Source organism: Mercenaria mercenaria, chromosome 13 (genome assembly GCF_021730395.1).
Source record: "Mercenaria mercenaria strain notata chromosome 13, MADL_Memer_1, whole genome shotgun sequence".
Lineage (NCBI taxonomy): Eukaryota > Metazoa > Mollusca > Bivalvia > Venerida > Veneridae > Mercenaria > Mercenaria mercenaria.
Genome location: NC_069373.1, coordinates 62613309 through 62757487, shown reverse-complemented (window position 1 = coordinate 62757487; position 144179 = coordinate 62613309). Strand labels below are relative to the sequence as shown.

The following is a 144179-nucleotide window of genomic DNA, read 5'->3' as shown; positions in this document are numbered from 1 at the left end:
CATTCAATTCATGCCATTGAATCATTTTGAAACATAAATTATAATTGAGCCGCGCCATGAGAAAACCAACAAAGTGGCTTTGCGACCAGCATGGATCCAGAACAGCCTGCGCATCCGCGCAGTCTGGTCAGGATCCATGCTGTTCGCTAACAGTTTCTCCAATTGCTATAGGTTTTGAAAGCGAACAGCATGCATGGATCCTGATCAGACTGCGCGGATGCACAGGCTGGTCTGGATCCATGCTGGTCGCAAAGCCACTATGTTAGTTTTCTCATGGCGCGGCTCAATTATGGAAATTGTGCTTTATGCTTAGTAAGATTTCCTGAAAATATTATCGCAATTTTCCAACAAAGTTGTCATTTTAAACATTTTCCTGTAAAAAAGGGTTGAAACAATGAATATGGCCTATTAAAATCATTTATCAAAATTAATAAAAACATGTTGGAAGTTTGATTATTGCAAATGTTATTGCAAATGACGTATAAAGTGGTATTGCTGTGTACTTGGAAATCAGTTAAAAACCTTTGATCAAACATTAGAAGTGTGACCATGCTACAGATATTTGTAAATTGAATACTGATGACGTCATGTAGCTTTTGCTTTGTATCCACTGGACAATAAAAATATATATCTAGGTCACTATAACGCATTCTACAAGTCATTATTTATCACACTCTTGACCACTTTCTCGGTGAGGTGTATTATTATTCTCATTTGGATTTAACATTTTACCAAGTAACAGGTCAAGTGATTATTAACAGTTCCCATTTTCTGATTCAAATGAATTTCAAGCATTAGCACTCTATAAGCATAGACAGTACATTCAGGTAATTAGATACCTACAACTATTTAATGGACATTTGAGCCGCGCCATGGAAAAACCAACATAGTTGGTTTGCGACCAGCATGGATCCAGATCAGCCTGCGCACCCGCGCAGTTTGGTCAGGATCCATGCTGTTTGCTAACATTTTCTCAATTGCAGTAGGCCTTGACAGCGAACAGCATGGATCCTGACCAGACTGTGCGGATGCACAGGCTGGTCTGGATCCATGCTGGTCGCAAACCCTCTATGTTGGTTTTCTCATGACGCGGCTCATTTCATATTGCCATGTGCGACTGTTTCCGGTTGTCCGGTTTAAAACTGATATTTTTCCAAAACACTTTAATTATTACGATTTAGAATAGATATACCTTCTAAAACACCTTTTAAAGAACGGTTTCATATCTAAAAGCCTTTTCTTACCAAAGAATAGCATGTTAAATGCTGTATAAAATATGTGAAATTATTTTGAACAATGTGCGCGTTTTTTGTTAAATAAAGTCCTTCTTAAGCTGCATGAGCATACAATTTTGCCAGAGGACAAGGATTCTATTGGAATAACAACGTAGTCCACTTACTCTGACCCTTTAAAAGTGTATATATCTACCTGTGTGTGTGTGTGTGTGTGTGTGTGTGTGCGTCTGTGCGTGCATGCGTGCTTTCCTGTATATAATTACACAGACAAAGTTAAAGACATGTACAGCGAAGACAAAACAATTGAAGAAAAAAATTATTTACACACATAACTATGTCACAACGAAGGCATTTCCAAGAATAAAACTCAAAAGTCATCATGAAATTGCTATGGTTATTTTTCGTAAAATCCTTATACAATTTTATTTTAATTTTGACGTTTCTGTTTCAGATGTACTCTTCACAGAATTTTTTATTTTTTCTGGGTTCTTTGAATTTTCTTCTGTCGCTGTGTTTAAACACAACATTAGTGTCTATTTAAAAGTACATTGTCATTATATTAGCTTGCTGACATCAAATAAAAATAGAACGGGAAGCCGGAGATGTCGAAATGATAGAATTGATCTTGATTTCGGTGTTTTGAAGCATTTGTAATACCAAGGATAGGATATTGGAGATGAATACCATTAATTGCTTTCCTATTGTACGTATCTGTTATAAAGCTTCGTATAAATCAGCACTATTAGAAAATGTCAACCGCTTTTTTACCTTTTACTTCGGAGAAAATGTCAAATGTCAATGTTATTTTGTCACATCCTCTTTAATTACATACATCACATTGTTAAGAAAATCATTAGTAAATGTTTTGAAGATAAGTAGCTGAACAAACAAGGCTGGGCCTTTGGAACGGAGCTTTTCCTTCTAAATCTTACCCTGTTTGTAAATGCTTTTAGCGTGTTTAAGTCATCCGAATAAAGAATAACTTCGGCAGTTTCTTGCTAATAATCTAATAAATTAATTATCAAAAGTGTAAAATTACTCGCGAAATATGAACATTACACTTTTGAAATTCCTTAATTTGAATGTACAAACATTTTTGTCCTAATGTTGTTCAAATGTTGCAATTCAATCATACAATATTAACAATAATTCTTACTATTTATGTTTCTGCTTGGGTGATACCATTAGTCCTGCATGTCATGATGATATAATGTTTCGTAATATCTTGGTAAAATAAGCCCCACCCCCTCCCCGCACCCACCGTCAAACACACACCCATAATCTTCATGAAAAACACTGTTGATCAAAACATGCCTTGCCCTTGAAAAACAGGAACGGACGGACTGACCATGCTATTGATAAGGAATATGACAATGAGTTCACATTATACAGACAAGGCACAAAATATCTTCAAGCGTTTGTTACATTCGATCAAAATACTATGATACGAATCTGGTCATCTGTTATTTATTCCAAGTTATATGCTGGTATATAACGAAAATATGAATAACCCACACAACTTTGGTAATAACGTGTTCTTTGTGCGGAAGATCATCAAATTTTAACACTATCACTAAATACAAATAAAGAATGTGTTCAACATTCCTGATTTATCTTTTTTCAGCATGTATTGTTGTTTATGTTTGACAATACATGAAATAGTTGTCACTTATGTGTACGTTGTACATTGAGACCTCATGTAGAATAACATAATAATATACTTTTGTTTAAAATCAATGTTTAAATCTCCTTAATAAAGTCATAGCAATGTTGATATAAAACTGCGACTTTCTGCAGTTATATCACATCTGTTACGCTTAACATACTCCTGAAAATATCTTTATTTAAAAAATCTATTCTCGTTCAGAATATATTTTAGAGCAACATCGTCTTAGGTGTCTGTAACATAGTGTAATGCGTTATCACGTAGCTAGATTTTTACGATCATGGAAAAAGTCTTGATCTACCACAAACTTTTTATTTCTTTATTTCGGTATGGAAACATATTTGGCACAAAATCTCTAACATTTGCCGCTTTTTGAGAGGTCAATTCACTGAGCGATTTCATTAAATAAGCAGATATGTCACAGCTTGCTCGTTTGTTCGTTATTAGGGAAACGCATACCAGCAGTATGTTTTACAATGCAAACTATGAAACACGAAACGAAATACGCCATTTTATAAATATATATTTGTACATGTGCTTTATGTATTCCATGAAATATTTTATAGAGTATTACAGAGCAACATTAACGAAATATATTTCAATCTTAAATGTAATAGAAGTACGTCCGATATAGTGCCCGAATTGTTTATGTTAAGAAGGGATCAAACATTTAACCAAAACAAAGTAAGAATCCAATAAGAATAGACAAATTTCCAGCATGTAGTAATATACCTTTGTATCGGCCAATGGTAGAAAGCCGTTCATTTCAAATTCACACAGTTTTAAGAGCTACAAGCAAAGTTCGTTTAGAATATTTGCACTGGTAGTTTCCAACACAATGATGCTTGAGACACGAGTTTTCCTTTTACTGACTAGGAACATGTTTTATCTGTTTTGAAACTATCGACACGAGTTTACTTTCCAAATTACACCTTTTGTCAATGCCAACAAAATATTTTGTCAATTTGGCTGTGGCTTTCTAGGTTCAAATGAAGCTTTGTAATAACTATGTAAATCAGTAAATCATTAATGACACTTATTCGTATCAGCATTCACATTACATTTGATAAAATACCAAGCAAATAAACATTGAAATGAAATTGTAAAATAAGTATTTCACTCAGTCTGTTGTTAGAAGGGAAATCAAAATATTTTTCTTTCACGATATTAAGTTTTGCTAATAAGAACTACACACATGGATAGTATGATTTTTATTGTTTTAGAATTATTATTATTATTATTATTATTATTATTATTATTATTATTATTATACCAGATTTATGTAGAGACCAATTACTGACATCCTCTTAAGTTGTAGCAAGAGGAGTTAGCATGTTACAAGTTTTAGAATCTTTTACGAATAAACTCAATGAAACCAAGTCAGTTATTTGGTTTTCTTACGTTCTTTGCATAGAATGGATCTTATAGATTTAATTCTCTACAGAGAACTAGTCCTGGTTCACATATTTTGAACGAGAATAAAGATAGTTTCATTCGAATGACAATACAGTAATTATCATCCCATGTTTGACTCTGCCAAAAGGCTTACTATACATGTCAGACACACAAAGCGTTTGCGATTTGCCCGGTATGTTGTTAATGTAGATATCAAATGTCACGTTGTGTCCGTTCGTCAAAGATAACCGCGGAAGTAATGGGAATCGTCCGTTAAAAATTTATATGCAATTTATGGATAAAAGCGTACCTATAGGTGGCAAGAATTTTATTTATTTATATGCTATTGGAGTGATGAGATACGGAAGTTGTATGTAATGTAATGAATACGACATTTTGTCGTATAATTGCATGACAATTGTCGGACTATTTGTTCAAAATGAATTCGACTAAAAGTTAAGATCACAGGTCAGTGACGAACTATACCGTTATTTAAAATTGCGTATATATTTTGCATAATTACATATTATCTTAATTAATATTTGGTTTTAAGGTTTCGAAGTAGGCCTTGAGAAACAAAAATCAAACAACACCAAACCATAGAACGAAAGAGTTGTTTGACATGAAAATTGAACAGCATGTAAAACATGTATATTACTTTACGAAACAAGTGTCAGTATACTGATATAAACATTGAATTCCGGAAAAGGACTGCCTATAGGAGCTCCACTTCCGGACAGTTAAACGTCTTTAAAAACTCACCATTTTCAAAGAACAGTTACACATGTTCGTGTTGATGCATTTGCAATAGCGTGCGAGTGGTGAAATTTCGCATAACAAGGCGGAACACAGTTTTCAGCAATTGTTTATCTTTATTTCTTTACAAATGGTATTCATTTTTAAAGGGAGACAACTTTTTCTGATTATTTAAAGTACAAATGGCATTCATTTTCAAAAGGAGACAACTTTTTCCGATTATATTAAGTAATCTTCAGCTGAAATGTTGGTCTGAATACTGGTCGCAAAAGTTCACGATATCATAGGTAAAATAAAAGACTTCACTATATTTGATACGCTTTAGGATTCTTCAGCTGGTAGGAGAAGTTATTAAAATGTGACAATGAAAAAAAAAATGATATTGTAAATAAAAGAAAAATAAGGCAGTTAATGAAAGGCCTAAATAAAGAAATTAGGAGCTGAAAATTGCATAAGATAGATTTTTAGTAAAATAGGAAACATGTATAAAGAACTTATCCCTATCCTATTCAGCTGTAAATAAATTAACAACTGCTACAGATGTGTGGCGTTGGTCTTCTGATGCGTCAAGTGTGGTGTGCTGTGTGTTATGTGCTTGTCACCTTCCGCTTTCAGCCGTCACCGCAGGCTAGCCTTCTGGTGAACAAGGAGCCGAGTGCGTATGTCTTCCCTGCCAGTATATAGCCACCCAGCTATGGGACAAATAGCTCCTGTGCTCCCAGGATAGGGTTTTAAACTCGGAACTAAGGGTGAGATAATCCCTAAAGAAACCTTGAGAGTTGAAGACAGAGGTGCTGGGCCATTGGCACTCTCTTTACGAACCACAGCACCATGCAGTATGACTACACTGCTGGAGATTTCCAGCGAGCACAGAATGGCTGAGTCTTTACCTGTGTCTAAGTCACACTGCGTATATTTAGAATATACTACTGCGGAAAAAAGAGAACTACATGAGCGCATGTAAAACAAGGGAAATAACACATTCTAAGGCACATTCGGTGACTTTGACTGAAGTAACACAGTCTATATACGAATCTCATTAAATTTCGCGATTATGTTATACTTTATTGTCAAACTATGAGCCTTTCATCAGAAGATAATATTATATACATGTGATACAGCTTTATTAGCCTTTTTTCTATATAATCTTCAAAATATTAGCCGACAGTTCTCCGGCGACTTAAAATTTACTTTCGCCTAACACTGCTATGACCTCTAGACTGGACGTTCATTAGGGAAGTTCACGCAAGTTTTTTTTTTTGCTGTAACGTTGACGAAAACATTAAATACAAATGTATGTGAATAAATATCTCTGCAATATGAAATATTGAGATAATTTGACAGGTGCACGATCGAAGTTAAATTACCACTTGTTCAATATGCTTGGTAGTCTTTCATGGAACTGCGCGTTTTAGGTGGGAAATGCACGACTGAAATAGGTTAGTGCATTTTCCCGTCCATGATCATGGTTCTTATAGTATTACTAGGGGTAGGGTATAACATGTACAGTGGGATTTTTTCTGGTCTGGTGCCAGTGTTAAATATGCTCTCCGGAATAAGAACTTTATCTAAAGATCATTTATAGTGCTGGAATTCAAAACTATTTATTCAGTTTTCAATCAGAAATTAAAGCCAGAGCAGCAAAATATTAGAGCAATATGTAATATCACAAAACCTGTAAAGGCAGATAATACTATCACTAAACATCAGAAGAGTATTTCTTTGTCCTAAGATTAAAATACTTTAATGTCTCCAGCATATCGTCAAATATACTTCACAACATTTATAATCTCAAAATTACAATTACAAGATAACTAAAGATGGTTTTCTGAAACGACAATTGAAAACTCAAAGAATAATAACCAGAAGCAGTATGATCTTGCAACTTTATCGCGTACAAGAAAATACAAGTTAAAAATTTAACATAAGGGTCTCAGTGCTTAAGATAACAAGAACCGGTTTTCTTTCGCATGTTCATGAATTTTATGGAGAGTGAAGAAGCTGTCAGAGGCTACCTGATTTGCAGGACCTAAAGTTTAGTCTCATTTGAAATAACCAAAATTCATTATGCGATCAACAAGGCTTCTACGAATATGCTTAATTTTTCTGTTGTATGAAGAATGGACTACTGTAACTGGAACAAACATGATTTCAAACGTAAGATTTTTTTCTACGGCACTTTTACACTTGATATATAAAAATAACTGGTTTTTAATTTATTGATCTTATGTATCTTTAAGAAACAGAGATATGAGCTTTCAAAATTATGATATGTATTTTGATAGAAAATTTAGTAACTTTATTTCATTTTTAAGTACTTATTGTCGAAACATTTTATTTCTTTCCACATCAAAAACCTGTGTAGAATGGTAAAGGTAGGAAAAGTACAAAGTTAGAAAATATATGCTTAATGCCAATACTCATGTGATAAACCTGTCGAACAACGAACACAGCGTATCAAGCCCCAAATGGGGCATAGTTCTAAATATGTGCGTTATAAAGCAGGGTTGCGATTTTAATACTACAATTACATATTTGTACACATTTATACTATGGATAATGGAAAAACAGCTAACCAAGCCTGTTCCCGAACGATAAAATTTGTACCGTACTTTCCGGACAATAGGCCGCGGCCTATGCGTTATAAAAAGTGAAATTTTCATGGGTGAGGCCTATGCGTCGGAGCGGCCTATACGTCATATTATTTTTTCTAAATGGCCTTCATGCAGCCTATAAATAATATCAATATTACATCTCGGTATGGACAATAGATTTTAACACGATATCAATATGTTTTATGTTCATAATTCAAAGATTCCCATCTTTGTAAAATCTCCACCATTTCGGCGTGTATTTGACAACAAAAGAGAAACTGTGAAATTAGCCCTGTTGTTTCGCATCTCTACTTTTCTGAAGACAAAAGATGAATAGACACAAACGGACGGTATTGCTTCAAGTATGTATAATCTGATTACCATGTATATAAAAATTGTTGTGCAGAAATTAAAATAAAAAAAATAATAATAAAGAATGGATTTTCATCTTAAAAATATTTACAATTGACATAATATATATACATACATACCTCAAAGTAGCGACCAACATACCGATTTCGCTTTGCGGAGTATAGGCCGCGGCCAACATGCCGGAGCGGCTTATACCATAAATTGTATTTCTGATAACGTTAAAATATGCGGCTGCGGCCAATACGGTGCAGCGGCGTATTATCCGGAAAATACGGTAATTCATCCAAATTTCTTATAAAACTGTTCTATATGGTGGTGGATTTGAGGAATTTCGTTGTTTTGTTCTATCGCAGCGACACAACAACAAACGTCCATATCGGATATGGAGCCCGAATGTCGCCCCGCCTAAGGTCCTTCCACCGAATTTCGTAAGGACGCCCCACAAACGTTGCCCCGCCGAATGCCGCGGCGCCAAACGTCACCCCGCCGAATGTCACCCAGCCGACTGTCGTCTTTTCACCTTCCAGATGACATAGTGTCATCAAATTGGAGAGCATAACACTTGCTAAACCTCCTCAGCTGAGTCTGACATTGGCCTTTCAGAAAGAGATTTTATGTTTGCTCGCGACAGTCATTCTCACTGAGACAAGCATAAAAGTTTTGTTTTCTCCAAATGTACGGCAAAGTTATAATCTGGACAAAAATTAGGAGTACAGACGGACCAACGCAAGCACGGATGAACGGACGGACGCACGCACGCATGGACGTTTATTGCCCTATATCTATATATCATGAAAAAGTTTATTATTTAAAAGGTTCACATCCAATCAATGGACTCACTGATTGATTGAAGGTTGGTGTGAGCGGGACAGGGGTTTGGGTGTTCAAATTTAATTGATAGAGTCATCTCATTCCGGAAGGAGAAAAGACGACGTTTGGCGGGGCGACATTCTGTGGGGTGACGTTTCGAGGGAGGGGACACATTAGACTGAACGACGTTTCACAGGGCACCATAATTACATTCAGCGGGGCGACGTTCGGTGGGGAGACGTTCTGCGGGGCACCATAACGAAATTTCTCGTTGTGCCACTGCGTCAGAAGGAAAAAGCGAAATAGCACAAATAAGCCACCAAAGTTCTAGCTGCTTAGGAGTTATGGAAATGTTTAAACTAAAATAAAAATTGTATCAAACTTGTCTGTTCATATAGAAACTGAGTGACCTTTATCATAGATGAAATAGACTTGTTAACAAAATCGTTAGGTAAATAAAATAATGCTACCAAACATCATTTCTGCAGATTCTTAAATGTCCTTCGTATTTAAATAAATGTTTGCTTAAGATAATTTGGAATATAAAACATTTCAGACAACAAATCTGGTTGACATCGCTATGTTTACGGATAGTTCGGCCCCTGGAAAAAGTTTTGCTGTTTACGTTGACAACACGATGATATGACGTACCGTTTGAGTCAAAAGTCTGAAATCGCTCGAGCGATACCATAATACACGGTTAGCGTGTAAATTTACACGCTTACCGTGTATTTCAATCGGTAGATCTATAAAAGTACACGCTCACCGTGTATTTTTACGCGTTTACCGGGTAAAATATACGCTTAGCGTACAAATTTATACGCTTAGCGCGTATCGCTCGCTTGAGTTACACTTTTAAATAAATTAGCCAATCAAAATACATGTTACAAAGGAAGATATTTATAAAGTTTATGATTGAATTATTACTTTTAAGGAAACATACATAATATTTTCATTATATTACGAAATGTTTTGCCACTGTAAAGATGATTTCAGTCAAGTAATATTTTCTACTGTATATATGCTTTGATCAAAGACATGTATATTTTTTATTATATCTTACCTGAAAAGCCTGCTTTATTCTTATTTTCGTCAGAAAAGAACAAGCATTTCAAGTCTAATTCCACACATCATACACATATAAAACTTGTACTTTACATTTTAAAATGTCATTTGTTATCATATATCTATTTTTCTACAATTTCAAATAATATATATATAAATAATAATAGTAGTATAGGGGCCGGTTCGTGTGTAAACAATCGGGCGCCATCTTGGATGACCTAGTTACTATAATTAGTAACTCATTTGCATATAAGAATTCATAATAAGTGCGCGTGTGCGGCGGCCATTTTGATTTCTAATGACGTATTTATGAAAATGGGAATGTCTTGCATACTTATCTAGGGCGTGTTCGCGCACATCGAGGGTCAGCCCTACAGGTCACAATAGCCTAAATAGTTTTCCCTATATATTCTATATAAAACTGACTTTTTTCAAAGAGCTAGCAAACATAGCTAGACCCATTTCAGAGAACAAATTCTTTTAAAGAGTTATGATAAAACTGATATAAAATGAAGAGAAAAGTAGGGTCATGTATCTTCTAAGAGAGATTTCTCTGCTCACATTACTGTAAACTGACATCAAAATCACACTTCTGTGACCCGGAAGTACTACTCATACTAACATTGAGCTTGACTTCACCGAATACAACCTGCTCTCCCACGTTTCCTACCAAAATGTCAACAATACATCCACAGTGAAATTTAAACAAAAACTAGCCTCAATTTAGACCTCTGTTAAGCGAAAAATTAGTATTCAAATACTTGACAGCCATTACGCGACTAGACCAGATGGCTCACACGCTGGTTCCTTTTAGTTTAGTTAGGCCGGGAGATAACACGAAAACAAAGCTAATACGCATGCGTTATAAAGAAACTCTAGTATAAAAATCATTCGAAAGAAAATGTATAATATAATTACGTACTGCTGACCAGTCATTAAAACTATACGAGAATATCTATTTATAAAATGAAATTAAAAGACAAACTATTACGCACTCAACGGATGTAAACCCGTCGATATCCCACGCTAAAATGAACCAACACTTTTAGAATACAGATTAATACCGTCGTTTCTAAACATAAAATAGCCAATCAGAAGGCAGGGAAACGAACCAATAAAACGTCTCCAATAAAGTCGTTTTGACCGATGAAAACGTCGAAATTTTAACCAATCAATCCTCTCCCTCCTCCTCCTCCTCCACCACCATTCCTCCTCCTCCTCCTCCACTCCTCCTCCTCCTCCTCCCCTCCTCCTCCTCTCCTCCTCCTCCTCCTCCTCCTCCTCCACCACTCCTCCTCCTCCTCCCCTCACTCCTCCTCCTCCCCTCCTCCTCCTCCTCCTCCACTCCTCCTCCTCCTCCACTCCTCCTCCTCCACTTCACTCCTCCTCCTCCTTCACTCCTCCTCTTCCACTCCTCCTCCTCCTCTCCTCTCCTCCTCCTCCTCTCCTCCTCCTCCTCTCCTCCACTCCTCCACTCCTCCTCCTCTCCTCTTCCTCTCCTTCACTCCTCCTCCTCCTCCACTCCTCCTCCTCTCCCTCCTCCTCCTCCTCCTCCTCCTCCTCCTCCTCCTCCACCACTCCTCCTCCTCCTCCTCCTCCTCCTCCTCCACTCCTCCAACTGCACTCCTCCTCCACTCCTCCTCCTCCACTTCACTTCCCTCCTCCTCCTCCACTCCTCCTTCACTCCTCCTCCTCTTCCACTCCTCCTCCTCCTCCTCCACTCCTCTTTATCCTCCACTACTCCTCCTTCCTCCACTTCCTCCTCCTCTCCTCCTCCTCCTCCTCTTCCTTGTCCTCTGCCCCAAGAAAGCGTAAGAATGGCAAACAGAATAAAGCAGTGTCTTTTTGATAATAGATATATAACTTACATCGGTTTCACAAATGCATCAGTGTCCTGTTTGTCATCAGTCTTTCTCTAGGATCGACAACATGCGGAGACATCAACGTTATGTCCACGGAAATGACGAAGCCACTGACAGCAGTTTTTCACCGCCATTACAAGCATGGGACATCTCAAGAGAGATCACGTTTCAACATCCATTTTCTATGGTCGTTTCAGTGGCTTCGTCATTTCCATGGACATAACGTTGATGTCTCCGCATGTTGTCGATCCTAGAGAAAGACTGATGGCAAACAGGACACTGATGCATTTGTGAAATCGATGTAAGTATCTTTTATCAAAAAGACACTGCTTTATTCTGTTTGTCATTCTTACGCTTTCTTGGGGCAGAGGAGAAAGAAGAGGAGGAGGAGTGGAGGAGGAGGAAGTGGAGGAGGAGGAGGAGGAGGAGGAGGAGGAGTGGAGGAGGAGTGGAGGAGGAGGAGGTGTGGAGGAGGAGTGGAGGAGGAGGAGGTGTGGAGGAGGAGGAGGAGTGGAAAAGGAGAAGGAGTGGAGGAGGAGGAGGAGGAGTGGAGGAGGAGAGAAGGAGGTGTGGAGGAGGAGGAGGAGTGGAAGAGGAGGAATGAAGGAGGAGGAGGAGTGAAGTGGAGGAGGAGGAGTGGAGGAGGAGGAGGAGTGAAGGAGGAGGAGGAGGAGTGGTGGAGGAGGAGGAGGAGGAGGAGTAGAGGAGGAGGAGTGGAGGAGGAGGAGGAGGAGTGGAGGAGGAGGAGGAGGAATTGTGGTGGAGGAGGAGGAGGAGGGAGAGGATTGATTGGTTAAAATTTCGACGTTTTCATCGGTCAAAACGACTTTATTGGAGACGTTTTATTGGTTCGTTTCCCTGCCTTCTGATTGGCTATTTTATGTTTAGAAACGACGGTATTAATCTGTATTCTAAAAGTGTTGGTTCATTTTAGCGTGGGATATCGACGGGTTTACATCCGTTGAGTGCGTAATAGTTTGTCTTTTAATTTCATTTTATAAATAGATATTCTCGTATAGTTTTAATGACTGGTCAGCAGTACGTAATTATATTATACATTTTCTTTCGAATGATTTTTATACTAGAGTTTCTTTATAACGCATGCGTATAGCTTTGTTTTCGTGTTATCTCCCGGCCTAACTAAACTAAAAGGAACCAGCGTGTGAGCCATCTGGTCTAGTCGCGTAATGGCTGTCAAGTATTTGAATACTAATTTTTCGCTTAACAGAGGTCTAAATTGAGGCTAGTTTTTGTTTAAATTTCACTGTGGATGTATTGTTGACATTTTGGTAGGAAACGTGGGAGAGCAGGTTGTATTCGGTGAAGTCAAGCTCAATGTTAGTATGAGTAGTACTTCCGGGTCACAGAAGTGTGATTTTGATGTCAGTTTACAGTAATGTGAGCAGAGAAATCTCTCTTAGAAGATACATGACCCCTACTTTTCTCTTCATTTTATATCAGTTTTATCATAACTCTTTAAAAGAATTTGTTCTCTGAAATGGGTCTAGCTATGTTTGCTAGCTCTTTGAAAAAAGTCAGTTTTATATAGAATATATAGGGAAAACTATTTAGGCTATTGTGACCTGTAGGGCTGACCCTCGATGTGCGCGAACACGCCCTAGATAAGTATGCAAGACATTCCCATTTTCATAAATACGTCATTAGAAATCAAAATGGCCGCCGCACACGCGCACTTATTATGAATTCTTATATGCAAATGAGTTACTAATTATAGTAACTAGGTCATCCAAGATGGCGCCCGATTGTTTACACACGAACCGGCCCCTATACTACTAATAATAGTATTTATTTTTCTCCGACTTTAATGACATGTACATAATTGGGGATGGGTGGAGGAATAGAGCGGCTCCATGTCACTGAAGTTGCTGTTTTAAGTGATCTACCGGAAATCATTACGTAACTTTTATGCAAAATGACATGATAAAACATATGTCACCTAGGTTATCAGAACAGGAAATCCTTTCGAGGTTCACTAATTAGAGCGGATCATAAAATTTACTGAAACATATAAGATGGCTTTGATATGATACAATTTAATGCCTTCGGTCATCAATGCCACTATATATGAACGAACACGGATTAATATATCACGTGGCGGAGCTGTCTTGTGAAACGAAAATAAAAATTTCACAGGATATCTAGTATTCTAAAATCTGTAAGAATATATTTGGAAATTTAATCATTAATGGACATTTATTTTTAAAACGATGAACGTGTAGTAACAAAAAATGTAAATTCGTTAGATATGAATCAAGGACTTAAACTACTACTGATGGGAAATACCTAATATCTGGAACAACTGATACGTATTAGACCTTCCTGCTAATATAAATCTATAATTTTCTATTTTTTAATTTACATGCTGAATCATTTTCATATTGAAACTGTATCGTGCGCAAAGTCATTATCCGTAATTTAATAGAATAATTATGATAAAGCTGAATTCCGCAAAAAATAGAACAAGATTTCAAGTCTAGAACACTCTTCCCTGCTGCTACACGCCCCCCCCCCCTCCTCTCTCTCTCTCTCTCTCTCTCTCTCTCTCCCTCTCTCTCTCTCTCTCTCTTTCTTAAATCTGACCGCTGCCATTTCATATTTTCAAATAAAAACTTACAATTCGAAGAATCAATAGAAATGATAACAATTTTAAGATGATTACTATCTTTGAATACGGAATGAATTCATCCTCACTTTAGTATAAGTGGATACAATATGAAAGGCTGGACTTAATAGAATATTTCATTTTCAACTTTTTAATTATATTACAAGTATCATGCAAGCTTATTGCGGCAGGTTGTAACTTCTGCGAGGTCGAGCAAGGAAATAAGACAAATACTTTGGTTTAAATAATTGATCTTTAAATATTCCATATATAATTATTTTCCATTTAGGTAATACAAATTTTAGCCATTTCGGCTATGAAATAATATTCTCCATTTCGTTGTATTTATTATCCATTTTAGTAATAAGTTTGTTAGTTACATGTACTTGTGGCCCGACCTATTTGTTTATTTTCTTGGCTGTACATGTACATTTTTGATGTTTGTTAGTATAAATGTAAACAGTAATAAGCAATAAAATATGATTTAACTCGGGGAAAAAAAAATAAACGCATAATATACATTTTCTAGGCTTCGCGCGGCCGGTTGCCGGCTACCCAGAAATAAATATTATCCATTCCGTGAATGAAGTTATTCTCTATTTCGTTTTAGTTATAAATTATTATTCATTTCAGTAATAACTTTGTTAGTTACAGGTACGCATGATAAATATTACAGGATGTTCGCGCGGCCGGTCGTCGGCTACCCAGAAATAAATATTATCCATTTCGTCAATGAAATTATTCTCCATTTCGTTGTAGTTATAAATTATTATCAATTTTATTTAAGTTTGTTACAGGGGCGTAGGGACGATTTGAGCATTGGGGCGACGGAGGGGGTGGGTTTGGGAGGTGGGGTCCCCCTCCTATGAACAGGGTCCGGGGTGGCCTCGGGAAAATTTTGCATATAGCTAGAGTAAATGGTGCAATCTGGCGACTTCTTGGACTGCTCAGTATCTGTTGAACATACTCGTTTTTTTTTTCGAGTTTTCAACCCTATTTACAGTTTACTATGTTTAAACACTGTAATGGCAGTACGATGTTAGATAGGACAATGTCTTGCCAGGGTAAAACCAGTAATGTCCTAAGTAGGGGATCTAGCACAAGACCGTGACTTAAAGGGGTAATCCAATCCTTGTGGCATTTTAGTCATTTAATGGCATTATAAAGGTAAAACGCAGTTCACTGTTTAGGGTTGAATGAACGGAGTTCAGGGTTCTTTTTACCAAATGATCGATTTGGAAATGCAAAATTGCGAGGCTGATTGGCCTTTTATATTTTTATGTAGAAGCTGTAATACTTGTTAATTTAACTAGATCTGTAAATTCTATTAGGATTTTTCTACATTTTATGCGTTGAATTTAATCATTATGATTGGTGCCTTTGATTTTCAAACAATATGTTTAAGTGTCAAAAATATTTAATATATTTTACGTAAAGACATCTAAAGATCCCGATTTGCGTTTGTGTTTTACTCGAGATACTTTCCTTTGTCGGCAGAATTTGAGACACAACATTAATTGCAATTTTGGAAGTAAGCAATTAAATACGATTAACTTTCATTAATTAAATTAATGTATTGCCTATAATCCGAGTCTGCGGTGCGTGAAAATACAGCGACCTTGGTCATTGCGGATTATCGATTTGTACAATACCCTGTCACCAAGGTGGTCTAGCAAGGTGTCAGCGATATGACAAGATTCTGTGTACATATCAGTCGCCGATGCACTTCATGATAAATGGAAGACCGCTGTATTTATTTTCAATTATATTTTCTAGCCTTTTCAAAAATTTCAAGCATTTCGCCGCTCCTCGAAATATTGGGGCGGCAGGCGCCGCCCTTGCCGCCCCAGCTCCTACGCCCTTGTGTAAGTAACAGTTACGCATCAAATAAATAACCGGGACTTCGCGTAGCCAGTCGTTGGCTACCCAGAAATAAATATTATCCATTTCGCCAATGAAATAATTCTCCATTTCGCTGTAGTTATAAATTATTATCCATTTCAGTGTAAGTTTGTTAGTTACAGGTACGCATCATATACATAACTGAGACTTCGCGCAGCCGGTCGTTGGCTACCCGGAAATAAATATTATAAATTTCTTCAATGAAAGTATTCTCCATTTGGTTTTAGTTGTAAATTATTTCCCATTTAATAATATACACCCGTTTAAGAAACTACTGCTGTATGCATTCTTTATTCATATTGATACAGAAGACGACCATACTACTGGTCCGCTGTGAATGCAGTCCTTTTTGCAGTTCTAAACTAAATTTTGATTGGTCTATTCGCTCGAATTCTAAATTAGGAATCGGGTCAACGAAGATACACGGTAAGCGTGTAAATTTACGCGCTTAGCGTGTATTTTGTACGCTAACCGTGTAAAAAACACGCTTAACGTATAAATTTACACGGTGAGCGTGTAAATTTACACGTTTACCGTGTATTATGGTACCGCTCGAGCGATTTCAGACTTTTGACCCAAATGGTACGTCATACGATGACTCGACTTATCGTCGAAGTGGAAGTTGAAAGATCAAACGCAGTAATGATTGTTACTAAACCGTCAGGTATATACATTTATTTGTTTTCATGGCTATATTTTATAAATGGTGGGTCAAACTTTTTTCATTTAGTGTTGTTTGAAATAAGAGGTGGCGCTAATCAAACGAAAAACCTGAACACACCATGTGTGAGTTAACTTATTAAAATATAAGGGCAATGTAGTTACATGCAATAATGATTCATATTTTTTACGAGACAACGGAATAGGCGTAGCCATATATTGGCGGACAGATTACTGAACAATAAGTTTTTACTAAGGCTGGCCAGAATTGGTCTAAATCAAAGCTAGTTCTTTTTTCTAAATTCATTGCGGGTGTTTTTTTTATTATATTTTTGTAGACAATAAACGATACAACGTTGATTTTGGTGAATTCAAATTAAGTTTTTGTGTTAGAAGTAATAGCAGATTTTGATGTGATTTTGCAATAAGAAAATGTGACAGGAATAGGCTCTCTGTTAGAAGACGCAAGCTTCCTACTTTTCACTCCATTTTATGTTTATGTCAGTTTTAGGATAATTCTTCAAATGAGGTTAGGATAATGTAAAGGTATGGTGGACCAATAGAGCCGATTCCAAAAAGTAAAATATTCTAATTACGTAGAGAAACATTTTTGTTTATAAAAAAAAAGCAGCGCCCAGATCCAGAGTCGTGGCAAATGTATATTGATTTTCATGTGGCTTAACATCAATGTTCCAGTTTGAACAGGAAGGTCTACGCCGTCCAGTCGTTCCATGTTAGAATTAGATTAACTAACCCGTTTTGTCCTCGTTTGATCGTAATGAAGAAAAAGAAATTAAATACAGTTTTAAAAACAATTTTTATGGATCTTGGAATCGATCTCCCGTCGAAAAAGTGTAATACGAATACCGTAACCGCTCGGGCCAACGATGAATCACTGACTGCATCGTAAAAACGTAGTGTACTTACTCCATTTTATTCTGTTTTTGTTTGTTTATATTTCAAAACGCCATAATACTAATAAACTTTGATAATGTTGCAGTTGACCAGTTGACAATCGGCACTGTTTATTTTCCAATACAGGTAAATCCAATATTTGCTTTACAATGGATCTATGACGGATTATCATTGAACACCCCTAGACTTATTGGACTCAACTGCCACATTATCAAAGCTTATTAGTACTGTGCGATACCTATACGTGTGCGCTCTGTTGATTATCATGTTCAGTGTTATTTTCTTTCAGTGTCACGTGATGTTTGCAAAGTGCTCACTGAACGGAATTCCGTTTTCTAATAAACCGGGAAACCCTTATTAAAAATAGTTTACGAATGTTTTTGTTTTTAATTTATAAGGAAAACAGCGATATTTAAAAGAATTCGATAAAAATACATTATTAGAACATCAAATATGCGTCATAAAGGTGAATATAAGAAAGTTTGATTTTTTAAAATCTCACACCACGATGTTTGGTTAGTCGCTTTAACTGGGTCGAAATTGTAAAAAAAAATAGTATATAACAAACTGCGACGGACGGACGGAACGATCAGTTCAAACATCGCATGCCTCCCGACATTTTTGACATCGGGGCATAATATAAATTCGCATAAAATATACAATGAAATGTTTTAATAACTTCATTCAGCATGAATACTAGCAGTAAGATTATAAACAAAAAAGAAAATGTTGATAAACTAAATGTTCATTTGATCTGGATGAAACCCACACAGTTACCTCAGAAAAGTAGAGAACAAGATCCGTGAGGTCCGAGACGACTTGACGGGCGAGGGTGTGTCTGAAGTCACTGAGCTTCAACTCTGAATCATATAAAAACAACCGTTTATTCACTTGATTCAGCTGACATAATAAAGTGATCATGATCAGTCTTCATGTCCGTGTAGTCTGTAGTCAGCACTGTTCTCTATTCTGTCTGTATCTTCTCGGTAAGCATCCTTTTTAACAATTAATGGTACTATCCAATGTGAAAGATATACAAATTCATTATAGTGATAGAGCAGGGCAATGGTTACCGGGTAATACACTTAAGTAAGGTTAGGTACGATCTAGAGAGGAGATCGGAACAAGTTTTATATATGTAAATGATCATAACTCCTATACCCGAGCCTTGTACATACATATACTGACAATATATGCCAGTTCACATTTCTGTAACTATGAGTGTCAAATTCCTTGAAAACTTAAAGAGGATTTATCCGGAAAACCGGACAGACGTTGATGCGCAGACAGACGAACTTAGCGACAACTATATGTATCATTGATATGTACATAGAATGCAACCAAGCAAATAATAGTACCTTAGGTTTGGCTGAGTCTGCTCGAGAGAGTAAATTATATTTACATTCGCGGTACAGACACATTTAATGCATAAAGTGACCCCAAAGGAGGGTACAGAAATAATAGAAACAATGAGCCAAGTATGGACAACTCCTACGACCCACACATAACACTTAATGACTGCTTTTCTGACAGTTAAAAATATATTAGAAGATTTTTTGTGAACATAAAGAAAAGTGACAAGCAAGAAAAAATACGCTGTCACTATATATTACGTTATGGCTCAAATATAGGGTATTATTACATATGTAATACTTAAACTGTATAGGAAGTTGGCTAGATAATCGGCAATCGACATTCGACATTCGCCGTTTATATAGGACAAACCAATGTCGAGCTGGAATGTTCAGCCGGTGTAATGAAGTATTTCGACCCCCATAGAATAACGACCCCCGGTCATTATTCTATAGAATATGTGACTCCTTTCCTGTAAAATATTGACTCCCCTTATAAAAAACTGACTCCCTTTGAAATCTCTATAGAATAACGACCCCCGGTCATTATTCTATAGAAAAACTGACCCCTCCAAGTAAAATACTGACTCCCTAAAGATGACTCCCTTCGAATCTCATAGAATAACGACCCCGGTTATTATTCTATAGAAAAAGTGACCTCAGTAATAGCGACGTCCACAGTTGCTGTAACGATTCTTGGGATATCTAGCTGTTCTTAGGATTTTTAACTGTAACAAAGGAAAGCACATAGAATTTAAGGACAAAACATTCCAACTGCCTGTGGCGGAATTTGAACCTGGGTCGCTCGGGTGCTAGTCCAATGCGCTACCTCCACAGCCAAGGCTATGCGAAAGCGACCGCAACACTTCCCTTCCCTTCTTCAAAGAAGTCATCCTTTATGATGGAATGTAAGTCATTATGGCATAGAAAGTGCTATTTTCCCGGACGTGCCCACATCTTACGACTTTTAGCCGCAAGAAATCAAAGAGCATAGCATTTTATGATGAAAAATCAAACTGCTTTTGGTGGGATTCGGACCCGGGTCGATAGGGTAAAAGTCCACTGCTCTAACCACTGAGCTAAATATTCTACACTTTGACGCAGTTGTCAGAGACTGGCTTTAATCGTACAGGCTATGCGGGAGTGACCGTAACACTATCCCTCTTCATTTATGATGACATGTAAGCTATTTGGCATAGAAAGTGCAATATTTGGCCCGATATAAAGTCTGTTTCCCGGACGAGCCCCCACCTTAGACTTTTACATCAATGAGCATAGCATTTTATGACGAAAAATCTCCCAACTAGCTTTGCTGGGATTCGAACCCAGTTCGCTCGGGTGGTGGCTCAATGCTTTAATCACTGAGCCAAAGAGACGACTCTCAGTTGTCATAGATTATTTAACGCGTACAAGCTATGCAGAAGCAACCGTAACACTGTACTAGACTTGAATTTGAAATTCCTCAAAAATGCTAATTCAGTTTATACATGATAAATACTACAAACTACAATACAAACTGATTTTGTTTGAAATAGGTTATTTTTTGTTTTGTTTTGTTTATAGGAATTCATGATTGGAATACAAGGCAAGGACAACTCTGGCAATATTTTCCGACGCATTTCTGTAATCAAGCCAATAGCTTTAATTCTTTCGGTGCCGTCATATACAGGTATACTAATATTCTTCTTGGGAATACATCAACACAGTTATCTCAAAGAACACAGACACAGACTAGTATAAGATAAGTTAAGATAAGATAAATAAAAAAAAATTACTATAGTAATATCAGAATTCATTATTCATCATAATTTTAACAATGTTGTATATTCGTTCTTCCTGGCTGAATGCATCATATCGCTTTACAATGCTATGAAAACTACCCATTAATGTATTCAATGATATAAGTTATGGTTTTTGCAGGTGTAAAGTTGTATGAGAATACGAAGCTGGATATACCATTTTCTGTACTCAACAAGTTGTCGACAGATCAAGATATTGATGTTAGAATTCAGGATACCCAGGGTTTTGCTGAAGCACCGACAATCATTTCTTTTACGCTTAAACCTGGTGAAAACTTCACCGTAAATTTCGTGATCACAGGTGGAATGTCAGGAGTAACAACGTGTGTAGACAAATAAATATCTTTTAACTAATGAATCGACACGGTCTTAGATTTTTACCGTTAAAAAATTATATTTATCGTGGTAGACTGTTAGAACTGAAAAGCTTTTAACTGATAACTAATGAAAGATTTTCGTTCGTAGTTTTCAAAGCAATTATTACGTACTAAAATTGTAAATGTGATGAAAGTGTCATAAATTTGTTTGGAAATTTTATGATTTTCAGCATCGATCTAAAATACATTTATTAACAAAGCTTACAGTCAGTAAAGGCAGTCAGTCTGCGAATAAGTTGATTCATTACTTATTTGCAGAACAGTTACAATCGCAGCTAAACCATATCCCGGGCGTGGACGCGTTTCACATGGACCATCCGAAGTGAGGCAATTCACAGTGGAAATGCATATCACCGTAGGGTCATACCCTTTTGATCAATCTTAAATTATACAAATATTTCAATTGCAATCTTTGCAATTATTTTACATTTTTAGGAATTATATTTTGCTTGAATGTACTATAAACAATAATGCCGGGAACTACAAGGATGTTCATTAATTTCAAATAATGATAACACTGTACCCCTTAGGTTCTATTATGATATGGTTATAAAAATCACATTGGTTAATAAATATCTACATTTACATTTCTTAAATCATTTAAAACTTTTACGCCTGTATACCTTTTAAAATTTAACGGTAAACTGATATATGTACAATGATGAATATCTGTTTGTTTCAGAATATCTCTACATCAACAACTACAATTGCACCAGCAGCAATTACTTTTACATCAGACACTTTTACAACTCCTGGAGTAACGTCGTCCAGTTCATTCTTATCGACTGGTGTAAAATCAACACTTTCCTCAATTGTTGGAATAACAACACCCAGCTCAACATCATCGACTAGTGTTAAATCAAAATCTTCAACAAAGGTTGCAGGTACCACGTCTAGCACAGCACCTAGTTTTAAATCAAACTATCCTGTAATTAAAAACTCAGCGATAAACTGTATTTTTCACATTTCTACACAAATATAGTTAGATTAATGACGCAGTTTTTCGGCCTCCTGTAATTTATGTGTGTGTCATTACCAGTCATTAACAGACTCAGTAAAAACAAGTTTGCATCTAAGTTTGTAGTCTATGCCTTCAAAGGATCTTCTGATAGATCGTTTTAGATTTAATATATCTTACCCGATAATACAATCACTTAAACGTATTCTGGGTGAAATGTCAAGTGTGTTTTAATCAAAATATTTACAATTATATTAATAAAACAATGGTAATGTCTAAACTTCTGAAATGAGGAATTCGTTTTAACTACTTGAGAAGGAATAATCTTGCTTCCAGATTCCAGATAAAAAGTTGAGAGTTTATTAAAATGTTTAATCAAAATTAAACAATTGTAATCTTTCGGTATGAACATGGATATTTCAAAGTAAAAACAAACTGGAACAATTCAAGACCCAAAAGATGTATTAAAGGCAGAAACTAGAATATTTTCATTATTATTGATTATCATTCGCCACAAAATGTTCTGTACCAAACGGTACACTGGTTAGACTGATAGATTAAGGTGTGACTTCCGAGGGATCTACTTTTCAGATTTTATCAACTTCACAACAGCTGGTGTTAAGTGCTGTGTGGCGGCCGTAAACAGTCGCCCCGACTTCGTCTCAGTGTAATCTGGTTCTTCGGGTCCTCATTTAGATTTGAAGATTGAATACCGTTTAAGCCGGTGCTAGAGGTCTTGGGCAGTGTTGCATTTTCCGAGTCTGCAATTTTCACTGTTTGCCTTGTTCTCGATGCTTCCGAGGGATCTACTTTTCAGATTTTTTTTACAGTCCAACAAAGAAAACAAATAAGACCATTTTTATGTGCTGTCAAGAAGGTTACATAGACATTTTATACGTGAGTGTGTTTTTGGGAACGAATAAGGAACAGCAACAGAACATTGAAAGTAATCAAAGCTTACACATTTAAATTTAATCAAATTCAGTTATAACAGACGTTTTACTAATTTAGAGTTTTTATTGGGTTTAACGTCACACCGACACAATTATAAGTCATTAGGCAACTTTCCAGCTTTTGATAGTGAAAGAAAACCCCGGTGCCCCTTCATGCATTATTTCATCACGAGCGAGCACCTTGGTAGAACTACCATCCTTCCGTAAGCCAGCCGGATGGCTCTCTCACATGAAGAATTTAACGCCTGAGCGCGGTTCAAACCCACATCTATGAGTAGCAAGTGGTAGCGAGGGCCTCTTCTAACTTAGTGTTATCCTATGTTTATCTTTGGTACATGAGTGTCTGCGCTATTGTGTTTTATGTTGTAGTGTGACTGTTATTAAGGAACATGGCATTCCCTTTGTATATTCGTCCTTGTTCAACTTTCCCCTTCGGGTTCCTTCGTCCCCCGCCCCCGGCCCAATTTTGCCCCTTACCATTTCTTTTCCCTCCATCTATATTTAGCATAAATTAATATGTACTTGTTGGATGTTTGAAGCAACCCGTCTGAAATATTTTTCCATTACATTGTTGTGGGCCTACGATGCAAATGCGTGGCTCTGGTGTTGTGTTTTTAATGGTCTTTGCTTCTGAGAAATCTACCCTTACCTATTATCTTTTTTTAGAAAAAAACTGCACACCGTTTATTTATAGTGTGTTTTCATACTCCTACATGTCCCCTAATATAGCATTATTCCTTACTGATAGGCAAATAACGCTGATTGAAACATAGAAAAAAATCTGTCTCGGAAATAATAATCTCTTATCAAGGTTTTACAATGACAAAAATATGATATGAAAATGAAGCATAAACCTGTATTCTTTATCAGCTAGCTATAGTGATATCGAGGCTATTAGACTTTTTTACAGTACAATTTTCATAGAATTTGATAACGTACTTTTTTATTGCATTAATTCAAATTTGGACACAATAATCTTACCGCTTATTTCAAAATAAAGTAGACAAAATAACAAGAAGTGATACTCTGATTAAAGGAATTTATGTTCTCTTGAGAAATAAATCTATGTTATTTTTCAGTAGGTACGCATGAGCTATAATTTCTGCTTCTGTTACTCTAATCCAGTCCATATAATATAACATGTCTCGATTAATCACTTTCACGCACGAGCAGTTCATGGGTGAGGTCGTTTTGATCATTTTTAGCTCGACTATTCATAGAATAGTAGAGCTATTGGACTCGCCCATGCGTCGGCGTCCGCGTCCGCGTCGGCGTCCGCGTCCCGATTTGGTTAAGGTTTTGTATGTAAGCTGGTATCTCAGTAACCACTTGTGGGAATGGATTGAAACTTCACACACTTATTCACAGTGATAAATTGACTTGCATTGCACAGGTTCCATAACTCTTTTTTGCTTTTTTACAAAATTATGCCCCTTTTTCGACTTAGAAATTTTTGGTTAAGGCTTTGTATGTAAGCTGGTATCTCAGTAACCACTTGTGGGAATGGATTGAAACTTCACACACTTATTCACAGTGATAAACTGACTTGCATTGCACAGGCTCCATAACTCTATTTTGCTTTTTTACAAAATTATGCCCCTTTTTCGACTTAGAAATTCTTGGTTAGGGTTTTGTATGTAAGCTGGTATCTCAGTACTTACCAATGGGAATGGATTGAAACTTCAGATACTTGTTCACTGTCATGATCTGACATGCACTAAGCAAGTCCCATAACTCTACTCTTTTTTTCAAAATTATGCCCCTTTTTCGACTTGGCAGTTTTTGGTTAAATTTTTGTATGTAAGCTGGTATCTCAGTATCCACAAAGTGGAAAGGATTGAAACTTCACACACTTGTCCACTGTCATGATATGACATGCAGTACAGAGGTTCAATACCTCTATTTTTCATTTTACAAAATTATGCCCCTTTTTCAACTTCTGTATTCATTCAGTTGACAAGGCTGTTGAATAGTCGAGCGTTGCTGTCCTCCGACAGCTCTTGTTATATTTTAAACCGGTTCATTCCTTCACAAATAACTAAGCAGGCAAGTCGACACTTCGTGTATAAAAATATGTTCATCACATGTTTAAAGAGCTGGCGTTTTCCAGTAATGTTGCCACAGAGAGGAGGATGCAAGAAAAATGCAGATAAGTTTTGAACAAATTGTCTTTTTCATTTACAGTGTATTTCATTAAATTAAAGAAGGGTGCAGGGCTTCAGTTGTTAGCCACTGGGGCATATGAATGCATTGTGGTTTGGATGTTTTCATGTGTTGTTTGTGTCCAACAGTCATTTGTTGTTTGCGGTATCAGGGGCTGGGTTCTTTTCGAGGGAAATCCCCGTTTCTATTGAAAAGTAGCAGCAATCGTCATTATTTGTTAGTTGCCGTTTTGTTGGGACGTTGTGTTTTGGATATTGGGTGAAAGTTTTTCATGTCTCAAGTCAAAGCTTTGACACGTCGCAAAATTCTAATAATTTAGGATGAAAGCTCATAGTTTACACTGCTTATACAGTCAAAACTAAACGACTATCCTCAACGAATAAATGAAATATCGTTGAACATTTCAAGACCGAAGGCCTCAATACGTGCATATTTTACAACAGCATTATCAACAACATTTTATTTGTTTCACTACTGCCTTAATTAGATATACACTCTATTACAAATGAAATGCAAAAATTAAAAAACGATTGAAAATTTGAGAATGAATGAACGCATCTTTCTATGGTTGTTGCTACTAGCAGTTGAATACTTATAAAGCGTAATAATTTATCATGCTGTCCATTATGGTCATGTTGCTGTCGTTGCAGATGGTTATACTAGACCTTTATCACGGACACGGACATGGACATGTAAATGTAAACGTACTCTGTTCTTCGGTCAAATTTGGGGGGTTTTCTCAAACATGTTTTAAGAATCATGGTAACTTGTTGTACTTTAAAAGTGTGTATTGAAAATATGTATAATCATAATTATAGCGCATTTTTTAAAAAAATTCTATAGAGGGAAAGTTTAACCCTGCAAAGTTGCATGCTGTATATTCTTACAAAAAACACTGACCTTTGACGTATTTGTAATTGTTTGAAAAAGGATGGGATATTCTAAAATAATTAAAAGATACACAAGGAATTGAAAAAGAAAGGAATATGAATAGAAATTACAAAAATAACTGACGGTTGGTATAGGCGTGTAATAGGGAGGTTTAAGGGTCTGGGTGTGTTTGGGAGAATACTAAAATATTAGAAGAACATAAAACTTATTTATTTGTTGTCTCATGTTTTGGTGGTCAGGGTGTAAGAGTCAGTGGGATTGAGGTAAAAGGATACTTAGAAACAATATCAGCTATAAGACGGCCTGAAAACACCGGATCTACGTACTTTTGATGGCTAGTAAGGTTAGTTGAGGAAAATGCTAATGATACTTCCGAGGAGGCTCTAAGTAGTAAAAAAAGACTACTTTCTGTAACAATTTGGAACCTTATTTCAGTTAAACGTGCGATATAGTTCTAATCGTAAAAAACTGTAACTTACATTTATGAAGGTCGATTTTCAGTACTTTTGGGTAGTGATATAGAGTCTCTTCAAAACGAAAGTTAAGTTTTGCAGTATATTTCGTTCGAAATAGTACCTATCTATTTGAAAAGCTTACTTTATTACAAAATAAATAATGTGGTTTACTGTAGGGTTAACGCACGTTTTTTTGTGTAACAACATCTGCAGAATCCCTTGGGATTCTGCAGATGTTGTTTCACGAAACAAACGTGCGTTATCGCTATTCATGCATAAAACACAACTTAAGTGCTGGAAATATCGAAAAAACAAGACTATCCAGCTGACATTAGCCGATCGAAGTCGGCCGTTTCAGGTTGTTATGGACACATGTTTTATTTATGCATTTCCAGGGCATACAGAAACAGTGCGTATTTTATACATGTCGAACGGACATTCTTGTTGTGGTAATTTCTTTAATATTAAATATATGTAAAATAAGCATGACTTCCCCTTTTTCCGATATATCGGTAGGAACTTTAGCTTTAGAGGCTCGGAATTATGAGAAAAGGGCATAACCCTGCACGGCATCCTGTCTTTACACAATTTGCAGGTGAGGTGCCGACAGAACACAATTCTGCTTGGTTTAAATTAATAGTCTGCCCCTTACGCTTTTTAAATGTAAATATTATCGTTTAATAGAAACTGGTATCAATACCTATATTCTTCCTGTCGTTAAGAATGAAATCTCTAGGCCTATAACTAGAAAATTTTGCTTTGCACCCCACCCCATCGCGATCAAAGTTTGATAAACACAAAAATTTGAATTTTTCCAACATCGATATAATCAACTTAGATTGGATTTATAAACTCAAACATGGTTGGTGAGATCTACAAATAAATTGAAAAATATATAATAAATACCTTCTGTTCATCAAATGTTCATTAACTGTGGAAAAATCCTTCAAACTTTACGCTTCGTCATGTTTATGCTTTACATTACACACCATCACTGTATCAGTAGACTGCATAGATGTGTAAAGTAGACACAAACATTTTTTAAAAGTTTTAGTGTAAGATTTAAAGTTAGCATGTCAACTTTCTCGACTCAAATTAATTTGGAAAACGAAATTGTATTTTTGTAAATTGTTGTTTGTCTATCATTTTCAGGGATTAAATCGCGGCGTGTATACTTACTTTGAGTCTAATACGAGTAATAATACAATAATAAGGAACGTCAATTCAGTCGCGTATCAAGAGAGGTAGCGCTTATTACAAGTTAAAGTAAAGTTAGGTTGAAAAATGATATTTTTAATAAATATGCAGATGAAAAGATTTCATAAATCTCGGACCTTTCGACTTCGGCCAAAATTGATTCGGGATCCATAATTTGCTTACGTTGGACCCACAACAGCATATTCAAAACGTTCACCAACAGCGCGTGCTCACGAGAATCTCCTTGTTTGTACACGTTTTTTCCCTGTTTGTGCATGCCCAAAATCGGCAAAAAACAAAGGTTTTATGCAAGAATGTTTGTTCTTACTTGTCTATTTACACTTTTGAGATGAAACCATTGCCGTTTGTACAGACATAAAGAGTTGGAGCATATGAGATATTTACCCTTTAACAAGATCTATCCTTAAGAAATGATTCTTTTCGATTATAGGGACTGTAGTTAAGAAGGCACTGAGGAGGTTGAACTAAACATTTAACCAACACTCTTACAAATTATGAGGTTTAATGATTATAGGGAAATTTAGAAGGTGGCCAACTTTGACCCGAGAGCAAAGAGCAACACCGTAACCGACGTCGGCGTAGGTTCAATATAGCCATCCTTATTCGCTTAAATTGATTTAGCTCAATTACTGCAGTTCTGTAAATAACAAAGAGATATTACGATAAAACTTTAATTATAGGTAGCTTTCCATATATGGGGTAACTGCAGCTAATTTCAACTTGTTTGTTACTTAAAAATAGAAGCAAAGGTTTTCGGTCAATAACTAAAGTTTGGAATGACATATTGTCACCAAAGTTGAGAAAAAACATGGTTATAAAGAAAACAGCTTGTGATTGCATTACAGCTGTTTGGGTCAAAGTCCTGTATCTAAATTAATACATAATGTTCTGCCATAAACTATACTTATTTGAGTGAAGGGACCTAGCCATGGGCAATTTGAGTTGCGGTCAGAATTTTTTTTACCTATAAAAGAAACAGCTACCGTCCAATGAATTTAGTTCAGAATGTAATTTTTGTCACTACGATGAAATTTGTTTTAATTGCGTTGCTTGCTGATAGACTGGTAAAATAATTCTCAAAAATCTACAAAATTGAAAAAAGGTATTTTATCAAATGACAGACAATAAATAAAATTACGGGTATTAAACTGAACATGATATTTTATCATCAGATGTATGTATACGTAGATATAAAGTCTTCGTCTGTGTTCTCCTTGGAGACAAGATTTATTCGCAGCAGAGGATAACACTGCCAAGAATTATAAAGATATGCTGTGCCTTGATAACTAGGCGAAAACTTTAAGATTAATGTCTTAAAAATAAAACGAATCCCTGTGGTAACGTGTTTCAATTTTTGTGTTTTGAGAAATTCCCCAGACTTTGACCATAGTACATAGTACGATTACATTGTCCGTGTCCGTTATAAAGGTCTAATACTAAGTATACTAGAACGGATTTAGTAGATTTATGTACAGAAAAGGTCGATGTTGGTGAACATGACTAGTGGTCAGGACGATTCTTATGATGATATTGGAATGGACGATTTTGATGATGATCACAATGATTATCAATTTTATTACTGACGTTGTTATTATGTCTCTCAGAGGAGATACTGGTCCAACACACTCGTACAGGAGAATAAATTTTGTTTGTTTGCTTGTTTGTTCAAAAATGCCTTTTTACGCTGTCCGTGTTGATCACATGAGCAATATAAAATTTATATGATCCACAATTTTGGTATGCCTTTTAAAGGTTTGATACTGCGGTAGTATCTTAAAATTCAAGCTCACTTCCTAGGTTGGCCACTAGATCAGCATCTTAAGTTTGGCGTTCGACTGGCCTTCTCTTATTATTGATGTTAAGGGCGTGCGCTTCTTAACCGTTAGAGGGGGCCTTGACCTACATGGTCGGCCGTTCAACCAAATTCCTCGAATTGACTGTATCTTATATTAAACAGGGATTACAACTCTTCGGCCAATTGGTCTTTGACCCGTCGAAAGTTGTTTATAAATGTGTACTTGTAAGTCAGTACATATTATATATTTTATATATTTGTGGATCACTTTGCTACAAACCTCTAACATTTGGGTATGTTGAAACAGACATCACTCCCCTGTTTATGTCCTTTAGTGCCGCTTAGTGGACGCTTTGGTCGAGAGGGCTAAGGCGCTTTCCCACGGAGGCGAAGGCCCCTGGTTCGGATCCTGGCTACTCCCATTGCGGTGTGTCCTTGGGCTAGGCACTTTATCACGTTTGCCACTGTCGACCCAGCTGTAAATGGGTACCAGCAAACTGCTGGGGGTAAGGTATAAATGGTTTTAACTGTTCTTAAAATAGGGTCGCTCAAAAGCTCTGCAGAATTTATGTTAATTGTTTCAATTGTTTCTTAAAGCGACGGTAAATAAAATTACCTTTACCTTTTACCTTTTACCTTTTAATGCAGTTGATTGTTTGGAGGGTTAACTATTGCGCGGCACAATGTGCCCGATCCTCACCTTTGCACCCGTGTCTGTTGCGTACAATGTATAACTAAACAAATTTATCAGTTTGTGGAATAGTATTCTCCAGTATTTTGTGCGTTGGATATCAGTTTTCAGTTTTCCTGGTCCGCATAGTGGTGTGGGCGACATATATTATTTATTCCTCTGTGTGTGTGTGTGTGTGTGTCCGTGCGTGCGTGTATATGTCTGTCTGTCACAAAGCTTGTCCGCACTCCGAGATGAACATTTCACATCCGATCTTCACCAAATTTGACGAAAATGTGTTTGATCATAATATCTAGGCCAAGTTCGTTAACTTGCCAAATCGGCTCAGGCACTTCGGAATGAAGGCCCTTGAAACTTGTTTTTTATAATCAAAGCACTGAAATTCTGGCAAGGCAGTCGCGTTATAATCAAGCACTGAAAGTCTGATAATTGATAAGGCAGTTGTGGGAGACATGCGCCTTTTTCAAAAGCATCTCTAGTTTAAGAAATATAATATCGTGGTTATTTACTAATTGTTCTAATTTTATAATTTTGATGGTATCCTTATGATGATGATGATGTTGATGATGACGTTGGGCTAGTAATCATACCTTTGAACGCAAAATTAAAATATTGTGATGATGATGATGGTGGTGGCGGTTATGATGATAATGATTAGACTATGCATTTTACTGTACATTGGGTAATAATTACAGCAGTGCTATGTTGACCTTCCGAAACTGGAAATGGTTTAAAATTAATCATACATTAAGTATTAGATTGCGTCACATTTTGTTCATTATACCATTATACAGCAGTACAATCTATTGTTTTGTTTTATTTTAAGCAGGTATTGAAAGTAAATTTCTTTTGGGCGATGGGTAAAGAAAACAGGCATGTGGACAATAGAAATTTATGCTGTTGTTGGGTAGTTAAAATATGTTATTTGGTAGCAATACCTGAAGGTAAGTAGTCAGGTAAAAGCTACATGTTATTAAACCGTTGTCTTCTGTCCCTTTTGTTCTACCATCTAAATCGGTTTATGACCACATTATTTATGTTAACGCTTTTTATCAAAAACTATTTTGATGTGGATGTTGTAGAAGCGAAAGATAAAAAGTCGATGTTATTGAAAAGTTGTATTTGGTCCGTGTTCTACCGTATATGATACAGACTATACATTGGTTTATGTCTGTAATATCTATGTTTACGCTTGTAATTAAATTGTTTTGCTGTGGCTTTTGTTAAATCAAAATTTCTAAGGAGGTTAATTTGATCGAACTGATTTGAACGGCATATGTCATACAAATTTTGCTTTCGAATTACGACTTTGACTGTGTTTTCAGTGCTAGATGGTGCCTGCGCATGCATGTATTATGTAAGAAAATATCCCGTATTACACTGCCAGTGGCTTAGTCGTACAGGAATTGCAGTAACATTGATTCTTGAATATTGCATCAGTATGGTATCTTAATGCCGCCATCTTTTTAATAATTTTCGTCCACAGTGCCAAATCTAGGGCTGTGCGCTTTGTGACTTTATCGTAATCACGAAATCATTCATCAATAATCAACAACTGTATAGTGTTTCTATTATTTAGTTATTTGATTCCGAAGGGGTAAACCCAACATAATAGATAATAATTTTGATATTACATTTACTTTTATTTAGATGCTTGTGTATTGATCTAGTCACAGGCGTTGTGCTATCGATATATGTCATTATACCGGAACCAAAGAAGAAGCACTGTCGAGCCAAACAATACACTAGGAATAGAAGGGCAGCCTGAGAGCACTGTCGAACCATTTGGTGGACTGCATGAGACTTTGTTAATTCTAAATATACACTCGGAGTGGCAGGGTGGCATGACCTCGGTAGAGTTCTTTCACCTTAGGCTGGTGAAAGTAAATGGAAACTTTGCTAGCAGGGTAAGCAAAACACTATTAAGTAAAACTTTTGATCTATTCAAATATACGTAATTACATTTTTGAATAATGGCTGAATTATAAAGTGCGTGTCTTATAAAGATTACCGCCTGACCTATTTCGGGTTAGATCCAACAAATTTATGAGGGAAAAAGTAACTGCTGCATATTATTGATTAGATAAAATCAAGAGAAATAATGGTCAAATAGAGAGAGTTGAATATAGCTTATATTGCCATCTTTGAAAGTAAATTATCCGGAAAATCTGGTATTAATAAAGAAATGAATGCTTGCATGTGGCTATTCAGTAATTAGATACAATATTCAATGTACCATTTTATGGACGAATTTTATTTCATGAAATATTTGGTGGCCCTCAACACACTTTGTGTATTTCGGTATGACATATTGTATACACAATCATCAGTATAATTTAGGCAATCAGAGCAAAATCCATTATCATGATGTTGAGAATTCGTTGAACATCTTGGCCTCGGAATTTAGGCAGCTGGATTTGCTAGCAGAATTTGCAATTTTGCATTCTCCTTCCATTGTCTAGTACATGTGTATACTTATCATAAATTTAGAACTTCAGCATCATAGCGTTGCCTATTTTGTTTCTATGCAATTTGGCTAGAAATCTATCATTCCATGCTTCATTTCATGATACTTCTATCTCATACAATATGCCATGATATTTCATTAATTTTCGGTAATGATATTATAATAATAAAAGTCACGGCCTTATCCCATTCAATCAGCAGTTGTTATTTATTGTCAATAGTCAGAAGCGACAGACTGCTCTTACTGATATATGGTTAAAATCTAGGTCAGTTCTCGTCATGGTTAAAAACAACATGTCTGTCAGAGTGCGGGCGAGTCTGTCGCTTCTTATCATGTCCTACGGATAAAATAAATATGTTTAGTACAAAAATTGTAAATTCGATTTTCTCTGTTACTTCCATTGTATTTACTTAATTTAACCTCAATGTGTTATGAACTTAATGCAAAACAATTAAGTCGTTTACGAAGTATATCATTCATAATAATGTCTAAATAATGCTGCTAACAAAATGACATCTTATCTTTTACATTTGCAGATCAATTTTATATATACTTTTCTCGTAATATATATAACCCTTACCCTATATATAATTTATTCCTTCCACAGCTGACATGCCTATTTTACCCCGATAAGTGTTGACAATTCCCTTTCTCCGTTGTACTTCAACATAATAATAATAATAATAATAATGATACAAAGTGTACATAACATAAATCTAGCACCTGTTCATGGGAGGAAATGAAATGTCCATCACCCCACCGACTTAAGTGAAATGATTGTCCAACACCCTCATATCCTGAACACCGACTTAAACGGATTTCTGTAATAGTCACATAAATGGACTCCGTGTTCCCAAAGGACAGAAAATGTAAACAAATCAGTTATAAGCATAGAAAGCAACTGAGGAAAATAATACTAGATTCGGTTTTAGTGTGTCTTTTTTTATCATATTTTATTGCTTTCCATACAAATACAATACAAATTTACAAGACATGCATACAAAAAAAACCGAACTAAATGTAAGAATATTACAAATGCATGGATATATAGATTACATAAAAAAGCAAAAGGGTTGGGCCACAAGTTTTAACAACATTAGCGGGTTGGCCCTTCCCAGATGTCATACTGCTAGTAACAAAATGAGCATTATTTTCTTTGTATTTTCGTCGCATTTACATGAAATAAAAGAACATTTTAGTGTGTCTGTTCGCAAAAGGCAGTCTCTATTATCCACTATCTTATACATATGCACACACTTTCAACTGTCATATAATATATCAGCTGTTAGAAAGATATACATTTTTACCTTTTTACACTGGTTTTTATATAAAGTGTGAACAATTAAGGAAATCAAAATAATTGTAAACTAAGCCATTCTTTTGTTTCACTTACATGTAGATCGTTCCGTGCATGTTTTTATCTTCATCATATATATAAATGAAATATAAATCATGATGTTGTAATATTATATACCTTTCTCAAATGAGCTCATTTGATTGGTCGAAGTGAGTGCACGCGCGAGTCCGCAAATAGCCATATTGACCTGCAAAAGTGATGATGACTTTTGTGATATCACTTTTTCTTATATGTATGAAATACGGGCCGGTCAAATGAATGCATTTGAGAAGGGCATATAATATAACAACTATAGACTTACGTTTCGGTCAATAAGTGTTTTTACGGACCTGTAAAATGATATTGACCTCGGACTGCGTCCTCTGTAAATATCACTTTTACAGGTTGTAAAAACACAAATTGACCTCAACATAAGTCAATAATTGTATAATAAACGTATTTCGTAATGTCTTTACATTTTATGTCAAGTAGTATAATGTGCAAGAGAGATGTTTATAATGTCTGAAGATGATTAACTAGCATCAGTTGGAGTTAATTCAAACTTTCAAGCGGTGATTACTTATGACTTGGAGAGTCGTTTGATAGATAAAAAATAGATTTATTTTGGCACAGCATATTACATACACAATAACCAACAGGTAATGCCAGACATATAACAAAATACATACAAGCTGCCGACAAATTGTTGCCACTCACATGTAACCATAACAAAGGATAACAAAATAAAAGAATAGAAATCCCTCATTTTGAGTGTGGTCTTTTGCAATAATGATCTCAACAGGAAGACAAAAAAATATATAATTCTGGAAATTACAAGGAGTGTTCAAAGGGACCCATGAACAGTGTTTTAAAGTATTTATTTTTCAAAATATTTTGCTTAAATTTCAGAATATGCTAGACGAACTATGCGTGAGCCATTACAACATAATCATAATTCACCTCTCGTCTCTAAAGCAACGTCTCTACAGCTAACCCAGCCCAGATTCCTTCTGAAAAGGAACTATCAAACAAACAAATGCAATTTCCGATTAGCAGTGATTCAATCTTTTTTCCATATATCCTTTCCGCAGCCTTAACGTACTAAAACGTATTAGCGTCTGATGGCCCTTTGACGCTTCCGTAGAAACAACATTTATTACACGAAACTTATTTTGAAAATATTTCTGAAATATCTAGGTCTGCAGCTCTCAAATACGATTATATCTTACATCTGAGGCATATACTGACACTCCAAGACAACATCAAAAATGACATTTTGAGCGATTTGATGAAGTTCCAAAATTATCAATGCACACTTGGTCCGTTACGGACCCCTGTGGGATTTCTGTTTATCCAGAGCTCAAATATTTTTTCATGGATTAAAAGCTGACATGCTGTACTAAAGCCCAGGAAATTTCAATTCGTAATAAAGTGCTGAAAATTGGCTCCCCAATAGCAAAAAAATAAAAAGGAAAAAAAAGAAGTCCACGCGCATACATTTAGACGGGGTGACCCCTGCGCGTGACACCTGACTATCTACGAATCAAAATGCGGCTTTCGTTTTCAAGTTTAGCATTTCTACTTTCATTTTATTTACTTCCGGAAATAGCTGAAGGTCGAGTGACGTCATTTTCTGTGTTGTCAAAAACATACATATGCCTGGCGAGATTGCATAAATATGTGCTGGCCGTCCTAAGGATATTGGATTTTCTACACACTCTGCCAAAGGACAAGGATTATTCATATAATTTTCCTCGGTTATTAATGAAATGAGAAACTGAAATGTGATTGGCTGATCGTTATCAATGGGTTCCTTATTATTTAGAAATGAGTGGACGTTATCTCCTAAACGATACTATACCGGTCACTTTTAGATATTCCTTCCTTGTCGCTGGTGAAATGTTGCTGTCTTCTAAACATTTTTCCTAAATATCTAACTTAGCAGAGCAACAGTCTTTTCGCGATTTTTGACTCAACATAACTGATCACCGCTGATCTCTATTCGACGCTTGTTTTTAGGCGATGACGTACAGAAATTATTCGCTAAATAATATTTACTTTGCTTATCGCGTTGGCCTTTTCTTTGGTTATAATGCATTTTTAATCTGATTTATACTGATTTCTTTTAGCTCAGTTATGATGAAAACTTCAAGCCTATTTGAGCTACCCTCGAACATTTTTAATTTCGCTACAAATCCTTTGTGTCAGATACCTCATTCATAATATTTTGGAATGGACTCGTAGTACATAAAAAGGTGAAAATCTTATATGGGTAAAAACTTTCACACACCAAATAACCACATAGGCGTTTGAGTTCCGAGTGTTTATCGCTATGCAACGGATACGGCTAAACATAGACTATTTTATAAGGTTTCTGGTTTGAGGCAATGCTCAAACGTACGGTATTTGTCATTAGAGTACAACTGTGAAACAATCTATAAACAGCATGGTGCGAAATCCGGGACTAAAAGCGTAAATATGATATGCTACATTCATTGATGAACGAGGCCGTGGAACATGCGATATCTTATTTGAGCATGCCTCCACATGTAACCCATTTTTACGGCTTCCTGTCACTCTTGATTTAAACACAGTTTTGATACCAGACATGACGGTAGGATTTGTTGGCAATGCATCCTGATGAGATTCATTTATTTCTCTCCAAACGTTTCAATGCTATAAAACATATTACTATATATCTCGAATGAATGGATAAATAGTGCGCCATTTCAGAACGAGCCATGATGAATCCGAAAGAATTCGGGTGAAGTGTTACTGATCATGGAACAAATGTATGGGCACTAAAGCGTAATACTTTTTAAGCGATAAAAAGACGAGCTGATACGTGAAAGACATAGACAAGAAAAGAAGATAGAAAGTAGTGTTACAACATCTATGTTTACCGTTTTTAGGGTCGTTTTTTTTTGCAACGATTTTGAAAATGTGACCATTTTCCATTATTTTGATTTAGTTTTGCAACATCTTGCACGTGTATATGCTATTTAAAAACAACCTTTGAGCAACATGAATTTGTAGACAAACAATTCAATTTTAAGATCCAGTTTTCAGATACCAGATTGTTTTAAATTGCTGATGACATGTATCATTATATGTACAAAAGCTTTCAGACAGCTTTCATACGTTAGGACTCCATTAGCATCGAAATAAATAATTTATAATTTAGCTAACTAGTTACCTTTAAGATATAAATAGAAAATTCATATTACCATGTGTCGTTGTTTCCAGTGTCCTATTTGGAAAAGTAGACTTAAACTGACATAACAGTTACATTACTTTGTCAAGTTCTTCTTGGATGGAAATCAAAAACTAACAGCGTGTACATAAAGTATTTACAAGAATAACCTGCAAGTTATTTATAGCAATAGATATGTCATAAACAGTACACATTAAAGGAATATCATTTAGAGCTAGTCAGATTTATTTGATGTGTTTGTTGTTGTTGTTGTTTTTTCAAAAAGAAAAACAAAACACAAAGAAAAAACAATAAATCGCTTTTAACATTGAAATTAAAGAATTTTTACTAAATTGGTCTTCATTCTGCAATTCATTCATGCTAAAAAGAAACAAATCATTTTCCTCTTTCTATCATTGAGAATAAACATTTTGGTAATAAATTACAAAAAAAAAATCGGTTGAGGATCAAAACTGTGAAGTTTAACATTCAAGCCTTTGTGGGGAAAAAATCAAGGAATTTTTTTATTTTATTTTTTTTTGTCATTTATAGTTTGATAGTTTGGTAGTTTATTTTCAATATTCCTTTAGGCCAAATGGCCCATGAGGATATACAATACATGATATATGGCAAGACAGTGTACATCAAAAAATCTATATGCAACTGAAGTTAATGTGCGGAGAAGGTTTACAATGCATTGCATAATAATATTCTTAATGCGTGATAATATCAATGCCTAACAAACAAATAATATTGAAAATTACAAAACCATGTGTTTTACAAACCACACAATCTTATGATACATTTTCAGACGAGTTTTGTTTGAAGTCTAGCTTTGCAAACTCTTTGTTTTATAAACATATTTGACAAACTATAACACGGTAGTTCGTGTAATAAAATGATTACCATATATTATTGTCTTTATTAGCAACGTAATCATACGCTGACCTTGTCGAAACGAAATACAAGATCAACGTATTACTCAAAACTAAAGAACTTGTGATTTATAAAACACATTTTACTTTACATTTGTTATAGTGTAAAGTATACACAGTCTCAAAAAAGTTCACATGCTAGGAGATCAACATTATTATGGCCAAAACAATCTGAATGTCACATAGCTGCAATAGAGTTAGTACAAAGGATCAAATTATTATAACACAGGTCAAAACATAAATAGTAACTGATACATACAAGTATAATGAGCACAATATACCGTCAGCATTATAAATAAGACCGAACTTATATGTTTTTTCTCATCAAAATAAAGGCACGACTTACTATGCATATTCCAAATGATAAAACTATACACGAGTAAAACATACATATCAAACTCTTCTTCAATCATCAATTCCTATAAGTATTATTATCGGCATATAACTTTTCTTTTCTAAGTTCAAAGGCATTGTTTATGAATTTTCCAAACTTCCAAGCTAAGCATATGTTATCCGTATTCAGTAATTCAATGAATTTTGGCATATTTGGTCTCTTCCAATAGTAGCTTGGTATAAAACGTTTTCTTAAATCAGTGTATAGTTTACATTCCAATACAAAATGAAATTCGTCATCGCAAACGAAACATTTTCTATCATTCAAAGGTGTACTACTTGGTTTAGTCCATCTACCAGTCTCAATATGCAATTTATGAGATGATACTCTCAGTTTAGTAACACTATTACAAAATCGATTTACATTAATAGAGTTGAGATATGGTTGGCACCTAAAGTCTGATATTTGTCTATAAAACAGGGCCCTACTTGAGTTTTCTAGCCTACTCGACCAATTTTGTACAAACTGATCTTTTAACCTTTGCTTCACATGACATAGAAATAGGTCAGTGTTACCAACACTTTGCATAAACCATACATCATAGAATCCTAATGTACATAGAAGATTTTTAACTAATGAGCACCAATTTGTTTGTTAGGGTTATCTTCACAGTCATTTTTCAATAAAGTGTATACTTTCTTAACATATTTGTTTTCATTTGTATGTAGTATTTTGATCCAGTATTATAGTATGTTATAAAAACGCATTGACTGGAATGAGAGCCTACCTAGCTCACCATGTATAAAATCATTTTGTGTAGTCTTTTTCACGCCTAAAATGCGTTTACAAAACTGCATATGTACTCTTTCTACAGCATTACCGTGTATAAAACCCCAAACCTCACAAGCATAATTTATAATAGGCATGATAAGTTTATCAAATAACTCTAATCTATGGGAAAGCGATATGTTAACAAATCTACATAGATATTTATTCATTTTAAAAATAGCTTTCATTGCTTGTCCTGCAATGGTATTTTGGGCTTCTGTAAAAGAACCACCCGTAGTGAACACTATGCCTAAATATGTAAATTTATTTACAATGTCAATCTTACTATTATTGTACTTAAACACTAAATTACTTGGTAGTCTGCCACCTTTTTTAAAAATCATAATTTTTGTTTTGGCAGTATTAACTGTTAATTTCTATCTATCACAATAACTAGCAAGACTATCTAAACCTTTTTGCAATTCCTCACTACTGTTGGCAAAAATAACAATATCATCCGCATATAAAATCAAAAATATTTTGAACATATTAACATCTATTCCCTCTAATTCATTCTGAATGAAACTATCCTCCAAATCATTTAAAAACATTGAAAAAAGAAAGGGAGACAAACACTCCCCTTGTCGCACGCCTAGTGTACATTCGTATTCATTGCTTAACATATTACAGTATCTAATTCTAGATTTGACAGATGTATACATAGAACGTATTATGTTTAAAATATTACCACGTATGCCAAGTTTAATCATTTTTAGCCATAAGTTATCCCTAACAATATAATCAAAGGCTTTTGTAAAATCAATAAATGCGCAAAACAGTTGTCTCCCGTGGTTAAGCATATGTGTAATTAAACCATGTAATACAAAAATATTGTCAACAGTTCCAATGCCCGGCCTAAATCCAGCTTGCGCTTCCACATAAACACCATATTTTTCAGCCCAGTTTGATAGCCTATTATTCAATATACGAGAAAATAATTTACCTAACGTGCTGAGTAATGTGACACCTCTGTAATTATTAACATCGTTAATACTACCTTTTTTATGCAGAGGGATAACAAAGCCTTCGGACCAACGCTCAGGAAAATATCCTTGTTGAAACATTTTATTGAACAAATTGGTTAAAGGCGACACCAGCACATGCTTACCATGTATAAAAAAATCATTTAAAAGAAAATCAGGGCCACTACTTTTTCCAGACTTAAGTTGTCTTATCGCTTTAAAAATATCGTCTTCGACAAAATTTATATTCAATTCATCGAACATAATGCTGAAATCATTTTTTTCATATCTTTCAATAAAGTACAGAAAATCATCATCGGGTGTATAAAACTGACTATTTGGGTTATTGACAGATTTAAAATACTGTTCAAAAGCATCTAATTGCACATTTGACTGTTTAATACCAGCATTCTTTTTTAACATATCCCAATACATTTTTGCATGTTTATATCTTGCTTTTGATAACTTTAATGTTTCTGCTTTATCATATTCAAATTTACACTTTCTAATGCATGAATTATACTTTGACCTGTCATTAACTAAATGTATCCGATTTTCTTCACTTTTATTTGTTCTATACCTATTAAACATTTTATTAAAAGTCGTTTTCTTTCAAAACATTCTTGGTTAAACCAAGATTTTTCGGATTGTACTATATTTATACTTCCATTTTGCTTAATATTTCTCTTAACAAGCGGAGAAGCAACTTCATCTAATACTTCGGAAAAACAATTGATACATTCATCTAGGTCCTGGGTATTTTCTACAGAGTTTAAATTTTCATTAATACAGTTAATTTTTTGCCCAAAATCATCCGACGATAAACCTTTAACAAATTCGTCTCTTAGATCATTAGACCATACATATTTATAACTCACGTATTCATACTTATGGTCAGTTTCGTATTCAAACGGTTTGTTAAATTCAAATGAAAATGATACAATACAGTGGTCAGACAATATATTTGGTTCCGACACATCAAAGCTTTTAACAAATTTAAACAATTCTTGTGTTCCTACAACATAATCCACTAAACTACATCCTCTGTGTCCAACAAAAGTATATTGTCCCTTTAAATTGTCATTTCCCGCACGACCGTTTAATATACGTAGTCCAGTTTGTTTACATAAATCTAACAGTAAAGTACCGTTATTATTCAGGCGACCTTTATCTTGAGAATATCTCTTTAAATCCGTATCAACAACATAATCATCAGGTAAAAACTGCATGTGTCTAAAATTATCATCTGTTACAAAATCTGGTTTATCAGAGGTACGTATATCAGTCAAGATTGAACATTTTGATTAAAGAGTGACCAGAACGAACGATCGGAGTGATTGTAAATGAATTTCATTTGCAAAAATAGGTGGGATATTTTACTATGCCTTTTCTAAAAAGCGCGCTATAGATCTCCCTTAAACACTTGAAGCTGTTTTCACAGTGCAGCTAAATCATGAAACTGATACTTATAAATATAGCATGCATTTAAATTTGTTAAAAAATGAGTATCATTTCCTGAAGTTTCATGACTTCCTGGTGTATTCTGCGCTTTCAAAATGTACTGTTTGGGAATGACTTTACAATAAGTGTCGTGACTTCTAAATCAATTCCGATAGAATATTATTTATACAACCATTGTGTTGGAAATTACTGTTAAAATCTTCAAAAATTAAAGTCAGTGATGTATATAAAAAAACATAATTCTGAAAAAACAAAAAGAGATCTCGTTTACACATTTCTAAAATATTTAATAATTTTGAAAAGATTCTTCTAGCCGTCAAGGATATAGTTTGAGAGTATCTAAAATTATTTGTCTCCAAATTCCAAACGTCACAGTTTTGTTTCCGAAAGTTTGTGGTAGCAGCAACTAATTTAGATGTAAATGTGAACACCAAACCAACATCTCGCGATTAGTGCTTCTGTTTCACCTACACTTTTTGCGTGGTGTTCGACATGATAGACAATGTTCGCCGTTGAAAACTTTACCATTTTTTATAAACCTTTGCAGGCCCTGTTCATGGACGGTAGTGGAAATGCAAGCTAACGTCTACGTCCTCTAGCCCTAGGCTGAGCAGAACGCAACATTTTCACATGTAATAAGTACCGGAATATGATTTACAAATTCAAGTTATAATTTACATGTCAAGTAAACAATAAAATATATCACACTTTAATAAATCAAACTCATTTTAAATCGTTGCTTTTTATTCTTAACAGGTAACGTTGCATAAATTTTAAATGGTCTCGATAAAAATCTTCTTAGTTTACAGTAACCATATTAACTAGAAAATTAAGAATAACGCTACAGATTCACTTCTGTATAATGTAAATTAATTGCTACTGCAGTGTATCCATATGAAAACAAACAGACAAAGTGGTTTAAAGTGCAGCATAACGTCACTTGATACACAAAATAAAGAAATTCAGTAACAGTTCTTCAACAAAGAATACCTTAGATCCACTTATAACAAATGAATAAATTTGCACTCAGAACGTGTGTGTCTGTCGTCAGACGAAAAGATTTGTCAGAATACTGTTTCGTATTGTGGTATGTAGCGGGCGTGGGGAGTCTTTATAATTTAACCATTTTCAGCCAATGCAGGTCAATAATCTTTTTGTATTTTATAGTTCAGTGTATTTAAGCAACTTGATGTTCTGTAAACAACTCAAAATTATACTGGCATCACCTCTCAAATGAAGAATTCTAAACATTTTTTACAGATTTTCACAGAAGCGAAAAATAAATCCCTATATTGCTTTGTTTACAACCGGAACACCCATTGTTATCATTGTTTTCAGCTGTAGTACATGACATAATACTTGCAAAATAACGTACAAATTAACATAAGTTCTTCAAAATTTAGTCAGTTTGCAAGTGACTTTGCGAATTTTATGCATGCATGCATTTCCCCCCCCCCCCCCCCCCCCCCCCCCCCCACACACACAAAGACAAACACACACCACACTAAACATTCCTATAATACTAGTAGCAATTTGACTGTCGTGGACATCCTCAAAACATTGTACTCAAATTGATAGTGGGTGTAGAAAAGGTTTTAGAGTAGCAATTATTTGTTCGAAGACTGTAATTACTATGTACAATCAAAAGTTCATTAACGATAATTATCCTCAACATTACTTGACTTACAAATGCTAGAATCTGTCCTACAATTGTTATTTCTTCCGGTTTCAGTTTAAATCTAAATGATGTCGGTCTTTGTTATTGTAATGTATTATTGTAAGGCAATGCTGTTATAAAATATTAAGTGGTCAAGTTATCCAAGAATGTCTCAGAAGTAACTACAAAATTAAAATGTCCTTCGTGTTAGCAAGTAAACGAAGCAAGACAACACTTAAAGATGTGTACTTTTAAACAAATTTAATTACCATAGCAACAGCATTTTTGAAGTGACATGAGACAGCTAAAAATAGTCTCCCTGTTCTTTGACTCTCTTTTGTAGTATTTCATCGAAGTTAATTCCAGTTAACTTACTTTAAATTGCACATTTCACTACTTGTCATGGACATATTCAATCAAAGCGTCCTTATAGATTTTATTTCTCATGCATAAATGGAAGCGTTTAGTTACCATTTGACTTCTTTAGTAAGAAAATTAAATAAACAAGTTTAATTTTCAAAGTGATAGCTCTACTAGTATTCGATATGTTTCAGAAAAATGTGTTTGTGCTTCGTGTTTATTTCAATCAAGATTAAGAATTCGTTGTTTACATTCTTCTAAAGACGTTGTTAGGTAGAGTGAGAGTGTTATACTTTACATTATTTGTCATCAACAGTCTCGGTTAAGTCTGACTTAGTTTTCTATAAAAGATAAAAGGCAAGGGTAGATTTCTCGGAAGCCCCTCAAACACAGCCACAGAGCCATGCATAAATTTAAAGATCTTCTGAAAGATTTTATTCCCTACATGGAACCAGCCATGATACACACATATCATTTCAAGAATATGATCACTTTAATTTAATGTACTATTTACCATAATGTTCTGACCTGGTTTAAAGGCGTGTTACACATGTCAAATACAATAGGAAATGAAGTACGGAGCTGTTGTAAAAAGGGAAGATTTATCAGCAGGAGATATCACGCGGAACTGGAATTTTATCCCGATCAATTGCAAATGTAAATATCAAACGTCATGTTTATCCGAAAACTGATACATGGTGATATGAATTTCCTGGCAGAATAATTACATGTATCAATAGCCGCTGTGTCGTTTTGACGCTGTCTGTATAGTGTAAAATATCATCAGCAATTGGGAAGAAAATGATTCAGTGTGAAAATGTTATCATTTTCCATTTTGCAACATCTTGCACGTTTAAACAGCCTTTAGATATTATACCAACTTAAAACCTAAACGAAAAATTAAAAATCAAAGACGTACATATACATGCTATAAACATGACATACATACATTACCTCATGCTTGTTTCAATCCATATGAGCACCTTCGTGCCAAGAAAGTCTCATACAATTTTGAGAGCTACAAGCATGGATCGTTTCCTATATCATCACGAGGATTTTCGTGCAATGGTTCTCTTGATTTCTAACAAAGACACATTTAAAATCTGTTTTACAACTAACGTGACCAAATGTCACATCATTCACAATATCGATTAGACTGTTCTTACTTCCTGGTTGGTTGTTTGTATGGTATGATCTTAACAAAAATACTTTTCATTTATACATATTAAAGGTGACTTCAAAGTAAGTCTGCTATTGTTTTACTTCGTGATGTACCAAAGTATCGTCTTTTAGATTTAATTCAAGTTGCAGGATGTGGACGCATTGGTCGAGAGGGCTAATACGCTTTTCTACGGAGGTGAAGGCCCCGAGTTCTATTCCTGGCTACTCCCGTTGCGGTGTATCTTTGGCCAAGGCACTTTATCACGATTGCCTCAGTCGACCCAGCTGTAAATGGGTACTAGCAAATTGCTGGGGGTAAGGCATAATTGGTTTTAACTGTTCTTAAAATAGGGTTGCTCAAAAGCTCTACAGGGCTTATGTTCATTGTTTCACAAAGCGAAGGTAAATAAAATTTATCTTTATCTTTACCTTTACCTTTATTTAATTCCATACAGGGAACTAACCTTATCTCACAATGCCATAGCATGTTCTGGCCAGGCGAAAATGTTTGTTACAAATGTCGAGGAAGTAAGATACGAAACTGTGGCGGAAGAAGAATTTTCAGAAGAAGGTATCACTTTGTCTAGATCTATAGCAAATTTCAATATCAGATGTTATGTTGTGTCTGTTTGTCTAAGACGGCTCCGGAAGCATTGACACATTCAATTTACAGTTTCTAGGCAACTATATAGCAGAAATTACCGACAAGACAGACAGGACTGTTGTTTTTTATAAGATGAAAGATTGTAAACGGACAGAAGCTGTATGAAGCTCTTGGAAGTGGAAAGGTAAAAACATTCCCTACGATTTGACATAAATCTTGTATCGCAACATACAGCTGTGTTGAATTATTGAAATAGCCCCGTGATACTTCGAAATTTACACACCCTGATCATTTTCTAAGAATAGTATCTAAATAACGAGATAAAGCCGATGTTAAACTTCAAGAAGCTAGAAGCTTTTGGATGGCCCGTTTCGACCCGATCGTTTTTGATTGACGCAATGGTCAATATTTATCATTGTTTAAAACTTTTTTCTCAGAAATGAACAAAGACGTATAAATGAGTAACCAGGGAACCGAAAGATGTATTTAATAAGTGCTGTTGGCAAGCGGATATTTGATTTATTTTTAAGTTCTGGACTGTCTATTGTCGCTTTTTTTGTCATATCTAGCATTATTATTGACCAAACAAATGTTCCGGATGCCTATGATTTGGGCATCCATTTCTACCTGTGTTGTTGAAGCTCATAATTAACACATGAAAATAAATTAATATTATTTTCTATAAATGAATATAAGAGAAACTAAAATCTACGATTACATTGTGATAAATAAAAATACAATCGAAAAATGTTGGTATTTCATAGTTTCAAAAACTATAGAATAATAGACATACAATTTTTGTCATACATTTCAATTTGACTTCTACCACAAGAGGAGGAAGATATACTGAGATACTAATTTAATACATTAGTATATGAGATTATAGTATCACTATTTTGCATACATTAACTTTCCACGTTGTAACGTTATCGCTCTTAAAATGGCAGTGTTTGCTGTTTATTTTGAAATACTCAATGGCATCTATTTATAAGTTCCATAGGCTTTAAATTTTATGTTAAGAACAGAAGAAGCAGCTGTCCAAATAGATATTATGCATGATTAAATGGTTGAAAAAGCACTACTTTCAATATTGCACACGAAGTTGTACTGTAAGTACCATAAAGAGAGGTAATCAAAACAATGGATTTTGTAATATTTTCTAATATGTTAACTCATATGCAAACCTTGGACAATTATATGAAGAAGCAATTACCGAAGATAGGATTTTAAAAAGAATTAATGTAGTTCATGCCCATAACAAAAAACGTGACAGCCACATAATAAACAAAGGCATTTTGATCCTTCTGCATTAACCTGGGTGTTTTAGTTCGAGATAACCGAAATACGACTTAAAATGATGTTTTGTGCACATTATTTCGGGTTCGGACTTGAAAACATCTCCTACATAGCCGGAATTATGAGATTAGCGAGTTCGAGATATCGAGTTTCAACTGTATATGAGCCGCGCCATGAGAAAACCAACGTACATAGTGCGTTTGCGACCAGCATGGATCCAGACCAGCCTGCGCATCCGCGCAGTCTGATCAGGATCCATGCTGTCCGCTTTCAAAGCCTATTGCAATTAGAGAAACTGTTAGCGAACAGTATGGATCCTGACCAGACTGCGCGGATGCGTATGCTGGTCTAGATCCATGCTGGTCGCCAACCAACTATGTTGGTTTTCTCATGGAGCGGCTCATATGTATAACATTGTTTGAAAGACAGCAGTATATAGTGACCTATATATAACACCCTGATTGCTGCGATACATCTATGCACATTTGTGCCGAAAAACGTTAGAACGTCTCGCACAGGTTTTTGTATTTCAGGGAGTTTCTTGAATTTTTAGGAGGTAAATGCTCATAGATATTTCGCTTGTGACATGAGATCTCCTTTTTTGTTTTAATTTGTATACAATTAAAGTGTCACGGTTTTATATCGTCCAAAATACCCTTAATTCTATGGCAGTGTTACATAACCACAGAATGCAAACAAGCAAAGTTACTGTAATAGCAGCAAAATCCTGAGATAATGGAATGAGCAACAACCCTAACGCCTTCCTTGCAACGGCTTCAGAAGAATATGAAATAGATAAACTCCACGATCCAAAAGGACCAGAAGAGTCCAAGTACGGGTATAAAGTTTACGACACACGGCATTTAAATACTGTCGTTGTGATAGTAAACGGAATTCTTATATACTTTCTATTTCACTTGTGCTGGAATCAGTTCAGTACACCTTGTATAAAAATCATAAATGCATCAAATAGTAATGTTGTTTAAGTAAAACATTCAGTTTTACAATTCTGTCACGCTTTTCATACACCTGACAGTAATTTTGAGAGGCAATATCAAAATGATGAGTCAAACGTTCCCCGTCCATTACAGCGCGTACGACCCAAATATGCAAATTTGTGCCGAGAAAAGGTAGAAAGTCTCATATTTTGAAAGTTTGTTTATACTTCTAATATTTGTACGCGGATGTTACTCAGAAGTGTTTTAACTGTACTGATTTAGTCAAGAATATATACGTAAAGAGCAACATTTCATCTCACTTAATGAATAAACATTAGTTATAAATAGATCATAACTTGACAATCGGGCTTAAATCTTTGACGTACCACAAAGGTTTTATTTAGGTCGTTACATATAATTGACCCAAAAATTCTTCTAAAATGCGTTTTCGAAAGGTCCTTTCACTTAGCAATTACACCCTGTCCTCACGCGTGTTTACTTGCTAGAACGTGGACTACCAACTTTTAAGATGACAACATCATAACAAAGAAACACGATACAAATAAAATGTTACAATAACAGAAATACTTTATATTCTAATGTTTTGCAATATTTACCTGCGTGTCTTGAAAATACTCTACTACATGTATTAATTTATTTATCAATAACAGTTCGTCTGACAAAAGCATTGTTGCCTTACGTACGTTTGATATAGTGCAGTATTGCTGTCGAGTTTAGAAAGGTTAAAGAGATTGTTTACAGCTTACGAAGCATTGTTAGGACTATAAACAATCAGTAGATAAAATGGTAATTATCTTTATCATCACGGACATTAAAATGCTTAAATGTCGAAATCAGGATCTTTTCTATCACTTTTATGTCTTCCAGTTCCTGTAATGTCAGTCTTTATTGTCAATCCGTTAACTGAAATACGTGGTCGGAAATTGAATTTTAAGGACGCTGTACACCTAATCATTAAGGAAGAATAAATTTCATTGAACCATAGCATTTCAATGTACCTCGTGTAATTCAGCTATTAGTTTGTCTCTGTCTCCTCATGTAATATTTTTATCCAGGTTTGAAATATATGATTCTCTAAAGGTATTTATATTGAAAGTAGAGGGAATATTGTGGACATCTAATACTTTTTAGCTTATTTCGCTTTAAATCTTACCCGTAGAAGTTATGTGTATATACATAAGTATACATAAACTTTCTAATATGACCTTTAAAGATAAGCATCGCGGGTGTTGTTTCCATGGAAAGGCATTTTCCCTTACTTTAAGGAAATATATAGATAATAACGAGCTGTTCTTAGCCATTTTCTTTATCTATATGATGTAACTTAAATGAAACACAGGGATGCCTTTTTAAAAAGCTAAAATGTCTTAATTTCCATTGTAACATTGATTGAGTTCACAATATCACAATTTTCTACTCAGATATGGACAATTTTAGAATAAATACAGTAATAATAAGCTACTGTATAGCTACTGTGCAGTAAATAAATTGCAGGTGATATTTCTCACCTTTATAGCAAATCAGTTCTCACCTTTATAACGAGTTTAGAAAGTTTGATTGAATTAGGGCTAATTAAACAAAGTGATAAGATACAACAGTGTTTTGTCATATTTTTAATAAAGTAAGTTTTTTAACAATTACTTCTCATTATTGCTGTTTTTTTATCAAAAATATAAAAAAAATGCATTCAGGCACATAGCTTTTAGAAGTAATAAATTATTGTGTATTTTGAACAATGATATATCTTTATTGCTGGATTTTATTATACATAAAAGAAAGTTAACATTATTTAGACAACACAAGAGGAATTAAGCATTTTTAATATATAACATCCTTCTGTCTATATACCTTCTTTATCTATTAAAAATGCAACTGAACGCTTCTTTAATTTCTAGTAAAATCCAGCAATTATCTTTTTTTTTTTCGTTTTTATTTTGTTACTTTTGATAAAAAGATCATAATCATTGAATAAACAAACTTGTAATTTCTCTTATTAAGTTTTGAATAATTATTTTATAGTGAGAAATGCTTTGCTATAAGAGTTATAATTTAATTGGCCAGGACATTACTCAACATGACTGAGCAATCAAAATTAGTATCTTATCAATTAAAATAATTTTGTGTACATGCTGAAAAAAGACTAAAAGAAACAACAGCATTTCAATTAATAAAATGCAAAATACAGGAAATATCCAATTTACCTGTAGGCAATAAAATTTATGATTCTCAGACTATAATTAGACTACATGTCAAGTCTACTGGAGTTTTATGGACCCTTATCAGACTGGACCAGACAGGATCTTGTATATTGGGGATTAAAAAGTCTGGTATTTGGGGGGGGGGGGGGGGGGGGGTTCACTTATATAGGAGATTTTCTTTGCCTTTAAGCAAAAACCTCTCTATAACAACATCATCAAAATTTCCCTAAGCTGAAATATTCTTTCAATTGTATCTCTCCAGAACACCATCTCTACATAACAGTCAATATTAGTATCTCCCAAAGGGTGTTGCTCTACGGAGGTTGCGCTGTACTTAAAATATCAGTGAAAACATAACTAGCTATCACAAATAAAAGTTGTCCTTTTTATGGCCGTGATTACATTACCCTTACACCCGCATATCCTTCCGATAAAATCAGTCCTCAACAAACATTTCCTTACATTCAGCATGACAACCAAAGTGTCAACATCATCTGCTTCTGTTCTGGCATGTGCTCATTCAAATTTATTTGGAATGCTACATCCAAGCTAAAAGAGCACAATGTCATAAATATGTTTTCCTGTAAGCAATTTATCAGTCTGATGTCCAAATGGTAGTGAAGATATGTATTGGACTTACTCTTTTGTAAGAAAAAAAGAAAAGAAAAAATGTGTTTTCGAAAATGTCATACTTTTTGTTTCATATTTATTTTAATCCTTTGCAATCATGTACTTCCATCACGTCTGTTATGACACTCTGTATTTCTGGATAAACACTCCATTCATAAAGATGCTATGGGACTGAACGTACGTTACACGTTCCACTGGCTCTCATTAGCAGGGTCTGCTAGTAATTTATTTATGCTTCTGACAGATCTTCAAAGACATACTCAAAACGACGAATTTCAAAAGGTATCAAAGGAGTATAACTAGTATTGCCCAAAAGTATATTTAATTTCGATATGATTTCTGTCTAGGCGTGTTTCACATGTCAAGTACAAACGGAAATAAGATACAAATAAGTTGTGCTGACAATGGAAGATATCAATAACGACAGTTCCGGAAACAATGACATGGAAATAAATATGAGTTGTCTAATTATAACTTATACGGACCTAATGAGCTGAATTTACTGACAAAAGGGCAGACAAATATTAGAGTTGTTATATATTTCAATGCTATTGAAGTGATGTCTGAAAGCTTTGACAGACACAATGCGATATATAATCTGCAATTTAAAACCATCGACGCGTCTGAAAACTTTACTTTTTAGCAATCTCCAAATATGATCACAAGTTACAACCTGAAAGAAAATAATTTAAAAAAAAATGTTTCAGATATAAACACCTTTGAAAGTCTGCATTAAAATTTGTCAAATAAAACGTTCCGTTTACATAGCATTATTTAGTAACAATCCGCACTAACACATTGTTCCGAGCAAAATTGAAACAGGTCTCATAAAATTTAGAGCGCTACTTTCAAACATCGTTTTAAATAATAAATGTTGTTGAAATACAGTCTATATCTTTTCTAAAAGGTTTTATCATTATTCTTGTTAACCTCTGACAAAATACACGATTTTTACCATTTTTAAAAATCAATGTCTTTGTCATTAGTTTTCGACGATTTGCCATTCCTCTGTGCTAAACAAATTACATGCGAGGATCCTCTTCCAACATTTTAGTTTTTGTTTGGCACCACATTATTTATACAGTTGCTTCAAGAGAAAAGGGGGATGGAATTTTCATATCAGATAAAAGGTATCATTAATACGTTTGGAGCAGTGTCAAGAATCTGACAGTTTTTAATGTCATTAACATATGATGTCCGTCTCGGTACGCATGACGTGCATGAATTAAAGGTGATACTTTATTTCTTGTGAAGGCATGTCTATCAATTACCAATATACTTCTAATTGCATACAGAGGTCATATGTAGGTCAAAATTATAAGTTTGCATGTTTTATCCATGAATATATTATTACTGATCACAAGTTGTTACAAATGTGTTTAAATGTCAAAACTCGTGGACAATTGCAGTAACCAGCGCGTCATTGTCAGTGAAATTATCCGTGGTCTTCTAGCACGATATTTATGTTGATCAGTGTTGCATGTTTCAAAGGTTTTTAATCTAATTATTCTGTAAAAAAATGTGCTCATTTTACTTCCAAGCCTTAAATGTATGACCATTATATATACAAAGAGTTTTCAATCCCACGTACAGAATGACAAAAGTTTTTTCTTACTAACTTAACTTGGGTTTTATAGACCATAACCAATGACCAAATGATGCTCCAGGCTGTATGAGAATTATTTCAATGTACAGCAATATCATAATATAAAGAATACTTTTTACATACACACATATTTAACTAATTTGTATTGTACTAAAATTTTCCCGATAAGCAAATATACGCAGATATCTCAGCGGGCACTTTTTAACAAGGTAACAGTAATTATGAGACAGGGCATTCATGGAGCGTTCTTACAAAAACGTAACAAACACGTGATTTCTGCCTTTATTTATCAAAATCAGTCATTTATTTACATAAAATACAAATAGTGAGTAAGAAACATACTAAGTGTTTGTATCAAACATGATTTAACTGTTCTTTGATAACAATAATCAATGGCAAGTCTTTTTCATTTCCTGTTACATGCAGATGTTTTTGTTTATAACTTCATTAATATGGTTTGATGAGAAATTGAGAATTGTATAAATGTAGTAAAATCTTACATTTCTATAAATACAATGAAAGTCTAATAATCTTAAATGGTTTCAAAATAATATTTAATGAAGTTATTTCAGTCAATTTTATTGCAGTTTTACTTTTTCTTTTTATCTAGCTAGATCATTTTTAAACTTACAAAATGATAGTTATAAATGAAGACAAATTCTAATACAAAAAGTGACATACATTAATAATTTTTGTTTTACCTCCCATACGATTCTAGTATTTTCATTGGTTAAATGATTGTCACGTGGTGACCCCCTGTATTTATGTGGATGGTTTGTAGATTTTCATGTTGTTCTAGGCTAAAGAAAATTGGTTAATAAAACAAATCAATCATAGGGTTCGTTTTTGACCCTCCTCGAAAATATGTGAGGTCAGTATGATAAATATGGGATTCAACGCCCCTCCCCCCCCCCCTACATCCACCCCTCCCCTGCCATCTATCATACTGACCCCACGTATTTCCTCGAAAATATATGAGGTCAGTATGATAAATATGGGATTCAACGCCCCTCCCCCACCCCCTACATCCACCCCTCCCCTGACATCTATCATACTGACCCCACGTATTTCCGTGGAGGCTCACTAACAAATTCAATAACGGATAATATATTGAATTTTCTATTTAATCAATGTGACTATAAAGTGATATAATAATATACACATTTGATTACCTTTAAAGAAACACACCGGTATTGCATAAACAGGACAATATTAACAAAAGCACTGTTATAGAATATTCTAACGAAGTAGCAGATTACATTAGCATAAAATACAATATACGATATCCCAATTAAAATTATGAAACCCTGTCAATAGAGGCTTACTTTATATATTGTATATATCACAAAGTAACTCCGTGATTGTGTTCAGTCAACGACTAGAATACATCTATTAACGTAACATACATTGTCTTGAAAACTGATGTCAACATGATGTAAAATCAACAGAAAGGTAGATGTATTACCACGACAAATACTGATATGAGAACATTTCTTACAGAATAAAATGATACCAACAGGGCAGACGTTGAATAGGATGAGGAAATGACTCTAAAATGTACTTTAAATTAAAGAAAACACGAGAACTACTTCATTTTAAATACACTAGTTAGTCCAGGGGACACTTTTTTATTTCAATAAAGCAGAAAGGTGTAAGGACAAGGTTCACTTAAGCCTTATATGGCCTACAAAATTTGGAAAATTTTCAAACTGGTAATAACTGGAAAAACATACGTTGTTTCCTACCAGAATATTTACCTTCTATACTGACTTTAGCTTTTTGAAACAGATTTATTATTTTGTTCAAAACATGTCACTGAAAATTGCTTAAATCACAGAATTTTGAAAAGAAATGAGCATTTCGTCTATACTTAGGTCACATAGGAATGGTTTAAGTAGTGAGCAGAGTCAAAAATCACAAAAACATTTTAACCACAGGTCCAGCTACTTTCGAAGAATATATGGTTATTTTTTAATGTGATCGATAGCTGTTCCCATATCAATATTTTCATAAAATTCGGTTAAAAACGGAAGGCTTTCCATACCCGTAATGTTAAAAGTATATTCATTTACGTCAAATATGTTCGTCGATAATGAATAAATTGTAAATTATTGCAGTTATTTGATACAACAATACTTCTTGGTGAATGAAAACTTGGACAACTTCATTTAGATACCTTAAGATTTAGGCCATTTTGGGGCAAAAAATGAACCTTCTCCTTCACAAAAACGGCTGAAAAGTCTTACTGCTCTCAGTATGCTCATATCTGACAAGATGATCGAGTTATAAAACGTGTATGAAATCCCAAGAACGTACTGTTAGGGAGACAATGCTATCAATCAAACCAACAAACTTAAAACATTCACTGAAGATATGGGACAATATGAGGATGGTTTTCCAAAACTTTTAACAGCACCACCCCCTTTGCAGAATTGCTTCTAAATTATATTTTATCTTATACGGACAGCAATTTAAAAAAATATCTTCTGGTAGTTTAAAACAATGCAGCTATCTATATATGCCTTTTAACAAACAATTTGAAAGAGAAAGAAATGCAGCTATTGATATATATCTTATGTCTTTAATTATACAGACAACATGCTGTTGCACAACACCTATAACAAACATAACCAATGGAATCAGCTCCTCCCCCAACACGCTGGTTCCACTTCTTCTTAAGTCTTTATATAACTTTGTCTAATTGATAGAAAAGGTTGGACAACCAGGGGTCATCACATATAAATTTTGTCCACTTAAATGGCCGAGATCTACCTGAATACTATCTTATATAGATTGTTAACTTCGGTTGGTTGGTACAAGTTTTTGGGTCCATCCGGGCAACTTTAATGTCAAACCACATGGGCAAACCATTCTTGATATAACGTTGCTGAAAAATAGAACAATTTGCAAAAATACCTTCAGGTTGTCTTCGTACTATTTCCAAAGATATTTTTCATTTTCTTTTACTGTTTTATCATTGTTTCCTAACGGATTTTAGTTGGTAAGCATTTAACGTTAAAGACGAATTTTGTCATTAATGCGGGAAAATGATATTTTGCGATTGCAGAGTACATGCTTATCATTCAATGACAAGAAAATCCTCTAAGAAGAATGATCAACAAGAAAACATTGATGAACAAAATGATTGAAAGAACGTCTGATTAGTCTAATGATTGTGTTCAAAAACATGTATATTTATACCTCTTCATTCTTAGTGCTTTTGTTGCTCTTTGTGCTTTTGTGACTCTTTTGAGAGTCAGTTTTATCTGGTATAGGTCTTCTTACAGTCTCATTTCGCCGACAAAACACTAGTTGCTTGATCACAGTAACACACCGCCGCCGAAAGCTTACGTTAAGAAAGCTATAAATAATAGGATTTATGGCATTGTTCAAAAAATTAAATTTTGAGAATAATTTGCTAAAAACTTGCTCTGTGACAGTTTGTTTGCTTTCCAAGTCTTTGATCACTGATCTGCAGATCATTATAATGATTCCTGGCATATAACTAATAACAAAAGCTACAGTAACCGCAAACAACACTACCGTAGTCCTGCTCACGCGAAATCTCGTCACCGCTTCAGCGAGACTTAAAAGCCTCGGTCTGAAAATTGTTCTCGGTGCTACTTCCTGTGTGTCTTCATCACTGAATTCCGAGCAATAGCGTACTCGAAGCTTTCTTGTTTTCGAGTCCTTAATGCTGGACTGGTTCATTGGAATCTCTTCGCGTTGAGACGTTCTGACTGGGTCACCTATAACGAGCTTTTGTCGCCGCTTGATTTCAATCCAGATTCGTATGTACAACGCCGTTAGAACAATTACAGTTGTGACAAAAACGATAGCGAGTAAATAATAATATACTATTGAAAATGCTTTTTTCTTGTATGATTCCTCTACGGAACAATCATAACCTTGATAATTTTCGTCCGGCGTGGGTGTACGGGAAATTCCAAATAGTACCAATGCCGGTATTGAGATAAGAACGGCTATTATACCAGCTGAAATGCACATAGCTTTTATTTTATACAATTCAATCATCATTAACGGTCTACAGATCTTGAAATATCTGTCAAAAGCGATCTGCACCAGTATTATTGCTGAACCGTAAGTAACAACTGTATTGCTATATCTGAAAATCTTACAGAGGGCCGAGTTATAAAACGTATATGAAAATCTCAGATCGTACAGTTCGGTAGGAAGTCCAATCAAGCAGGCCAATAAATCAAACACCGCCATCGAAACTATGAAATAGTTTGAAGATGTTTTTCTAAATCGTTTCCGATAAACGTACAGAACAAGTGCGTTCCCAACGGTACCGACAATCATTATGATAACTAAGAAAACAAATACGGGAAAATATCGAAGAGCCTGAATTTCGTTATAATGGTCCAATGTTTCTTCAAGGTCATGTGCTGAGACAGTCGGCGTCAATACCGTGACACTATCCATCGTCCCGTTGGAACTCATTTTACGTGATGTGTCTTGCTTCCTGAAAGAAAGGAAAGTATAAAGTATGATCTATAACGTTCTACAAATAGCTAAGGTGTGATCTGTTAACAAAGGTTACACTGGACATAAATTACGAGAAGCTAAAGCAAGATAAATGATCCGGATAAAATCGCATTTTTATTGAGTCAGTGAAGTATAAAGTCAATACCTGCTTCACGTTATTCTGTTTTGGTACTGAATACACTAATGGCTATGCTTTTAATCGGTATTCCTTAGGCACCAGGCTTAATTGCAGTTCTTATCAATATATAAAATACGTTTAAGAGTTGGTAAATAACAGAAGTGAAAAGAGATTTGTTTTGATATTGATGACTTTCGTGCTTAGTGTGAATAATTGCAAAAAGTGTCTTTGTAATTGTTTGCAAAATTGATTTCTGCTGCAAGAATTGTAATATTTCAATTACAATGACAATTACAAAAAACAACAACACTACTTAAGAAGCAACAATTTAAAAAAGTAAAACAAAACATCATTAAAATCTTTATTCTATATGAAGAAGAAGAAGTAGAAGAATTATTTCATAAATTAAGGACTTGAGCCATTATGGTTCCTCGTTCACAAATCTCTTACAATGTTATACAAGGTCAAAACATATATACATAATATTATATAAAGTTCTAAAGGTATAGTATGATTCAGTATAGTATTGAGGATGAAATAATTTTAAAACAATATTGTCGAACAGATTTTGCACCATGGAGACTGTGGCTAAAAGATGAAATAAATGTAAAGTTTGGATACTGACAATAACTTAGACGTCGGTATTCGCTTATGAAGTTGTATTTATTAACAGTTGGATTTTATAAGATAATTAGCGATATAATTATGAATCGCTATTGAGTGACGTATCTGGAAAGTCAAAGTCCTAGAACTGTTATAAATTGTACAAAAGGGCAAACCATCGCCAAAATAATGCGCTAAATGATATATAAACACCTTAATCAACTGTTATATTTTTACATGATTATTCACAATTTATAAAGATATCTACATTTATAATCTGCCATTCACTTGTCGGCGTAGTTCCGGAAAGCTAGCGATAAAATATTGAAATAATTGCAGCAAAGTGAATTTTGTGATATGCATTGCAAAACAGCAGAGCACAGGAGAGAAACTGAACGGGTAGCATTGATAGTGTAACATATTGTTAATAATATTTCACTTTCTTTACCAATAACCTTCTACGTTAAAGTCCAAGCTTAATGGTTAGGCATCAATCAAAACAAATTGCCGAACCATTAACTACAATATTTCATATATAATATATTACAATGCAGAAACGATTTATAAATATGAAGCTGCAAAGTTCAATATATCAATGAAATATGAAAAATATCCACACTAGTAAATATTACCAACAGAGCTGTTACATAGTGTTCCTGTTAGGTATTTTAACCAAATTTGCCCACTTTTATTATTACAGGCTTATATCGCACTTCAGTATAGTTTAGTTTTTTCCCTCAAAAGTAGCGGTCAATATATTTTTATCTAATATATTTTGTCCATTGACATTGAAATAAGAAATAATAATCATCGTCTAATACTAAGTACACGTACACTCCATTTTCTCATTCCGAGGTAAATTCATAACCTTGACTTATTGAAGAAGTCAGTATATCACTTAAAATGTAGCCTTACTTGTGCAGATTAAACTTCATAGATCAGAATTTAGAAACACTTTTGTTGTTTTTTTTTCATCCTCAGTATACATAACACTAACAGGTATAATTCTTCCGCTTTAAAAGTTTTAAAACAAACCTACCGCTACAGCGCGTCACATGCTTATATACCATTAATTCCAGTGAATATATCCTTGGTCAATACTACGTGACTTGTGTTTCTATAGTATCAGTTTTGTAATTGATTAAAAAAAAACACTCCCTTTAATTCAGCGCTATCTGTGTGTTTATCGCCGGCTTATCAGCTCAATCAGAAATATCAGAGACTAGACAAATATAGCAGTGCCTCATGTAATCATACGCCAACTGGTTTTAACCAATGAATGCCCATGCTTTATTCGCGACAGATTACAGAGACAGATATTCTTTTTGACGTCAAAAATATTGGAAATGCGAATTTAGCGTCACGGAAACTTTAAAACTGTGTACATTTTTTTAAATTTAACGTTTAGGAGAACAATAAGCACGAGTTCTGAAGGGGGAATTGTGCGACTTCACGAACGCAATATCATTCCGCGAAAGAACGGATGCAAATCTCATAATTTTTTGTTACAAGATAGTCTAAATTTCTTTCTACCAAATCTATTATATAGATTTATTTATTAGTCTACGCGAAACTGAAAATATTTTCGTCTTCGTTATGATCTTTTTCACGCGAAATATTGTCAGGCAGCCGATATGAAATTTGAACATTTTGACGCAGTAAAGCACTATGGAATTACAAAAAAAAAAAGATATGTAATACGTTCTGTTATTGGCACTGTATGCATATAATGATAATTAAATACTACCTATGATACTTCGTATTATTTCAAAGTTAAACGTTTCTATTGATACTAACAATGTTATATTTTACATACTGTGAAATCATTAATATTCGTGGGGGACTATTTTTCGTGGATTTCGTGATTGAGTCAATCCATGAAATTTAATCCAAACGAACAAGTAAAATCCCCATTCACTTTATGTTCAAAAGTTGTAATCCACGAATTCATATCTCCACGAAATTGCCGTTTTGACCAAACCACGAAATTTCACGCCCAAGAAATTAAATGATTTCACAGTATAACGTTTGTCAAACAAATTTACTCTTATAAAATAGTTTTCTATTAATGTTCTCATTTTATTTTTGTTGAAATGCTGTTATCTGGAATGCGGTTACCAGGAATATAAAAAACTCTTTTATGTAAAGCAAAATACACATGGACACACAAAACACACACACACACACACACACACACACAAAGACCATAAAGACTACGTATACGAGATGCAGCCTATCCAGTGCTTTCTTTATATCCGGGTGTGTTATCTGCAGCAGAAGCAGCTCGGAACGTTTTTTTGTCAATTATATGATCATTATAGCTAACTATTTCATATGTTTGAACTCGTACTATCTCTAGACTTAACATAGTCAGAAAGACAGAAGAGTAGGAAAGGTGCATTGAAACAGTTGAAGGGAAACTCGCTGCGGGATCATATATAACAGTAAGCATATAGGTTAGTTGATAAGGATCAAATTTTCAGAACAAAGCATTTCGCTTCATTTACTATGTGTTGATCCCCTTATTATTAACAGTACATGGTATAATTTTAAATCTGAAATAATTTTATTAGAATATTTCATTTTTGTCCATTTTTGTTAAAGATATAGCATACCCAAATTTCATTTTAGAAAACATGCTATTACAATGTATTTGTGTAAATAGAAATTAAACATGTTATGTGTATGAATAGCATTTTTTGCTATGTTTAAAGGCACTGACCTCCAGATTTTGACTAAAAATATTTTTCTTTAATATCTACACACTAATTGATATATATGAATATGTAATACCACTAATAAAACACTATGGGTAATTTTACCAAATTTGAAATTTGAAATTAAATAAATGAGATGAAAATTTTGTATATTTAAATCGATATTTCATGAAATAATATTTTAGTAAAGATAACCAAAGTGCCTTGCTATATGTCTGTTCTCATCATAAATATGGCATTGCAATGCTTAGATATATGCGTACGTATGTTTATTGTTTATTGTATAAATTGAATTATTGTTCAATGTAAGGTAAAAAGATAACTGAAATAAAATTGAAGATGAGATTTTTATTAATTCATTTTTTTTCCTCAAAAATCTTAACGGCATATGACTTTCAAAATGAGTTAATGAACAAAACGCGGTGCTAATTATAATATTAAACATGCGCGATATTTTATACTAGAACAGAAATGTCTTAGTCCGGAAAAACTTAGGCTCGAAATAGCTTTAGAAACATATACATAGCAGCAAAATCTTTTGTTGTATTGAATGAGGTGAATTTATTGAAATTATTGAAAGTCAATTGTTCCTAGTATCACTGCGAGCCGGGTTTTTTTTTCACGGCAGACCAAAAGCCGTGCTTGATTCGTAGAGCACAGTCCGAGAACAATCGATTTAGGTAATGGTAAGTTTTCTACTTGTTTTAATGTCCCTATTATACGATTGATTTTTACATGGTTTGTAATTCCAGATTAGGGAATTTATAACTGTTTTTGTTATCTATTTCACATGACATGAATCTGATGCATTTTACTTGCCGCTGCTATTATATATTTAATGTGAACGAGCGGAGCTCGAACCGACAACGGTAATGAACAAGATATTGGTAATGATCGGTGCGAAGATTATTTTCTGAGGCGACCGGTTATTTTCGTATATAGATTTATGATTCAGTTTTGACAGAATAACTGTTTCAAAAAAAAGGAAATAGATGAAGTCTATAGAATAATTGTTATTCCTGACAGGTTTTGCACGTTTATGACATATGGTACTAGTTACAAGTTTGTGATAAAACTGAACGTGTCGTAGAATTAGTCTTTCAGGTACAATTAGCGTAGCTTTGATCACACTATTCTTGGCCTTATATGAACCCACAAAGAGCACAAACATCGTAGTAATCACGTTCATAATAAATAAAAAAACACTGAATTGAGACGTGCTATATCAACTATTTCTTTGAAAATCTATAAACTTTGCGGAAATGTTTCTGCAATGGAAAGGAAACTTGTTAGGAGACATTTCTGTTTTGTAAAGAAAGGATGATTCTAGGATGGAGTTTTCCTGATGATTGCTTAGGAGAAACCGAATGATTCCTTCGTAGTAAAAAAAGGAGTGTTGTCAAAATTTGCAGCAGTTGTTCCTGAACTTGCGTTTTAAATTACAGCTGGTAAATTGAATCACGAGGAAATTATAAAATCACAATTATATACCATATATCTTGGTATATTCCTTATCATTCCTCATACTATATCCCTAATGAACATTTAGTTATTAATTTGACAGACGGGAGTTTATTGTAAAAAAAAAATATTTTCAAGCGGGCAATTTACAGTTTATCACAAGATCTTGTGAAGAAAAAGAGTGTCATTTCAACCAACCTTTCCGTACAACAGCCGGCTTTGCCTTATTCCATCTGGCATTCAGAATAATTTTTTTTTAATGTCACTATTTACTTATTAAAGTAAACAAAGTTTCGGAATGTCCAAATCCACAAGGAGTTAAAAATTAAACATCAACAGTCGTTCAATCTACCCGTTGTATCCATGTAAAAACGATTTCTTGACATGTTGTTTCCTTTCTCTCAGTTGTTTATGTGTCAAGTTGCAGATCGTAGCCATTGAAACTTGTTGTTTTGTTCAGAATTAATTTGTCTTGTGTCAATAACTCCTCTAAGTCTCACTGATCAGCGAATTCCCTGATGTTATAACGAGTGCCTAGTTTGGCGACTAAAGGTTAGACTACTTCATTTTAGAAGTAATTGCCATTGTTTTCCTTTAGAAATCCGTCAAACAATGCTAATATCATTGTCAACACTCAGGTATGAAAAGACCAATGTACTTATACTAAAATCAGTGAAAGGTTCGACAACAGCTGTATCCGTTATTAGAGACATAAGCTGGCTCATTAGTGGAGCGGGAAGTCGAAATGCGTAAACTGTGACTGTAGATCAATAAATATTTATTGATATTAGCAAAATTTCGGAAATGATACTCGGCTATTTTCGATAGTATCTTGTTATTACAATCGATTGTAATAGGTCCAGACATATCAATTAGATGATCTGTTGAGATTAGAATGGGGATGTTTGACATACCATGTACATACCAGTATAGAACATGTAAACACGAATCCCAAGCATGGATAGTTTGTACACTGCCAGACGAAGTTTAGGAATATATTAACATTAGTCTGTCTACTGACTTATTCCTAACCCTGGTAAAATGAGATTATGTCATAGGTATTTTACTCCCTGTGCTACAAAACATAAGGTCTCGTTACAGACTACTTCTTTCCTCCACTTTTTGCTACATTTACTAACAATTTTCAGAATAATGCTTTGGTTTAAATCTCTTTGGGGGTTTTCCTTATTCGCTATCGAGATTTATGTAAGTCTGAAAGTGCTTTTTAATTGGATGTTTTTAAAATGCTTGATTAATTCATTAGATTAACCGATTCTGGTTCTGGTTATAATGGGGGTAATAAAAATACTATCCACGTGCATTTTGCAATTACATAAAACAAACTACCCTGTCGAATCATCTGATTTATTCGTTAACTCTCGGTTCATTTTGTCAAAATATTTTAGATTACATGGCCAACATTTACTTAACATACTACACCTATTTCTAAAAGCATAAACATAAACATGCGAAATAACCAAACGAATAAAGACATAATACTGTTAAAATTCAAATACTTCTCTCTTTGTAATACAGTATACTTCCGTAGTTTGAGATATTGTGGACAAATTGCTTGTTTTTAATCAGGTCAATGACTGAACTTAACATGCATTTCAACAACTACTTCATGAACTGTGGTCTCACTCCCTAACCAAAGACTGGAATTCATATTTACACTCCGGATGAGTGTTACTAAATTTACATACTTATTTTTACACAACTAGTGTCATTTGGACTTTGTTTACCTCATATAAGATAACTATCGTCAATTCTTGGAGTTATTGCCCATATACACACGTTCCATACCCTGAGTTAACTCCTGAGGCTATTCAAATTAAAAAATAATAAGTTCTCAAAAGTGGTTTATCGTAGAATAACCAGAGTTTTGAGTTTATATCACGAAGGCCGTAGGCCTGAGTGATATATTATTTCGCATAAGAACGAAAAACTCGGATTATTCTGCGATAAATCACACTTGGGATCTTGTTATTTCGATTCTACCACGAAATACTAGTACAACAGTGTTAGAAAAAAGTGTTAAAACTACTTTTTACGGCCATGCTACGCACCTGGATCGGATGACGTCATTGCACGCGAGTGGTTTAGCCCGAGATAGATTTTGCTCTACATGTATGTAGGTTATTTACTGGTCGTGTTAGAATTTTGTGTAATTATGTCCCTTTCCTTCTCAAAACACTGTTATATTCGGAGCCGGAAATTTAAAATTTTCCAGAATATATAAAAGAAATGATTAAAAGAATTAAACGAGAGCACCGCCTTGCAGGTGCAGACGCTCTTCTGATTTTCTAAGTCCAAAAGGGGCCATAATTCTTGCAAAATGCAATGTAGAGTTATGATACTTTTTGTGCAGAGTCAGTTTTTTAATGAGGAATAACTGCTCTAAGTTTTAAAACAATAGCTTTGACCGTTAAGGAGAAAAGTTGACCTAAACACAAAAATTAACCAAGAAATTTGATTTCCTAAGTCCAAAAGGGGCCATAATTCTTGCAAAAAGCAGGATGGAGTTATGTTTCTTGCTGTACAGAGTTAGCTATTGCTGTTAAACAAGTGTTGCAAGTTTCAAAGCTATAGCTTTGATAGTTTGGGAGAAAAGCTGGCCTAAACATAAAACGTAACCAGGCAGCGCCGACGCAGACGCCAACGACGATCAAGTGAGACAATAACTCATCTTATTTTTTTCTTCAAAAAATCAGATGAGCTAAAAGGATTATCTCTTCGGTAGTCAGGCTTACGTTCCATATACAACAAATTGCGTGTCGTTGTTTAATGTGGGACATGAACAACATCCGTATGTGTAAATGTGTTTTATAAAACTTAAAAGGAAAAGGACTATAAAGCTGAAATTTACCTGTTGATGGAATAGGAAATGGACTACTTGGTAGAAATTCCCTTTTTTCCAAACTTACATAACCATAAACCGTAAAGCAAAAAAAAAGAAAAATAATTCAATTGAAACTCGGCGCTTTATAAATATCACGCTATCATAATAGGGCGCGACGTCAGTACTTGTTGCCCAAGTGTCATTTGATCAAATACAATATTGTGAAAGGAAGAGAAAATAGAACTATACATAAAAAGGTATAACATACGGTTTCTGATTAATGAAATACACAGAGGCTACCAACGAATGTATAACTTTTAGGACTGAGTACAAAACTTTTAGCTGATTGAAAAAAAACATTATTCTGATTAATAAGTTTTTTACTCTTTATATTGGTAACAAGGCGATAATTACACTACAATAATTTCAAAATGTGATTACGTGTATATTTGTTAAACATTAAATTTGTGTTGATTTACCTGGATCTGAATGATTACGCGCTTTCTGATTCTGTTGCATTTCTTCCTATTTCCATCGGATACGAAACCGAACTGGCGATTAGCGAATATATTCATCATAAACGTTATTGTTTTTTACATTCAAGTAATGGACTCTACCACTATCGCTATTTTTCATAGTGATATTGACGATGAAGGTATAATAGATAATAATCGACCATATCATCAACTATTTCCTGATAGCCTGCATTACAATGCGTGTTAACTCATCATTTGATTTACCGAAATGCTGCAATGACTAATGGTTTCATTATAGGAGCATTTTACTGATGTTGAATTGCTGATTAAGCACGGCATCGACTTTACTGATGTTGATTTGCTGATTAAGCACGGCCTCGACGGATCCTGAATAAATGGGACATGACGTCATCGTTGACGAAATTTTTTTCATCGTTGATGAATTCCAACGTCCTAATAGTTTCCCAAAACATAACCTAAATAGAAAAATTGCGACTATTAATTATTACCCAAAATCGACAGAAAAATCAGCTTTAGTTGTAAAAAAAAATGATGGATACGATTTAGGAACAGGCATTTTTATACTGATTAATCAACAGGCATTTTTATACTGATTAGTCAACGCGGAAATTTTGTCTGATTACCAACACTAGGCAGTACAGCATTAGCATATTAGCATATTAGAAATTCTCTATATTAGAACTTCACTACATAAGTTTGGGCATTCTTCGATTTTATAACTTGAAAAATTGTCTCAGTTTCATTGTAAAGCTTTTATCCATTAGTAGATCTACTTTTAATAGGTCAATAACGCTTGGAAAAATGTTCCTTGCATTTCTGTCATTATTTCAACACATATGTATTGTATAGTAAATTTTATATTGTCAAATTAAGAAAACTCTATTTGAATTTTATGTTCACGACTACAGCCGAGTATGTATATTTCAAAGTTGGTTGCATCTATGCCTTATTCGATAGCATTGTAATCAAAATATAGCGTGATAACGGTTATTAAATAACATGAATTTTGAATATACAGTGCTATGCTGTAACCTCATTATAAGTTTCAAATGCACCGGCAATATCAAAAGATGCAACAGAATGAAGACAAGTACTATGAACACAACAGGTAAGCAATGCTCATCGTAAACATTCAGAAATTATCAGAATTACTCACATTATACCTTAGAGTTGTCTTAGCCAATTTGTGCACGTGTCTTAAAAGCTACAGTCAAAGGTTGCCAATAAAGTAGAAACAATGCACTTGTAAATAATAGTAACGATCAAACGATCAAATGAACTCTTTATCTAACGAAGATGGCTCATTAAGACAAAATATCATACCGGTAGTTGCAAACATTCTGAATAAGGCCTTTGAAACATATGAAAGAAAATAAACATATTAAATAAGCTAGCCGACTGATATTTCAGAAAAATATTGTTCCATCAATTGTGCGTACAAACCCTACAATCATTTCAATACAATGAGACAACATTAGCTCTACAATTTAACTGCTTAGGCACGTCCTGCCATTATCAATTTCCACGTTAAAATCCTAAATGCAGCAATTTTTAATCAATACAAATAGTCAAAAGTTACTTGTGGAAAGGTTGACAAACATTGGCAGCGGATGGTATTTTTCTTGTTATTGTCTTTACGTATGTTTGACGTCACATGTTATGGTGCCACAACGTGATGGCGTCATTGATGAAGGTCAATAAGAGATTTTGGTTCCCTCCAAATGGCTTTGTGACTGTGTTTAGAGTAAGACTAATGAAAAGGACTATTTTTTAATTTTAGATTACTAAAATAACTTATTTTTAGATGAATAGTGTTCCAAATTTCAGTACTAGAATACCAAAATGTCTGTCATAAATATCTTATTCTTGGTCGTTTATTCATAATGTCTTGTTGATCTCGGAGCGTACGTCTTGGTCTGATATAACAGAATAAGATCAGAAATATACGCAGGTGTTACGTTTTTCGGAGCCTTATAAAATACACAACCTGTGAAGTATTTACATCAGCTTGATGAAGACAGCCATTTTATGAACGAAACATTTCGAGAGAATTAATTTTCAGTGTGCACTGTCTCCAAAGTTATTGCCAAGCAAACTTTGTCGCTATGTCAAAATCAAATATTTATCTACGTCTCATTACAGTTTATACTTCTACAACATTTTCACTAACTATGCTAAACGATAAAGCATATTGAGTCGACCCATTTTAAGCATATAATATATATCTAGATTTACTGCAAGGGTAGTTCCTGTAATTTACACAAATAAAATAGTTTATCTGTGTATAAAACTTATCTAAGCAATTAAGTGATGTGTTTGTTTAATGTTTTTGCATGTATTCATTCCAGATTCTATTAAACAGTTTACATAATTTCCTTGAACACGTATTACCTGTTTAAGTGCAGAATGTTGAAAAATAAACAGTTGACGGTAAATAGGTGCTGTTCCTACACGTTAGCAAATTTTAAATTCTCAGAATGACCGATTTAACGGATAACGCTTTAAAAATCTAGACAGCCATCTTTTGATTTTTGTTATTTTAATGAACTACATATCTATTAGATACTTTTGATGGCATTCGTGTTTGACGTTACTAATTACGGCAAACCGATCAGGTCCGACACAAACACGGATTGTTTCCATTACATAGATATGAATTTCTATTAAAGGGAAATAAGATCATTTTTATTATGTATCTATTTATTTATTTTGTCTATGTGTGATTTGTATTAAAAAGAAGATGGTCATAGAGATTTTTTCTTAGTTTTCTGATTTTCGAACCTAAAGGCTCTTAGTCATGGCCAGGCTGTACATTGGATGTTGCTAGATGAAAATAACACATATTTTGAGAATTTATTCAAATAATTTGTCCTATATAATCATTTTATCAATAAATTTTTGTAATTACCGGCATTGTTAATGAATGAATTTACATCAAATTCTGATTTAAAAGTATCGTGTTTTATAATATTAACAACGTTTTAAGACAGTCACTTGTATCGGAGAACATATGTTACTTGTAATAATCTGTAAAGACTAAATGAAATATCTAGCACAAAAATGAGACTCATTTTTTTTTACATAGCTGAAGATCAAATGGATTTTTTTAAAAACGTACTAGAACTACTTTACCTTTCTCACGTGCTCATTACAGAAGTATATAAATAGTTGTTACTAACACGATAAAATGAATAACCTAATGGATCCATTAATGGAAAATTACATTTAAAGGTCTTAAATAACCTGACACAATGACAAAAATGTTGTTAAATTAACTGTTTCCGAATCAGACGAGCTATACTGGGGATAATAAAGCGCTCGGGATTGATGTTACCTTTGTTAAAAATCAAAGCACTGAGAGTACTGATGGGGCGGTGCATTTCAGCTGTTTTTTGTAACATTCTTAGATGATGTCAAATATTGAGATAGGAACCTGTGGTTTGCGCAAGAGACTTCGTCTGACCGAGGATGACATTCATGCCAAATATAAGATAGATTGCATGATAAAATGTGAAACACCACATTTTATCAATTATATTCAACGAGTTTAATAAATTCAATGTGGATAGTCACAAATGTAAGATGAATTCTTTTTATCACATGTTAACCTTTCTTGTCGAAACACCAAATATTCGACTTTCTTCTGCTATATAAACAAGTCAATTTGACCGACGTCGCCTATACTATAAATGACGTCAATGTCAAATTTTTATTACAATAGCGTAGTATCGTTTTTATTTAATGTCTGTATTACACTCCTGCAACGTCAAACATGTAATAAATAGAAAATATTGTGTTACTGTCATATAAATTTAAATTTATTAAGTGAGTCAGAGAAAATATAACCAAGAGGGCCATGAAGGCCCTGTATCGCTCACCTGACCTATTGACCTAAAGATCATCAAGATTAACATTCTGACCAAGTTTCATTAAGATATGGTCATAAATGTGGTCTCTAAAGTGTAAACTAGCTTTTCCTTTGATTTGACCCGGTGACCCAGTTTTTGACCCAAGTTCGAACTTGACCTAAAGATCATCAAGATTAACATTCTGGCCATGTTTCATGAAGATACAGTCATAAATGTGGCCTCAACAAGCTTTTCCTTTGATTTGACCTAGTGACCTAGTTTTTTACCCCCACCTGACCCAAATTTGCACTTGACATAAAGATCATCAAAATCAATATTCTGACCAAGTTTCATTAAGATATCGTCATAAATGTGGACTCTACAGTGTAAATTAACTGTTCCCATGATTTGACCTGGTGACCTAGTTTTTTTTATTCTAGATGACCTAGATTCAAATTGGACATTACGATCATTAAGATCAAAATTCTGACCAAGTTTCATGAAGATATAGTCACAGATGTGGCCTCTACAGTGTTAACAAGCTTTTCCTTTAATTTGAACTGGTGACCTAGTTTTTGACCAAAGATAGCCCAATATCAACCTCGTCAAAGACTTTATTGAGGGTAACATACTGGCCAAGTTTCCTTAAGATTGGGCCCAAATTGTGACCTCTGGAGTGTAAACAAGCTTTTCCTTTAATGTGAACTGGTGACCAAGATTTTGACACCAGATGACCCAATGTCAAACTCTTCCAAGATTTTATTGAGGGTTCCATTCTGACCAAGTTTCATTAAGATTGGGCCAAAAATTTGACCTCTAGAGTGTTTACAAGTTTTTCCTTAGATTTGACCTGGTTACCTAGTTTTAGAGCTAAGATGACCCAATCTAGAACTCATCAAAAATTTTATTAAGGGTAACATTCTGACTAAGTTCCATTGAAATTGGCTCAAAATTGTGACCTCTAGAGTGCTAACAGTCAAATTGTTGACAACGACGACCTATGACCGACACAGGGAGATCACAAAAGCTCACCTTTGAGCACTTTGTGCTCAGATGAGCTAAAAATGAGGCTCAAAAATCATTTTTACTACATTCAATTTGATCCGAATCTGCCTTGCATATAATTCTGGATATCATAACTAAATAAAGTCTTTTATATACTGACAGCGATCATTTAGTTATGGAATTGTCCTCTTAAATTCAACTGTTTAAGATCAGCACATAAAATGCGAGTTTACTGTTAGAATATTGCAAAAAAGTAATGTCTACATATAATTGTAATATTATTCAAATGTTTTGTCAAAAGAATTTTGATACTAAACCTACAATTATAACGATTTTATGCTGAAAATTGCATTATTTCCCAGGGCTTTTCACCAGCAAATTTGGAAGAGGCCTAGGCCTTTAAAACTGGGAAATTTCTACGCGATATCTGTCCAGATTGGGAAAAAATGCCATTTATGGAAAGATGTTGTTAGTGTAAAAAAAGTTAAACAGTAATAAATATTTTAGACTCATATTTAATTTTTACTGCTATAGATTTAAGAAATAATATATAGCAAAAGAGTGCTTTAACACTATGTATGCACGATGGGTGGTTATATGTTGGGCGTAATAATTTCACGAGGGCGCAGCCCGAGTGAAATTATTTGAACGACGTATTACCACCCGAGTGTATAAATAGTGTTAATGCACGCTTGTGCTATAAATTATTTCGATTCTAATATGCCCTTTATCTCAAACATTAGGTAGAATATAGAAGCGCTCTTTCTTGGTCGCAACAAAAACTTTGACGTCATAGCATGTAAACGTGACGTCATTCTAGCGTAAGGGTGTTTTAACAGAGGCAAGCATATTAGAATAGACTTTACAGCACTTTATTTTTCAGACTTCCAAGTTTCACAAATCTAATCACAGGCCGTGTTTTTTCGAATTTACACAGAACATAACGGATTAGACTGGTAATGCGCAACACGCAGTACTTTGCGATATAGTAAGACAAAAAATCGATACCTGACAACCGCTTCCCCGATAAAACTCAAATGTAAACAAAATTAAACCATTGGTTGGTTTTATTTTGGGAAATGTTATCTTGCATTTTGAGAAGTTTCTCTGCCGTTTTTTTTTTTTTTTTTTTTTTGGAAAATCCTTGATTAAAATAGAATAGGCTTTAGTTTATAAATAGACACCAACAACACCAAATAACAACAATTATTAAATGTAGATTTCATGGAAAAATATTGATTTATTTAATTAATTGCCAAGGGTTTAATAGGCGAGATCGGGTGTGTTTGTATAACAAATCCGTTGTATATTACTTATTATAGAACTGATAAGAAAAGACGGATGGACAGACGCGAGACGTCACATGTTTTTTTTAGTTAACAGTGATATGTTTTTCTCAAAATGCTTATATAATTTCATAAAATCACAATATGATAATTTAATAAATTTTTTGATCAATGGAAAGGATATAAAATAAGCATGTATTGATCACTGTTAATTATTATTTTGAAATAAAACGGATTAATTATGAACGCTTAATAGCTTACCGTGTTTTCCTAAAAGTTGAGGGCATCTACGGCGCAATTTAAATCATATGTCATTTAAAACGGTTATTCATTTTCAAAAGATATTTGAGTAACGAAACATGAATATCGTAAGCATTTCGAAACATTTTGATTTTTTAATATCCATAAATGAACTAAAATAATTAAGAATTAAAAATTCTAATCCCATACACAAACAATGTAAAATTATTTTTTGCCCACCATCAGATAAACAGGTGTTGATGCGTGACGTCAGGTTGATCTATCCTATTTGATAAGGAAAAACTTTGGCTACAAACAACAGTTGATTTCTTTCTTAATTAAAATTTAATTCGACATGGAAAAGGTTGGGAAACCAAAAATCGGTCATGTGGTTTACGGAATACCTAAGTTATTATCGATTCCGAAAATGGCAAATCGACGGGAAAACAGTTAATTGGAGTGGTTTTTGTTGCACAAACATTTTGTTTTTCAGTGTACACTAATAGAATGTGGTCCAATTGATGGGATACCAATTTGTGAAAATGTGCGTTTTGTAATATTGTTTAACCGAATGCGACTGGAGTCGTACACATGTTGACTTTCAAAGAACAACTGGCTTTGACGATGGATTTTTATGCTCGTTCATGATGATCATCAAAAACATTCGACTACCTTGCATAGAAATCTGAAGATTAACACGTCAAACCGTAATCTATCAATTTATACTGCATTACCCCTCTTTACGAGTATTATGTGCAGCTGCGTGCCTATACAAGAAATTTAAAAGTAGAATGGACAGTAGAATACACAAATAGCTGAACAGCTGAAATATTGAATAGAGACTTTGAAATAAATCAAAAATATTATAAAATAAGAGCTGAAAAACAAACGCTAACCTTGTTTAGCTTTGTGCCCGACCTCTCTGTTCTGCTTAACATGTTTGAATAATTTTGATTTGCTGTCATGCAAAATTTTGTCCGAAGTTCAGTTGTATACTGAATTACCCATCTTCACCAAGCAAACGAATGACGTGACTTATACACACGCCATAACGCCGCTTGACAGAACAAATAGGCAACCCGTACCCTCGATGATTTTGTTCAATAACACTCCATTCCAGGTGCAATATCTTCCTAGACTGAAGTGCAGAAAGCTAAAATCCTGAACAAATGCTAACATGAGTCACTTTCCGTTTCCTCAAGCGTTTCCGTTATAACAATCTGACTAAAGTACTTGATCTTCTAAACGAAGATCTGAGAACGACCCATTCACATTCGTCTTCGTATATTTTGGATTTTCCAATATTGCTTTTTATTTTCCTAAATCTAATTTTTGTTTGAACCAACCAGACAACTTGTTCGAATGTACAAAGAGTAAGAAAAATTTGCAGTTAATCCATGGCTCGAACCGGGAACCTCACATTTAAAAGCAAGTGCCCTTTTACCGACTGAGCTAATGGCGCTATCTGACATCTTTCAACATAAAATATGTTGATCTCTAAAACCATCGGCTTTAAAGCTTGCAGGATTATTGTAAGGTTAGCTTTTGATTGGCTGCGAAGGTTTGTCAGAAACGAGGCCATGAATACTCGTTTGTTTAAGATCCTAAGCTAGCTAATAGGATGTTACTTTAGTCAGATTGCCGTTATTAAAAATCTTTATGTAGTAATTGCAAAATACGGTATGCTATCACTATATCATGTACCATGGTCTCACGAACCTAATAAAAGTCCAGTTTATAATAATAATCGCATAGATATGTCTTTTTGCAGTTATTCTAAAGAACAAGATGGCGTCGTTTTAAGAAAAAAATTAAAAAAGTAGTCCGCCAAGCTTACAAGTCACTGACCTGTATATATTTTTAGATAATTCAGATTAAAACCAAGTGGGGTTTTCCCTCATGACGTCAGAGTTAAAAATAGTCTGGCTTACCTGCCTCTTCACTGTCGTACTAAAATACATAGTACGACGGGAACCAGACTAGTTTAAAATAGCCGTAATATAGGTCATATTCATGCGCTTTGTTGTAGGTGCTCTTATTTATGAGAGGATGTAGAAAGTGGATGCGCTTTGCCGTTTTGCACTAAGAAGTGACGGGCTTTCATTTTCCCGTCTTAATTCTATTGGAGGCAGAGCTTACGCACCGCCCCAATGAAATAAGAGTAGTAATTATTTTTCTCACGTAATGTTTTCCATCTTTTCAAATTGTCTGGCAAAGGTTACACTTTACAGAAAAAACAATGAGCTATGCCCTCGGCATCTCAATGTGGATATCATCATTTTGATATCAAGTTAACGCCAAGACTGCCCTAAATATGTATTTGGTGATAAGGTTTCAGTAGCAGTGCCCTTTCAAATTACCTAATCATGAAAATATCGCACGCATAATGTAATCAAAACATGGAATTGTGTGTGTGACTTTAATGTTTCAAATATTTCACTTTGTACTAGAAAAAAAACTATATCGATTTTTTCCTCCGACATGAATTTATACTTAGTCCATTTCCTTGAAAAGGTTCGGCAAAAGAATGCCCTGCTGACTTTAGCCAGAGCTGTTATATTTCGGTCATTTCAAATCTTTCAGTACGGCATTTATATTTTGTTAGTGGTACGTTTTAGTTTTTATAAGCTTGAACATTTCGGCTCTCGAGCGTTTGTAGTTTTGGTACCGTTTAAATCACCCTTTTAGATATGGTGCCTGTTTTGTCTTGACAGTTTCTGACATTTCCAGGCTCTATAACCTCAGATTCCCTCTCTAGATTTAGTTTATTTAGTTCTGCTCATTGTTTTCTCGTTTAATGTTTTAACGGGGGACCATTATGCCGACTTTTATAGAAATGCCTTCTAGTGTGTCATTGAAAGTTCTATGTGCACCGCCGTATGAACACATCTGCAGGTGTTTCTTAATTGTATTTTGGTACTTGTAACATATGCAAATGTTGAGTTCTGCTTAACCAAGGACTAGAGGGCGTGGATGGTAGCATACATGTGGCTTAGATGGTAGCATGCATGTCTAGTACCGTCCATGAACAAGCTCAGTCTAATCGAGCCGACAACATTTTATTTTTGCCGTGATGGGCGAACACTGGAGTTTCCACTTTTTCTACTTTAACTGAAATGTAAATACATGCTTTTGGGCAACAACTGACAATAACAAGAGCTGTCGGAGGACAGCAACGCTCGACTATTTAACAGCCTTGTCGCTTGAATGAATAAGAAAGTCGAAAAAGGGGCATAATTTAGTAAAAAAGTAAAATAGGGTTATGGAACCTGCATAGTGCTTATCAGCTCATGACAGTGAACTAGTGTGTGAAGTTTCAATCCTTTCCCATTAGTGGATACTGAGATACCAGCTTACATACAAAAACTTAACCAAAAAGTTCTATGTTGAAAAAGGGGCATAATTTTGTAAAAACGCAAAATAAAGTTATGGGACCTGCTTTGGGCATGTCAGATCATGACAGTGAACAAGTGTGTGAAGTTTCAATCCATTCCCATTAGTGAGTACTGAGATACCAGCTTACATACAAAACCTTAACCAAAAACGTCTAAGTCGAAAAAGGGGCATAATTTTGTAAAAAAGCAAAATAGAGTTATGGAACCTGTGCAATGTAAGTCAGTTTATCACAGTAAATAAGTGTGTGAAGTTTCAATCCATTCCCACAAGTGGTTACTGAGATACCAGCTTACATACAAAACCTTAACCAAAAATTTCTAAGTCAGAAAAGGGGCATAATTTTGTAAAAAAGCAAAACAGAGTTATGGAACCTGTGCAATGTAAGTCAGTTTATCACAGTGAATAAGTGTGTGAAGTTTCAATCCATTCCCACAAGTGGTTGCTGAGATACCAGCTTACATACAAAAACTTAACCAAATCGGGACGCGGACGCCGACGCAGACGCCGACGCGGACGCCGACGCATGGGCGAGTCCAATAGCTCTACTATTCTATGAATAGTCGAGCTAAAAACTGGTAGCTGTGAACTAATAATCTTTTGTTGTACCGTTCTTACAGCTAACATCAATTCTCTCTTGGTTATATAAAACAGTCAATTAATAAACACACTACAAAAAAAAATCATGTAGAATTGTGACGTCAGCATAATTTATTTTCTGAAGAGACGAGAGTAAATGTATAGCCATGAGTCTATTCAAATACAGTGGTTAATTGCAAGGCTTAACTCAGCAGTAATGACTCCCCTACAGGTAAATTGGTATATTGAATTATTGCAGAAATATAATTTAGCTTATATAGGATATTTTTGTTGCTGTGATGCTTTAACAGCTACAACAATGATGGGTGCAAAATCTAAAGCACACTTTTCGCATTATAAACTGATAAGTATTATAATTCACCTATTGGGTGTTTTGAACACGTTCTAAAATAGCACGGAAAATGATAAGTCTGATGATTCCAGTAGACAATCCATGACATATTATCACGTCGGTTTACAGTCTACGTCACTGCTAGCAGACGCACTATAGTTTTCCAGAAATTGCACTAATTGTCGTTCTATTCTGTTAAAAATTACAGGGCTATGCTGCATGAATATGATTAAAAAGAAAATGCTCAACGACATAAAATGATAAAACGTTTATAATGTTAACATTATGTTTTATAATAAATGTATTTTCATTTACTGCTAAAACTCTTTAGACAAAAGATTACTATCTATCTTAATGTAAAAGAGAAAAAAGGGGAAACTTCTAAGCATTTAAAAGCATCTCTTTTTAGATTTAATGGATCCATTAAGGTGACGTAACTGTACAAGCATTAATTTAAATGACCCGATGCGATGATAAAGTCGTTCTATATTCATAACCAAGAGATGTCGTTAGTGTAAATTAACAAGAGTATAAAATACTTACTTTCAAATGCAGCTTGATGAGGGAATGATAAAAGTACGCGTATTGAATTGATTAGTTTTATTTAGAAATCACATCCTACAACCTGCAGACACAAAAGAGAATTCGAGTTTACTAGATTTTATAAGAAGATAATTCAGAATCAAAGAATGCAAGCCAGTAAAAAAACTAGAAGAGACGGTTGTGTTGAGTGTGCTCATGAGAGGAAATGAAATGTGAAACACCCCAAGGTGTTCTGAACTCTTACTTAAAACTACAATCTAAAGAGAATGTTTTTTTTTTGTTTTTTTGTTTTTTTTTGTTGTTTTTTTTTTTGGTTTAACGCGTTTTTCAATAGTATTTCAGTTATGTAACGGCGTGCAGTTAACCTAACCAGTGTTCCTGGATTCTGTACCAGTACAAACCTGTTCTCCGCAAGTAACTGCCAACTTACCCACATGAATTATCAGAGGTGGCGGACGATCTAAAGAGAATGAAACGAAGAATAATAGCATTGGGCTTTGCAAAAAATGAAACCGCAATGTATTTCTGTCATTATTTGCAATACGCATGTATTATACAAAAAATGTTATAATGTTAAAATAATGCAAATAAGATTTTTATATATTTTGTTGCAATAGAAAGATGTCAAGTTTTACACGTGATACGAACCATTGAATTGAAATTCAAACTTACAGTAATGATATAATATGATTTTTCAGACTGATTTTTTCCTTGCTTTGTGTGAGATATATCTATTAGTATACATATGGACAAAAGACACATGCACTGAAAAAGTCACCCAAACAGCTTTCCGCACAGGGAAATAGAGGTATATACACGTCTACATCGATTGAGTACATCTACATATAAACAAAAATGAAGGTAATAATAAAAATATATGTAACAGACAAACACAGACATAAATCAATATAAGACCAAGAAATGGTGATACGTGTTGACGTGTGCACACTGTTCGAACAATATTTAAATATCCCATGACATGCTCTCCCATTTCAAAAATTATAGTTAATATGAAATTAATTTATTACTAATTTATTGATTATTTGTATGCTATTTATTACAAAAGTGTTTGTCGATTTACATTATTAATGTGACACAGAACACATTGTTTTATTTTCATGAACGTAAATTTTGCATAGATTTCTAGTCATGCTGATCATGGAGACCATTCTATGTAATAGAATTCCGCTTATCCGGTGCTAGGGGATTTGAGGGGCGTTGCATTTTCCATTATCTCTCCCATTAGACTCATTCAAACCAAGCCTGCTATTATTTTGCTTGGTTCCATTCTATGTTTCCAAAGGGTCTTCTTACATATTTGATTGGTATCAACTCAGTCTTATTTATAAATAATTAATTAACATAACTACATAACAGTAGAATCAATGAAAAATTACAAGCCTTTTTACAGGGCGACCATCCGTCATATATGGTAGGTTAATTGTCCATACTTGAACACGTATCGGTTCAGTAATCATTTTTAGAACTAAAAAGAAAGGATTATCTGCAGTTTTTGATTTGTTCAAGTATTTTCTTAGCTTATTGATTAAAGAATAACATGTAACACAAAACTGATGGTGGGTTCAATGCAGTATTTAATCTAAGCAGAAAAAGCTAGTTGAAACAATAGCCATTCAAAACATATTAATTGTAAAATAGAAGGCATCTCACAGAACTTTAATATGGAAATAGATTGTATCATTACATGACTTCTTATAGATGTTGCCTGTCCATAGTTTAAGCTAAATGAAAGTTCTACATTCATAATTACTGGGCTACTAAGTAATTTTTTTTTAAATGTAAAAAAATATTCATGAAAAAATGTAGTGAAACACTTATTGAAAGTCTTGCCGGTCAATATTTAAAACTATAAGCTCTAAGTCATCAGTTTTGTTATTCCATTGACCGGAAAGACATGCAATAAGTCGGAAGTCAGGAAGTTAGAAGTCAAAAGTGTGGAAGTTAGAAGTCAGAAGTGCGATAGTTAGAAGAGGGAAGTAAGAAGTCAAGAAGTCGGAAGTAAGAAGTATGGAAGTTGGAAATCAGAAGTCGAAAGGCAGGAAGTTAGAAGTCAGAAGTGCAGAAGTTAGAAGTCAGAAGTGCGGAAGTTAAAAGAGGGAAGTAAGAAGTCAAGAAGTCGGAAGTAAGAAGTGTGGAAGTTGGAAATCAGAAGCCGAAAGGCAGGAAGTTAGAAGTCAGAAGTGCGGAAGTTAGAAGTCAGAAAAATATGGAAGTTAGAAGAGGGAAGTAAGAAGTCAAAAAGTCGGAAGTAAGAAGTGTGGAAGCTGGAAATCAGAAGTCGAAAGTCTGGAAGTTGGAAGTGCGGAAGTTAGAAGTCAGAAGTGCGAAAGTTAGAAGAAGGAAGTAAGAAGTCAAGAAGTCGGAAATAAGAAGTGTGGAAGTTTGAAATCAGAAGTCGAAAGTCAGGAAGTTGGAAGTCAGAAGTGTGGAAGTTAGAAGTCAGAAGTTCGGAAGTTAGAAGTAGGAGATAGGAAGTCAAGAAGTTGGAAGTGAGAAGAGCAAAAGTTAGAAGTCAGAAGTAGGAAGTACGGAAATCAATTGTCCCTCCAGGGCTTCCATACTTCGCCCATATATTAAACGATTTTCCTTGTTTTCCCTTAATTCATACATTCAACTTTTCTGCGCGAATTTATCAGTCGAACTGAAATTTGTTGCTATTCTAACATTCAGTATGCATCATTGGTTATGTTCATTTGATTTTGAAGAAAGGATGACCAATTATATGCATTGCTTTCCCAATTGATGTGATAAACTTGTACATGTACTTGTGGGAAGTTTAAATAACAGCGGAATAGTCGGGACCCTAATTAACAACTTGTCCGTATGTTTTACTGATGACCTAAATGCACACACAAAGGGCCTTAATATATATAAATAAGATGTCGTGCGCTCGAGATAAGATGTTGATCGCACAAGATAATATGTTGACCGCTCGAGATAAGATGTTGATCGCTCAAGATGATATGTTGATCGCTCGAGATAAGATGTTGATCGCTCAAGATAATATGTTGATCGCTCGAGATAAGATGTTGATCGCTCAAGATAATATGTTGATCGCTCGAGATAAGATGTTGATCGCTCAAGATAAGATGTCGTGCGCACGAAATAAGATGTTGATCGCTCGAGATAAAATGTTGATCGCTCAAGATAATATGTTGGTCGCTCGAGATAATGTTGATCGCTCGATATAAGATGTTGATCGCTCAAGATAATATGTTGATTGCTCGATATAAGATGTTGATCGCTCAAGATAATACGTTGATCGCTCAAGATAAGATGTTGATCGCTCGAGATAATATGTTGATCGCTCAAGATAAGATGTTGATCGCTCGAGATAAGATGTTGATCGCTCAAGATAAGATGTCGTGCGCACGAAATAAGATGTTGATCGCTCAAGATAAGATGTTGATCGCTCAAGATAATATGTTGATCGCTTGAGATAAGATGTTGATCGCTCAAGATAAGATGTTGTGCGCACGAGATAAGATGTTGATCGCTCAAGATAAGATGTCGTGCGCACGATATAAGATATTGATCGCTCGAGATAAGATGTCGTGCGCACGAGATAAGATGTTGATCACTCAAGATAAGATGTCGTGCGCACGAGATAATTTAATCTTAAAAAAGAAATAACATATGACCTAAAGATACCACCGTACGATTCCTTGTCCCTATGTCACATTTCTCTTTTGTTCAATGACCAAAGAGTTTGAAATATTAACACATGGTTTGCCAAATGAAATAAACTGGATTGTTCCGTAAATATTTCATTGCCTTCAATTTTATTATCAAAAGAATACACCAATCAACCTACCCTCTCAAAGATTCCTTCTTACAAATTTTTACCAACTGACTGTTCAGTTTGTTTGTTCAAAGTCGTATAAAAAAAACACCCGACGGGGAATTGTGTTTGTTTCGTTGTGTACATGTTTCATCCTAGTTACGTACTTTCCCTAAAATAGTATTACCAGTTTCAGTGAAGAAAGATGACAAAATAAACAGTGATGTAGGTGAATAGGTACTTGGGCTACATCAACATTTACAAAACATGTTTATGCGCAAATGAACTTCTTTCAACTATTTCAATCAAGCAAGCACAGACATGTCTACTTTGAAAACAATAACGCGGCTTCAAGGTACGCAATACTAGTCTCGTCGGTCAGAGTTTACAGATTAATTGTGACTAAACTTTGACGTAAATGAGTATGCACTTCTGCCAAAATTCAACAACAATTATTCTTTACGTTTTATGCAAGTTGTACGGTTTATTGTTTTCAGTCATCAATATAATTACTCAATTGCTCATAGGTCATGTATATCAAAACTTAATAACTCTTATCTATTCTAAGTTGTTAATACGGTTTCTATAATTGGTAACATCCATTATTTGTGTATATGATATTTTACGTAATCCTACTTATAAATGCTACTTTAATGGAAACTGAATCTGTTATGGAAAGGCTTCCCTCTACCAGTATCTTTCCATCACAACATTGTGAGAAAACAGCATCGCGGATGCGCAGGCTGGTCTGGATCCATGCTGGTCGCAAAGCCACTATGTTGGTTTTCACATGGCGCGGCTCATTTATTTAGTAGTATAGTATTAAGTTTTAGTTTTAGTTTATTTTCAATATTCCATTAGGCCAAATGGCCCATGAGGATATACAATACATGATATATGGCAACACAGTGTACATAAAAAAATCTATATGCAACTGAAGTTAATGTACGGAGAAGGTCATAATAATATCCTTAATGCGTGATAATATCAGTGCCTAATAAATAAATAATATTGAAAATTACAAAACCATGCGTTTTACAAACCACACAATCTTATGATACATTTTCAGACGAGTTTTGTTTGAAGTCTAGTTTTGCAAACTCTTTGTTTTATAGACATATTTGACAAACTATAACACGGTAGTTTGTGTAATAAGATGATTACCATATATTATTGTCTTTATTAGCAACGTAATCATACGCTGACCTCGTCGAAACGAAATACAAGATTTACTCAAAACTAAAGAACTTGTGATTTGTAAAACACATTTTACTTTACATTTGTTATAGTGTAAAGTATACACAGTCTCAAAAAAAGTTCACACGCTAGGAGATCAACATTATTATGGCCAAAACAATCTGAATGTCACATAACTGCAATAGAGTTAGTACGAAGGATCAAATTATTATAACACAGGTCAAAACATAAATAGTAACTGATACATACAAGTATAATGAGCACAATATACCGTCAGCATTATAAATAAGACCGAACTTATATGTATTTTCTCATCAAAATAAAGGCACGACTTACTATGCATATTCCAAATGATAAAACTATACATGAGTAAAACATACATATCAAACTCTTCTTCAATCATCAGCATGTCCAGCAAGAAATATACATTGTGTTGATACCCTTTTGGAAGCTCAAGGGAGTTGTTATGATGACCCTTAAGTCGTTTTGAGAGATGTGTCTAAATTATCGTTTGTTTTCATGGATTTTCTTTTTCTCAAAATAAGATTGTTTTGAATAAGTTGAACTGTTTTTCCACAACTACTCTAATTATTCCAAACGTACTTAGGATGGAATGTTATTTGTTTTTGTTTTGTGTCAGTCCTATTAAACAGTTTATATTACTTCCATGAAAAAAACATATTACCGGTTAGGTGAAGAAAGATGATTTAGTGTTGTGGGTAAATGGGTTCAAAGTCCGTATTTTTTAAAAAACATGATGTTTACAAAACAACTCCAATATGTTCTATTAACCTTTAGCATGCTGGCGGCAAGTGTATTTGCCTTTGCGAACAGTGCAGACCAAGATCAGCCTGCACATCCGTGCAGTCTGATCATGGTCTGCACTGTTCGCAATTCAGTCAGTAATTTTTCAGTGAACACCCCTTCGAACAATAAATGATACTGTCCAAATTGAAAGATGGACCAGTCCATTTTAGTAAATTAGCAGGATGAAGGTTAAATAAATCAAAAACGATTCCCATCTAGATGATATTGAACATATTTACACTGCATTCTTGTGTTTTCGGAATCATTATCTTTGTCCAGTAACGACGAAGATAAACTTAGCAATTAATCTCTATTATTCATATAACATTGTTTTATCGTTGTCATACAGACAAAACGCTTTAGTACTCCTAATTTAACGATACATCGTGTCTAAATTTCATACTTCTTTTGAAAAGATGAACAAATACTTTCCAGCATCTATATGTTAACACAAAATATTTCTGTGTATAAACAGTACTGTGCGAAAAAAAGGTTTAAAAAAGTACATTCTAAATAAAAGTATAACTAGCCATATAAACATAGCGTTTTTTTTGTTGTTTTTTTTTTTTGTTTTTTGTTTTTGTTATTTTTTTTAAGACTTACTATGTGTTACATTTAACTAAGCTACAATATGGTTAGTTTTTATACTTAACACTGCGAATGTGTATTATACCACTAAAACTGACTTTTTAACAAATGACTGTTACTTTATGACTTTAGTGTTACATAATCAGAAATATCTTCTATATTCAGCATAATTAAAAATATTTCATAGGAATTTTCTATATTGAAATCAGATATTTTAGTGAAAGGTTAATTTAGTACATATTACTGCATTTGGACCATTCTTTGTTAGTAGTCAACTAAAGGATATACGTGCAATAGGCCAGAGCCGGCGCGAGCATGTGTCTAGCACACATTATTATGGTATGGGCTCGATGAGGTTTATTTCTTACCAAACATCCTAGGTCTGTATAATGTCTTTTACATCATAAATAAAAAAAATGGTACAAAAACTCTTTTATGAGCGATCTATCCCATTTATATGTGCTTAAAGTGCTCAAAATATGTCACGTCATTCTTTTCTCAACAAATCCCTATATAATTATTTTGTATAAAAATAGACAAGACACAGCTTATGAAATGTTTAAAGCTGATTGCAAACTATTACTGATTCACTCTTGGTGACAAAAAGAGTCCATTTAACAAAACACGTCCCACTGGAAAATCAAAAGCACGTGGGAATTGGGCTTGTGATCCAATTCTTTATTTTCAGAACTATGTCGTCAGTATCAGTATAAAACGTAATTTATTTTCCATAGAGACAAGAACAAAACTCACTGATGCTACACAAGCCCAAGCGTCTGTTCAAATAGATAGATAATTGTCATTAATTGCTTCGGAACTAGTCGGCAATCATTTCCCGCGCACAGGTTTAGTGATCTATTAACACTTTGCATGAATATGCTTTTCGCTTATGTAATGTCTAATTTTGTTTCTATGATGCTACGCACGACGCCTACGATTTCAAGTAATGCAAACTTAAAAGCATACCATTCGATATAAATTGTAAGCGTAGTTATTTCGTTTGGTCAAGCCAATGTGCAAAATAAAGAACCGAGTGATACGGTAAGCGAAAATTACATTAAAACAGTGTTCAGTATGTGAACTGTTCCCGTAGTTTAATAAATTAAAACCACCAGGCAACTGTGCCTCGTATGTGTCATATCTCTTTATCGACAAGATTGTGATGTCAGAATCAAACAAATAGCATCGTTTAATTTCTAAAGAGTTATTACCGAGTATTGTTGTTGATTGTTTCCAATAACAATTACTTTGGAAATGACTTAGACATTACAGTAAATCAAAACTCGCCCCGGAGGTAATACTGAACAGTCCTATATCTATGACATGATGAAAAATTATTATTTTCAGTCTAATAAAAATTATCTAAAGTCGCTTCCGTTAATAATTACTTAAAATCGTACGTTCTCACATCAAGAGATCGATAATGCGCGTTTCACTCGACTTGGTAGTTAATAATACCAATATCTTTCAGAAATTATTCGGCAGAAGTCATATCCTTCATGTCTTGGTCTCACCAACAAGAAAAAACATTGTTTGGGCTGTACAGCTTCCATTTTGTAAAGTCAGGAGACAGACTAACAGACATATAAAGGAGACAAAAATAATGATATATACAGCACTCCTTAAAAGTTACAGAATAAATAAAGGTGATATACTATACTAGTCAGTAAGACGCGCGTTTCTTTATAAATCAAATGGTAGAAAGTACACAAAAAACTTTCCTTAATTGAAGTAATATATTGCAGAAATGCAGGATCAGCAAGTGGATAATGATTATACTGGCATTCGACACGATATTGGTACATCTGTTACACAGCCTACGTGACTAGGGAGCATTTTTATAAATGTCCTGAAACTAAGCACTGACCTTCCGCGAGAAGTCTGAAAACAAGTTCACAAGATTTGAAACGAAAAAAGTTCCTTTTTTATTGTTCAATTACATAGAAACAATAAAACATCTGTTGCCGATTTTTTTCCACAATACTATATTTACATAGTAAATATGATTGACCAAAACCATTATCTCTGCATACCAAACGTCACCGTTTTGACCGTAGCTTCATTCAGTTGCCCTTTGCTAAAAGACAACTGTTTAAATTTTATGAAAAAAAAAATATATATATAATCTAGAATACGAATCCTTCAAGATACATGCGTTACATGTTCAGTTTACAAAATATGATTTCAATCATTTGAAGGGTGAACAGACCTATTTTCAGAAGAGTTTAAGTAGCGGGTTGTCAGGATGGAAACGAAGTCGGCTGAACCGGAAGTTATATCAAGTCTCAAAAAAGGAGAAAATTTTACTTTTTTTACGACCTGAACATTATCAGTTATATTTTGCGGAACTGTGCGTTTCTTGGCATGGTTTAGTTAAAAGCTGCTTAAAAATGTGGTATGATTTGCTATGTTATGTTTGCTATGTATGAGTTAGATTTCACTCGGGCCTTAAATTAACACTTGTCATCAAGAACTAGAAGAAAACAAACTACGGTAGGGACCCTATTTGTTCTTACTTTCAGTATTTTTTTTTTGTATTTCAAATCGTTGAATGAAAGATGATGAAAGATTAATATTCATTGACTTTAAATACTCATCGTGCTTCGGCTACAAAGGTGGTATTTAAATTGTCAAACATATCAATACAGTAACAAATACTTATCATTTAAAATCAATAAAAATTGGAAAGGATTTGGTGCGCATGTCCTAGTTGATCACACCATCTTCCGACCGGACCAAAAATATGTCCCAGTGTAGAATAAGTGAAACACGATATTTCAGTAAATATTGTCACAATATTTATTTGAAGTTTACCATAGGGAGGCAGAAAAGACTGATTAAGCAATACAAATAAAACATTTTATGACAGCGGTTAAGGTAAGTGTGGTCTTCTAGAAGAACTGAAGAGACATCCTAGTTGGGCACTGGACCGAATAGGGTCTCTTGCCAGAGTATCAACATTTTTTCACTGTAGTTCGTAACTGGTATTGTTCAAAATCTAAACTTTTATGTCACAGCTACCCAAGCATAAATAACTGTTATTTTTCTACATTACCACATAATAGAAGAAAATGTATTTGTTACAGCATAAAATACTTATCACTACATATTTAGTTAAGTGTTTGTTACCATCTCGTTCAAAATTTATGGAGCAAAGCAAAGTTGAGAAAACCATTAAAAGTTCATTTTAACATGTACATCGGGCACAAAGAATGTTCGTATTTTCATACAGGTTGAAGACAGAAATATTTAGACTATTCTAAATTCACTGGAAGAAAAAAAGAATGAATAAACGTGATATGGCATTTCCCTGGAATGCTTGGAAACAAACATTAATTAAAACTGGATGAGCATTGAATACTATGCTTGCATTATCCGACTGTTTATTATTATACTTTTGAACAAATTTAAGGTGCAACTGAAGTTATTTTACACCAGATTTTTTATTCGCTCATAAATCTGTACATATATATTTTCTAAAACCATTGACATTTTCCATTGATTGTTTTAATATGTAAGTAATAAACTAAATTACATTTTTTTCTACAAGACTGTCATATTACCTGTAACAACAATTTCAAACCACGTTTAAGATTATTAAATGTTCCATGTATCAAAATATTTTATGTTATTAAAGCAATAACATTTTTTATTATACACTGTATTTATTTTTGAAAATCCGAATTCCATTATAAGGAATGATTTTTTAAAGGCTTATTTTTCCACAATGCACTTATTTTTATTAATTTCTGAGTAATACTAAAAACGTTTAAAACATTTAAATTTTATGAAATATTTACTTTTGAACAAATTCAAGACATACCTGTCAAGTTCAAATATTATGCTGAGTGACTCCATTGTCTTTTAGAATAAAATCCACACACAAAAAAAACACAAATGAAATTTTATATTCTCAGCTGTTGCCTGTATAATCAGCCTCATCTACAGATGGTGAATGGGAAGGGACAATGATGATATATCAGTTTAAATGGGTTATAAGTTTCTAATTACCATAACTATCATGATTCACACGCCTTCATGAATAGTTTACATTCACTGGTTTGCAGTATGATGGTATCTATCAACAGTTCGATACAGGGCCAATTAAAACCACATGAATTGGTATTACAAGATAGTAGTTTTAATTATGCTTATCAGCTCCTTCAAATCAAGAACTTCCTTTAGGATGGACAGCTGATGTAACAGAGTTCGCAAGAGCATTCATCGATCTTCGTGTATATGTCCTCATGTTAAAAGAATTGGTTTGCAACGTTGTTATTGGTAACGGTGCAAATGCAAAGGTCCTTATTTTCCTTTTAGTGGGAATTTTGGGCGGAAGTGGGGGTGGCGGTTGTGGCGACTGGCGAGGGACTTTCATTTCAAAACTTAATAAAAAATTACATGTTATAAGGTAAATGAAGTCTAAGAGAAGAAATTATTCTATTTAAAAATTTAGTCTGCATGGCAAGTAATTTGGAAAAAGACTTGAACCGGGCGAAGCTTTTAAAAGCAGCCAAACATGAAATTATACGACAAAATCAAAACGACCATACAAAATGGCTGTTAATTTTGGAAATCACTTTCCAGGTGTTTGTTGGTGTAAAAACAGGTCACATCCACACTTCTCCGGTATCATATATGGCGACTTTCAAGCGATTGGTGAATGCCCATTCCAACAATATATCAGGTACAGACGGACATCTGGGTAGAACCAAGTCCCTTTTGTACGCCATCTAGTTCACCCATACGAAAGATGGTTTCGAACTCGCAATGCTGAGATTGTAAAACTGCATACGTGGATTCTACGAAAGACTTTTATCAAATGTACCTACTGGCGTTGCCATCCAAACTTCATTTTCGGGTTTAACGTTAGTCATACCTATATACATTTATATATGAAATATACTGGTAGAGGAATACCCCATGTGCCCATCCGTGCATTATTTCATCATTGGCGGGCTCTTGGGTAGATCATTTATTTGAATTATGTTATCCACAAAACAAAACCCTGTGCATTTCAATTTTTACTGTAAACGTTTGCGGCAACACCTGTAGCACCTTCCAAGTAATTATCTGATCACGGAAGCATAAGGTTTCTATCAGATACAGCACCTTGTCTATATTGATGTTTGTGTTAACATGTAATAGGCTCTACATCACTATAATTTGATGCAAGAGATCAAACTAGATAACCCTTAATGAGTTGATTTTTTGATTTCCTGGAAAGAAAGTCATACCGACTTTGTAGCCAGTAATATACAAATATTTATAGGTATTTTGCCACAAGGATGTAAATATCATACAGATTCTAGTTCTTAGAGTACAGCGGTTTTTAGATCAACAGCAATACGGAATTTTCTCGCCAGCTGTCTCTTGTATCAAATTTATTTTTTATGGCACCAGTCTAAATTATAGTTCGTCATTAGGTCGTTCCAAGTTATTGTTATCCTTAAAACAGTCTCTTATTCACTATATGCCAACTTTTCGCCTACAAAACATAAATATATCCTTTACCACATTAGAGTCTTGTTTTTCCAAAGTAATTATGTTCGTCATATTCCTGGGCTGCCTGCGTCTTCTGTCACTAATACAAATACAAGAGTTGTCAGTAAAACGTACATGTCCCCCATGATGGTCTGTCGAAGGTAACTGTGTATTATTTTGTCTTAAGTACACTGTTACCTCGGCCTATTACTGCCGGTCTAATTATTTTCCAGGCTCTGATTATAAAAACCAAAGTCCATCGTGATCTTTGACCTTAAGCCCCTGAAGAAACAGCCATCGTCTGCTGGCAATCCCCCGATCACGTTAGAGGTGCGGGGGAGCATTGTGGAGACTAAAGTTTTCTGCAATTATTGATAAAGGTTTCCACCTTTAGGTCATTTGAACAGTCTTTGAACTTTGACATACTGACCCTTAAACAATGGGGCTCATCCTATGAAGTTTGACAGCTTATGCAGTTTTCTCTCGGATATTCATCGGAAGCAATTTTCTGTCTGGAGGTCACTACGATCTTGAATTAATGACAACCCCTACCCCCGACCAAAAAATCAGATATGGTTGGGTCATTGACGATATACAAATCTGACCGCTGCAGACCCAAATCTACTCTAGATTTGGACCACAGGCCAAATGTTTTACCGACCGACATTTATAACAACTGGCATGTACAGAACAATATACTCCTTGGGGTACAAAATAGGTGTTCAGACCTGTTCAGTCAGGTATGAAAGTATTTATTTCATATAAAATTGTTCAGCTCTCCTGAGCACTTTTCACGTGTTTATGTGATCGTCCGATGGGGTCATCCGTACAGCCGTTGGACAGGAAAATATTTCTTTAGATGCTTTCCCTGTTTATATATTTTACTTTATTCTACTTTTATTGTAGCTTTACAGTCATGAAAGCAAGAAGCTAGTTTGAATCACTCTTGGGTTTCTTTCCTGGATATACCTGGCAAAATAATGAATCATCATACAAAGAGGATGCTCATGATTGGGCTAAATATATAACTAAAATTTATGCAAAACCAATAATGTTGGCCTGACTTCAAATTAGAAATGTAAATAAAAACAGAACTTTTCCTTGGCTGGACTGAAGAGTATTCATGCGTTCAGTCCAAGTGAGTGAAATTAAACCAGCATGGCCATGTTGTTTATAGGATACATCTGAATTTGTGTTGAACTGCAGAACTATAGTTAAACAGCAAAACAGAAAGTATAGAAAAGGAACAAGACAGCCATAGTTACTCCAAGTTGCTCACCTGACCTTTACTATTTTAGCTTTAGCAGCCCCTTCAGGTGACTAATGACACCATTTGAAGTAATTTTACCATTGGCTTTGTAAGTATATTACAGACCAAGTATGATGAAGATCAAGCATGTCATGAGAAGTTGTTTAAAGGTATTTCTATTTTTTAGCTCTGGCAGACCTGAAAAGGAGTCAAGTGCCCTAAATTGAACAAAATGAAGAGAACCTTTTAATGATGCTATTTACAGTTTGATATATATCTATCAAGCAGCTTATGACAAGAAATTGTTTAAAGCTATTTCTTTTTTTTAGTTCTAGTGGCCCCAAAAAGGGTTAAGTGCCCCCTTTTGAACAAACTGAAGAGAGGATCTTTTAATGATGCTTTTTACAGTTTGATAAGATCTATCAAGCAGTTCATGAGAAGAAATTGTCTAAAGGTTCTTCAATTATTAGCTCTAGAGGCCCTAAAAACGTGTAAAGTGCCCTTATTTTAAATAAGAAAAGGGCCTTATAATGAGGGATCAGGTTTAATCATGTTTTTTTTTAACTCTTGACAGGAGACCTTGCCAGGGTTCTACAGACCAAGTTTGGTGTATTTCTGACTAGTAAATTCAGAGTAGAAGATGTTGATGTAAATTGTGGATGATGAATGTTGCACCATTCACCTACACTGATAGCTCACACCTTTGGCCCAGGTGAGCTAAACATGAACATGTACATGCAGAATTTGCTGAAATTTATCAGGTAGTAGTTTTTTTAACATACTGAACCAAGTCACCCAATGCTTGACAGATTTTGATTTCTGTACTCTGGTTACAGAACAAAATTAGTAGTCATGATTTCATAAATGTAAATCTATTATAAACAAATGAATTAGTCTGTGTAATTCTTGTAAATTGCATTGCACGGATGCTTCATATAAATATATAAATACTATCACTGCTTTTTAAAAAGGCGCAAGTCTCCCTATACTAGTATCATTTCATCTCTATAGAAATGCCACTGGAGTTTTATTCTGCATTGCATATGGCAAACATTTGTGCCAAATTATTTGCTGGCTGTGAGGTGGAGTGTATGTGTGTGTGGTACTGGAAATACTGCATATTTTACTCTTTTTTTTTTTTTTTTGGGGGGGGGGGGGGGGGGGTTAGGGTTAGAGACATTGAGATTTTTGGAAAAACTGCATATCTTACTTTGAATTCAGTGTATGAGCTTGGCCTTTAATCAGCATGTTGTCTCAGTATGGAAAACATTTATGCCAAGTTGTTTCAAAATGCTCCAAATGCAAAAAAAAGGTACAGAACAGACACAACGTACTGCTTTTGTAACTTTTGATCTCTACAAATGACCTTGACTCAATTGGCTCAACTGAAATTCGCAGTTTGCATATCAACTTAATATGGCACACATTTATGCAAAGTTATTTGAAACTCCTTCATGGAGTTAAAGAAAATACTGAGTAGACAGTGTTTTGTGATAGACAGACATTGAGCCAGACCAAAAATGATATGTCTCTTCCCAGATATCAAGGCGTTATAATGAAATTGATACATGGATTATATACTAGTAGGCAGGAATATCTAAGAAGTGGTTTTCTATCAAAATAATTTGACTAAGTGACCTATTTATTACATTGGAATGACCTGTTTTAAGAATGTTTCTATTGAAATATCATTACTCTTTGACTGTTTGAATAATACTACTGAATAAATGATGCTGTCATGATCTTCTTTACTTTGACCTACTGACCTAATTTTTCAATGGATTATATTTCTTTTGTTGAAAAATTAAATATGAAAGCATTAGCAGTTTGCAAATATATGTTTGATAATGTATCTAGAAAATTATACAAACAAGAACTGATTCCCATGTAGCCAGCCAAAAACGCTCGACATGGGGGAGGGATAAAAAAAAGACTTGTATATACAGTATGGTAGAAACATGAAATGAAAAACTGATACACTATGCTCTTGTTTTTACATATTTTCTCATTCTTGACCAATTCAGGTTTGAGGAATTCTACCTGTGATACTGTGAAAATTATAAAATTTTGCAAATAAAAAAATGTACTTACATGTAATTACTTTTGCATAATCTATTTATACGGAAAATGGATTTAAAATCAATAATTTATTGCAGTGCAACCTCTGTAGAGTAACATCCTCTGGGAGATACAAATATTGACTGTTATGTAGAGGTTTTGTTCTGGAGAGGCAAATTTTATAGTATATTTCAGTTTAGGGAAATTTTGATGATGTAATAGAGCGGTTTTGGCTTAAGACAGGGCCGCTCTGGAGAGGTTGAACTGTAAATACTCCATTACTTTTCTTGGATTATCAGTGTTTTCTTGGTATAAACTGGACAATTTTTATATCAATTATGGCATATCATCAAAATTTATAACAATCCCTTCCCTTTTTTACTTCAATAGAATATTTTACTTTCCTAATTTCCCATAGTAAATATGAAATACTTAGTTTCTACTTGAAACACTTGATTATTAATTTAGATACACAAAAAATAAACAGTTGCACTTACTAAATTTGTATTTAACAAGGCTGGGAAGGAGTTCGTAAAGATCCACAATAGATTTGACACAGTCAAGTTATTTGTTAAGTAGATAGAATGCCCTCCTTTCATCTTCATTCATCTAAGTACTTACTGACTTTTTGTGAGGTCATGTTATATGATTTGCACAGGTGGCTAAATCTGTGCAAAAGGCTTGGTCAGTCATTTTTAGCCAAAAAAATAAGCATATTGTTGCACTATCAAAATCTGATGAGACTTGCAAGAAGAGATGCACTTTTATATGATAACCATGATTTATACATACTAAATCTCGATGGAAAGTGATCAAGATTTCAGAGGATGTTCTGACTTATTTTTGGCAGTAGGTTTCATGTCTATGAGTACGTATGATTTACCCAAAACTGAAACCAGATTCCAAATCATGTTTCTGATTCAGTGGTTTATTTCAACCCTTGCCCTGCCAAATTTCTATAACGAACTTATCCATCTTTCAATTTGGGCAGTGCCATTAACTGTTAAAAGGGGTGCTTACTAAAAAGATACTAACTGAATGGCGAACAGTGCAGATCTTGATCAGACGTACTGCACAAATGTGTAGGCTGATCATGAGCTACACTGGTCGCAAAGGCAGAATCAATCGTGTCCAGCATGATAAGGGTTAATGGAATGGAAACATTAGATATCAAATCATGTAAAGTTAGGGGAATTAACTCCTGATTTTATTATAATAATTAATAAATCAACCAACAATTCCATTGTATTAATTAAATTCCTTTTATTTCTATGGTTCTAATACGTTCATGTCCATCATATTAAACAACAAAATACATTTCCAAAACATTATTTAGATCTTTCACTTCAATATCCAATTACTTCATAATTTCTAAACTTATCAAATCTTACTCCAAACTTTGACCTAAACAGTTCTAAACCTAAAAGTATTCTGTCCACAACAATTTACAAACTTGAGCAGCTTCCGAACTTAGCCACACCTAAAGATATCATATCTCACAGGGGTGACCCTTTCTAAACCAATCAATGCCTCTGTAATAGAATAGACAGCTGTCAATATTCATTAATTAGGGTACTAATGATGATTCCATCTTTTCCAACCAAAACCACAGATCAAAGGCACTTTCACCTATGTGTGACTTTTAGCAAGTATTACCATACCAAATTGCAGTATGTATATTATCATGCTGTTTTCTAGAAAAAAAACAACATGGAACATAATCTGATATCATAGACAAGCTATGTAAATTTAATTAGCTCACACCTTGCCTAATACCATACTTAATTCTGTCCAGACCAAAATTAATATGCAGCTGCTCTGCATTTATGATTTGACCAAACAACTACTTAAAAAATTATCAAACATTAATAATGCATAATTTCAAATTCATCAAAAATAATATTCATAATCACAACTCTGTGACAATACTACGATGATTCAAAATGAATTGAGCTCAAAATGTTGACAAAACTCATCCAAAGTGTACAGTGGAACAATAATTTCAGCAAAATTATTGCACCCGTTTGTATTGGCTTATATAAAAAAAGTCTTCAACTTAAGGAAAACACAAGAGGGTCATGATGACCCTATATTGCTCATCTGTTAAACCTGGACTTGGAATAATCAAGATAAACATTCTGACCCAAGTTTCATGAAGATAGGGTCATAAATGTGGCCTCTACAATGTTAAAAAGCTTTCCCTTTGATCTGACCGGGTAACCTTGTTTTTGAAACCATGTGACCCAGTTTTGAACTTGGCATAGGAATCATCAAGATATACATTCTGACCAAGTTTCATGAATATAAGGTCATAAATGTGGCATCTAGGGTGTTAACAAGCTTTTCCTTTGATTTGACCTGGTGACCTAGTTTTTGACCCCACATGACCCAGTTTCTAACTTGGCCTAAAGATCATCAAGATAATCATTCTCTGCAAGTTTGTATCAAATCAAAGCATAAATATGGCCTCTATATGGTTGGAAGGGCCAAAATAGGAAATTTTGCACCTTTATGGGGCAGTAACTCTAGAACCCATGATGGAATCTAGCCGGTTTTCAAAAGGAATCGAGATATCATTGTGACATAAGTTGTGTGGTTAAAATAGAATGTAAAATGTCACTTCTACCATGTTCACAAGGTAAAAATTAACAAATTTTGGCTCTTTCAGGGGTCAATCAGGGGCCGTAACTCTGGAACCTATGATTGGATCAGAGGGATTCGTCATAGAATCCAAGATCTATTGTTGTTAAAGATATTTTGCAAGTTTGTATCAAATCAAACTATAAATGAAGTCTCTGTATGGCTGCAAAAGCCAAAATAGCAAATTTTGGCCCTTTAAGGGGCCATAACTCTGGAACCCATGATGGGATCTTGCCAGTTTTCTAAAGGAACTGAGATATTATGCCCATACAAGTTGTGTCCAAGTTTGATTAAAATAAATTGCAATAGTGGTCTCTATCATGTTCACAAGAAATTGTGGACGGATGGACGACTAACGACAGATAAGGGTGAACACAGAAGCTCACCTTGTCACTACATGACACGTGAGCTAAAAAGCAGCTGCTGTAGCCACAACCAATTTCTTGTTTGTGGCTATTCTAAAATCAAAACGAATTGCAGTGTCTCTAAATGAAGAAAACATTTCTTATTCAGAATTTGGTTTCCATTTCAGGCAAATTAAAGACACCTATTGTCACTAAAATCCTGCTATGATTAAAGTCTGTACACAATGCCTATTAGAACAAGTCTGTTTTCTATGGTTTTAAGTCACATCACCAACCTTCTATAAGCCGTTGGATTGTTTCTTCACATGATGACACTAGATCTACTGACAACAGGCAATCATCCTGTACCTACTGGCAATTATCCTGTACCTACTGGCAATTACCCTGTACACAGTCAATCATCCTGTACCTACAGGCAACCATCCTGTACCTAGTCAATCATCCTGTACCTACAGGCAATTATCCTGTACCTAGTCAATCATCCTGTACCTACAGGCAATCACCCTGTACCTACAGGTAATCATCATGTACCTACAGGCAATCATCCCATACCTACAGGTAATCATCAGGTACCTACAGGCAATCATCCAGTACCTACAGGTAATCATCATGTACCTACAGGCAATCATACCGTACCTTCAGGTAATCATCCTGTACCTACAGTCAATCAACGTGTACCTAGTCAATCATCCTGTACCTAAAGGCAATCATCCAGTACCTATAGGCAATCATCTTCTGAACTTTATCAGTTGGAAGTCCATTCTTGATTTATTGACTGGAGACCATTTTCAGTCTAGGTAACACTGTGACCTTTACAAAAGGGGCCATCTTCTTAACAGATGTTAGCTTTCATTAAATACCGAATGCCAATGACCAAGCTAACTCTTTATTATTCAGAAATGAAATTTCAGTAATGAGAACACTTTGACCATGACCTCTATTGATGCACTATAGGTCAACTACTGACAATAAACAATCATACTGTATTATCTGACAGTTATTAAACCAAGTGTTCACCAGTTACTGATTGGAAATTCTGGTTTCAAAGTCTTTCTGACCTGGACTAGATAACCTCCAAAACAATCAGGTTCATCTACTGACATTGGCAATTATACTATGAAGTGTGACAACCATGGCTGAAGGGTTCTTTAGTTATTGCTTGGAACTGTTTTCTGTTGTATTGATGTCACTTTGACCCTGACCTCTGACCAAATGGCTTCCAAAACAAAAGGATTCATCTCCTTACAACGGGAAATCATTATAATTTATGAAGTTTGACAGAGGTAAAACTGAGTGTTCTCCAGATACTGATGGGAAACAGTTTTCGGTATCAAGGTAACTGTGAGTTTGACCATTGACGTACTGACACCAACCCCACAAGTTAAGTGTGATTGTCATAGGTTCAGGTGTTTTATAGTTACTGATAGTAATCTGCTTTAATATGGGTCTTAACCCTCATCATGCTAGACACGACTGATTCTGTCTTTGCGACCAGTGTAGATCATGATCAGCCTGCACATCCGTGCAGTCTTATTGAGTTCTGCGCTGTTCGCTGTTCAGTCAGTATCTTTTTGGAAAGCACCCCTCTTTACTGTTAATGGTACTGTCCAAATTGAAAGATGGACAAGTTTATTACAGAAATTTAGCAGGGTAAGGGTTAAAAAACATCAACAATCCTAAGAAGTTTGATAGCTGTTGAAAACCAATAGGACAAGTTTGTTCAGGGAATAAACAAATTAACATCTATTTGTAATTTATTTCTTTACTTTACCAATCTTTCCAAACACATTACATATACTTTGCCATTACATCACCTATGTAACAACCACAACTTTTAACATCAATGTCATTCCCAAGGATTATGTTTGGCATCAGTTACCTCCCCTGACTCTACCAACAATCATAATATGTTCCGCCATATTTAGTAAATTATACCTGCACACAAACAGCAAAACAAAGCTGGTTATTATGTCTTGCAGAAGGCATATGGGAGATCTTTGAACACTTCAGGTAATAAAAGTCAGTTTCAGATCCAGTCTCAGAATGCACACTTGCCATAAGTAGGTTTTAATGTTATGCAATTACATGCTGCAGTTTCAAGACGTCCAATTTCATCACTGACTTTACACTTTACCTCATACATAACGTTCCCTTAATGAAAGCAACAGATGCTTCAATCTGGAACAAATTATCTCCTTCCTCTTTTAGTTGCATTAGAAGTTTACTTTTTCTTCTATTTTTGTGTCAGATAAATGTTCACCATACAAATGGTGCTCTTTCTCTTAACATTCTAACATCAAATTGTTGCCATTCTTTCTGTTTAATCCACAATTCTTGTGTTGTATCTAAGCAAGCCAGAATGGCTGCACCCTTCCAGGCCACAATCTGTGGATCCATCTCCTGAATTCAAATAATGAAATGAGCCGTGCCATGAAAAAACCAACATAGTGGGTATGCGACCAGCATGGATCCAGACCAGCCTGCGCATCCGCGCAGTCTGGTCAGGCTCCATGCTGTTCGCTTTTAAAGCCTATTGGAATTGGAGAAACTATTAGCGAACAGCATGGATCCTGACCAGACTGCGCGGATCCGCAGGCTGGTCTGGATCCATGCTGGTCGCATACCCACTATGTTGGTTTTCCCATGGCACGGCTCAAATTATTTAGTAATATCTTGAAATGTCTTCACTTATTTATCAACAGTCTTCACACCAACTACATATTTATCAATCAGATGTATCTATATATCAAATTAGTATATTTCCTTGTATATATATTATTTTTACATTCTTTAAATCAATATCTATCATTATCTTTAATTACCATATTCTACAAAATTAGTAGTATAAAGCTAGAGCTATCACTGAAGGTGATTAATACCTTGCAATACCACTTGGTCTGAGAAAATAAGTTATTCTGCCTAAGACCAAGGGTAAATAAATCTGAAATGCCTAAGCTGTCCCAAAAGAACATGTTACAACATCTATACTTTTTGGCGATCATTTGCATGAAGTTGCATTTCAATTACACTAAAAAAAAAAACAAACAAAAAATTTATAGGAACATGTGCATCTTTGTGATCCAATGATAATTTATATTACGCTGCATTATTGCTGCTATACGTATTCATTTACTTAATCATAGGTATCAATTATTTACATGTACATGTATTTTTTCATTATAACATGTTACAAGTAATACATGTGATGTCCGTCACATTTTTACTGTCATCTGTTTCCCACTATTTTAGCGTAACATTACATACTATGTATGTCGTTATTTCCGCTGTTTATTACTATTGTTATTACCTGATGAAGGCACGTAGCTGAAACGTTGGAACTATAGTAAATTTTGAAATTGACAGCATGTTTGGTCTTTATCTACTTCATTATTTCAATTACACTGTAATTTTAAACTGTGGAAGTACTTCATGCTGCAAATTTTCAGTATATGACTGACTAACCACACGAAGACTTGTATAAACACTACTTCAAATAATAAGTTATCTATTTATTCTTTCACTATTTATGTCATTCCTGTCCATTAAAAATTCACACATTTTTTATTTGTTATACAATAATTTTGACAAAAGCAATTGGCATTTTAAAAGATGCCAAAAAAGTCAAGTGGGTTTGTACTGGTTCTGACAAAACTTGACTGCAAAAATGTCTAAATTTGGTATCACAGGCTCTTTTTGAAATATCAGAGGTAAGAGATGCAATTGAAGTGGAGTGCCCTTACTTTTGGGTTAGGGTTAGTACTAAATCCCATGACTTTGACCTTTGAGGTAAGAGACCGGACTCTAGCACTTGTCACACCTTCTCATCATGCTTAACACTTGTGTCAAATTTCATAGAAATCACTTAAAATAGTGAAACATATAGTGAAGTTTCAAGTGGGCAGAAACTAATGCACAAACAGACACAGCTACTGCTCTATGAATCTCGCTTGCAGCTAAAAATCCTTAACACTCAACCATACTAACATAACAAGCCAAGTCAATAGACATTACATAATGGTAATTTAACAAAATATTTTTCTAGCACAGATAACAAACCTTCGGCCTTGTAATAACATCCATAGTTTCTAACATTGGTCTGAAATAAGCTGGCATGTTCTTCCATATACAGTATTGTAACCATGGTTGTGTACTCTCAAAATTAAACCCTCCTCCCACCACAACTATACAGCTATACATCTTTTTCTTCATTTCATCTGACTCTGAAACACATGTTTCTCACTTGTTCATTGTAATATTGTAGACAGTTTGTTTGCTTGTTACTCTGATAGATTCTCCATAAAAATGTCTTTTCCTAAAAAATGTATATTGTTAAATTACATGGCCTTTGAAACAAATTTTCTTGCAAAATGACAATGCTTTAACACCTCTATACCTATACCTATGCTTCAAAAATCTCAAACCTTTATATTAATTTTCTGAAGCTTTGCATGTGCTTTAATTTCTCTCTCTATATCTGAGCCTCTGTGGTCGAGTGGTTAAAGTTGCTGACTTATTTACCTGAGAAGCTCTGCGGGATAGGAAAGTGGCAACAGATATAGAACTTTTTCATATAAAGATGGACATTTTTATAAAATTAAACTGAATTCAACTCCTCACAATTAAAGATCTGTTAAGATATCATTAACAAAACTTCCAGTCTTCAATAAGCCAGCTATATAACATCTTCTCATGACATAGTTTGCTCTTTGTACAGCTCAACCAGAACTGGGGGCAAAGCCAGTCCTCTAAACAACTCCGCCCACTTTTTTCAAATAAAATTTGATATTGAAGAAACATCAAAACAGTTATTGATTACATACTACATTTATCAATGCTATAAAGAACTGCCTCGTCTAATCCCATCAATGGTGGAGCAACTTGTTCCACTGTACATTCTTCCTCCATATCCTCCTCTCCATCACCTCGCCGAGATTTTGTTGTATCTGTCATTGCCATGGAGTCTGGAATATCGTTAGAGTCATCATCTTGTAGAATGTTGAGGCCTGACTCATCTAACGTTAGATCTGGACCTTCTCGTGCTGAGTCTTGGTTGTCCTTTTTCTTAGACATTTTTGTAGCCTTTAAAACACAAAGAAAAAAGAAAACTCTTATGTGAAACAACTACAAAGAAAATTAATTGACAAGAGTCTTCTGAAGACATTGTTTCAGAGTCTATATGTAAATCATTATTATAAATATTATTCACAATTCTAACATAGAGATTCATTTCAATGGGTTTAAGATTATTCCAAAGGAACATAACAGTACAAGCCTGTTTTGAAAGACAATGGGTGATTATCTTCTGACTTATACTATTTAGTAATAAATAAGGACTTTTATACAGAAGATTTTTGTGACATACAGACAATGGCCCATATGAATTTTTGACTGGGTACAACAATAGACCGTATTTCAGGGAATTAATGATAAAATAAATCATGTAATTAAAAGTAATATGTCCTCTACAACAAAGTTACTAGTGCAAATTCTGTCTTTTTTTTATATCATTGATGTATTTTGGTGATGAATTTCTTGACATTTAAGAGCAATTCAGTTAAAGGCTGAATAACCTTACTAAGTACTGCCATTAAAAGCACAAACTCTTTATAATGTTAGTGAGGCCATACAGTTGATGCTGTTGATTTAACAAGCTTAAAACCTCATTTTCAGACTGCATAGCAATTAACAAGATCAGCATAGATCTGGTCCTTTCGTCAGTTTCAAGTCACCCTCATAATTCAAAATTCCATCCAAAGTCAAAATATATTTTGTTTCTAGGCCATTATAAATTAATTGCTCAAAATCCGAAAATTGATCTATTATGGCATGATAGAAAACTTCATAGCTGTAAGTATAAAATAACCACACAATGCACTTCAAATGAGATTGGTTCAACTTACGGGATCTTGTCTTGTCTGGACCTGTTTAAGGTAGAAATCATCATGTGGGTCGGCAGGATCCCCTTCATTTCTTCTCTGTAATCTACACAGATTCTCCCCTATAAAAAAGATATTCAATCAAAATATCCAAATTTTCACCTTAAATGGATCGTGTTTGTTTTTATTTTATTTAAAATTGTAACAACAGCACAGTTCTGAAGGTTATAAGTGTCAGCTGTACAGTACCTTGTATTTATGTTTAAACAATGTAGAATAATACATTTTATGCAGTTAGGCTGCAAGTCATCAACAAGTATTGAGACTGCCTAAATCGCTTTCAGAGTCTATTCAATAAATTTACACCTACCGTTGCAGGTTGTTTCTTAAAAATCTCACAGGGCAAACATAAATATATTTCACCTATAGCTCCTGACTCTCTCAACTTAAGTGTTTCATTAGGTCTTAATGTGGTAATACATATACCAAATCAAAAGACATGATTTTCTTGTTTCTTTAATGATCGCAGCTGTTTGGTACTTTCTAAAAATAGGAATGGGAAGTAAGATAATTAAAGTCAAAGTGCTTAATATCTAATTTTGTCAGAAGTTTGTTTATCTCATTTAGTGATTTGTCGCTGAATAAATCATTGTTTGGAGGTCGGATGCGAAGGAATTTTATCACAAGGGCGCAGCCCGAGTGATATAATAATATGCATCTGAACGACAAACAATGATTTTATTCAAGAGCAAATCACTAAATGAGATATATTATTTCGATTCTAACACATTACCAAGTACTTTAAAGTACATCCTTGACGGCATTCATTAAATATTTGCCCGGTTTCAATCAGTTTCTTTTCCAGTGCGCCGCTATGCCGTTTGACGCTATAATTGTGTCGTCAGAACAGTGAATTGTTGTATAATAATTCACTGTTTCCAGCCTTCTTTGTTTAATAGGAAAATGAATCCGATCGTGTTAGAATTATAATTAACTTGCACACCTGAAATTTTGCTGAGTTTCAGAGGGCACATTCATGGCAAGTTTCATCACAATCAGCATTAATTCAACATTGACAGGGCAAAAGAAAATCCATTTTCTTGCAAATTATCTTGCAAAGCATCTGTTTGAAACTGGGTCATATCTAGTCAAAAACAATGTAATCTGCATTTAACAAATAACTTTGTAAAGCAAACTACAATTTGTTGGCAGATTACAAGAATGTTTTTACATGATTTACCTTGTAAAGCTAGCATGTCTGTGGAGAATAGGCTAAGTGGAGCAAGAACCAGGTCATCTCCTATCTGTTTCAGGTACTTTGTTATATATTCTACATGATTTACGTTGTAAAGCTAGCATATCTGTGGAGAATAAGCTGAGGAGAGCAAGAACCAGCTCGCCTCCTATCTGTACATGATTTACCTTGTAAGGCTAGCATGTCTGTGGAGAATAGGCTCAGTGGAGCAAGAACCAGCTCATCTATCTGTACATGATTTACCTTGTAAAGCTAGCAGGTCTGTGAAGAATAACTGAGTGGAGCAAGAACCAGCTTGGCTCCTATCTATACACGATTTACCTTGTAATGCTAGCATATCTGTAGGAAATGGGCAGAGTGGAGCAAGAACCAGCTTGTCTCCTATCTGTACATGATATAGCTTGTAAAGCTAGCATGTCTGTGGAGAATAGGCTGAGTGGAGCAAGAACCAGCTTGTCTCCTATCTGTACATGATTTACCTTGTAAAGCTAGCATGTCTGTGGAGAATAGGCTGAGTGGAGCAAGAACCAGCTCGTCTCCTATCTGTACATGATTTACCTTGTAAAGCTTGCATGTCTGTGGAGAATAGGCTGAGTGGAGCAAGAACCAGCTTGTCTCCTATCTGTACATAATTTACCTTGTAAAGCTAGCATGTCTGTGGAGAATAGGCCGAGTGGAGCAAGAACTAGCTCAACTCCTATCTGTATCAGGTACTTTGTTATATATTCTACATGATTTACCTTGTAAAGCTAGCATGTCTGTGGAGAATAAGCTGAGTGGAGCAAGAACCAGCTCATCTCCTATCTGTATCAGGTACTTTGTTATATATTCTCCTGGTCGCTTTATCTGAATAGATTCCTCTAAATAACCATACCTGTTCTGTAAGGAAATAAAAATGTAATATATTCAATGTCTAAATACTGTCATGATTATTGTAAAATTCTTTGAATTAGTCCAAGTTATATCTGTATTACATAAACCATAAACCAACCATTCTGACCAAATTTCATGAAGATCAATTGAAAAATACAGCCTCTATCGCATACACAAGGTTTTTCTTTGATTTGACCTAGTGACCTAGGTTTTGACCCCAGATGACCCATATTAGAACTCGACCTAGATTTCATCAAGGCAATCACTCTATCCAAATTTCATGAAGATCAATTGTAAAATACAGCCTCTATCGCATACACAAGGTTTTTCTTTGATTTGACCTAGTGATCTACTTTTTGACCCCAGATGACCCATATTCAAACCTGCCCTAGATTTCATCAAGGCAATCATTCTGACCAAATTCCATGAGATCAATTGAAAAATACAGCCTCTATCGCATACACAAGGTTTTTCTTCGATTTGACCTAGTGACCTAGTTTTAGAACCCAGATGACAAATTTTTGAATCTGGCCTAGATTTCATCAAGGTAATCATTCTGACCAAATTTCATGAAGATCAGTTGAAAAATACAGCCTCTATTGCAAACACAAGGTTTTTCTTTGATTTGACCTAGTGACCTAGTTTTAGAACCCAGATGACCCATTTTCAAACTTGGCCTAGATTTCATCAAGGTAATCATTCTGGCCAACTAGCCAGACAAATACCATGTTTTCTGCAGTAAAGATCTGAACTTCCTTTCATCACAGACTTGCTTGAGCAAATTCATGGTTTTAAATTACACTATAATATCATCTTGAAATACTTTAATATATTATAAAAGCTCTGAGGTGTAGCGTTAGGTGCCTGACTCCTGAGCTTGAGGTTATTGGTTTGAATCCTGGTAATACATATTTAGACTGCTGTGTGCACAACTCCAACATGCTAGACTGCTGGTATGGCATCCATGAAGCGGTCATAAAGAATAGTTACCACCTTGCAAGAACATTCAAAGAAATCAATGAAAATTAACATTAGTACTTACATGATCTAGATGGCACAATCTTTCCTTTAATTCTTGTACAAGAAGAGAGTCTGGATACAGTCGTAGGTCAAGGGCTGGATTAAAGCCGAGAGTATTCAACAACTCAAGAAACATTCTAGAAATATCACATCCCCCTATTTCCATTGTTAACCTGTAGATGTAAAATGACATATATAATTCATATTCAAAACAAATTCCAATCATTAACATAGTTGGAAAATACAATAAAAGTTGTCCTGGTTTAACAGTGTTTTACAGAATTCAAGGTATTCCAACATATTTTATGAAAGTCAATATCCTTTGCACTAACGTCCTAGCCCATATCAAAAATTAACCAAGAAGAAGAAAAAAATGTCCATACTGCAGCCATCAATACCCAAGAACACATTATCTAAGGTCATTTTATTCTTAAAAGTAAACAACCTTGTATTTTTGTGTGAGATTCCATCTTCTATACAACAAACGCTTGTTTTCTGGTCCCCAACATCCACAATACAGCCGCTAGGTACACCTGCACCGAATGCTCCACAAACAGACTCCTGAAACATATATCAAAATCTAGCATCGTATCAAAAATCTTAATACATGCCTGGCAGTGTTTCTACAGAGTCAGCATCTTCAACAGTATTTCGATAAGACAATGACAGACTGCAATAACTCACGGCTTAACGTAACTTATTTATGCTAGATAAAGTTTTTGTTTTTGTTGGGTTTAATGTTGCACCAGCATATATGGTGACATTCCAGCTTTGTACATGTTGTAGGAGAAGTAAGATCCCAGGTGCCCCTCAGTGCTTTATTTCATCATGGGTGGGCTCCTGGGTAAAACCACTGACCTACCGTAAGCCAGCTGGATGGCTTCCTCAAATAAAGAATTCAATGCCCCGAGTGAGGCTCGAACCCACATCTGTGAGTTGCAAGTGATTCAGTCATCAACCTTAACCACTCAGCCAAGGAGACCTATATAAGTTAAATCACAGAAAATTAAAACTAATATGTCTAAATAAAACTCAAATAAGCATCTAAATAAAACAGAGGGCAAAGGCACAACTAGAGTTCCGTTCTCCTTTGAACCCGCAACCTCTGCATTAAGATGCTAACACCTGTACTACAACATCGGGTATCACAATGTGATAACAATTTTTTACATTAAAATTTTCATCAAAGACATATACCTTGATAAAACATTTGTAAAACCAAATGAGCCGTGCCATGAGAAAACCAACATAATGGCTTTGCGACCAGCATGGATCCAGACCAGCCTGCGCATCCGCGCAGTCTGGTCAGGATCCATGCTGTTCGCTATTGGCTTCTCTCATTGCAATAGGCTTTGAAAGCGAACAGCATGGATCCTGACCAGACTGCGCGGATGCACAGGCTGGTCTGGATCCATGCTGGTCGCAAAGCCACTATGTTGGTTTTCTCATGGCACGGCTCAAATTATAATTCAAGAGTAAACCTTTGTACATTAAAGGCTTTCAACTAAATTAATTGATCAAACAAGTATTAACTGATGCTTATTACTATGTATAAAGATTTCCTACACACTTGCATACACAACGTGTGTTTTGAAATCTCAAACTTTCAACAAGCTGTCAGTTACAGATTATTCTATGACATACCTGGTGAACTATAGCTGCACCAAATCCAAGCCTGTTTAATAACACATTCACCATTTCTCGAATGTGCATATGTGTATACACATCAGGTATCAACAGCAGAGCTTTATAATACTGAAAAGGTAATAGCATAACACACATAATTTCTAGCCCAATTAGCTCAGAAAGTGAAGGACAAGTGTTAGGTCTCTTTCTGGGCCAGACAAATTGACAGGTCATCTGTCAGAAGCTATTTATTCATCACTTCTGATTCATGTGGACAAGTGATAAAATTTTGAAACATCTGGTTAAAAACTCCAATTTATCTTTTTCCTTACAAGACTATAACTGTCTGCCTTCAGGCTGACTTAATAATGCCCATGTAACACCGCCTTCCAGTACAAAATAAAGACCTGTTTTACAAATGTCTGTAATGAACCTAATTTTTAAAATTAAAAGACTGTGTAAAAATTAAACAGGTATAATGAAATCAATCCATTCACCCCTTCAAGACTTACTGAATGGACAATCAAATTTTAAGTTGAAAAGTGGCCAGAACTTTTCCAAAACTTGGCGATTGTAACCAAAATCAAACAACTTTATATATAACTGAGTGCCAAAAATGAATTCAATCAATTCATTCTTTCAAAATTATCAAATAGTCAATTTTACTATGGTAACTCCAGCATTCTTAAAAATCTTACTCAAAATGAAACTGGAATAAACTAGAGCTATCACTAAAGGTGATGAATGTACCCCCCGCATGCACTGACACAGTACATTGCAATCTGACGCACACAAGATTGCATAATTATGTGGACTGTATGTATATAGACTGTATGTATACAGTATAGTAACAAAAAACAAAGTTCCATAACTATGCAGAATATTTATCTAAAAGAATGTAACATGCACCATGCACAACTAGGCTTGGTACTGATCACTTGTGTGAAGTTTCATTAAATTGTGTGCAAGGGTTTGGTAGATTAGGCACGCACAAGATTGCATATGCAGACTGTATTTATATAGTATGTTAACAAGAAACAAAGTCCCATAACACTGCAATTTTTGTCGCTGAAAGAACCTAACATGCCTAATGCACAACTACTGTTGTTACTGATCACTTGTGTGAAGTTTCATTAAATTGTGTCAAGGGGATGAGGAGAGATGATGCACACAAGATTGTGTCTATGTATATAGTATAGTAACAAAAAAACAAAGTCCCATAACACTGCAAATTTTTTTTCTGAAAGAACCTAACATGCCCCATGCACAACTACTGTTGTTACTGATTACTTGTGTGAAGTTTCATTAAATTGTGTCAAGGGGATGAGGAGAGATGGTGCGCACAAGATTGTGTCTATGTATATAGTATAGTAACAAAAAAACAAAGTCCCATAACTTTGCAAAATTTTTTTCTGAAAGAACCTAACATGCACCATGCACAACTACTGTTGTTACTGATCACTTGTGTGAAGTTTCATTAAATTGTGTCAAGGGGATGAGGAGAGATGGTGCGCACAAGATTGTGCCTATGTATATAGTATAGTAACAAAAAAACAAAGTCCCATAACTCTGCAATTTTTTTTTCTAAAAGAACCTAACATGCCTCATGCACAACTACTGTTGGTACTGATCACTTGTGTGAAGTTTCATTAAATTCTGTCAAGGGGATAAGGAGAGATGGTGCGCACAAGATTGCGTCTACGGACAGACAGACAGACAGACAACCTGAAACCAGTATACCCCCCCTTACAACTTTGTTGTCGGTGGGTACAACAAGCATATAAAATGTTTGTCAGAAGAGACCTTGAGATCTTTGACTGGAATATCTAAATAAGTCTGTAAAGCTGCTCCCCAGATGGTTTCTATATCAGCCATTACTGCGTTCAGTGTACCGCCTGGTCCATCATGAAGATTCAGTCTGCCTCTTCTCATTGGCCAGTTAATACTGTAACCAGTGTCTGGTTTTATATATATCACCTGTAAAACAATTTTTGAAATATTCATTATCAAGATACATTGGAGCCGCAATAGCGCAGTGGTAGCGCGTCCGCCTTGAGAACGAAGGGTCCCGGGTTCGATTCCGACCACTGCCTTGGCGGTAGTGTCCTTAGGCAAGACACTTAAATTCCACATTGCCTCTCTCTCTGCTCTTAGAGGTTGGTTCCATCGGGAATGAGTCTCGAGAGCCATTAATATAAGTTGTAAGAACTTGTTTGGCAATCGAGAATAAATAAATTAGTATAAACTTAGATACATTTACTTCAATAAAACTGTTTATAGGTGGCTTAGTGGTCTAGTGGTGACACAACTGCCAATCCAGAGCTCCGGGGTTCCGATCCCGGTCCAAGCATAGGAAATTTCTGAGATGCTCTTAAGTGTCTCCCACCTAACTTAGAGGCCAGTACTGGTTATTCCCGCTTAAGACAGCTTCGCATGTATTGGTGCTATACACGTGTATAAACTTTGTGACATACAGACAGATAGATAGACACTGCTAAATCAATATGTCTCCCCCAGTACAGGCAGAAGACACAAGAAGAGTTGTTGGAGGACAGCAACACTTGACTATACACACATACTGTGCAAAATCAGTATGTCACTGCATCTGAAAAAAATGTATTCTTCTTAGCACAAATCACCTCATCTGAGTAAACCAGAAAACCCAACTTCAAAGTTGAGACAGCACTTTTAACAAAGACTTTCAATGATCTTGACCCACGGATCAAATTTTCGACTTAATATGACCCAGTTTCAAACTAGCTCTAGAATTCATCAAGATAAACATGGTTTCAAACAGATCAGGTAGAGAATGGCCTCTACAGTGTTAACAATATGTTGCAACCATTTGATCCATTCCATAGTTTCATGGCTGAAAACAAGCAATCACCATTCATAGTTAATTTGGTGAAAAAGAGGTCCAAAAACAGATAAGCGGAAAGCACCATTTTGATAACTTTTTAAATCCACTGAAACTGGAGAATTCTAGTCATAATCATTCTTTATTTTTCATTATTCTAGCACAAAACTGCTGTAACTGCTGTTTAACAATACTTTTTACAATTAGCCTCATGCCTCCTCAGCTTTGGTACATTTACATTCTAAGAATGTTGAAATGCAAAATTAAAGTACTGTATAAGCACATATTTTCACTGGGTCAAAATTTTGTGAATTGGGTTAATATTCACTTAATTGTAAAAATGGTATCCTACTTGAATTTGAATTATACTAATGGGGAATATATACACGAGAGATGTAGGGCCTCGCGAATAAAGCAAAAATTAAACCCTCACAAAAATTTCTGCTTAAAAAGTATGTACAGTGAAACACCGCTCGCTCGAGCATCGATGACTCGAGCACCCGGGCTCGCTCGAGCAATTCATGTGGTCCCAGCCGATTTCCTTCTATTTTCTATGTGAAATTACCATGGCTGGGTCGAGCATCGATAACTCGATCGCTCGAGCATGACACCTGGTCCCTGTGTATTAATTTATTCTTCGTTTCTTCTGGCAAACTCGAGCAGAGGTGTCAAAACTTTTCACACCTTCGGCGGTCAGTGTCTCGGTTAAACATTTTCACACACCGTGAGAATTGCGTGGTCTACTCCCCAACTATCTTAGATGTTTGTTTGTCGGTATATTTCATCTTATAAAGAGATTAATTATTGGTAAAAGGCTGAAGAAAAGTTTTATTGATCAAATTTCGATCAGTAACTGATCACTTAAAACATTTTTTCTTCGGGATCGAGAAGATAGTTATGAGATCATAGTATTTTAATCAGCAGTTGTTAGCATGCAAATGAAGGAAATAATAAAGCCTTTTCATAAAACTGAGAAGATAATTCTGATATACACTTGTTGATAAATAAAAATAAAAAAATCTTAGTTGTTTCTTCACATGTGCCATTTACAAATTACATATTGAAACGTCTATCATAGATAACGTTTGTAATACGTTTTTTTTAAAATGTCACAAGTATGTTATTATTATGAATAACCGTTTACTCTGCAAATGCTCCTGATGACAACTGGTAAAAAAAAAAAATTAAATTTTCTTCGTATGTTGGTCAATGTTTGGGTCCCTTGAAACCATGGATAACTGAAGCATTTTGCTCATCCCCTTGAGACCTCGAGCGAGCGATGTTTTACTGTAAACATACAGAAATTGCAGATTATAATTACGAGTCAACTACTGTACTATGTGGAAATTTTTCATCTTCTGCTTGTTCACATTCATATCACACACCTAGCCAAACTTTAAAGCATCATCTCAGTGGAATGAAATTTATCTAGGTACTCTATATAGAAGATATTACCCGAGTGTCTTTTCATGTTGAATTTATTAAACAAGTTGAATAAAATAATAAAATGTAAGGCTCTGCCAAGCATTTTATCAATTTTATTCAACGAGTTTAATAAATTCAATGTGGAAAGACAGAAATATAATATGAGCCGCGCCATGAGAAAACCAACATAATGGGTTTGCGACCAGCATGGATCCAGACCAGCCTGCGCATCCGCGCAGTCTGGTCAGGATCCATGCTGTTCGCTAACATTTTCTCTAATTCCAATAGGCTTTGAAAGCGACCAGCATGGATCCTGACCAGACTGCGCGGATGCGCAGGCTGGTCTGGATCCATGCTGGTTGCAAAGCCACTATGTTGGTTTTCTCATGGCACGGCTCATATTCTTTTTATCGTATGTGTTAAAGCTTTTCTTGCTGAAACATCAAAAGTTCTTCTTTCTTTACCTATAACAGACCATGTCAATTGAACCAACGTCTCCTATACTTAAAACAACATCATCGTCAAAGCTTTATTACACTTCTAGTTTAGGTTAAAGACCACCAATTGTTTTCCCATAGACTTACATTGTAACATTATGGCGTGTACGGCCTTCCATACATCGAAACATGTATATCTAATTACAAGTTTTTCAAGAACTATCCTAGTTCTACCAAAATATCGGACGAAAAACATATGAATTATGATACTTTATTTAAGTAATTTTCGTGTGAATGAGATGACCCCCTGTTTACATCATTGACATGGCGGGAGAAATTCGTTTGATAAAACGTTTTTTCAATACACATAAAATGTAGCAAATTTTGTCAAAATGTATAATAAAATACTGTAAATGCAGTGAAAAAATATCAATTTTGAAAAAATAATCACTTCCTGGGTTTGTTTACATGACTGACCAATCAGAACGCAGAGACGTTACCTTATTCCCAGGTATACACTTACCTCATTCCCAGTAAGTTCCCTGTACTTTTTTGAATTGGTGGTCTCTGACCTGTACTATCAAATTTATGTTTTATTGCTTTATTTTACTCTCATGATGTCAGACATGTGATAAATGGTAAATATTGTACCAATGCCAACAATACCTCCTCTCCAATAATAAACGGCACATTTCTGTCAGTGTTTGTCCATTTATAAGGACAGGCAACATCTGTTCTTTGGCCTCTTACTCTAATGTTGTTGCTATGGAGCTGTAAAAGATCATATTCCGACAAGTAACTCAATTTTACTTTGCATTTTACAGCTATCTGGTACCTTAATCTTCCTGTCTTCATGCAAAATATACAATAAAGAGGTTAATTATAACTGAGCATGCTTAAGGTGACCTATGTTTATTTTCTGCTGCCACTAATTATCCAGATATATGCTGTTCTGGAGGAAGAATGATACTAATTTAACCTTTATCCTGCTAAATTTCTTAAATGGACTGGTCCATCAATCAGTTTGGGCAGTACTATTTATTATTCTAAAGGGGTGTTCACTGAAAATGTACTGACTGAATAGCAAACAGTGCAGACTGCATGGACGAGCAGGCTGACCTTGGTCCGTACTGGTGGCAAAAACAGAATCATTTGCCAGCAGCGGGCTAAAAGGTAAACAATGGAATGTCAAACAAGTGCACATTACAGGACATTAGCAGCTCCCATTAAATCCTGTGCATGCTGGTACTTAGTACCAAATACTCTAGACCAAAGTACAAAAGCACTGATTCTTACAGAAAGAATAAGCCATGTTTTCTTATTATTGTGATATTTCATGTTTTGTTCGACAAATTGCCATTTTCTTTCAAATAAGATTGTGTGTCTGGCAGGGCTGAATGTGTAAAACTTATTAAAATATATATACACTTTATAGAAAATCTCTGTTCTAGTAATGCAGTACAAACTGAACTTTGCTTATCAACATAATACTTCCACAGGTATCAGGTATGCAGACATCCTAAGCCATTTAAAACTTTTCTGACTTAAATGTATAAGCTAGACATTGCAATTACCAGTACTATCTAGACATTAGATTACCTGTTTTACTGAAGATGGTGGTCTGTATTCACCTGAATCCATTGGTTTCCCTTCTAAAGAGTCATTTGCTGCCTTAAGGCCATGCTCTTTCTGTTTTCTTGCACCTGGATGCTGAAACAAGTAGTAAATAAACACTTTTAATACAAACTTTATATTATTTACCCCTTAAATTCCTCGTTTTGCCGATTAAAATTTCTTGCATTGTTAATTTGCATATTCTTAATGACAGGAAAAACAGTATAATGTATTCTTATTAATATTTCTGTATGTTGCTAAAATAGCAAGTGCATTTAACTAATACACACAAAATGTATACTGGTCCAGTGCCTAAATCCGGACAGTGCTTAATAATTCGGACACCGTTAAAAATGCTTTACGATCGTGATTTTTTACTGGAATGAACAGGATCGACGCAAACGAAAGCTTTGATGACCAGTTGTCAACAACAGGGTATGAATGTAAGTATTTCCAGAGAAAATTACCTTCAAATATCCGCACCGCTAAAAGTAAACAGTGTGTGTCGTGGGGGATGACGTCATACACCGCGCGCCAGTTATTTGAGGTGCGACAAGGTACTGATTTAATAAGAAAATTATTTTGCCTATTGCAGACGACTCTTTTTCATTGTTGATCGAAACTGATGTTAAAACATGTTTTAGAATTCTGTACTACCCTCTGTATTTATCTATAAGATTTAACCGATTTCTGTTTTATATTAATTAATTCAATAGAGAAATTGCAGACAAGGGAAGCAATTCATTAGGTAAAATTGGCGCGTCGTCGTTATAGTGATCCCCGTAGTTGCGTCAAAAAGTATAACGACAGCGACAGAATCTGCACATGTTGGTAAGAATAGTCGTAAACTTGTAAACATTAATTTTCGATCAGGTAAACTTTATTGCATATTATATTATTGTTATATTTGGCAGTTATATATTAAATTAGAAACTAGTCCATATGATCACGTGATTAACAGGAAATAAAACTTCAATTGAACGGAGATGTATGTATGTATTTACAGGACTGCATTTGACTGCTTTATTTCAAACAAAGTCGTGTTCATTGTTATTTTTGGGTGCACTTATTCATTGCATTTCATACCCAAATAGTGTCCGAATATTTAAGCACTCTGAAGCTTTTACTGGCCCGATTCGGATGACATTTTTATGATGAAATCAGCTATATACGATTTTGTTGTTTTGCATAGAGATTTATAAAGAACCTAAAATTATACAGTTAAAATTTTATGCACGTGTGGTTTCATAATGCAAAGTTATTGTCAAAAACCCACCAAAAGTGTCCGGATTTAGACACTTGACCAGTACACTTGTAACTACATGACATTGACATTATTGTATAAATAGCAATCTGTCCAATACAGGAACTTCCAGGCATGCCATTTCAAAGTTTGACAAATTAAGGTTCATTACCAGTGTCAGGCTTTAATAAAAAGTCACGTAAGTAAATGATTTGCATATTACGGAAAGTATATCCAAAATTTAGTTGGTCGATATAAAACTTTCTGGCATGCCTTTTGGTAACTGTAATGACATTTGAAACGTGGCCTGCTAGTCTTTTGGTAACACTTGACTGTGAATGGAGGTTTGGGCTTTAATCCCGGTCCAAGCACTGGACAGATCTGAGATACTCTTGAGTGTCTTCAACCCACTGAAGGGGCCAGCCATGTAGTATTTTGTGTGATTGAAATAAATAACTTTACACATTTTTTCTTCAAATGTAGAATCACAAAAAACTGACTAAATTGTCTTATTATTAGTTCAGAAAACTAAAGTATCTAAGGAAAAGTAACACTACATCCCTTTGAAACAATGTTTTTTGAAAAATAATTTGATCAAATGTAAATGATTTGAACAATTTTGGTAGACACACCAAAGAAACATTTCAAAACAGGAGATGCAGTTTGAAGATTTTTCTACTTATAACTTTCCAGTGGTCCCTATATGAAGCCCAGCAGAACCTTTTGAACAATTCTGAAAGAGAACCATCCAAAGGATATACATGCCAAGTTTCATTAGTTTCTACCTAATGGTTTCAGAGGAGATGTTTTGAGAAAACAATTGATGGACACTAGATCATAACAGATCACCCCAAAGTACTTTGTATTCAAGTGAACCAAAACATAAATAGACAAAAAAAATCTCAGATTTTAAGTCATTTATACTTCTCTTTCTTTCCTGATCATCCATGGAGTTCTGTACTCTGGGACAGAGTTATCTTTCCTTTTCCTTGCTATACAATGTGGGACAGTAACAGGAAATGTGTCTGATGCCCGGCCAATTCGAAGATTCAATGATCCAGGATGAATAACAACTACTGTGTTCACTTGTACTGGCTGAAGATAGAAAATATCAGCAAAACTCAACAATATGACAATTTTGCTTTCCTATCACTATACTGACAGAGAATGACTTTTAATGTTCATTGTTTGTTTGTAATTTTCACACTACATTGTCCATTTTAGGCTGTTTTTTGCATATTTTTTGTTTCTTGTAATTATAATAATGCTGTTCTAGCTATGAAATATATCAGGAAACTGTGTTTTTTTTATATTCTTAGGCAGCATTCTTGCAAATCAAATGCTATATAACATTATCGTATTGGTTACAAGGTATATATAACCCCGTCCCCATGAGCTGTCTACATTAAAATTAAGACAATGCAATCAACCAATTAGGCCATCCTTAAAATTTTTGTCTCTGTAATTCTTTCATCATTTATAACAAGTGAACTTATAACCTTTCTAGTTTGACATGACTTTTCTAAGCTAAAAAGATATCTGAATTTGAATTATTTCACCTTGTTCTAAAATGTCGATTTTGTGCTCCACATGCTCTTAAGTTATAAATTTCTTCTACTTTCTTGTTCAGTATGAAAAATTCTGTGCTTGATAACATCATTTGATTTCTGCTTTATCAAAGTATTTAATTCTTTTCTAATTTAGAAAGACAACTTTTTCAGTCATGTGCTGCTTTTCTGGAGGAACTGATTGTTCTTTAATTTCTAGTATACATAGTTCCCATTTAGTTTGTACATTTTTAATAATGTCAGACTTAATGAAACTTGAAATATGCTGTGAAATATAGGTAACTTATTCATCATTTTCAAGTGAACAGCACAGGTGACAGTATTCAGTCAGTAACATAGCTAGGATACAGTATGGGTCCATAAGCCATATACACTTAAATATATTACAATTATAATGTTTTCTCAGAAAAAAATGCCAAAGTCTTTTTTAAAATGAGCCATTAAATTTACCTTTTTACATCAAAGCGCTGATCTTCGTTCTTTGGCAACAGTAGTATCTGTTAAGATATGTCTTAAAAATCCGTCAGTCATATGATAACTAAACTTTCTATTAAAGGTGGATAATCAGATTTTGGCCATGTAACGGATTTGTTCGAAACTTTAGCATCTGATCATTTACACTCATTTATGTTCACTTAACACTTAATACAAATTAGATTTTCACTGGAGGTATTTTTAAAATTTCATTTTCCTATCCTGGTTGCCCAACCAAGATAGGGTTATTTTATCATAAGTATAAATTTGATAAACATACTTTGCCTAAGGAAATGTATAAATATTAGACACACTGTAATATATTTGTAAAATATTTGCATTAAAAATTATGTATTTAGATGGAATTCATTAGAAACGCAAGTTTGAAAAATTATTATTACCTCCCTTTGCCTATCTTGGTTGCGCAACCAAGATAGCTTGAAAATAAATGAATTCAGAAGCTACACACAGCTTTAAAACTTGCATTTTGGTTCAGATTGTTCAATAGTTGATATGTCTATCAAATGCAAATGTAAAACTAGACATTGTATCGAAATAAAAAGAAATACCCAGCTTTTTATATACTTTCATATTAAAGGGGAGTAAATACAAAATTTTATAAAAATAATAAAATATACATTTCAAATAGGAATCTAACTCTATGTAATCGGTCTTTTTGTTCCTTAAATAATTCTCTACCAGAATATACAAAAAGTAAAAAATGTCATTAAAAGTTGATTAAATGTGATTGACCACCTTTAACTGACCGTTGCTGATAGCGACACAATGTTGTTATTCGGAAATATCTTAGTAAATGACGGATACTACTGTTGCCGAAGAACGAAAATCAGCGCTATGAGCAGGGTTTCAGAAATCTGCAAATTTATTGGTAGCCCACTGGGCTACCAAAAATTTAATCTGGTAGCCCGAACATTTAAGTTTATTTGGCAATGGCCATTTCGGTTTATTTACTATGTGCTTCTATACTACAGCGAATGGAATGATTAAATTATTAGAGGTTTCATAATTTTAGCCATACGCAGATTGTTATAAATTTTGTTCTCTTAAATAGCAATTATCATTACTCCTTTTTCTCATTTTAAAAGATAAAACTACATGTTTTTTAACTGAGAAATATTATCAGGAATACTCCTGATAGTTATTGCAACATGGCAATAAAATAAAAGGAATGCAAATAAATTTTTATAAACTTGCAAATTCCTTAGAACTTACTAATTTAGAGCTGTATGAATTGTAATTTATCTCAAAATTATTTAAAGTTGATCCTGTCTGCCTGGTTTAATAAACGGACTAGAACCGCATATATAACGTCTCTCAGTTTCTTGACAATGTGTTTTCGCTTATCCGAATTTATGTTTGTCCAAAATTCTGTATACTTTCGGATATTTTGCAAAATCATGGTCGATTTTTTTTGCATGTTAGGCAAGTATTTAAACTGAAAAGCATAAACAAACAATGTAAGCACTAAACTGCCTCAATACCAAATATCGCTCGATAAATATTGAGGTCAGTGAAACCGAAAGTACACTTTGGCAGGTGGCGCTAAAATGACGTAATTTTAAGACTGGTTTGCATATTTTTTTAAACAGTACCAATCAACGACTTTGATGTTACTGGATCAGTCTAAAATCAATCTTGCACATGTTTTGTAAACATTTGCCTGCGGGTACGATTAAACGGTTAATTGTTTGCCGAATGTGACTGACAGCAGGTGTTAAGATAATTAAAGCCTCGGGCATGTATCTTCTGATAAACAAGGGAATTATAGACAGCTATCAAAATTATATTTGAAGACTAAATTATTGATTTCCGGGCTACTCGATACGGAGTTTCAAGGTAGCCCGCCGGGCACGCTCTGAAAAAAATTAGTAGCCCGACAGAATTTTCTGGTAGCCCCTGGGCTCCGGACATGGGATTTCTGAAACCCTGGCTATGAGGTAAAATGGTAAATTAACACAAATAACAGCCTAAACATGTAAGTCAAGGTTTATCTTACTTCATTCTTTTAATAATATTCATACATATTACTGGTGACAATATGTTATACTTCAAAGAAAGGCTATCTTTTATATATAACAAAAATGATGGTGCACTAGACCTCACTTCAGGTTTGCTGCACCGGTGACGGTTCACTAGCCACTGCCTTAAGGCATACTAAGGCAGGCAGTTCCAAATAACAACAGTGACAGTGAAGAATTGTATACCGGTAATAACTAACGTTTTGTAATTATCGTATGGTTAATGACAAAATTAATAAAACATAAAATGCATTATCACACATGTCATACGTCCCGGATTGTCACACATATTCTAAATTAAAATTTTGACAGCTGAATGCCTTTGCCGACCGATCCATGAAAATTGACCTAACCCGAAATATTTTATAATATCGATTTTATCTACAAGATTTATTTTATTCCTTTGAGGATTCCATTTTTAGCTCATCTGATTTTTTGAAAAAAAAATGATGAGTTATTGTCATCACTTGAGCGGTTGTCGGCGTCGGTGTCGGCGTCGGCTGGTTAAGTTTTATGTTTAGGTCAGCTTTTCTCCTAAACTATCAAAGCTATTGCTTTGAAACTTGGAATACTTGTTCACCATCATAAGCTGACCCTGTATAGCAAGAAACATAACTCCATCTTGCTTTTTGCAAGATTTATGGCCCCTTTTGTACTTAGAAAATATCAGATTTCTTGGATAAGTTTTATGTTTAGGTCAACTTTTCTCCTAAACTATCAAAGCTATTGCTTTGAAACTTGGAATACTTGTTCACCATCATAAGCAGACCCTGTACATCAAGAAACATAACTCCATCTTGCTTTTTGCAAGATTTATTGCCCCTTTTGGACCTAGAAAATCAGTTTTCTTGGTTAAGTTTTATGTTTAGGTCAGCTTTTATCCTAAACTATCAAAGCTATTGCTTTAAAACTTGCAACACTTGTTCACCATCAAAAGTTGACCCTGTACAGCAAGAAACATAACTCCATCCTGCTTTTTGCAGGGCACAGGGTAAAACGCAGACCACAAAGGGAAAGAAATGTGCAGACCAGTAGAGTTATATAGGGGATCTGCAAAATGCAGACCACAAAGAATATACTAGGTATTGGAAACGCAGACCACATAGAATGTGTGAAAATATGACACTTGTGTTTTGTAAGTGGACATAATGTGCAGACACTGGAAACTCAGTTAATTAAGTTATTGCGAATTTGTAGAACTTCATTGAATTAAAGAGACTATTATTATTATTATTATTTATTTTTTTTTGTTTTACAAAATTTATCTGCATTTTTCATGTTTAGATAGAAATATATTTATGAAATTGACAGATCATTAAGTAATGATTTGAGAGACTTTCAAAATATCAAAAGTTGAATCTTTAATACCTAAATATCAATACTGCAGTAGTTGAATATTAAGACCAATTCTCTGTAAGAACCAAAAAATTAAAGAAGGGGTCGGAAACTCATAGTCTCAGAATTACTTCATATTTGCACCCTTTTTAGTATTCAAGCCATATATGAAGAATCAAGGGTGAAAAGATATGAATCAGCTCTGGTTACCATGGAAACGGGAACATTATACTTTGTGCGAAAAATGGCAATTTCTGAGTGTCAAATTTTACTAAAATGTTACAATTTTCTTCACAGATAGTGGTCTCTATGTCTGAAATAGAGCACTAATTTTCATATTTGCCTGAAATACATACCTGAAGTAATTATTTAGAACAAATATTGTCTTCCAACATTTTCACAGTTTTAAAAGCAACAATTTTATAAATACCCCCTTCTAAGATTTTACATTATCTTTAAAAATTGGTCTCCATGTATATTTTTCAACTTCCAATAGAAAAAAAAGTGCACGCATCTGAATATAATACTTGTAAGGATTCAGCAGAGCTATGATGCCCATTTCAATTTAAGGAGGAATTTTAGTGGGTCATTCATATTTGAGCTTTTTACAGAAATTTGAAAATTGGCAGAAAATGAGTTCTCAGCAAACTCATTTATGCCTAAATTACAGAATAACCTGTAATAATATTACATTGCCAGATACAGAATTATAGCAAAACATAAATATTTCATGTAAAATCATTTTACAAAGTTATACTGTCCAACACTTCGTCTAGAAATTAAGGAGAACGTTCCGTTACCATGGCAACGTACAAGAAAATTATAATTTAGACCTTTTTAAAGCACTTTCTGTATCAATTTTGTATTCTATGAAACAAGAAAAGTTCATCTGCAAACTGTCAATGCATCTAACGCACCTGAAGCACATTCTGGGCAGAATTAAGAAGGATACAACCATAAAAATGATCTATCAAACTTAAAGTATTGTCACAAGGTCAGTTCTCAACAACCTTGTATGCACTTTTCTTTCTTTTGGGTAAACTAATTTTGAGTTTCAAGGCAATTGGAAATACTCATAACCAACTGATACTGGCCTTTAAGGTATTGTATGGTTACTTATCATGACTGTCCAATTTTTTTTCCAAGTTGCCATGGTTACAACATTCATTTTGCATGAAAAAACAGGGATCATCCAACGTCAAAATTTTAGGGAGGGAGTGACTTCCTACTCCACAGAATTTAGGGAGAAATCGAGGAATTTAAGAAGATTCAGCATAAAAATATCTTCATTAAGGTGAACATTCTCGGTATTTTCATGAAGATCTCATGAAAAATATGGCCTCTAGAGAGGTCACAAGGTTTTTGTATTTTTATACCTACTGGCCTAGTTTTTGACCGCACGTAACCCAGTTTCGAAACTGACCTAGATATCATCAAGGTGAACATTCTGACCAATTTTCATGAAGATCCATTGAAAAATATGGCCACTAGAGCATGATCCAGGAAGTAAACTTAGATAAGCTCTTCGTGATTTCCTAAATGAAGAGCATCAAGGGGAGGTAATAAAAATATGAAAAATGCCCCAAATCATAAACTTTGGCCCAAATCTACCAGAATGTGTCTGAATGACCCACTACGATTTATGTTTCTTTTTGAAATATCATCTTCCCTTTATACAAACAAATATACTTTTCTGGTGAGACCTGTGCACTTTTCAAGATGTAGAGCACAATATAAACATATGTTTTGCTCCATAAATATATTTTTTCTTGCAGATAAAAGTCTAGATCATACAAGAATCAAATAAATATTTGGAAATATTAGTTTGGTATGAAACCTTGTTCATTTGTCTTTAAAATTTGCAAGTACGAAAATAAAGGACACTTTCTAGTACTTTCCAGATAAGAAAATAGGCCTGCACCCCTACTTTTTTGAAAATTCAGCAAGTTGGGGATTTGCATCCTCGTTTCCATGGTAACCGGGACATATATTGCAAAAATGAAAAACAGGATTTGCTTAATTTTGCACCCTCTTCAAGAAAAAATCGGTTTAAAGGAAATCTGTGACTATGAGTTTCCAACTTTTTTTGGTTTTTACAGAGAATTGGTCTTAAATAAATAGTTTGTGCAATTTCTCAAAACTTGTATTTGTTTACTGTCCACTACCACAACGTAAAGACACACAAATTATGAATATGTACATACATTTGATTTAGTAATAAATTATAAATAAACTTTACATGACCACAAAGTTGAAAAAAAAAATAAACTGATAATCTAATTTTAACAATAATTACACCTTCAGTGAACTGCAGAAGTCTTAAATAAATAATTTTCTCAGTGAGTACATAAATTTAGTATTCAAATTAATAATAAATATTGTTGGTATTAAGGAAATGGCAACGACATTAGCACCTGATTCCTGCAAATATTATTTTTGAAGAATCATTTGTTTGAAATTTGAAAAGACATGTATTTCAGTATATTTTTCCGGAAGACACATCTCCGCATGGCTCAGCTCATAGTTTTTATGATCTCAAAAATAAACTCTAATTGTTGATTTGTTTCATGTGGTTAATTGACAGGGTACTTAGTCTGCTTTCAACATATAAATTTGTTTTAAATTTATGATTAATTTGAGAAAAATATCAAAAACTTAAAGCTGCAACAAATTACAATGATTGCATTTATAATATTGACTGGACATAACATATAATAAAATTTAATAAAAAGGTACATGAACAAAAAAGGATTTGAACTTAAAAGGCTTAGACTGATTAAATCATAGAAATATTAATTGCACCTGATTATATAATAATATAATATGACAGGATAAAATCAAATTATTGTGTTTCATCTATACTGAATTTTCAATTTCACTAGTAGGCATACTAATCCAAAATTTGTGAGGTTATTGCTATGTCACATTTTGACATAAACCGGAGATCATAGACCTCCAGTTCGGCTTTCTAACTTAGGGTTCTGAAATAAGACATATAGGTTAATGTCTCGGCTTTTTTATACTGTTTTTATATGTATTTTAATTCTAGGTATTTTATTAACATTGTGTTTATAGTTTTTAATTGACTGATAGGTTTTATGTATGTATTATCTCTTGTAGCTATCATAAGTCAGTAATGGCTGGATGTAAAACTGTCTGTTTTATATATTATGTAAAATGTTATGTATGTTTTACATGTGACACTTTAATAAAATATAAAGTTGTCAGTTGTATTTAAAACTTGATAGACACTGATTTATCTAATCTAATTCAACTGTCCCATCCTGTTCAATTAATTTTGAATAGTAAGCTGGATGATTGTGTGACCAATTAACACATACAGTCAATGTGCTAGAGTTTAATCCCCTTATCTACATGTTAATTAGATTGTTGGCCATAGAGCCTTTCTTGATGTGTGTCATGCTGCTTACTGACCAATCACAAAAGTAGGAGGCTCACAAATATGTTTTCTAGATGTTAATTAGATTGTGATATTGTAAAATGTTGTCAAATCCCCTGGGCTATGGAGCTTTTTTTATGTAATTAACCAACTGCAAAAATAGGAGGGTCACAAATATGCTAGGAGGGTCACAAATATGCAAATGTACTGACAATTTACTGTGTAAGATGGTAATAAAGAAATTATCAATGTTTTACAAGTAGCATTTTCAAGAAAATATTTTACCAAAATAAAGTTAAAAACTGCTTTAAAACATAAACAGAAAATAATTGCCTAAAGTATTGTTAATACATCTTTTGTAATATGTAGGTTTTATCAGATCAGATTTGATATATATTTGCAGATTGATTCAATGTTCACTCATACTAATTTCTTTAACTACAACTGACAATTTAAAAATATTGTCAGTCGTAGATCTAGTTTAGGAAGGTAGTATGAGGGAACATAGAATCAATCAATTATACATGTGACTTAATATACCGGTAAGAGAATATGTGATCGGCCATGTCCGTAGTAAAGAAATATTTATTTGAAAATGTGTGGGTTTTTTTTTTTGCAGTTCACCGAAGGTGTAATTAATGTTAAAGTAGATTTGATACATGTATAAATTTAGGCCTATATATAAAAAATAACTTTGTGGTCATCAAAAGTTTATTTATAATTTATTAAAATTAAATGTATGTATTTGATTACAATTTGTGTTTCTTTTCTTTGGGGTATGGGCAGTTAATGAACGCAAGTTTTGAGAAATTGCATAAATTATATATTCAGTATTCAACTATTGATATTTTAGTATTAAAGATACAACTTTTGATATTTTGATATTATGAAAGTCTCTCAAATGTTTATTAAATGGTCTAGAATTTTAATAATGTCAATTTTGTATAGTTTTAGATTTAAACATAAAAAATGCAGATACATTTTGCAAAAAAAAATAAAATCTTTTTTTTTAAAAAGTGAGTCTTTTTATTCAATGTAGTTTTACAAATTCACAAAAACTTGTAATCAACTAACTTATAAAACACAAGTGTCATATTTTCACACATTCTATGTGGTCTGCGTTTTCCAATACCTAGTATATTCTTTGTGGTCTGCATTTTGCAGACCCCCTATATAACTCTACTGGTCTGCACTCTTCTTTCCCTTTGTGGTCTGCGTTTTACACCTTCCCCTTTTTGCAAGATTTATGGCCCCTTTTGGACTTAGAAAATATCAGATTTCTTGGTTAAGTTTTATGTTTAGGTCAATTTTTTCTCTTAAACTATCAAAGCTATTGCTTTGAAACTTGCAACACTTGTTGACCATCATAAGCTGACCCTGTACAGCAAGCAACATAACTCCATCCTGCTTTTTGCAATAATTATTGCCCCTTTTGGACTTAGAAAATCATTTTCTTGGTTGAGTATTATGTTTAAGTCAACTTTTCTCATAAACTATCAAAGCTATTGGTTTAAAACTTGCAACAGTTTTTCACCATCATAAGTGGACACTAAACATCAAGAAACATAACTCTATCCTGCTTTTTGCAAGAATGATGGCCCTTTTTAGACTTAGAAAATCATGGGTAGGACAATATTTCTATTACACAAAAAAAATCAGATGAGCGTCAGCACCCGCAAGGCGGTGCTCTTGTATTAATGATTAGATAAACATTTCAGCTTTAAAATGATACTAAATAAGCTGGATTCTAAATCACAATGACCAGGTTAATTCTTCGTATGTAGTAAGTCTCCTAATTCTGTTCACCTCGGGAACGCAACCAATTCACGGGCCGAACTATAGATGTGAATTACCCTATTTACCTCCCTTAGAAAGCTAGACGACATTTGCAGCAAATTATTCCTAAGTGAGTGAACAATGTTTATCTCCGGAAACTACATGTATCCCGAGGGATAATTTTATGATATTTATGCATGAAACAGACGAATACTAATGTCATGGTGTATGTCCCGGACAAAGGGTAAAAATCCCGGAAATTTTAACTCAGAATCCCGGAAATGTCCTGAAAAATTATGGCATGTATGGCATTATGAACTGAACTGCAGCCACCTACCCTAAATTACTTCGTCGCGAAATCTTATGTCAAGTTTAAATAATATCTTGCCATAATTCCAACCGCCGCTTTTATGAAGTTTAAAGCAAAAATAAAAGTTTACCTCGTGGATACATTCAGAAGCAACTTGTGTGTACAAGCGTTTTGATGTGTTTACAGGCATATTTTAAATTTTAGATGAACAGGAAGCTAAGAAATTGGCCACATATGTGAACTACGTCATCAAAATTGTAGAAAGTTCTTAGCCGTCCGATAACCGGACGCCTTGTCTATGTTCGGATGTCCGGTAACCGGACACAAATATCGTGTTTAAGCGTCCCGTAATCAATTTGTTTATGAATAGTGTAAAACATTTTTTCTTGCACATAAGAGGATTTTTCCCCCACATATTAACTCTTTAAGCGGGTTTAGACATTAGCCAATACAGGGTCAAGATTAGCATTAATAATTTTAGGTTTTAGCAGTTCTAGTCTTATCTTCATACGCTGATTTATGTGTTGTCAACTTGTCACCTTTCTGGTATTCTGCTGTTGGCAAATAGCTATACATAGCTATACACCGCCTAAATAGCTCAGTGGTAAAGTGTCAGCAGCGCGCATGAGGTCTGGGATTCGATCCCCAGCCGCGTCACCAAGCATTCAAAGGGTAATATACGGATGGAAAGTACCTGTTACTGGATACCTAGTTTGTCGACCAAGAATTTTATAGCTCATTTTGTATCAAAGATATAGGCAAAATTAAATAAAGCTAATACGTTATATACGTTGACTGTATCATATAACACCGATTTTAAACAAAATTTGTCGTAGTTTTGTTTGCCAACACAGCAATATTTACCTTTAAACAAAATTATATATAGGTTGAATTCAAACTTCGATAGTTTAATTTCATTCACACAGTTTCTGCTGACAGTTTTAGAAACAAAATATGTGTACACGGCCCTGCTTTCCATACCAAGATGAAGTAATTACGACCGTGCACTCAATCTGTTTATTCATTTGTCAGCTATCTAACAATTTCCAAAATGATATTAGTTGTGAGTCTGACCATTATCATTTCAGAACGATTAAAGCAACTAAAGTGTTGGCACTGTGGTCAGAAACTGTTAAAAAGTTTTCAGGGACTTTTAAAAGCATACGTGTTATAATTAAAATCAAAGTTGTGTTACGTGTGCAATATTTTTTTAATCATTGAAACATTCAGGAATACAAGAAAAACATATACATGTATGTGTAAAACAATACTAAAACTACTTAGTATTCATTCCTTTTACAGAATATTACTAAAGTAACAAAATACGATGTATCATTTAAGGATAACATGGTGTAATAGACCTCAATTTCACCAAAAAGCGTGCATACAAGTTGATAATTTAAGCTTTAAAAATGTCAAACGATAGAAATAAGGTGCATATTTACAAGGTATATAGTGACAGAAGTCTCAAAAATTTCCTTTAGATTACCTCCCCTGATAATTTTAGTTTTTCATGAGTTATCTCCCATGAAAACTAGAAAAAAAATGATTTTCTCCTTTTCCCTATAGGAAATTTTAGATTTCTTTTTGATATTTGTATCAGAATCATATAATGCAGCTTTCTATCGCAAAATTTTCTCGAAACTCAAGTTCAGATTCTCATAATCAAAGCTATTATATATTTCCCATAGGCATCAATGTTAACTTCAATACCGATTATCTCCCCAAAAAATGAAAAATCTCTCGGTGAAATGTTTTCAATTTTGAATGTCTTTAAAGTGACAAAATTTCATTTGAATATTACCATCCAGTTACAAGATATGAAATATGGCTATTATACCATGTTATCCTTAAACGTGTTACAGCTGATGACAACAAGTACAAGACAAAAATCAGAAAACAATTATTTTGTAAGCTTGAACTATCTGTGTACATTGAGCAGTATGTTACTGCATTTTCCTTTTTTTCCAGTTATAAACGCTATACAAGCAAGTGGCAAATTTGACTCCAGATTGTATATCTAGCACACTATAAATATATGAACAAACAAACAAACATCAATATTGCCAATTATGGAATATTCCGAGTGACCATACTTGTTTCTGTTCTGTTTTTGGTTTTTTAAATCTGTTGCGTTACTCTTAAATATTCACCAATGTCACCCTGTTAATCTGAAAATGTTTTCAACTCTGGTCAGTAGTTAGCCATTTTTCACATGCTATTAGGCGTTACAGAGAATAATGGTTTATTTCAATATGAAATTATAACAAGTACAAAATTAAGGAGAGGACAAGCGTAAGTTAATATAGCTTTCTGTCCCATTCCTGAAATTTGATATTGTAAATAGTTCATGATTTTCTGAATAAAAATATGTTTAAACTAAGTACAAATTACAGTGTGCATCATGTTTTTACTTTTTATCAAAACTTATTATTTTGTGTAATATGCATAATCATAAGCTGACACAACTTCACTAATTTAGTGTTAATAGGTAGACATCTACAAGTAGAAATGAATAGTAGAAATAGTAACCCGGAAATGACTGCGACGAACTAGCCAAGTTGATGGAGGTCCGGAACTTAATCATTAAGCAAGGTAAGTGGTCATATTTTATGGATCAAATAATGTCTTTTTAATAAAAAGTTTTTATTACTATGTTAATAAGTTTATAAACGAACTTGTACGTGCTGAAACAATCGTCCCAATTTTATGATCTGAAAACTGGTGAACGCGTAACTTAAAACCCGCAGCATTACGACACGGAAGCTGCCTGGATCTCACTGCTGGTGATGGTGTTTCAGTTGCTTTTGTGTTCGAGTGAAACATCAGCTGCGGTTTTCTCTTATGTACAATAATCTGTTCGTGACAGGCATTGCTGAAATTTGATAAAGTAAGTTATTACAATCACAAGAACGCTAAAAATGCACTAACATTTTTGTTGAATGTTGACGAATTCTAGAACGCTTCTGTAAAAAAAAAAAAAACAACACTTTTTTTTCTTCAGATAATGACACTTGAGTACTTGAGGCAATATTCAGTCGAAATAAAGGCATCGGAACATTTTTTCCGTACATCCTAACATTTTCATCAGTGCGAGAAATTCATACTACCTATCATTTTCTAAATACCTCTAACAATTCGTCAAAACTGTCGCTTTTCTGATTTGATCGACTTTAAAGTTACGATTAGAAAATTTAATGTGCAAATAAGATTTCTAGAAGATAAATTAGCTAATCATTGAGAAAAAGATGGAAAATGAAATTTCCCGTAACTCCAATCCGTCATAAAAAATGCATTTTTGGTCTCTTTCTTTTCATATTTCAGGGCATCATTAACAAACGAAGACATTGATAAAATACATATGCACATGCATGGGAAGAGCAAGTTGGACTGTCTTTGGTGGAACATTTACATTTTATACGAAGTGAAAACAAACCGATTTACCTTGTTGACAAATCCTCCAAAACAGTTTGAATTGAAGGAATCGACGCCATGTTTTCCCGTACTTTTGACCTTTTTTTGCACACGACACGAACAGCTTCCCCTCAGTTATATATGTGGATGAGACCAAAAATAAAATTGAGATAAGTAAACTCAAAGGAGAGGGTAAGTGCAACGAAACGCACATGAAAATGTATACATACAAAAATAATGAAAATGGCAACACAGTCACTAGTCCCCCGGATGTGAGCTGTTACATGTGATGAGCAGTTTGCACAAAGAGGGTAAGTCTTACGTAGAGCAAAGGGAACCAAAATTGGTTTCCGGTTCCCTTTTATATCAAAGTATCTATAAAGATTGGACTATTTTTACATTTGAATTATATTTCAACAACAGTAAAGAAAAGGCGAGTTTGAAAACAGCGTGTAGGTTTAGAATTCATTCATCTTCAATGTATCTTAATTAATAATTTTGTAAATTTGCATTTCTAGTGTACGGAAGCTCTGAGGTGACATGTGAGTTTTATTTTAATAATATAAAAAAGAAAAAAAAATGTTAACTCGTGGCCACGACAGTAGCTGAACATTAACAAAATTATCGCAAATTAAAATTCCAGATCTTAGACGATCAGACATAATTGAACATTAACAAAAAAAAAAATATCACAAGTAAAATTCCAGATCTTACGATCAGAACATAGTCTATTTACAGTAAAAAAAAATCAATTAATATTTTTTTTGATAAAACAAAAGAAAACCTGACAATTTCAGGGCCAAAAATCTTCCTGGCGACAGGCGTCTGGAAAGCCATCCGACCAGTCCCAAAGGCTCGGGTCTTGTCTTTCCTCCTTCGTGACGGGTAGTGTTGTGTTGGCTGTGAGGTTTGATAGAAGGCGTCGAAGACCGCTTCCAGGACTATGGCGTCACGCGTTAGGCGTCGTAGGCGCTGTGGTGGCATCACTGAATGTAGATCTTCGGCCGAGAATTCTTGTCGTCGTATGGCGGATTTAATAAATGCTTTCGTCGCCCTTTGCAGAAACAGTGTCGCCACTAGGTTTTCACGAAAGAGTCTAGTGGAGATGTCGAAAGCTTCTCCAAAGAATTTTAATAAATGTCCTTTCTTCAGCGGCGTTTCACTATAATAACATGTCTGCTTTTGACAAGTTTCGCAGCTCTTTTTCGCGAGCTGCACAATATTTTCACGAGACAAACAACAAATCTAATTAAGAAGTTTCGGACAGGTGCGACTTAAAAAAGGTAAATACTGTAATACATGGGGACTACATGTAAATACTAACAAAACTAAAATTATGGTTTTTCGTAAACGTGGGGGACTATTGCCTACGGAACATTGGACGTATAATGGTCACAATATTGGTGTTGTTAACGATTTTAATTATTTAAGTACTATTTTTAATTATACGGGTAGTTTCACTCTTAACCAAGAACATCTTGTTGGCAAAGCTTTGAAAGCATTGAATGTACTGTTTTGTAAATGTGACGAGTTTGATTTTTCACCAAAAACATTGTGCCAGCTTTTTGATTCTTTTGTTGGGTCTTCATTAAACTATGCGTCGGAAATATGGGGCTTTTCAAAATCAAAGGAAATCGAAAGACTACATTTAAAATTTTGTAAACGTCTTCTTAAGGTAAAAACAAATACTTGTAATGCTATTATATATAACGAGTTAGGTAGATACCCTTTGTATGTTGACAGATATATCAGAATTATTAAATACTGAATTAAACTTAACAACACTGACAATATTATATTAAAGTATGTTTACGAAAACGCTGTAAATGATTAAAGCATTAACTGGGGTCAAATGTAAAAAGAGTTCAGATAACTTTGGTTTTTCATATGTATTTGACAATATTAAATCAATCGATGTAAAAGTATTTTTATCCGAGTTTTAGTTCCGACTATTTGACACAGTTAAAGGTGATTGACGGGGGACTCTTGGAAATAGTACTGTTTTAACCCTCTATAAAGATCTAAAAACACAATTTGGTTATGACCTTTTTTAGACATTTTACCTAGACATCTGCGATTTACTTTTGTAGGCTTAGATTATCTGTACATCCGCTTAGAATACAAACTGGACGATTCGGTAGAAACAGAATACCACGTGAAGAGAGGTATTGTTTAATTTGCAATAGTGTTGATATAGAAGATGAATATCACTTCGTATGTATTTGTCCTGCATAGAATGATATAAGAAGAAAATATATATGTAACTTATACTTCATCCGTCCGTCTGTTTATAAGTATTTACAATTGTTAAGATCAACTGATAAAAATATTCTTGTGAAACTATCATTGTTTGTAAAAGAAGCTCTTACTGTAAGAAATTCCATAATTAATAACGTTGTTTAACTGTCTAACCTCCTATATGTAAATTGTTGTACCAAGCTGTTTAACTCTTTTTGTCTAATTATCTATTCATTGTATGTATTTCATTTACGTGATGTTATATACTTGTATTTATGTGTTGAGACGATGTACTTCGTACAAGTCTATAATAAAATATATGTTCTGTTCTGTTCTTCTGTTCTTGAACTCTAGTAAGGATTTGATGCCATCCACTGAAGTAGGTTGCCTTTTATTACAAAGTGCGACTTCTAGGTGACAGACAATGAGAGTTGCTACCAATTTCTCTAATTGGCTGTTTCGATATATGTGCAAGATTACTTCTATATCAGCTCAGTTATCTCAAAATTATATAATTATTGAAATTTCCGGGCGGTGCGTCGCACCATGTCATATTCTTAATTACATTTAAGATAATTGAGAAATCTGACAAGACCCTAAACGATATTTAATGCATAGATCTTTCTTTACGTTTTCTTTTATTAATAGAAGTAAATTTTTCATTATCATTACCTATTTAAATATAAAATTGTTATTTAAGATGAAAGGAGTTACAGCGTAATAGGGTATATCTTTAGTTAAAAAATAGGTTTTTTGGGACATAAATAATTTAACTTCTTTCAATATTTTATGTAAGTGTATTAGATTTAATTTCTTAAAAGAAACGAGTATACCTGTCAAACATGTCAGTTACTAGTAGTCGAACGCTACAGGGTCTTATCTTATTTATGATTCGATTTATTTACAGAAAGAAACCGAAAATACCCAGACTTAACTTGGAAGTTCACGAGATAATAAAGTAATATTGCACTTGCTTGTCTAGCATTTCTCCTACATATAAATGTAAAATCAGAGAGGGACAGGATAGATAGGCCGAGGTTACCATGAAATGAAATTATACTGTCTGTTATATATGGTTAAAATGCTATGAAAATAAATCAATATTGAAACGTTCTTGCGTTACTCTACAATTTGCAATACGAAGCCTTGCCGAACGGGGCTCGTCATTCACTCCAAAAACACCGTCGTAGTAACGTTAGTTATTACAAATATTTACAAAAGCCTAGATCATCAACATCATGTAGATATCGGTTAATTCATACTGAGATCTCTAATCTAATGTGTTATTAAGAAAACCTGTATTTATTAAGTCTCATTTTTTAAATGACATTGGACACATTTATCTTAAAAATGATACATTTGTAATAATTGAAATTTCCGTGAGCTGGGTTTTGGGAAACACCAACAATTAATACACGAGTATAATTCAGCTGTAATAATCAATTTCAATTTCAGCGAATATAAACTCAGGTATTTTTAAAGACAAATTTCATTCTACTAATTAATACATATGAGTAGACTGACTGACTGACGGACGGACGCATTATAAAACAAATGGACAGACGGACGGACAAACATTTTAAGCCCAACCTCCGTCCAAGTTACATTTGATAATGTGGTACATTTGTTTCAGGTTTTCAAAAAAATGGAACCGCTTTTATCAGAACAGAACAGAACAGAACATAATTTTTATTAACAACTTGACTTGAACATAGACGTTCATCGTCACATAAACTGTACAAGCATGCGTGTATACGAGAGAGTATAACAATATATATACATATGAAATAAAATAAACTAAAAACATGCTTAAATTGTTCAAATTGCACTTCTTAATTTTTAGCTACCAAATTAGTACTAACTAATTTATTAATTTTTGACTCCATTGATAAATTTAGCAAAGTGTTTATATATGGTATAATAATATAATTTTTTACATATCAATGAATGAGATCAAATTTCACAATCTAACAATATAATCAATTACTTGTGTTTAGGTGAATCAAAGTCAAGAAGAGAAGCAAACTATACTTTACTTTGTTAATAGCAATAAATTAATCATGTAGCCCAAGAATGCATTAATATTATGACACACGCCGCTGTTCAATAATAAGTATAATTAAACTACATTAAACAATAGTGTAAATCCTTACCGAAACGAAATTGTAAGGGTTACCAACTACCAAAACAGCACTGGTTCTGCCCAGAGTTGCCTAGACTTGATAAACCTTGCGAAACGAAAGTTAAGATTTATCTGAGGCTATATTTTATGCTCGTTAAAACCAATACAAGTGCATTCGAACCTGATAGTGAATAGAGATTGCGGACAGTACCATATAAGACATAAACAGTATCATGTAAGACTGCATTATTTTAAAAGTTACATTTAACTCCCATGCCATCAGTTACTTCTCTTCTTAGCTACAATACCACCCACGTGTAGACACTAAATATATGCACTATAATAATTACTAAGTATACCATACATCTCTAATGTTTAACAATATCGTTTAACATATGGATACTTTTTTATAATTGGAGTATACATTAATCATACAGATAATTCAAACAGTTTTGTCTCTGCTTAAATGCTTTAATGCAGAATACTGCTAATTTATTTAATATCTTTACATTTGAAACATTGAGCAATTCTATGAATTTTATCATGTTAGGTCGTCTACTGTAGTACCTAGGTATATAAATACTTCTCAAATGATCATATACAGGACATATAAGAATGAAGTGAAACTCATCTTCAATATCATTTTTCTCACAAAGAGAACATTTCCTTTCGTCTCTTTGGATATTACGGTGCCTTCCAGTCTCTATATTTAACTGATGAGAGGATAGTCGTAACTGTGCAATGGCATTTCTGTATTTAACATTACTAAGTTGTAACAAATAGTCAGAGATTACAAAATTCGTTTTTAATTCTTTATAAAGTGATAATGAAGACTTAACTGAAATATCTTGCCTCCAGTCATTAATGTACATATCTAATAATCTGCACCTTATCTTTATCTATCATTATCATTTCCCCCATTTTAAAGCAAAACGTCAAATATTCTATTATACATATACATGTCTGAGTCTGAAGTTCACGTATATTAGCGTTGTTGCGCTATAGATGTTAAATAACTATTTAATTCTATTGCATGCATATGCGCTATAGATGTTAAATAACTATTTAATTCTATTGCATGCATATTTCAACACGATTTTCACAACTGCACAACTGAGTCATGTCAAGCGACGAGGGCAAAGTCGATGACATTTTCATTTGTATTGCTGAATATTTACTCCGCAATATTTGCTGCCAAATATAAACCTTAAACCTTTTAATGTTGTTTTTTGTATTGTTTCATTATCAGCTAATTGAGAGAATAGAATAATTAATTTACTCACATCTTCAGCATGAGTGAAATGTGTTTATACAAACGATATCATAAATGTATATGAAATCTGTCTTCTAAATAAACCTGTCGAATGTCTTGACCACTGCAAACTAGTATTTGTCTTTTGTGCAGAGTGGTGTTGACCACATTTTATCAGTAAGGAACGTCTCTTAAAGCCCTGGTCCGCGGCTATTCAAATTCTGTTTGTGTGTATGCAACCCATGATTACAATAGATAACAGTTAACGGTCACGCGCCACACTTTAGCACGCAAAACCACAGGTATTTTATATAGAATTTTATATAAAATAAACCCTATTTTAAGGGGACGCATACTTTGAAATTAGAAAAAAGTGGGTGGGGTATTATAAAATTTGCAAAAAAGTACAAGGTTTTGGTAAATGAAATGAATACTGTTTCAACTGTTATAAGTACACAAAGGATTGCTCACTAAAATAAAAATGAGAAAAACTGAAACAAGAAAGTTATTGTTGAATTACATAAGACTTCTTGTGTATATTCAAAGTCAACAATTAAGACTTTTTGGTGCGAAAATAATAGTGCTTCACTTTGTCCAAACATTTATCAATGTCCTACAGATTCTAATTTAAAGAAAGAATGTGAAATAAGTTCACTGTCTTGCTTTTCATTTCGCATATGTGAGCTAAAACACATTATTTAGTTTGTTTACAAAGTAGTGCATAAGAAAAGATACGGTGGTCAAGGAATGCCACATTACAAAACTAAAAGAGTATATTCCCCTTAATACATTAATCATTTATCATTACAGAAGTCTAGTGGCTTACAATAAAGGCCTAGAAATGTTGCCATTATTAATTTTTAACTTGGTATTCATGAACTACAATGCACTTAAATATCAAAACACATTCAACAAACTTTTGAATTGTATTGTCTTAAAAATCCCAAAAATAAGGTATGAAATTTGGTTGAGAGGTCCAGTCAATGTGTATATGTGCAAAAGCAACATTCTAATCTTGTTCACAAAAGTTACTAATAAACAGCAGGAATGTCAATGATCAAAACTGGACGAATATACAGTTATCCTCACTTTAATGTCATTTATAATTTGTCCTTGAATTCTCCACCATACTTTTCATAATTCTGTTTGCACGAGTTGCACGAGAATGCTGTCATTCACGTAAAAAACGTGGTCAAATAAGTTGTAAATGCAATATCATCTAAACGTAATTAATGGATTATGCAGTTCAAGATAAACTTTATATCATAACGTAACGAACATGTATAATGTTGTAACAACAACTTTACTTACACTGATTTAAGTAGCAGTCGGTTTATAAGTGACTTTATTGATTCATTTTGTGTTTTGTTATTGTTGTCAAAAAGTATAACGGAAGTGCCTCACAACTGAAGCGGAAACCAGTTTGATGTGCAAAGTAGTCCACTGTAAGTAATATTATTTGACAAATGTCCATAGAAATCAATAATTTTCTAATATTAAAGACGAATATCTGAATAGGATTCATTATTTGATAAGAAATTATAATCATCGACATGTTTTTTTTAAAAATCGTACACGTGCTGACACCTAAGTTGTCTCCCGTTGTTTATTAGAGTTACCTTTCGTCCGGCGTAGTAATACATTTGCAGTGAATCGCCGAGAAGTCGTGGGAAAATTAAAAACCATGTAAACAAAGTAAAATTAACCACCTTTTCAAGATGAATTTCAAGTGATCGACATTATGCATTTAACCCGCCTGACCTGTGTAGCATCTTAGATATCTGTTCTAAGGTATTCATTTTGTAGAATGTCATGTTATGCCCTTGCAATGCTAATCCCACTATGATTTTTTTGTTTACATTTTTTATCAATGACAAATATGGCGTCCATCCCGAGATGAACAGACGTGGCGTTAAATTTTTACATGTTTAAACAAACCTGGTGTGTTAGAAAGAAAATCTCATCCCTTCAACATTATTTGGAACACTGTTATTGTAAAAAACCTGTTTTTTCCTTATACAAAAGCTTAATATTTTGTATTGAATGTACTTTCACAAAGACCTCTGTTTTCCTATTACATTCATAGTACCACATCCTTATCTACAGAATACTGAATATTACAGGTGTCCATCAGTATTATATCAGTTTAGGAATATGTTTTTTATTTTCCCACCATCGATTTTTTGAATATGCACCCCTTCCGCATTGCTATATGAACTGTGAATGTAGCAATATGCGTCCCCTTAACAGGCATCACTGTTCATAGTCAGGATTTTCATACTTTTTCAGTGACAATTTAAGGTTAAAAGGTAGGACTGGAGCAGGTCTTTAAGATACTTTAGAAACAAGCAAACCCCAGGCGAATATCAGATATCATTACAGCTCGACATTCGAATGGTGCATGCCAGACAGACATGGAATTTCTCCAAATATCGAATGTCGTATATCATGCCCGAATCGCGATCGACATAAGATCTTTCTGAATATCGAATCCGCATGACTCTTGGCGAAAATCAACAGCTTACATACCTACTGTACAGCAAGAAACATAACTCCATCCTGCTTTTTGCAAGAATTATGTCCCCTTTTGGACTTACAAAATCAGATTTCTTGGTCAAGTTTTGAGTTTAGGTCAGCTTTTCTCCTAAACTATCAAAGCTATTGCTTTAAAACTTGTAACACATGTTCACCATCAAAAGCTGACTCTGTAAAACAAGAAACATAACTCCATCCTGTTTTTTGCAAGAATTATGGCCCCTTTTGGACTTGGAAAATATCAGATTTCTTGGTTAAGTTTTAAAACTTGGAGCAGTTATTCGCCATTAAAAGCTGACTATGCACAGCAAGTACTGTAACTCTACATTGCTTTTTGCAAGAATTATGGCCATATGGCCTTAGAAAATTATGGGTAGGACAATATTCATATTATACAGAGACAATAAAGAATCAGATGAGCGTCTGAACCCGCAAGGCGGTACTCTTGTTTTCAAGTGTTTCAGACATTTCATATATTTTTATACTGAGAGGAACTGATATACAGTGCATAGCTCGTGTTATATGTAACGATTTGCAAACGTTCTATGTATCTTATCCTGTAATATATTGTTGTTTTATTCTGTACAGTATTGATACAAGTCCCTTATAATTCTGTTATAGAATGGCTATATGCATTTACATTTATATTATTGATGTAATGTACTTGTATGTAGATGAGACTATAATAAACAATAAGTATAATATATGTTTGCCTTAGGTCTATATATCTCGGGAATACCTCCATAAATGATGAATATTTCGACGATATTTCTAATTGTGCACGTGAACGGGTCTGCTTCTATTCTAGCCAGATCTTTCCACGTGCACGGATATACCTGTGCACGTGCAGAACAAATCTTTTTAAAAGAAATAGTTTATTCGTTAGCAACGATCGAATAAATCTGTATATCAGACAGTCCACACTAAAATTTCTTTCATTTTTTATCTCAACTGATAAAAAATCAGTGTAGTGTAAAATTTATATATATCATGAAGTATACGCGAAACATTTGTTACGAAACTAACGGTAGATTGGGAATGGATTATTTGAACTGAACTTTACTATTGTAAAGAGATACGTGAGACGTTCAGATGTTTACAAATTTCATAGATCTATTAGTGTAAAAGCAATAATTTATTTTAGGACAAAATGTCTGAGGGAGCAGCACAGAGAGTAGTTGCTATAGGTGTAGATGGGAGTGAAAATGCAAAGGAAGCCTTTCACTGTGAGTATAATTTCCATACTTGTTCTAGTTTACAGCCACGTCATGCTTCGTTCAATGTCAAATGTACATTAATCATTTATTTTCCGTATTATGACGTGTCTTTACTCAAGTCTAGGGATGTCTGTGATGTCGGTCACGCCAAAAAAAAAAAATGATTTCGGACGAGCCGGGATAAAAAGTAGCACGGATTTCTATCTCGTTAAAAACGAAAGTAGGCCTACAGTGCTTTGATATCCACAGGTGAGGATATCAGGCTCTGATCCAGAAGTATTCAGTGATTGGGGCAGCCCCGCTTCTGTCAGTGTAGACAACTCGTATGTGTACCATAGTTTTAAGGTTTAGAAGTATATCACAAAACAACAGATTTTTTTAGTTAATGAACAGCATCTTGACACACAACTTATCTGTCCAATACATGTTTTACTGTTCTGTCCCACAGAGTTGGATACTTAAAATATTCTAAATGAGTTGTCCCCCTTTAAATAAGAATGCCATTTGTAAAGAAATAAATGTAAACAATTGTCAAAAACGATGTTTTACATAGTTATGTAAAGTTTAAACACTCGCACGATGTTGCAAATGCATCAAAACGAAGACATGTAACAGCTTTTAAAAAATGGTGAGTTTTTAAAGGCGCTGAACTGTCCAGAACACGGCTACTAAACGCTAGCGCCACCACCAAATTATGGTGATAAGGAAATGAGCTATCGACATTTCCGTGGTGCAGCTATCGCCCGTTTCTATTTGTAAACACGTGAGTAAAATTTATATTTTATCTTATGTTTTTATTGATAGAACTTTTTTCGAAAATCGGAGAATGTAGTTCCGTGTAACAACACTTTTACTGCAGGTTGGCTGTTATTTCATTCAAATATTATGCAAATTGTGGTGTCAGGAGCTTTTCTCCCGAATCTGACTGTGGCACATTTTCATATCGGCCAGTATTCGAACACCATTCCGATGAATAGACACACTGTAAGAACATACCTGCGCATGCAAATGGTGCAGAAATGATAAATAATCATATACGCACACACCATGAATAATAGAATCTCGGGTTAGAAGAAATATACCAGGATTTTTAAAAGTGGTGGCGCTATAACTCTAGTGATGGCGCTATACAGTAGTGGTGGCGCTGTTACGACATTCAATAATACGAACTGCTGACGCGTCCGGAACAAAACAAACACAATATTTTTTCTAACTGATAATTTTCCTGCAAATAATTATGTTATTAAAGAAAGAAAAACACGATCATAGTTTATTTACCTTTATGAAACATTCTCTATCCAAGAAAAAAAAGAACAAAATACTCACAGACCCTTGGGACTCGTGTAGTCAAAGTAAATATTTTCCTTTGTTTAAAATGTTAATGTAGAATTTGTTGTGTAACTGGATTACATACATACTAAGGGACACAACAACGCTGTATCAGCAACACTATTAGGACACTGAGTTATTGTTACTGTGTTATATAATAGGCATGTTTTATTGTCAAGTATTCAGTATTGTAGTTGCACTTGTATCATGCAGATTAAAATGTATTAACCTTTAAGAGTGTTATTCATATTGGGTCTCGAACCCTAACTTGGTTTATCCTGACAAGTAAATGACATAACATGGTGTCAGAAGTGAAAAACTGACACAAAGTGGACTTACATTAAATTGTAAATTAATATGGATTAACATTAAATTGTTTATAACAGAGTGCAACATTAAATTGTTGGAATAATGGCGAAATTATCACCTCCAGAAAATTTCGATTTTACGAATCCGAGCAAATGGAATGAGTGGAAACAAAGATTTTCATTCTATCGAACTGCATCAAAACTGCATAAGGATGATGGAGAGATCCAGGTGGCTACATTAATTTATACAATGGGTCAAAATGCAGACAATCTGTTGAAATCCTTCAATCTATCAGCTGATGATAGCAAGAAATTTGAAAAAGTCTTGGACGAATTTGATAAACATTTCAATCCAAAGAAAAATGTTATACATGAACGTGCAAAATTTCATTCAAGACGACAAAATCAAGGAGAGACCGTTGAGTCATTCATACGAACACTTTACGAATTGTCTGAAAATTGTGCATTTCCAGGAGACACCAAAAATGAGCAAATAAGGGACAAAATTGTGATTGGAATATTAGATACAAATTTATCTGAGAAAATGCAATTAGAATCAGAACTCACACTTGAAAAGGCAGTTCAAATGGCTAGACAAAGTGAAATCGTAAAACGACAGGTCAAAGATCAGCACGATAAAGAGCGAGGGTCAGCGGACGAGGTCAGCCGTGGAGCCAGACCAAAACAGTCTTTGGGAGAATATCGGGCGCCGAAGCAAAATCCAACAAAAAAGAAACAACATAGGACACCAATGCCTAAAGGACAAAAACAATGTACTAGGTGTAACCGGACGCATATTCAGGGAAAATGCCCCGCAAAAGGGAAAAACTGTCTCAAATGTGGAAAGATGGATCATTTCTCTGTGTGCTGCAGAACTAAAACACTAAATGAACTCGCAGAAAAAAGTGATTATCTGGGAACAGTAGAAGCAGGAGATGGTCAATGGAGAGCCAAACTAAAGGTGAGACATTTGTTAGTCTGTTTTAAGATAGACACTGGGGCTGATGTTACGGTGATACCTGAAACTGTATACTTATCTCTAGGAAGTCCAAAATTAAAGAAAACAAACAAAAACCTATTTGGCCCTGGAAATAAGAAATTGAATGTCTTAGGTTCTTTTACCGAAACGTTATCAAGCCAAAACAAGTACTCAGTAGAAGAAATATATGTCGTGCGTGGCATTGATCGTAGTCTATTGGGCAGACCTGCAATTATCGGTTTAAATTTGGTCAAGCTTAACATCGATGAAGTTACTTCGGTAGATTTTGTTAAGCGCACCCATCCTAGATTGTTCAGGGAGCTAGGACAGTTAGACGGAGAATACCGTATTTCCCTTAATGAAGGAGCGAAACCGTTTGCTCTAGCGGTACCGCGGCGCGTACCTATTCCATTGCTTCCAAAAGTAAAAGCTGAACTTGAAAGAATGGAAAAGTCGGGCGTCATTTTCAAGGTCGATCAAAGCACTGACTGGTGTGCAGGCATAGTCTGTGTACCAAAAAGCGATTCTAACGTTAGAATATGTGTTGACCTTACACAGTTGAATAAAAATGTACGCCGTGAAAATTATCCCTTGCCCATTATAGATCAAAGTTTGGGGCGGATGGCGGGTGCAAAGTATTTCAGCAAGCTGGACGCCAATAGCGGGTTTTGGCAAATAAATCTTGCACCAGAGAGTCAGTTACTCACAACATTCATAACGCCGTTTGGTAGGTTCGCATTTAAACGACTGCCTATGGGGCTTAGCAGCAGTTCTGAATATTTTCAGAAGCGAATGTCGCAAATCCTTGAAGGCATAGACGGTGTTATATGCCAGACTGACGATATTCTAGTTTATGGACGGACAAGTGAAGAGCATGACTCGAGACTAGAGACTGTCTTAACTAGGTTAGAAAAAGCAAACTTGACTCTTAACCAAGACAAATGTGTGTTCAAGAAAACTCAGGTAAAGTTTGTTGGACATATGGTTGGCCAAGATGGCATAGCTGTAGACCCTGACAAAGTCAAGGCTATTAGGGACTTGGCACCTCCTAAGGATGTGCACAGTGTTCGAAGTTTCATGGGCATGGTCACACAGCTAGGAAAGTTTTCCCCACTTCTAGCTGAGTATTCAAAGCCAATTAGAGATTTGCTGAGTAGTAAAAATCAATTTTACTGGGGTAGTGACCAACAGGAAGCATTTGATAAGATCAAGTGTATTTTGACAGAAACACCTGTTCTTGCACTGTATGACCCAAACAGAGAGACTACTCTTATGACGGACAGCTCCAATTATGCAATTGGTTGTGTAGTGCTCCAGAAACAAGACAATGGGGAATTCAAGCCAGTTTCATATGCTTCAAGGGCTTTAACTCCAACAGAACAAAGGTATTCAACCATAGAGAAAGAAGCTCTAGGGGTCACATATGGATGTGAAAAGCATAAGGACTTCTTAATAGGGAAATCCTTTACTATAGTTACTGACCATAAACCATTAGTACCACTTCTGGGACAAAAGGACTTGAGTGAATTACCAGTACGAATACAACGTTTCAGACTGAGACTCATGCAATTTTCGTACACAATTTCACATATGCCTGGTAAAGAGTTAATCATACCTGACCTACTTAGTAGACATCCAACGTGTGACAGTTTGACATTTGAGGATAGGCAAAACTGCACTGAAACTCAAATGTATGTTGATTTAGTACTTAAAAGTTTGCCAGCCACAGACAAACGACTGCAGGAAATAAGGTCAAAGCAAATGTCAGACTATGTCTGTCAAAAATTAATTGAATTTACTCAAAATGGGTGGCCTGATTCAGAGTCATGTGAGGTTTCAAAATTATATTGGAAATTTCAAGGTGAAATTACTGTAAACAATGGGTTGTTAATGAGAAATGACAGGCTTATTATTCCATCTGACTTGAAAACAGATATTTTGGCTAGGTTACATGAGGCCCACCAAGGGATCAATAAATGTAGATCAAGGGCAAAAGAATCTGTTTGGTGGCTAGGAATAAGCAAAGACATTGAAAATCTTGTTAAAGGGTGTGATACTTGCGCTAAAATGCAAAACGAAAAAAGAGAGCCATTGATTGCTACACCTTTTCCAGACAGGTGTTGGTCTAAGTTAGGTTCAGATTTGTTTCAATGGCGCGGTTGCACATATTTGCTGGTGATAGATTTTATTCTCGCTACATTGAGATAGCTAAACTCAGTTCACTGTCGTCTGCGACTGTTGTTGCGCATCTTAAATCAATCTTGTCACGTCATGGACTATGCGACACTATAGTCACAGACGGAGGTCCGCAATATGTTTCGGATACTTTCAAACAGTTTTGTGCTGATTACGGTATTGAGCACATAACCTCAAGTCCGAGGTATCCTATGGGTAATTCAGAAGCTGAACGTGCCGTACAGACTGTCAAACGTCTGCTGAACGCGTGTGATGATCCGTATCTCGCTTTGTTGACATATCGGGCTACTCCGTTGCAAAATGGGCTTTCGCCAAGTCAGTTGTTATTCGGGCGTCAGATTAAAACTACACTCCCTCAAGCGCCACAAAAGCTTGACCCGAAACCGGTAAATTCTAGAGAGATACAGCAGAAAGAAAAGAATTACCGTAATTACTCCAAAGAAAATTACGACAGGTCTAGACGCGCTCAGTACCTTCCTCCACTGAAGCAAGGGGATGGGGTATTTGTGAAAGACATGAATATTGAGGGTAAAATAATAAAAGAAGATTCACGACCGAGATCATTTGTTGTAGAAACTCCTAAAAGTATTATTTCAAGAAATCGTAGACATTTAATTAAACTGAACAAAACAGTAAGCTTTGATAAAGAAATTGATATCCCATTCCAGTCACCAGTGTCTAACGAACAATCAGACTCGCAACTGTCTCCTAATCAAAACACATCAAATGCTGAAAGTTCAAACAGTGTTGTTACAAGGTCTGGGAGAATTTCCAAACCGCCAGATCGTTTAAACTTGTAATTGTTTTAGGCAGTTTACAATTATTGATTTAATTTAGCTTAGGTTAGCAATAACAGTGGAATGTACGATGTGACATTTCAATTATGTTTTTACATATTTTATTTCTATTAGTGCATAACACCACCATGATGTTACAGACAAACCTCGAGTTAAAGATCAACAGTAACTTTCATACTTTGGAAAAGGGGTGTTGTGTAACTGGATTACATACATACTAAGGGACACAACAACGCTGTATCAGCAACACTATTAGGACACTGAGTTATTGTTACTGTGTTATATAATAGGCATGTTTTATTGTCAAGTATTCAGTATTGTAGTTGCACTTGTATCATGCAGATTAAAATGTATTAACCTTTAAGAGTGTTATTCATATTGGGTCTCGAACCCTAACTTGGTTTATCCTGACAAGTAAATGACATAACAGAATTATTTCTAACCTTTAAATATTGTACTTAAATACAAACGTAAGTGTACTTTAAATTCGGGTAAAGAAAAATAGTAGCAATACCTTTATTTCAAATGAAGATTTGTGTCCAGGCAATAATTTGAAGATAGTGTAGAATTTATTTTTATATTAATATTCTGAAAGTTACCTTCCTTTGTTTTTATACGTCTTTTGCATGTCATTGTAAACAAAAGACCTTACTTTCACAATTCTTTCTGAAAAGTAAATACAGTACATTTTCAATTCCAATCGGTTAAATATGATTAATCAATAGAGCTTAGTTGTACAATCTGAATCCATATATATGTAGATTATTTTATGTATGTATTTTGTTGAGTAACGTAATTTTATTATAGTGTGGGATAGGTTGATATCATCGATTATTGTAGAAATTTCCGTGGCTTGCAGACAGACATTTTCATATATTAAAATTGAATATATTAGCCACTAATCATATACAACATCGCCACCACTACAGTATAGCGCCACCACTTGAGTGATAACGCCACCACTTTCGAAAATAGTCGTGTTTTAACTTTTTACTGTGTTTTTCGTAATTCTTTGATGTATGGGAATACGTGTAATTCATTTCTACACCATTTGCATGCGCAGGTATGTTCTTACAGTGTGTCTAGTCATCTGAATGGTGTTCGAATACTGACCGATATGAAAATATGCCACTGTCAGATTCAGGAGAAAAGCTCCTGGCACCACAATTTGCATAATATTTTAATGAAATAACAGCCAACCTGTAGTAAAAGTGTTGTTACACGGAACTACATTCTCCGATTTTCGAAAAAAGTTCTATCAATAAAAATATAAGATAAAATATAAGTTTTACTCACGTGTTTACAAATAGAAACGGGCGATAGCTGCACCACGGAAATGTCGATAGCTCATTTCCTTACCACCACAATTTGGTGGTGGCGCTAGCGTTTAGTAGCCGTGCAGAAGTGTGGCCCCTTCATGCAGTCCCTTTCCGGAATTCAATATATATATGAGTAAATTGACAATGGTTTTGTAGAATAATATAAATGTTTTATACGCTGTTAAATTTTCATGTAAAACAATGCTTTCTTTCTATGATTTGATGACGTTCGAATTTTTTTCTCCGAAACATGGACCTATACCTTAATCTTTTAACTATAGGCCTACAGCCTTTTTCAGACAGTGTTAGAAATGTGACTATCTTGCCCCAGCCTAACCGTGGACAAAGTACAGTCCAGTTCTTGGATTCCTGTCCTGTACACGGAAGAAGAAGGGGACACCAGTTTTAGAACAAAAGAGTCACCGGCGAGGTGCATAGCGCCGATAGGGGATAGGTATGGGAAGGGGGCATCTGTCCATGTTTGGGGGATGAGTGGGGTCGCCACATTGAAAGTTTTTTATATACATGTATGAAATGATTTACTACATTTTGAGGTACTGGAGGGGCACTCCCTTTATTTTAGGGGTGGGGTCAGGGGGTTCCTCCCTGGAAAATTTTGAAATACAGGTATGAAATACTGGGCTCTAGTGCATTTTGGTCTACATTTT

At 34.5% G+C, this 144179-nt stretch overlaps 4 protein-coding genes across 6 annotated transcripts; 2 read left to right on the top strand and 2 right to left on the bottom strand.

Annotated features, from left to right (window-relative positions):
* Positions 1-20774: 20774 nt before the first annotated feature.
* LOC123529517 (uncharacterized) lies at positions 20775-22824 on the top strand. Its single transcript, XM_053520751.1, has 4 exons — positions 20775-20876; positions 21128-21329; positions 21642-21738; positions 22066-22824. The coding sequence occupies exons 1-4, from the start codon at positions 20777-20779 to the stop codon at positions 22363-22365; spliced, it is 699 nt and encodes a 232-aa protein (XP_053376726.1). The 5' UTR covers positions 20775-20776; the 3' UTR covers positions 22366-22824.
* A 29940-nt stretch (positions 22825-52764) lies between these two features.
* Positions 52765-86848, bottom strand: LOC123528559 (orexin receptor type 2-like). Of its 2 annotated transcripts, none has more exons than XM_045308361.2 (3): positions 86705-86848; positions 55696-56980; positions 52765-55381 (listed from the first exon to the last, which is right to left on the bottom strand). In XM_045308361.2, the coding sequence occupies exons 1-3, from the start codon at positions 86737-86739 to the stop codon at positions 55274-55276; spliced, it is 1428 nt and encodes a 475-aa protein (XP_045164296.2). In that variant the 5' UTR covers positions 86740-86848; the 3' UTR covers positions 52765-55273. The 2 variants fall into 2 exon arrangements, with proteins under 2 accessions (XP_045164296.2, XP_045164297.2); XM_045308362.2 differs by lacking the exon at positions 86705-86848 and adding an exon at positions 62101-62665.
* Positions 86849-96423: 9575 nt separating this feature from the next.
* On the bottom strand, positions 96424-124091 carry LOC123528563 (actin-related protein 8-like). 2 transcript variants are annotated; one of them, XM_045308370.2, is made up of 13 exons: positions 123936-124091; positions 113828-113998; positions 111646-111756; positions 110713-110817; positions 107131-107304; positions 105346-105456; positions 104147-104262; positions 103724-103874; positions 102549-102687; positions 100578-100675; positions 99498-99756; positions 98734-98897; positions 96424-97077 (listed from the first exon to the last, which is right to left on the bottom strand). In XM_045308370.2, the coding sequence occupies exons 1-13, from the start codon at positions 123993-123995 to the stop codon at positions 96934-96936; spliced, it is 1803 nt and encodes a 600-aa protein (XP_045164305.1). In that variant the 5' UTR covers positions 123996-124091; the 3' UTR covers positions 96424-96933. The 2 variants fall into 2 exon arrangements, with proteins under 2 accessions (XP_045164305.1, XP_045164306.2); XM_045308371.2 differs by lacking the exon at positions 96424-97077 and having other exon boundaries at positions 98851-98989.
* A 12425-nt stretch (positions 124092-136516) lies between these two features.
* LOC123528589 (uncharacterized protein K02A2.6-like) lies at positions 136517-141407 on the top strand. Its single transcript, XM_053520942.1, has 2 exons — positions 136517-136596; positions 138617-141407. The coding sequence occupies exons 1-2, from the start codon at positions 136517-136519 to the stop codon at positions 141405-141407; spliced, it is 2871 nt and encodes a 956-aa protein (XP_053376917.1).
* Positions 141408-144179: the final 2772 nt, after the last annotated feature.

Bases quoted from the DNA above. Each gene is read 5' to 3' on its own strand.
- LOC123528563 (XM_045308370.2), bottom strand. From the start codon at position 123,995: ATGCCTGTAAACACATCAAAACGCTTGTACACACAAGTTGCTTCTGAA. The intron at 105,457-107,130 runs GTCTCTTCTGAC...TTACCTTTTCAG, and splicing joins TTCCAGTCAAAGATCTCAAG to TATTATAAAGCTCTGCTGTT. The intron at 102,688-103,723 runs GTAAGTACTAAT...ATTTCCTTACAG, and splicing joins GATTGTGCCATCTAGATCAT to AACAGGTATGGTTATTTAGA.
- LOC123528559 (XM_045308361.2), bottom strand. From the start codon at position 86,739: ATGGAGTCACTCAGCATAATATTTGAACTTGACAG. The intron at 56,981-86,704 runs GTATGTCTTGAA...CCTTTCTTTCAG, and splicing joins ATAATATTTGAACTTGACAG to GAAGCAAGACACATCACGTA. The intron at 55,382-55,695 runs GTATAAATATAC...TCTATTTTTCAG, and splicing joins AAAGCACTAAGAATGAAGAG to CAACGTTATATCAAGAATGG.
- LOC123529517 (XM_053520751.1), top strand. From the start codon at position 20,777: ATGATTGGAATACAAGGCAAGGACAACTCTGGCAATATTTTCCGACGC. The intron at 20,877-21,127 runs GTATACTAATAT...TGGTTTTTGCAG, and splicing joins TTCGGTGCCGTCATATACAG to GTGTAAAGTTGTATGAGAAT. The intron at 21,739-22,065 runs GTAGGGTCATAC...TGTTTGTTTCAG, and splicing joins CAGTGGAAATGCATATCACC to AATATCTCTACATCAACAAC.
- LOC123528589 (XM_053520942.1), top strand. From the start codon at position 136,517: ATGTCTGAGGGAGCAGCACAGAGAGTAGTTGCTATAGGTGTAGATGGG. The intron at 136,597-138,616 runs GTATAATTTCCA...ATTTCATTCAAG, and splicing joins AAGGAAGCCTTTCACTGTGA to ACGACAAAATCAAGGAGAGA.